The sequence below is a fragment of the Mobula birostris genome, chromosome 5 (assembly GCF_030028105.1).
Source record: "Mobula birostris isolate sMobBir1 chromosome 5, sMobBir1.hap1, whole genome shotgun sequence".
Classification (NCBI taxonomy): Eukaryota; Metazoa; Chordata; class Chondrichthyes; order Myliobatiformes; family Myliobatidae; genus Mobula; species Mobula birostris.
In genome coordinates this window covers 198,764,348-198,874,617 of record NC_092374.1, presented here as the reverse complement: position 1 = coordinate 198,874,617, position 110,270 = coordinate 198,764,348, and the positions used below count along the sequence as shown (strand labels likewise).

General features: G+C 45.7%; 1 protein-coding gene across 1 annotated transcript; it reads left to right on the top strand.

Annotated features, from left to right (window-relative positions):
* Positions 1-20,560: 20,560 nt before the first annotated feature.
* LOC140198257 (butyrophilin subfamily 1 member A1-like) lies at positions 20,561-67,105 on the top strand. The gene is made up of 7 exons (XM_072259316.1): positions 20,561-20,626; positions 24,607-24,710; positions 32,430-32,777; positions 37,913-38,032; positions 45,726-45,758; positions 58,680-58,706; positions 66,519-67,105. Exons 2-7 carry the CDS (start codon positions 24,653-24,655, stop codon positions 67,070-67,072), a joined length of 1,140 nt encoding a protein of 379 aa, XP_072115417.1. The 5' UTR covers positions 20,561-20,626; positions 24,607-24,652; the 3' UTR covers positions 67,073-67,105.
* Positions 67,106-110,270: the final 43,165 nt, after the last annotated feature.

Here is a 110,270-nt window from a genome sequence, read left to right as displayed (position 1 = left end):
GGGTTCAACTGCAGGTGAGGTCGAGGTGGTTTTCACAGGGGAATGGGCCGACTGTAGGCAGGTGGCGTGACAAAACGGACTCCAGCTGGCTATCCTCCCGGCGGACCAATCAATGCAAGGGTTGTGGCGGCTCAACCATGGGTACCCAAGAACTATTGGGGCTTGAGGGGAGGAGATCAAGTTAAATTGTACCTGTTCCCGATGGTTCCCCGAGAGAATCAAAGACAGTGGTGGGGTACAGTGAGTGATTCGGGCCAGAAGTCTTCCGTCCAGTGCCCGGGCTTCCAGAGGGGTAGTCAACGGCTCTCGAGGAATTCCGGCCTGGGTTGCTATATCTTCATCCAACAGATTCCCCTCAGCACCGGAGTCTATCAAGGCAGACAAGGACAGGGACTGTTGGTTGTAGCTTACAGTAGCTTGGACTTGCATCCGGGATTGGGCGACAGAAGGGAATGTGGTCTGACTCACCAGGGTCTCCCTTTCTACTGGTGAGCCCTCCCCTTTTGACCGAAGGGAACAGGGGTCACGAAAATGGCTAGACTGACTGTAATAGAAACAATCCCCGGCTCTTAATCTCCGGAGCCGCTGGCATGGAGAAGGACGACTCCGTCCCAGCTGCATTGGTTCCTCTCCCGGGTTGGTGGAAACGGCCGGGCCGGATGTTATTCTACGAGTGGGAGGAGGAGAGAGGTTAGGGCTAGGAGTAGATGGTAAAGAATGCCGTGGGGTGGCCAAAGGACGACCGGTTCTCGCCCTCCGTCGTTCTCGGAGTTGGTTATCCAGCCTGGTGCCTAGAGAGATCAATGAATCCAGGCTGTTAGTGTTATCCCTAGCCTCCAGCTCGTCCTTTACCTTGTCACAGAGGACTTGCCGGAAAACCTCCTGGAGTGTCTCATCATTCCAGCCCGAGTCGGCCAGTAGTGTCCGGAACTCCACGGAGTATTCTGCAACACTACGTAAGCCCTGATGGAGGGTGAGCAGCCGCTTAGCGGCATCTTTACCGCGGACGGGATGGTCAAAAATCTTCCTTATTTCTGAGATAAAGGTGGGGAAGGAAGAGCAGGTCTCTGGCTGATTATCCCAATTCGCGGTGGCCCATGCTAAGGCATTTCCTCGTAACAACCCCATAATGTAAGCTGTTTTAGATCTGTCCGTGGCATACGTGGATGGCTGCTGCTCGAACACCAGGGAGCATTGTAGCAGAAAAGCCCGGCACTTCCCCAGATCTCCGGCGTAGGGTTCTGGTTCGGGGACGCGCGGCTCCCTTAGTGGACGTGTTGACGCCTCGGGCGTCGCCACCACAGACTGTCTGGGCCAGTCAGACGCAGTTGCCGGAGTCGACGGGGTAAGATGGGTGGATACTCGGTCGACCTGTTCACTGACCTTTCTTACGTCTACTGACAGGCAGCGGAGGTTGTCCATGACTTCCCGGAGCAGCTGATCGTGCAAGCCCAATAGGGAGCCCTGGCTGGCGAGGGCTTGTTGCAGAGGATTCGTGTCCGCTGGGTTCATGTTGGCTAGTTCGTTCTGTTGCAAGGACGTGGCTGGGGACGAACCCAAGTGCAGGACGCAGATGCTGAGGCACAGTCGTTAGGCGTAGCACCACCGCGAACTGGGAGCCGATATCCAGGAGACGATGCGAAGCTTAGAACTAACAGTTCTCAGGAATAGGAGACAAGCTTTACTCTCAGAAGGGTCGACCAACGAACTGGCGGCTTCTTGCTGTGGTCACAGGGTTCTTATCCTGCCGTTTGATGGGAAGCAGGTGCGTATAGCAACCTCGAATTACCAACAGCAGTCCCTGTCCCTATCCGCTTTGGTGGATTCCGGTGCTGAGGGCAATCTGCTGGACGAAAAGATAGCCACCCAGGTCGGGATACCTCGCGAGCCGCTAACCACCCACCCTGGAGGCCCGGGCCCTGGTCGGAAATCTGCTGGCTCGGGTGACCCACTGTACGCCGCTCCTGACCTGGATCCTATCCGGCAACCATCGGGAGGAGGTACGATTCAGTCCCATTCATTCTCCTCAAGCCCCGGTAGATCTAGGGTATCCATGGCTGACCCAACACAATCCCCATATAGACTGGTCTACCGGGGGATAGCCGAATGGAGCCCGTCCTGCCATGCCAACTGTCTGCGGTCACTCCCATCTCCCAGAGAAGCTATCGCGACCCTGCCTGTTTTGGAACCACTCGACTTGTCCTGCGTCGCCACAGAGTACCATGACTTGGAACAGGTGTTCAGTAAACAACAGGCCCTTTCCCTGCCTCCGGACCCCCCATATGACTGTGCCATCGACCTTCTCCCCGGGGCCCCGCGACCTAGCTGTCACCTTATTAACCTATCCCGACCGGAGGGAGAGGCAATGGAGAAATACATTAGCGAGTCGCTCGCGGCGGGTATTATCAGGCCTCCATCCTCCCCGGTAGGCGCCGGTTTCTTTTTTTGTAGAAAAGAAGGTCCGGACGCTTCGCTTCGACTACCGAGGCCTAAATAATATAACAGTTAAGAACAATTACTCTCTACCCCTCATTACCCCACCATCTTCTCAAAGCTGGACCTTCGCAACGCCTACCGTTTAGTCAGGATGAGGGAGGAGGACGAATGGAAGACGGCCTTCAATACACCTCTGGGCCACTTTGAATATTTGATCATGCCGTTTGGCCTCACCAATGCTCTCGCCGTTTTCCAAACCCTGATCAATGACGTACTGAGAGACTTTATCAATCGTTTCGTATTTGTTTACCTTGACGATATCCTGATATTTACTAGCAGCCCCCAAGAACACGTACACCATGTCCGTCAAGTCCTCCAGCGACTATGGGAAAACCAGTTATTTGCAAAGGCGGAGAAATGCGAGTTCACGTTCCTTCGGTCAGCTTCCTATTGAAAACGGGCAGATAAAAGCAGACCCCGAGAAGATCCGGGCAGTGGAGGAATGGCCTGGACCCACGACACGCAAGCAACTTCAACGATTCCCGGGGTTTGCAAACTTCTACCGCAGATTCATCAGAGACTACATTGGAGTGGCGGCCCCCCTTACCCGGCTTATCTCGCCTGCCACACCGTTTTGCTGGGATTCCGAAGCGGACTCAGCATTCACCGACCCGAAGAGGCGTTTCACTACTGCTCCCATCCTGGTCCATCCGGACCCATCAGGTCAATTAATCTTTGAGGTGGTCGCCTCTGACTCCGGGGTAGGAGCGGTCCTATCCCAAAGGTCAAGTTCGGACGAAAAGATTCACCCCTGCGCCTTCGACTCCCGCCGACTGTCCCCCGCCGTGCGGAATTACGACGTGGGGAATCGGGAACTGCTGGCGGTCAAACGAGCACTGGAAGAATGGAGGCACTGGTTGGAGGGGGCAGAACACCCGTTTGTGGTGTGGACTGATCATAAGAACCTGGGGTATATTCAGACCGCCAAACGATTGAACTCCTGCCTGGACTGTTGGGCGTTGTTTTTTGGCCGGTTCAGGTTTACCCTTACGTACCATCCAGGATCCAAGAACGGGACGCCGGACGCGCTGTCCCGCCAGCATGACTCCAGGGATGACACCTCCAGTCCCGAGACTAACCTGACACCTTCCTGCGTAGTTGCCACCCTCACTTAGGAGATCGAGTCTAAAGTAAAGGAGGCCCAGCGGGACGACCCCGGCCCTGGCAATGGGTCCGGCGATCACGTGTACGTGTGCATCTCCGTCAGGTCTCAGGTTTTCCAATGGGGGAACACATCCCGATTCGCCTGCCACCCCGGGAGTGATCGGACCCTGGCTTTCCTGAGGAAGCACTTTTGGTGGCCGTCCATGGAGGAGGACACCCGTTCTTATGTCTCGGCTTGTTCTATCTGTGCCCGGGGAAAGGTTTTTCATCGACCTCCTGCGGGTCTACTTCGTCCTCTACCTGTCGCTGGTCGTCCCTGGTCACACATCGCCCTAGACTTCGTTACCGGTCTACCCCCTTTCCGCGGAAACATCACTGTCCTCGCCGTGGTAGACCGATTCTCCAAGGCGGTGCATTTTGTGGCCCTCCCTAAACTCCTTTCCTCTCAAGGAACTACAGATATTCTCGTCCGCCACGTCTTCCGCCTCCACGGATCCTCGCGGACATCGTCTCCGATCGAGGTCCCCAGTTCGTCTAATAGGTATGGAAGGCCTTCTGCCAAGCCTTAGGTGCATCGGTCAGCCTGTCATCTGGCTTCCACCCCCAGACGAACGGGCAGACGGAACGGGTCAACCAAGACCTGGAGGCGACGCTGCGTTGTGTAACGGCAAACAACCCATCGATCTGGAGCGACCACCTCCCGTGGGTTCAGTACGCCCACATTTCTGTGGTGAGCTCAACCATTGGAATGTCTCCATTCGAGTGCTCCCTTAGGTACCAACCGTCGCTGTTCCCCGCGCAAGTGGAGGAGGTTGCGGTACCGTCGGTTCAGGACCATATTGATCGGTGCCTTAAGATTTGGGAGAAAACACGCACGGCCCTACTCAGATCAACAGATCGAAATAAGAAGACAGCCGACCGACACCGGACTCCGGCGCCGGAGTACCAACCTGGGCAGATGGTGTGGTTTTTCTCCAAGGACATCCCGCTCAAAAATGAGCATAGCAAACTCGCTCCTCGCTTCCTGGGACCATTCAAGGTTGAAAGGGTAATCAATCCCACAGCCGTCCGCCTAAAGCTGCCAAGATCCATGCGCATCCACCCAACTTTTCATGTGTCTCAGTTAAAGCCCGTTTCCGTCAGCCCCTTGTGTGCCCCAGATGAGACTTCCCCCACCTGCCGGTATCATCAACAACCATCCGTCATACACCGGCCGACGACTACTAGATGTGCGCCGTCGGGGCAGGGGTTTCCAATACCTGGTGGACTGGGAAGGGTACGGTACAGAAGAGCATTCCTGGGTTCCCCAATCCTTCATCCTAGACCCTTCGCTCATCCTGCACTTTAATTGGGACCATCCAGACAGGCCTGGAGGCTCCCGTTGATGGGGGGCGGGGGGGGGGGGGTCTGTACTGTCATGGTCCGTTCTGGCAATCCCTCACCTTGTCATTTATCTCAGCAAATGGGCCTCAATCACCTCATTTAATTTACAATCATACCCAGGTTCCACTAACTACACACACCTGCTTCCCATCAAGAACTGCAGGATAAAGATCCTGTGATCACAAGGAGCTACTATTTCCTTGGTCGATTCGTGTATGAGTAACCTCGTTCCATGGTTCTTAGGACTATCAGTTCTAAGTCTAGCATCGTTCCTGAATTCTCTACTAAATCCAAAACTCAGGTTAAAGACTCTCTTGGACACCCATTCCACGCTCTCTATGACCGTAACGCCTCCTGACAAGGCCTCCGTGCCCGTGTTCAGCACTTGGGTTCGTTCCATGGCCACGTCCTTGCGACATACCAGTGCATTGCCTTGAGAGCAGAAAATGGTGAAAAACACATTTGTCTGGGAAAGCACGAGGGAAAATGTTGTGATAGATTTTTGAAGGGATCTGAAAGGGTACAAAAAGTAACAATTGGGAATTTTCTCTCAGCTGGGCCATGACTAGCACTAACAGTTGGGGATAGAGACAAGAACAGAGATAGAGAGAAAGAAAGAGAGGCGGTGGTTGAGGGAAAGCAGTAGAGTATTTTGGTTCCCTCTGACAGTGTGTTGTTTAGCATGGTTTAGTGATGGTTGGTAAGTATTACTTTGTCCCTTGTACTGCTTTATTAACCATTATTCCTCCTTTATGTATTTTCTTAATATAACTCAAAAAAGTAATTTTCTCTCACCTTTAACATGTGTACAGTGCGTCCTCTGTTTGTGGATACCTCTCGCTGCTGAATCAGAAAAGACCAACAAACAATATTAAAATATTTTCATTGCACATCATCAGCAGGAGTCATCATAATGGAGTCTGATTCACAAACCACAGGACGAGGCACAGGTGGGGTGAAGGCTGGGGTACCGGATGTATGGACAACTTCCATGGTTTTGGAGCAGTGGCCAAAATATTGTTCATGTGTTGCCCTCCACGTGCCAGAGAATCAAGATGGAAAGCAAGAGTAGTTACGTCCAGGCTATGGAGACACTCTGTTAAATAACTTGGAGCTTCCCAATCCAGAGGAGAGTAAGGGCACGACCTTAAAGGCCATGCTATGGGAAAAGATGTATGACGTGTTGGGGAGCACATCAAGTTCAGGCAGCACACCCTGGTACACTCACCTCAATTATAAGCAAATGCTTTGAGAGGCTGGTTAAAGACTACATCTGCAGCCTGCTACCACCCACACTGGACCCTCTACAATTCGCCTACCGACAGAACCAGTCTCCTGATAATGCAATAACAACAGCACTATGCACCATCTTCACTCATCTGGGGAAGAGGGATGCATATGTTATAATGCTGTTCCTGGACTACAGTTCAGTATTTAACACCATAATACCCTCCAGACTTGACAGGAAGCTCAGAGACCTCAGCCTGCAGCTGGATCCTAGACTTCCTACTGAATTGCCAACAGGTGGTAAGGATTGGCTTCCTCACCTCTGTCTCCCTGAACCTCGACACAGGTGTCCCCCAGGATTGTGTCCTGAGACCCTCCTCTACTCCCTTTACACCCACGACTGTACTGCCACACACAACTCCAATCTGCTGATTAAATTCACAGGTGACATAACTTTGATCAGCCTTATTTCGAGCAGTGATGAGACAGCCTACAGAGGAAAGGTTGACATCCCGACACAGTGGTGCCAGGATAACAATCTTTCCCTTAATTTCTGAAAAACAAAAGAGCTGAATGGAGACAAGCTCAGCCTGATCAACATCAATGGACCTGCAGATGAGAGGGTGAGTAGTTTCAACTTCCTTGGGATGCACACCACCAATGATCTCACCTGGAATATACACACCGGTTTTGTGGCAAAAAAAAAACACAACAGTGTCTCTTCCACCTGAGGCAACTGAAAAAGTTTGGCATGGGTCCCCTGTTTCATTCTGTGGAGAGTTGCACAGAGCATCAGGTACCCTATCCCAGTCCCTCCCTCTCCTCTTACATAGAAGAGCAGACAAACACTACACCTGGTTTGCAGGCAGCTTCAGACACTGGAAAGCCAGTGTACAGGGGTGGAAACCTGTTGCATTTAGCTCAGTCACAAATAAATTTGCAGCAACAGGTCAAGAGAAGAGCTTCCTCGAGAAACCAACTGCCTACATTAAATCGGGCCTCATTCTGATTTGGAAATATAACAGATCGACTCCTGCCAGAACAGCAACAATTTAACTATAGTTGAGCATAATTCATGTCCTTCAATGGCAATTCTTTGCACGAGTGCAGATCAAGTCCATACCCTGAAGGGATTACAGAAATAATTAGTTGTTGTGGGAACCCCCAAGTAATACAACTGGATAACGGGTCTCATTTCTCAAGTCATACAACAAACAACTGGCTGCAAGCAAAGGCAAGTATTGTCAAGGTAAATTTTATTATTAAAATACATATGTCATCATATACTGTACAATAGATGACCCCAACAGACTCAATAGTGAAGTGTTGCCTCACCTGGAAGGACTGTTTGGGGCCCTGAATGTTAGTGAGGGAGGAGGTGTAGGGGCAGGTGTAGCACTTGTTCCACTTGCAAGGATAAGTCCCAGGTGGGAGGTCAGTGCGGAGGGACAAAAGGACATGGGAGGCACATGGGGTGCAATCCCTGTGGAAAGCAGCAAGTGGAGGGAGGGAAAGATGAGCTTGGTGGTGGGATCCCACTGGAGATGTCAGAAATTTCAGAGAAATTGGGTGGGGTGGGGGGTATTATCAGAAGTTTGAGAAATCAATGTTCATGCCATCAGGTTGGAGGCTACCCAAACCAGAATATAAGGTGCTGTTCCTCTAACCTAAGTGTGACCTCATCATGACAGTGGAGGAGGCCATGGATAGACATAGCGGAATGGGAATGGGAGGTCAAATTAGAATAGGTGGCTACTGAGAGATCCTTCTTTTTCTGACTGAGGGAGCATAGGTGCTCGGTGAAGCAGTCTCCCAATCTACGGTCTCACAGAGGGTCACACTGGGAGCACCGGACACAGTATATGACCCCAGCAGATTCACAAGTGAAATGTTGCCTGGAAGGACTATTTGGGGCCCTGAATGTTAGCGAGGGAGGTGGTGTAGGGGCAGGTGTAGCACTTGTTTTGCTTGCAAGGATAAGTCCCAGGCGGGAGGTCAGTGCGGAGGGACAAATGGACAAGGGAGGCACATGGGGTGCAATCCCTGGGGACAGCGGAAAGTAAGGGGAAGGGAAAGATGACCTTGGTGGTGGGATCCCCCTGGAGATGTCAGAAGTTTCAGAGAATTATGTGCTCAACACAAACGCTGATGGAATGGTAGGTGAGGACAAAGGAATCCTATCCCTGGTGGGTTGGTGCTCACAAGTATTTATAGGGTCTTCAATTAGACCCTTCAAATATTTGTAGGGTCTTTAATTAGATGAAGCAAGAGGTTTTTGAGTTGCTGAATCATTCTGCCTGCAATCTGCAAAATGCAGCTTCGCATAAGGAAAGCAGAAAGTGGCTTAAAATCTTCTTTCAATTAGTCCTGACGAAAGGTCTCGGCCCAAAACGTCGACCTTACCTCTTCTATTAGATGCTGCCAGGCCTGCTGTGTTCACCAGCATTTTTTGTGAAGTGCCTTAAAAGTTGGGGGAGGGGAGAAACACAAGGTGAAAATTGAAACCGGGATGGGGAGGGGTGAAGTAAGGAGTTGGGAAGTTGGTTGGTGAAAGAAATACAGAGCAAGATAAAGCGGAATCCAATGTAGAGTGCAGAAGGCTATGGAAGAAAGAAAAGGGGGAGGAGCACGACAGGGAGGTGTTGGGCAGGTATTGTCCTCTCCAATTCCCTACACAGTTTTACTCTTTTCGTCCCGCCCATTTAACAGCATCCATTTTTGCGGAAAAGTACAATTAGTTTTACTTTTTCCTCTGGCAGCTGCCGTGACGCCGATTTTGTGGTGCTCCTCACCAAGAAAGTTCTGCTCTGAGGTCGTTTACTCCACGTTACTGCTGAGCGCTCGTTACAAACTTCCCCACAAGGAGTAGGGAGGGAGCTCTGCGTGAAGAACCTCTCGGTTGCTGATCGGGTGAGTGGGGCTCAGGAACTTGTCACCGCACGGGAGCCACCTGGACAAAATGGGTCCCTTTCCGATATCCTAGCGGAGTCAGTGAGAGGGAGACCCGCTGCTACAGGCCGGCCAGCGACGCCGAGATTGGCTCCGCCTTGTTCCCGAAGCCAGAACGGCGAACCTGTCTGCTCAGCAGAATGGGGAGACCGAGAGCTAGGCAGGTCAGGGAGGGGGAAGCCCTTAAGATCCTCAGACAAAGGAGTAGAATCTGTTCTGCTCGGCCATTCCATCATGTGTGATCCCGGATCCCACTCAACCCATACACCTGCCTTCTCGCCGAACCCTTTGATGCCCTGACTGATCAGGAAACGATCAACTTCCGCCTTTAATATACCTGCGGACTTTGCCTCCACGGCAGTCTGTGGCGGAGCATTCGACAGATTCACCACTCTCTGGCTTAAAAAAATCCTACCTACCTCCGTTCTGAAAGCTGGACCCTCAATTTTGAGGCTGTGTTCTCTCGTTCTGGACACGCCCATCACAGGGAACATCCTCTCCGCATCACCTTATCTAGTCATTTCCACATTCGGTAGGTTTCAATGGGACCCCGCCCCACCCCGTATTCTTCTAAATTCCAGTGAGTACAGTCTTAGGAATCATCCTAGTGAACAAAGAAACAGAAAACCTACAGCACAAAACAGGCCCTTCAGCCCACAAAACTGTTGAATATGTCCTTACCTTAGAAATTACCCATAGCCCTCTATTTTTCTAAACACCATGTACCTATCCAGGGGTCTCTTAAAACCAAATCGTTTCTGCCGCTGTCACCGGCAGCCCATTCCATGCTCTCACTATTCTCTGCATATAAAAAAAATACCCCGACATCTCTGTACCCACTTCCAAGCACGTTAAAACTATGCCCTCTCCTGCTAGCCATTTCAGCCCTGGGAAAAAGCCTCTGACTATTCACACGATCAATGCCTCTCATCATCTTGTACACCTCCATCAGGTCACCTATCATCCTCTCGTTTCAAGGAGAAAAAGTTGAGTTCACTCAACCTATTCTGATAAGGCATGCTCCCCAATCCAGGCAACATCCTTTTAAATCTTCTCTGCACCCTTTCTAAGGTTTCCACGCCCTTCCTGTAGTGAGGCGACCAGAATTGAGCACAGTACTCCAAGTGGGGTCTGACCAAGGTCCAATATAGCTGCAACATTACCTCTCAGCTCTTAAACACAATCCCATAATTAATAAAGGCCAATGTACCGTATGCCTTCTTAACACAGAGTCAACCTGCACAGCAGCTTTGAGCGTCCTATGGACTTGGACCCCAAGATCCCTCTGATCCTCCACACTGCCAAGAGTCTGACGTTAATGCTGTATTCTGCCATCATATATACCTCCTCTCGACTCTCCAATGACAACCCATTATTTTCGGAATATGGGGACCAAAACTTTTGACAATACTCCAAGTGTAGCCTGACTATTGTCTTACAAAGCTTCAGCATTATCTCTTTGTTTTTATATTGTATTCCCCTGAAATGAATAACAACATTGAATTTGCATTTTTTACCACAGACTCAACCTATAAATTACACTTTGAGAGTCTTGTACAAGGACTCCTAAGTCCCTTTGCACCTCTGATGTTTGAATTTTCTCCCCATTTAGATAATAGTCTGTACTTTTGTTCCTTTTATCAATATGCATTATCATAGATCTCCCAACACTGTATTCCATCTGCCACTTTTTCCCCATTCTTCCAATTTGTCAAAGTCCTTCTGCAATCACATTCCTTCCCCAGCACAACCAACCCCTCCACCTATCATCTCCAAGCCACCAATTCCATTATCTAAATCACTGACAATGTGAAAAGTAGTGGTCCCAATACTGACCCCTGAGGAATACCACTAGTCATTGGCAGCAGACCAGAAAGGGTCCCCTTTGTTCACATTCCTTTATCTATGTCAGTATCTTTCCTGCAATGCCATGGGATTTTATTTTCTTAAACAGCCTCATATGTGGCACTTTATCAAATGTTTTCTGAAAATTCCAGAAAGTAACTCTTCTTTGTCTACCGTGCTTGTTCCTTCCTTGAAGACCTCTAACAGATTTGTCAGCAAAGATTTCCTTTTACAGAAACCATGCTGACTTCATTTTATCATTAGTTTCCAAGTACCCTGAAACCTCATTCTGAATAATAAACTCAAATACTTAGCAACTGAGGTTAATCTAACTGGCCTTTTCTTTTGCCTTCCTCCCTTCTGAAAGAGTGGAGTGACATTTGCAATTTTTTGTTCCTCTGCAACCATGCCAGTATAAAGTGATTCTTGAAAGATTGTATCTGCTTTCTCTTCAGCAACCTCTCTCAGCACTCTGGAAGTAGTCCATCTGGTCCAGGTGACTTATCCACATTAAGATCTTTGAGTTTGCTGAGGATTTTTTCCTGTGTAATAGCAATGGCACTCACTCCTGCTCCATGACACTTGTGGACCTCTGGCACACTGTTAGAGCCTTGCACAGTGAAGATTGATGCAAAGAACTCATTAAGTTCATTCACCATTTCTTTATTGCTCATTACTACCTCATCAACATCATTTCCCAGTGGTCCAATAGCAACTCTCACCTTCCTTCACCTCTTTATGTAACTGAAAGAAACTTCTAGTATCCTGCTTTATGTTATTGGTTAATTTGCCCTCATACTTCATCTTTCATCCGGCTTTTTTAGTTGCCTTTTGTTGGATTGTTTAAAAACTTCCAATCACCCAACTTCCCACTCACTTTTGCCCTTTCCTTAGCTTTTATGCAGTCCTTAGCTTCCCTTGTCAGCCACGGTTGATTACTTCTGCCATTTCAGAGCTACTTCTTCTGTGGACATATCTATCCTGTGCCTTGTGAACTACTCCCGGAAACATCAGCCACCTCTGCTGTGCTGTCATCCATGCCAGTATCCCCCTCCAATCCACCTGAGCAAGCTCCCCTCTCATGCTTCTGTAATTCCCTTTATTCCATTGCAATACTGACACATCTGACTCGTGCTTCTCCTTCTCAAGTTGCAGCGGGAATTCAATCGTATTATGATCTCTGCCTCCGAAGGATAACTTTACCTTAAGCTCCATAATAAAATCTGGATTATTACATAACACCCAATATAAGAGCCTTTCCCCTTGTAGACTCAAGCACAAACTGCTCTAAAAAGTCATCTCATAGCCATTCAACAAATTCCCTCTCTTGCAAGCCGTCACCAACCTGATTTTCCCAATCCCCTTGCGTATTGAAGTTCACTATTACAATTGTGACTTTACCCTTATTATATGTCCTTTCCAACTCCCTTTGCAATCTCTCTTTGAAGACTGGATGGATCCTGGGGTTTGTTTACTTACAGCAGTAGCTTTCAAAATTTAAAGTAAATTTATCATCAAAGAGCATGTTTCACCAGATACAACACTGAGATTCATTTTCCAGTGTCCATATTCAATAAAACCATAGAATAATAATCATAACTGGTTGAACACACTGATTGGGCATTGAACCAGTGTGCAAAATGCAAAGAACTGTGTAAATATAAAAAGAAAGAAAGGATGTTTGATGGCTCTTGGTCTGTACTTGCAGGAATTAAGAAGGATGAGGGGGGATTTCATTGAAACATTTTGAATGTTGAAAGTCCAAGACAGAGTGGATGTGGAAAGGATGTTTCCCATGGTGGGGGAGTCAAGGACAAGGGGGTTCAGCCTCAGGATAGAGGAGTGCCCATTTAAGTCGTCAAGTTTATTTATATAGCACATTTAAAAACAACCCACGTTGACCAAAGTGCTGTACAGATCAGAGCAAGTAGCTGAAATCACAAATACAAGAAACACAGGCATATCCAACAAGGCAAACAGCTTATTGGCACAAAAGAAACAACACAAGGGCCTAGGCACAAGCTGAAAATCAGCCACAGCAGAAGGATTCAAACGCTAGTGAATAAAAGTAAGTTTTGAGCCTGGACTTAAAAGAGTTGATGGAGGGGGCAGATCTGATAGGGAGGGGAGTTCAGTTCCACAGTCTAGGGGCTGCAATAGCAAAGGTGCAGTCACCCCTGAGCTTAAGTTTCAATTGCGGGACAGCCAAGAGCCCCAAGTCAGCCGACCTGAGGGACCTGGAGGTAGAATAAGGGGTTAGAAGGTCTGCGATATAAAGAGGGCCAGCCCATTTAGGGCTTTATAAACAAACAGGAGAACCTTAAAAACAGGGATGTGGAGAAATTTCTTTAGCCAGAGGGTGATGCATTTGTGGAATTTGTTACAAAATACAGCTGTGGAGGCCAGGTCGTTGGGTGTATTTAAGGCAAAGATTGACAAGTTCTTGATTGGCCACAGGATCAAGGTTACAGGGAGAAGGCCAAGGAATGGGGTTGAGGAAGGGAAAAAAGTATCGGCAGTGATTGAATAGTGGAGTAGACTCAATGGGCCAAATGGCCTTATTCTGCTCCTATATAAGACCATAAGACAAAGGAGCAGAAGTTGGCCATTCAGCCCATCGAGTCTGCACCATTTTATCATGAGCTGATCCATTCTCCCATTTAGTCCCACTGCCCCGCCTTCTCACCATAACCATTGATGCCCTGGTTACGCAGCTACCTATCAATCTCTGCCTTAAATAGACCCAATGACTTGGCCTCCACTGCTGCCAGTGGCAACAAATTCCATAGATTCACCACCCTCTGACTAAAAAAATTTCTTTGCATTTCTGCTCTGAATGGGCGCCCTTCAATCCTTAAGTCATGCCCTCTCGTACTAGACTCCCCCATTATGGGAAACAACTTTGCCACATCCACACTGCCCATGCCTGTCAACATTCAAAATGTTTCTATGAGGTCTCCTCTCATTCTTCTAAACTCCAAAGAATACAGTCCAAGAGCGGACAAACGTTCCTCATATGTTAACCCTTTCATTCCTAGAATCATTCTAGTGAATCTTCTCTGTACCCTCTCCAACGTCAGCACATCCTTTCTTAAATAAGGAGACCAAAACTTCCCACTGTACTCCAAGTGAGGTCTCACCAGCACCTTATAGAGCCTCAACATCACATCCCTGCTCCTATACTCTATTCCTCTAGAAATGAATGCCAACATTCTTCACCACCGACTCAACCTGGCGGTTAACCTTAAGGGTATCCTGCACAAGGACTCCCAAGTCCCGTTGCATCTCAGAACTTTGAATTCTTTCTCCATTTATATAATAGTCTGCCCGTTTATTTCTTCTGCCAAAGTGCATAACCATACACTTACCAACATTGTATTTCATTTGCCACTTCTTTGCCCATTCTTCCAATCTATCCAAGTCTCTCTGCAGACTCTCTGTTTCTTCAGCACTACTGGCCCCTCCACCTATCTTCATATCGTCAGCAAACTTAGCCACAAAGCCATCCATTCCATAAACCAAATCATTGATGTACAATGTAAAAAGAAGCAGCCCCAACATGGAACCGAGTCAGCATGGATTACCTAGGGGAAATTGTGCTTGACTAATCTTCTGAAATTTTTTGAGGATGTAACTATGAAAATGGACAAGAGAGAGCCAGTGGATGTAGTGTACCTGGACTTTCAGAAAGCCTTTGATAAAGTCCCACATAGGAGATTAGTGGGCAAAATTAGGGCACATGGTATTGGGGGCAGAGTACTGACATGGATTGAAAATTGGCTGGCTGACAGAAAACAAAGAGTAGCGATTAACGGATCCCTTTTGGAATGGCAGGCGGTGACCAGTGGGGTACCGCAGGGTTCAGTGCTGGGACCGCAGCTGTTTACAATATATACTAATGATTTAGATGAGGGAATTAAAAGTAACATTAGCAAATTTGCCGATGACACAAAGGTGGGTGGCAGTGTGAAATGTGAGGAGGATGTAATGAGAATGCAGGATGACTTGGACAGGTTGGGTGAGTGGGCAGATGCATGGCAGATGCAGTTTAATGTGGATAACTGTGAAGTTATCCACTTTGGTGGCAAGAACAGGAAGGCAAATTATTATCTAAATGGAGTCAAGTTAGGAAAAGGGAAAGCACAACGAGATCTAGGTGTTCTTGTACGTCAGTCACTGAAAGCAAGCATGCAAGTACAGCAGGCAGTGAAGAAAGCTAATGGCATACTGGCCTTCATAACAAGGAGAATGGATATAAGAGCAAAGAGGTCCTTCTGCAGCTGCACAGGGCCCTGGTGAGACCACACCTGGAGTACTGTGTGCAGTTTTGGTCTCCAAATTTAGGAAGGACATTCTTGCTATTGAGGGAGTGCAGCGTAGGTTCACAAGGTTAATTCCTGGGATGGCGGGACTGTCATATGTTGAAAGATTGGAGCGACTGGGCTTGTATACTCTGGAATTTAGAAGGCTGAGAGGGGATCTTATTGAAACATATAAGATTATTCAGGGATTGGACATGCTGGAGGCAGGAAGCATGTTCTCGCTGATGGGTGAGTCCAGAACCAGAGACCACAGTTTAAGAATTAGGGGTAGGCCATTTAGAACCGAGTTGAGGAAAAACTTTTTCACCCAGAGAGTGGAAGATATATGGAATGCTCTTCCCGAGAAGGCTGTGGAGGCCAAGTCTCTGGATGCTTTCAAGAAAGAGATGGATAGAGCTCTTAAAGATAGCAGAATCAAAGGTTGTGGGGAGAAAGCAGGAACTGGATACTGATTGTGGATGATCAGCCATGATCACAGTGAATGGCGGTGCTGGCTCAAAGGGCCGAATAGCCTACTCCTGCACCTAATGTCTATTGTCTATTGTCGCTTGACCCCTGTGGAACACCACTGGTAACCGGCAGCCAACCAGAATAGGATCCCTTTATTCCCACTCTCTGTTTCCTACCAATCAGCCAATGCTCTATCCAAGTATGTAACTTTCCTGTAATTCCATGGGCTCTTTTCTTGTTAAGTGGCCTCGTGTGGCACCTTGTCAAAAGCCTTGTGAAAATCCAAATATACATTTGTACAACATCCACTGCATCTCCCTTGTCTAGCCTACTTGTAATTTCCTCAAAAAATTGTAATAAGTTTGTCAGTCAGGATTTTCCTTTAAGGACACCATGCTGAGTTCTGCCTATCTTGTCGTGTGGCCCCAGGTACTCTGTAACCTCATCCTTGACAATCGATTCCAACAACTTCCCAACCACTGATGTCAAGCTAACAGGTCTATAATTTCCTTTTTGCTTCCTTGCCCCCTTCTTAAATAGCGGAGTGACATTTGCAATCTTCCTGTCCTCTGGAACCATGCCAGAATCTATCAACTTCTGAAAGATCATCACTAATGCCTCCACAATCTCCACAGCTACTTCCTTCAGAACATGAGGGTGCATTCCATCTGGTCCAGGAGATTTATCTACCTTTGGACTATTCAGCTTCCTGAGTACTTTCTCTGTCGTAATTGTGACTGCGCACATTTCTCTTCCCTGCCACCCTTGAGTGTCCGGTATACTGCTGATGTCTTCCTCAGTGAAGACTGATGCAAAATACTCATTCAGTTCCTCCGCCATCTCCTTATCTCCCATTACAATTTCTCCAGCATCATTTTCAATCATTCTTATAGCTACTCTCATCTGTCTTTTACTCTTTATATACTTGAAAAAGCTTTTAGTATCCCCTTTGATATTATTTGCTAGCTTCCTTTCACAGTTAATCTTTTCCCTCTTAATGACCTTCTTAGTTTCCTTTTGTAAGCTTTTAAAAACTTCCCAATCCTCTGTCTTCCCACTAATTTTTGCTTCCTTGTGTGCCCTCTCCTTTGCTTTAACTTTAGCCAGCTCCTCTCATAGTCATGGTCATAGTCATAATTTATTGATCCCGGGGGAGGTTGGTTTTCGTTACAGTTGCACCATAAATAATAAATAGTAGTAGAACCATAAATAGTTAAATAGTAATACGTAAATTATGCCAGTAAATTATGAAATAAGTCCAGGACCAGCCTATTGGCTCAGGGTGTCTGACCCTCCAAGGGAGGAGTTGTGAAGTTTGATGGCCACAGGCAGGAATGACTTCCTATGATGCTCTGAGCTGCATCTTGGTGGAATGAGTCTCCGGCTGAATGTACTCCTGTGCCCACCCAGTACATTATGTAGTGGATGGGAGACATTGACCAAGATGGCATGCAACTTAGACAGCATCCTCTTTTCAGACACCACCGTGAGAGAGTCCAGTTCCATCCCCACAACATCACTGGCCTTATAAATGAGCTTGTTGATTCTGTTGGTGTCTGCTCTCTCATGCCACTGTAATTTCCTTTACTCCACTGAAATACCGACACATCAGATTTCGGCTTCTCTTTTTCAAATGTCACAGTGAACTCAATCATGTTACGATCACTGTCTCCTCAGGGTTCCTTCACCTCAATCTCTCTAATCACCTCCAGTTCACGACACAAAACCCAATCCAGTACAGCCGATCCCCTAGTGGGCTCAACAACAAGCTGTTCTAAAAACCCATCTCGCAGACATTCTACAAATTCTCTCTCTTGAGATCCAGTGCCGACCTGAATTTCCCAATCCACTCGCATGTTAAAATCTCCCACAATTATCATAACACTGCCCTTCTGACAAGCCGTTTCTATTTCCTGTTGTAATTTGTAGTCTTATGGTCTTATAATAAATAAGCAATAAATATCAAGAGCATGAGTTATCTGAGCGATTTTGTGAGGACACAGCTGTTTTTTTTTATATAAACTCCATGACAACCTTGGTATCTTCATTCATATCCACAAATGAGTGCTTGAACAGGGCCCAGTCTGCTGAATCGAAGCAATCCTGTAGTCACTCCTCTGTCTCCAGCGACCACCTCTTTGTGGTCCTAATTTCTAAAGCCTTACTCTTCCGCCTCTTCTGTGACCTATCTTTCAGACTGTGATGGGCACTAATTGTCTGGAAGAAGGGAGGAGGGAAACTTTCTGTGCCCCGCACTGAAACTCATTGGCAGGTCTGTGGGGGCTTCCTGGGTCTGGGTGTTGGGGCAAACTACACAGTTCATTGGAGAGATCCCACTCCTCCCTCCGCTTTCACTCTTGTTATTTGTGTTTCCCGGGCCTGTCTTGTTGCACATTTCATATTTCCATCGCTTATTGATTCAGTCGGTGGTTAGGAGAGGGGTCTTGTTGGAAGTTTTTAAAATCTCATACAGGAGATTGATGGTTAGAGATGAGCTGGATATTGTGCACTGAGAAGAGGAGGATGGCATGGAGCATAGACACCGACAGACTATTCGGGATGATTGTCTGAATGTCCTGTTTTCTGACGAAAGTGTGATTTGAATTTTCTGAACCTCATATTTCACTTGTTATGGGAGGAGGCCATTTGGCCCAGGAAGTCAGTGTGGAATCCAACAGCAGTGACTTTTGTTCCATTTTCCTGTTATTTTCCCAGGAAACTTATTATTCTTGAGTGCCAATTGAAGTAGGGGAATTTACAGCAGCTGATTAGCCTATCAACCAACCCATCTTTGGGATGTGGGAGGACACTGGAGCTCTCAGGGGAAACCCATCAGTCTCAGACTGTGCAATTCCCAACAGACAGTCCCAGACTGAGGTCAGGATGGAACCAGTGTCACTGATTGAAGTGAAGAAGCAGCACCATTACTCTTTATAATCTAAAAGCTGCAAACAATTGTCTCCTAGGACTCTCACTCTTGTTAGTCACAGTCACTCTGTGGGAAGCATTTCCAGACATTTTGAGTGGACACAAATTGCGACCAGCAGACGTTGTTTGTCCGCAGGCAGTTCCACACATGGAGTGGCTTTGGAGAGGGGATTTTCAGCAGCTTGACAAAACACTGACTCTCAAATTCTCCGTCTTCATCTCGTCATGGTCAAGAGCTGGTCTGAAATAGTCAGGTGATACTCAGTAATTGTTTCCTCAACCTCGGAGAGTCCAAATGGAAAACCCCATTGGATACAGTCATGATCTGTAAATTGCTGATCCTTCTTATCAAAAAGTCATAGCTCAGAATATCGGGCTTCCCTATTGAGTTTAAATCTAAGCTTTTTGAAAGGATATGATTCCATCATGCTTCTGAGGGAAATTTGTTTGTTGATTCCCTAAGCAACACATCTCTGAACTGTCGTGTGTCAGTCACCTGTAAAACTTAGTGCTTTTCTGCAATGCAGGGGACCAATTCTCCCTGACCTCTGGTCACATTGACTCCTGAAGTGGTTGCATGAAGGTTGACATCTAATAATCAACAAACTCAAGACTGACCTGAGTTCGGCTGTATCAGCTGAAGGTGGTACTTTGATATTTGCATCAACTTTGCCCTGAGGCCTTGAACTTGAGCACCAGTTTGATAGGCAATGTAATGCTTTATTATCTGTGGAAATTGGCATTTTGCATGCTGACACCGATTCCATTAAGACTACAGTCTGACCACCACTACTCCTGGTAGCTCCATACTGAAACCAGGATTTCACAGTGAAGAAAAGAGCATAATTGAGCTGATCCAAGATCTCATCTGCGGTACCGTGCATAAACCCTGGTGCTGTTTAACCTCCACGCGCCCTGTTTGTGTGTTAATTGTGAGACATGCCAGTCACTGGATTCTGGCCCATCTGCTGTTTAGTGATGGATAAATTAATCTTACTGAATCCATTTGCCTGTCAAGGTTGCATTAAAATTGAGTTCTGTGTATTGTATGAACTTTCATGTAGCAATTTAGTCCCACAGCATCACTGTTTCACCCTGTTTTTGAATGACTTCAAACAGGAGCGGCCCAATCACAGCTCAAATGGGACAGAATACCATGTCTCTTCAGACAGCCCTGTTCATGCACAACTGCTTCTTTTGAGATCTGGAGAAGAGTTTGGGTCTTGTGGAAGGTGTGAGTAGCTTGTACTTCCACATGGATCTTCACATTGAAATCCTTTAAAATTGTATTTGTGTGTTTGTGTGTGTGTGTGTGTGTGTGTGTGTGTGGTGGGTGTTCTGAGCAAACACCTTCCTTCCTTTCTAAACTGAATCTCTTTTCTGAGTTTAATGTGAACTTGTTAACCCAATTTTGCCCTGTGATTCAAGTCTGCCCCTTAACTCCCACCAGGCAGTACATCCCTTTACTGTCTCTGCACTTCAGTTCACAGGATATGAAACTCCTCCACAACAGGAAATCTGGCTCCATAAGTGACAAGTAGTGAATGCATGTTAGCTGCAAGAGACAAGAGGTCAGCCTCTCCTTGTATATGTGCAGACATCCCACTTCTCCTGAAAGATCTGGGAGTCTCCCGGATATCGATAGTGGCTCCCTGACGCCCAGAAGTTATATATAATATCCCGGAAATAGATTTCTTTGAGAGGGAGAGCGGGCATCCAGATTGGTCTCTCTTCGTGCTAAGATTGGTCCCCAACCACAAGGAAACGATATGATTTGGCGATATGAGTCATCCGCACCTTTCCTCATTCCCTGTCACGCACTGTTGAGCTTGAACGCACCCGCAAGCTCATTACCCGCGAGTCATCCATGTCAGCGCGGGAAGATCAACTCCTCAAGCTTGCAAATGACAGCGAGCTGAAAGGTATGTTTGACATAACATCTCTGCCGGCATTCTGGATCAAAGTCAAGGCTGAATATCCTGAGATAGCCGCGAAAGCACTGAAAACGCTGCTTCCATTTCCAACATCATATCGCTGCGAAGCGGAGTTTTCTGCAATGACTGCAACGAAAACTAAATTGCGGAATAGACTGGACATAAGGAACCCCCTTCGAGTATCGCTGTCTCCCATCACCCCTCGATGGGACCGTCTTGTTGCAGGAAAACAAGCCCAGGGCTCCCACTGATTCAGCGATATTGGTGTGATGCAATGATTTTATATGTTCATACGGGAAAAATATGCGCTGTGTGTTTAATATCCAAACGATACTTAAAAGGTTATGATGCTATTGACTTATCACCTATATTCCGGTCTTGACTAACACAGCCAGCCACCCCCCCCCCCACCCCCGCGGTCGGCCGGTGCGCAAGAATATTGTCAATATTAAACCGGTCTGCGGTGCAAAAAATGTTGGGGCCCCCTTCTAAGTAGACCTATCAGTTTTCTCTGTGGGTGGGCTTTACAGTCGACCTCAAAAATAATGACAGTGTTGCTCACTGCACTGTTTGCAACAGTGACTTTTCTATTGCCCATGGTGGGTTAAAATGTAAAAGACATGTTGAGGTGAGTTTAACAGGTGTCATTTGTTCATTAACATAGCTAACGTTATTTAAACTAGCTGGCTAGCTGCTAAGGAGCAACGTTATTGATGTCCTACGTGATGAGGCCACACTCCCTGTAGACTTACTTAAAGTTGTAATAGAATAAACATGATAATATAATATAAGTACATATTTTAATGTCACATATGCTGCATATACCCAACTTGGTTTACAGATTAGACAAAATCATTAAACAAAGTATTACATACACCCTTGGAGGTCGACGGGGTGGGGGATATGGGGTTGCGGGGGGGTGGGGGTGCTACCTCCCTGAAATGGTGGTGATACCTCCCTGGAATGAGTTTTTGCAGGGTGGGATGTCTGTATGTGCTCTGGCCCGACTGACATAGATGGCCCAGTGTTCAGCATCATATTAACTTCCATGCCAGGTCTATTTGGAAGTAAGTTCCGGCACTGTTGTTTATCCACAATCCCATTGCCTTTACTGATGAAACCTACAGACTTTTGCTGGTGGTTTCCAGCACAGCATGAATATGCTCGTGTCACATGGCCTTCATTTTCATTTCATGTTTCTGAGAACCCGGAGTTGCTGGTAAAGTGCAGGAGGTCCGTTTCAATGTTCAGCACACGTTGCATCATGGTGCTGTGTGGACTTTTTGAACAGCACCTCCTGGTTTAGACTGAGTGGTATACTATCTCCTTCGTACCCTTGTAGGCAAGTTTCAAACCCAGACACATGCTGACTCAAAAATGAAATCCTCTTCTTACAAGCTTCAGCTATTTGTGCGAGGCTTTGGCCACCAGAGGAGACCTGTATTGTGTTCAGTGTTCACAGTGTGGTGCTTTCTACTCTGTGAAAACCAAAGTCTATTGCACCCTCTGCAGAATTGCAACAAACCTCCATTTATCCTGTGAGTGTAAGCCTGGAGTTTCAATCTCCTGTCAGTTTAATACCCTGACCCAGTGTCTTCTGTGTTTTCAGTCTCCTATATTACCTCAGTGATGCCGCTCTGTGAATCCAGGCACAGACCCTCATCATTATCATACAGATACTCCTCATTTGTATCAGCCGTTGGGAATTTAACACTGGTGTTTCTCTCCCTTTTGACAGATTGAACTAGTTTTTTTTAGCAATAGCTCTGATAACAACCTTGATCTGCACCCCATTGCAATCATTATACATTCTGTCCACTGTACAGGACTTGCCAACATTTAGTAAACTTGTCTTCTTATATTTCCCATTCTGATGAAAGATCCTTGGCCTAAGATATTGACTCAATTTCTTTGCAAATATTGCCTTTCCTGCTGATTTCTTCAGAAGTTTGGTACACACTACAATATATTTTACTAAAATATAATTTTCCATTTCAGAACAAATGAGTTGTTCAACTGGACAATTTTGTCAAAATTGTGTTTTGTTTCCATAATATTTCCCTTTATTCTTTGCCATGTATTAAAAGCCTAGTGTGCACTTAACTCTTCTGAAGTTAATCAATACTTGGTCATTTGTTTAAACTTTGGGAGAATTTCCCCTTTTGTGTATTTTATGGAAAGCAAGAAATAACACAAAATGCACTGTGTAATTTTCTGACAGTGAAAATCTTGGTTGTACTCTGCCACAGTTTGCAGTCAGGTCTCTCAGTGCCTGAAATTGCTCGATCACTTGCTGGACCTTTGAGAGAAATCTTGCTGTCCTATGTTGGCCACTCCACTCTTTGCAATTTTTTGCTCATTTCTTTCTCAAATCCTGCTAAAACGCTGTTTACATTGTTTGCATTTAGATTTACATTTACATCATTTATTATTATTTTGTAATTTGTCCTTTACTGTGCCTATTGTCATGTTTATTAATTATTGTACTGTCTTGCACTGTTTTGTGCACTTTATGTAGTCCTGTGTAGGCCTGAAGTGTAATGTAGTTTTGTATTGTTTCACGTAGTCTAGTGTAGTTTTGTGTTGTTTCATGCAGCACCATGGTCCTGGAGGATCGTTGTTTCAAATTTGCTGTGTACTGTACCAGCAGTTATGGTTGAAATGACAATAAAAGTGACTAGACTTGACTTGGCAAACTTTGTGTCACAGGAAGTACAGCGTTAACATTAGAAGGATTGTGAGGGAAGCCGTGGTCTGATGAAGAAACACAGATGCTAACAGCAGAAGTGCTTTCATAGGAACTGTCAGGTGATCAAAGGAAATCCAGGAGTTTAATTAGTTACTACTGGGGAAATTACTCATGTACCTAAACCAAAAGCAACACAGTGGCTCATATAGTATTATTGGTTCACAGCTTAAATGACCAAGTTTTAATCCTGACCTCAGGTCTTGTTTGTGGATGTTACACATTTTCTCTGTGGCTGTGCAGGATCGTCCTGCATGCTTAGTTTCCTCACGGATCACATCAACTCTCAGATTGGTACATTGCTGTAAATGCTGTAATGACTGGAGGAACATTTGGGGAGTTGATGTGAATGTGAGGAGAATAAAATGAATTAGGATAGGATTAGTGTCGGTGGGTGTTCGGTGTTAACACAAATTTTGTGACCAACTGGCCTGTTTCCATCCTGTTCCATGTTGTTATTCTATCAAAGTAAATAAAATGTACTGGTTATAAATGGATCTTGAGCTCTTGCATCACATATGATGAATAAACTCTCTATACATGAGGAAACAGAAAACCCAAACTTCCTGACAGCATCTCACCAACATGTCCCAGCTACAATTCCTATTGGATTGTCCAGCGATGGTCAGTGTTGTTGAAGTTTCTCAGCAGTTTCACTGGGAAACCTTCGGGAACAACTGGGTTAAACTCATACAGGAAAAATATTTTTACTAATATGATACTTTGATGATTGTATCTTTATATCACTGAACATTATACTGTTCTGGAGTATATAAGTACATTTTATGGATCTAATTATTAAAATCTTCACAATAATTTCACTATTTTAATACAAGTTTGTTGGTTAGAAATGTTCCCTATATTTCCAAAGTGAGTTGGGGGCTCAGTGCTGAACCTGGTTCTCCTTTGTCCAGTCACGAGGAATTCTGCAGATGCTGGAAATTCAAGCAACACACATCAAAGTTGATGCTGCCTGGCCTGCTGCATTCACCAGCAACTTTGATGTTTGTTGCTCCTTTGCCCAGTAACTTGTTCCCACCTTGTGTGGAGAGGCCAAGGACATTTTTTCTCAGGTTATTGGGAGTGGGGTTGGTGAACATTGGTGCTGAGGACAGTGGGGGAGGGGATGCTCACAGCTTCCCACAAATGATAGGACTAACATCTCTCTCTCTCTCTCTCCCTCCCTCACTCCACCCACTACCCCTCTCCGTCTTCCCACAAGCCCTCCGCCTCCCCCAGTTCCTCAGCTTCTCGACTCTTCCGCTGAGATGAGAGTGATTTCCTGCACCCTGCTGTTACTGAATGAGATTCTCATCTCACTCCAAGGTAATTGTCACAAAATCTTGTTTGATTATGTTTCTTTACCTCACAGAGTACACACATGGAATCAGAAGATAAAGTATTTTTAATTTAGTAACTGATAAAATTGTCCACACTACTTAATTGCAATGAATGAATGTCCCATGGCAATACTTGAAAGTGAGATTATAGATGTCTGTAATTACAAAAAAGCTATCCAGTGCCTCTTGCTTGGTTAAAAACTATAAACTGCTGACTTTTATATGTATTAATTTGTGAGATAGATGAAATTATTGAGAACATTGAGTTTAGCTTTTGGTGTGTATCTAATCAAACTCCCACAATCATTTCTGCTACAACTCCTATGTAACACATGGGAAAACCAGCGAAAACCTGGACATAGAGAAACACATATACACAATTCTGTGGATGTTGGAAATCCAGAGTGACATAGAAAATGCTGGAGGAATTCTGACAGCATCTATGGAGAGGAATAAGAAGTCACTGTTTCGGGCTGAGACCATTCATCAGGACTCCAGTGGTCCTAGATTCTTATGATCCCTTGCTGGGCCTTTCCCTTTTTACCAGCATTGTATTTGATGGATCAGACACACCCTGTATAGGAATTCCCTCCCCAGCAGTGTCTGAATGGCGGAACACCCTGCCAGCAACACTGGGAGGCATTCACCAGAAATGACGGGGCAGTTCAAGAAGCAAAGCATCACCACATCCTCAAGAATAATTGATGCTTTAAGATTTGACAAACCCTTATACACGCTTGAAATGATTCTTCTACCATTGTCTGAATTATATGCTTTTCTAAATAGCTCTATCAGACATGTACTTGCCTTGGTTACATTTTTAACCATCCTACTAACATCCTGTCGCATCTGTAAATACCGATAAAAGTCTTGTTTTTCGAATAAGTGTTTCTCTTTGAGCATTTCAAAACTGAACAGTATTCCTTCTTTCATTATATTGCAAATAGCTGTTATTCCTTATCTTATCAAATCTTAAAACACATTCGACTTCATACATTAAAAAAAAATGGGAGAAGGAAGGAGGGATAATAATATCTGAGGAAGAATGGACAATAATATGGAGGTATCAATGGAAGTGTACCAGTTCACAGAAATGGAGGGAGTTTGGGTGGAAAAACTTGATAAGATATTTTATTACACCCTCTCAGAAATCACATTATGATAGCAACCTCCCTGTTTGCTGGAGAAATTGTGTAAATCAAAATGCAAACCATTATTATATTTTCTGGGAATGCCCTGTTATCAAAGACTATTGGAGTGGGATACATAATACACTACAAGACATCTTTAAATGTGAAATACCCTTAGAGAGTAAGACCATGTATTTTGGTTATATACCTCAAGAATGGTTGAAAAGAGATAAATATTTAATGAATATACTGCTGGGGGCTGGTAAAAAAACCTTAACCAGGAAATGGATATCACAGGAGAGCCCAACTTTAAATGTATGGATGGAAATTACAATGGACATTTACAAAATGGAGAAGATAACAGCATCTGTTAATCATAAGTTGGACCAATTTGATTCATAATGCAAAAAATGGTTTAACTACATAACACCTCATAAGCCTGATTTTATTCTCACAAGTCAATGAATGTGTTGTTTAAAAAAAAGATTACTCCCTACTTTGTACATAGTTTTCTTCTTTTGATTGTTCTTTCTTTCCTCTCCTTTCTGTAAGTGTATACCTCAGATAAATATTATGTGGAGATTTGTGAAAAATATGATTACATGTTAAATATGTACAGTATCTGAAATATATCTTATGGAAATGTTTGTTTGATGATGAACTTCAATTAAAAAAATACAAAAAAAAAGAATAATTGATGTACCAATCTTGTAAATTGAGAAAACAAAATCTGGTTTGCATCCAGCTACTTTCATGAGGGCGGGTCATCATCCATGCCAAATTCATGGTGTATAAATGATATGATATCTGTAAAGGAATGGCAAACAGGCAGTGAACAGCAAGTCAGGAATATCTTGTTCAAACACCCTTCACTGTAAAATCTGCGCATTTTGGGTTCTGTGCACCCAAAAATCAACCTCCCATCCAAAAGCTTTTCCTCAGTGCGCTGTGCCTTTAGAGAACACTAAGTTTTTGCAAATAAAAATGGTGAAGGCATTTTATGTTTAAGAAAATCCATAACAACTCCTTTATTGTACTTCAAACACTGAACACAAAGCATAGTTAAGAAACTTAATGTAATTAAGTCAGACCCGCCTTTTAAAGTGAAGCTCCAACTCAATGTCAGTGGTTATGAATTATGTATATTTCCACTAATTACGTTATCATACAGCCCCTCCATAATTCACCAAAACCAGCATTGTGAACCTTTTTGGAGTTTGGACAAGACACAAGCTCAAGTTCCATGGGAGGAGGAACAGCAGGTTCCTCGGCTCCTCCAGAGGAGTGTTGACACACTCATGGTCATGTTGTGACACCAGGTGCATGGTAGTGGAATCCTCCAAATCCTGGTGGGTCGGCTTAAGGTGATCTACCAAAATATGTTCAGGCTTACCCCTCTTATCTGTGATAGAAGTCTTTTCTCCCCATTCCAAAATGTGGAATGGGTCATCATTAGGGGGCCTTAGGGGATGTTGGTGTGTCTCATGGTGGACAAACACAAATGAAGCGGAATGTAGGTTAACAGGAATCCAAGAGTGCAATTCACCGTGATGGGAGGTAGGAATAGGTGGAAAGGAATTGAATTTACTGAGGAGGTGGAATTGAATGGTCGACAAGGCAGTCATGGTGTCAGGAATGAAATTACCTGGCACTCATAACAGATGCCCTTATACCAACAGCCATGGATGACTACCCATCCTCTTGTAGCTGTTCTGAGCCTCAGGAGGACCCATGGGAGATGATCATGCCAACACCCATAGGTCAGGAAACCCTCAGAGCAGCCTTTCAGGAGCAGTGAAACCACTCACATAGGCCGGGATGAACTGTTGAAATAATTTTTAGGTCTCAGCGAACCTCTGCGTAAATATTATATCTACAGCTCACAGTATGTTAGTGTTATCAGTAAGTTGTAGATATAATAATCCAAGAATAATTGTCAATGCTCTTTTGCGTAGTGAATAAATGTTTGGCTGAGGTTTCTTGATAAGAAACAGATAGTTAAGCTTAGCTTACCTTTCTTGAAATTAATCTCTTTCTTTCCCTTCCATAATTTAAAAAAAACTCATAAGGCAAACAAAATATATTTCTCAATTCTGGGTCGAACTTGAGATAAGCACACAAGGATTTCACCTTCAACTGAAATGATGCTGTTTCTATTAGTCCGTGAGCCAGTAGGGTCGGTCGGTACCATCTGAGGGGAATAATGCTCACAGTGATTTTTGGCAAGGTATACATCTCTAGAGTTAGAAAGTATGTGACAGCTTTGCACCAGTGGTAGCTTTATGTGTGCTATCATGCATTTTTTAACACTACCCTAAAATAAGCATTTCTGAAAAGTGGCCAATATAAAGTACAACATATATGTTCAACCTAGTGGTATTTTGTCATTAGTGATCCCCCAACGTTGAAATTTCTCACAATGATAGCTGAGTTCAAGCACTTTTCAGCAAATGTTATAAAATTCTACATGGAAAACTATATCATTGGTGGCACTCGCAGTACAGTGCCCAACATCAGTTGAGTGAATCATTTCATTTTTAGAAAAAATATTTGTTTGTTGTTTATTTTGGAAAAGTCAATAAAAAAAGTACCCTAGGACACATATAATCACATGGATTTGTGGAGAATTTATTCAGGAATTCGAATAAGTAATCACTTTTCGTATATATTCCATATTAACATCAGTACAGCAGAAAAGGTTACCCCACCCCTCAAAAGGTAAAAAAAAAACTCATTTGGAGAGATTTCTGGAGTTTTATCAATATCATGATATTTTCAATATTGTTTTATCAAATCAAAACAATCTTAAGCTTTTGTCATAGCATATAGAATTACAGTACAATAATTCAAATGTGGGGTTCCACATGGCCATAACCTAGGCCCCATTTGGTTGTAAGATGAATATATTTAATCAAGGACTGCTTTCCATACATTGTTCTCCATACTTTCATAACCTATTAATAATTATAATCATTTTCTAAGTCTTCTGCATCTTCCACATCTTCATCTGAACTTTCCACACTCTCTGAGGTGGATGCCTGGTTCTCACAGTCTGCCAGTCTATACATGTCAGTACACCTGAGGCCATTTGCAACACACATACATCTTGGGAGTGAACATTTTTTTGGACAGTTACAGGCCAGTAGATCCAGGATGGCATCGGGTGCTGGCTGGCCTTCCATCCAGTGCACCACCAACTGTTCAGCTTCCTCTTCTCTCCATCTTCCATCCTCTGCCAATAGGGCTTGGCACTTGTGGGTCTTTCTCCAAACATCTTCTCCATATACCAGCCTGGTAATGGCTCACTGTGTATGTTTTGTTAAGCAGTCCTTGCATGGTGGGAGTTGATGACTTTCAATTTCACCTTTTTTAGGACAGAGAAGGTGATACCTGAGCTCATTGATCTTGATGGTTGATGCTTTTGGGGCATACAGGAGACATGTAAATGTCTCCAGTTTGTCCATTAGTTCTGGGGAGAGGTGCCATTCCTGACCCAACTTGAAGAATGTGTCCTGAGTTTCCCTGTTGCTGGTCAGAAGTTTTAGGGCACTTATCTTCCTTTGCCTGCAAAAGCACTTACAGTGTCACATCCTGTGTATGTATGCAACCCGATGAGAGCCCTACAAACCTCTATGCCAACAGTGGCAGCAACCTTCCTGATGTCTACAAGCCTTGTTCGGGTTCTAGTGCCACACTTCTGAAACAATGGGGCCTCAATCTTGTCACAAAATGCTAAAGACATGATAAAGACATCTGTGATTTCTGAGCAGATCACTACAGATTGGTATCCCTCTCTTGTGGCATGGGCAGCATGGAGAAGTAGGCGGCCATCTGCTTCTTCTTGTTGACACTGAAGAACTGATACCTCCTCACCATCTTGAGATGTGATTCTGTAACATTTGTCATTCACAGTTGCATACAGAATCTTCTCCTGTAGCTTTGCTCTGTACTCTGCCGTCCTCCATTCATGGACTATGAAGCTAATGAGACTATTTTTGTTCCTGACTTTGTTCAGGAAGCTCCTCCACTGCCTCACCATCTGTGTGCCTGTGATACCTCGCAACTCATGACCAGTCTCTTCACCCTGTAGAGATCTTTCACTATTCTTGATAGAGTTTTCCTTGTATGTATCGAAAACAACATCTATTCTGCTACTCTGACTGCCTTCCTCAGAGCCACACCCAGAATTGTTGTGGCAACATCTCTGAAAGTAACTTGATCACCTTTCACTCTTTGGACCAAGTTCATTCCATCAACTACTGTAGCAGAGTTTCCTGGGAGTTGCTCTTCTACTGCTACATTTTTCTGCAAGGTTGTGGCTAAGGTAGCTTTATTTGTCTTCTCAGCGATCCTTCTGGTGTGGACAGGACCCAGGGCAATGTTCCAAGGGGATAAGAAAGGATATCCTCCATACGTAGACTGTGCACTTGTGCCATCACTATGATGAGTCCAGACAAAGACCTGGCTGCTTTCAAGATGATCGCCCTCCCATTTGATTTCACTCCTCTCTTCTTACACATATCACTGAATGTTTTCAGCATGTTGGTTTTCATTGGGTCATGGAATTTCTTTGCTGGTGGGTCTTCCTCTAGTCTCTCATCCTTGCAGGTTGCATAGCATTGCTCACCAATCTCATATGCCTTCATCAGGTTGGAGGCAATGACCTTGGGGGCTGCCTTTGCCATAGAGATGCTAATGAGGTCTCGCTTCTCTGTAAATGGGTTGACCCATTCCTGTATGAGGCTAACCACTGCTGAAACTGCTTCCTCATCTTTCTGGATTCTTGGCCACTGTAGCTCCACATGAAAAAGCTCTGATTTGTTGCCTTGCACCATCTCCCTTAACTGTCCCAGGAATGCACTGCAGTGCTCAGCTGTTATGTAGTAATGCTTGATAGCTCCAGCATTCGGGCTGAACCATGATGTGCCTCCAGGAGTCTGTGTGTCTTTGTTCACTGTGGCTTCAATAGCCTGGTTCACAGGGATCTGCCCAAAGGGGTTGTTACTTGACAGCTGCACTGAGAATTGGCCTGTCTTGAAGGCCTCACACACAGAAGGATTCTTCTCTGGGAGGTTCACCATCTGAGCAAAGTAAGGGGACGGGTACCTGGCATAATTCATCTTATCATCGGCAAAGCACCATGGGAGCATGGTTCTTATAGCATGGAGGTGCAAATCCCAGTCCCCCCATGAGAGGCACGCAGAAGCCCAAGTACTACTCACAACACGCTGGAGGAACTCAGCAGGACCCTTCATGAAGGGTTCCGGCCCGAAACGTTGACTGATCATTTCCACGGATGCTGCCCGACCTGCTGAGTTCCTCCAGTGTGTCGTGAGTGTTGTTTTGACCCCAGCATCTGCAGAATATTTTGTGTTTATGAGCCCAAGTACTATGTTCTCTACCGTGTCAATGTTTGATATCCAGAATGTGGATAGCTCTCCATTGTGACACACAGAAAGCTACCACCGCTGCAATGCTATCACATATTTTCTAGCACTAGATTTTTAGATAGATAGACAGATATACTTTATTGATCCCGAGGGAAATTGGGTTTCGTTACAGCCGCACCAACCAAGAATAGAGCATAAATATAGCAATACAAAAACCACAAACAATCAAACAACAAAATGCAAACTATGCCAGATGGAAATAAGTCCAGGACCAGTCTATTGGCTCAGGGTGTCTGACTCTCCACGGGAGGAGCTGCAAAGTTTGATGGCCACAGGCAGGAACAACCTCCGGTGACGCCCAGTGTTGTATCTTGGTGGAATATGGCCAGAGTCCAACAGCAAAAAGTTCAATATTCGGTCTACAAACACGTTCTTCGATTGTAATATGACCCGGGTTGCACCATCCATTGTTAACCAGAACAGTAAGCACTGAACTCCTTTACGCTTACCGCTCTCAGTGCACTTCCGGTCAGCCCAAACAGTCTGGAAGCCGTCCATGGAAAAGTTTTGATCGAGTATGTCCTCGTGCAGCCCCGTTCCAGTGAAACACATCACACTGCACTCCTGAAATGTTCTCTGACGCCTGGCTAGCGCCGTGAAGTCGTCCATTTTATTACCCACCGAACTCCTCTTCTCCATAAGTCTCTGTTGTCTCGACCCGGTCCTCTTCCCTCACCTTTGTGATCCCCCTCTGAATCTTCTGTGTGTTTTCCTCCAGATGTCAGCCGGGGTGTCTGCCGTTCTGCTTGCTAAACTTACACACAGATTTCAGTGCTGAGTGCCACCCACACAGTTATCCTCCCTCAGATCTGAATCACCCGTTTCTTCATGCTTATTGGGTGGGTTGTGGTGGACTAGTTGCGGGAAGTTACTTTCCACGCCTGTGCTCTGTTAGATGCCCAAACTAATCCATACTAAATTTATATACAAACTTGTCTTAAAACCGGCTACCAGTTTACCCATTTCAGTTTGATGGCATGTGATCAAAATCGTAATACTTGTTGAGATTATTTTCTTTTGAGTTCACAGTCCTGGTTGTGTTGTAGTTTGAACTGTATATTGGGTAACAAGTTCCTCATCAATATTCCTTATAGGTTCCTTGTCTTATCAATTATTTCTCTCCAGGTGATTTTATCCTACTTGTACCCGATGAGCCTCTTGTAGCAATTGCAGGTGAAGATGTTGTACTGGATTGTGAGCTGCTCCCACCAACCTCTGCCAGCAACATGGCAGTGCAGTGGCTGAAATCAGGTCTCAGCTCACCCATCCAAGTGTACAGACATGGACAAGATGATCCCCTCGCTCAACACCAGGATTACAGAGGAAGGACAGAACTGTTTAAAGATGAAATTGCCAAAGGAAATATTTCCCTCAGAATAAAGAACGTAAGGCCAGATGATGAAGGGCGATATACATGTTCAGTTGAAGACAGAACTGGCTTCAAACAATCTGCGGTGGAACTGCGTGTTCTCAGTGAGTATTATTGACATTTGTACCAAGGTATAGTGGGAAGCTTTTGTTTTGCATGCCAACCATAGACCATCTCATACAAAAGTATATTGAGGCAGTAAAAAGAAAACAATGTGGAATATCGTGCTGTTGTTGCAGAGAAATTACAGTGCAAGTAATTACACAATTACACATTAAGGTGTAAGGGCTACTTTGAGTTAGACCGGGTAGTCTGAAGTTGTTGGAATCAATTGTTAGGGATGAGATTTCAGAATACCTGGAGGCACATGACAAGATAGGCCAAAGCCAGCATGGTTTCCTGAAAGGAAAATCTTGCCTGACTAACCCACTGCAATTTTTTGAAGAAATTACAAGCAGAGTAGATAAAGGACATGCAGTTGATGTGGTGTACTTGGATTTTCAGAAGGCCTTTAACAAGGTGCCGCACATGAGGCTGCTTAGCAAGATAAAAGCCCATGGAATTACAGGGGAGTTACTAACGTGAGTGGAGCATTGGCTGATCAGCAGAAAACGGATAGCGGAAATAAAGGGATCCTATTCTGGCTGGCTGCCGAAAACCGGTGGAGTTCCACAGGGGTTAGGGTTTTGGACCGCTGCTTTTTTCGATATATGTCAATGATTTGGACTATGGGATTAATGGATTTGTGGCTAAATTTTCCAATGATACAAAGATAGGTGGAGGAGCGGGTAGTCTTGAGGAAACAGATAGCCTGCAGAGAGACTTAGATTGTTTAGGGGAATGGGCAAAGAAGTGGCAAATTAAATACAATATTGGAAAGTGTATGGTCATGCACATTGGTGGAAGAAATAAACGGGTGGACTATTATTCAGATGGGGAGAGAATTCAAAATACAGAGATGCAAAGGGACTTGGGAGTCCTTGTGCAGGATACCCTAAAGGTTAACCTCCATGTTAAGACGGTGGTGAAGAAGGCAAATATAATGTTGGCATTCATTTCCAGAGGTATATAAGAGCAGGGTTGTGATGTTGAGGCTCTATAAGGCAGTTGTGAGACCACACTTGGAATATTGTGTGCCGTTTTGAGCTCCTTATTTCAGAAAGGATATACTGATATTGGAGAGGGTTCAGAAAAGATTCATGAGAATGTTTCCAGGAATGTAAGGTTTACCGTATGAGGAACATCTGGCAGTACTTGGGCTGTTTTCCCTGGAGTTCTGGAGTATGTGGGTGGATCTCATAGAAACATTCCGAATATTAAAAGGCCTGAACAGATTAGATATGGCAAAGCTATTTCCCATGGTAGGGGAGTCTAGGACAAGAGGGCATGACTTCAGGATTGAAGTATATCCATTTAGAACAGATGCGGAGAAATTACTTTAGTCAGAGGGTGGTAATTCTGTGGAATTTGTTGCCATGAGCAGCTGTGGAGGCCAAGTCATTGGGTGTATTTAAGGCAGAGATAGATAGGTTCTTGATTAGCCAGGGCATCAAAGGGTATAGGGAGAAGACAGCAGAGTGAGGATGACTGGATCAGCCATGATTGAATGGTGGAGCAGACTCGATGGGCTGAATAGCCCACCTCTGCCCCTATATCTTATGGTCTTATGCTGGTACAAGCATTCATATCTTGGAGCGTGAGAGGTCTATTCAAGAGTTTGATAACCATGGCATAGAAACTATCCTCGAATCTGGTGTTCTGTGCTCTAGGGGCTTTGTATCTTCACTCAGTGGGAGAGGGGAAAAGAGAGAATGACCAGGGGGTGGGGTATGTGATTATATCAGCCACTTTCCCAACCCAGTGGGAAGTGTAGACAGAATCAATGAAGAGAGTCTGCTTTGCATTAAGGACCAGGCTTTGTTCACAACTCCTCAGTTTCCTCTCAAACCTTAGTCACAGAGTCATAGAAAAGTACATATTTGTATAGAAAAGTATATTTGTAGTAAACAGATCATTTAGTAGAGATCTGTTTTCACTTTGACACGAATAAGTCTTTTTCTGTTAATCAGTGTCAAAAAATGTCGAATCAGGTCACCTGTGATTCGATGCTGTAAGAGAGTAAAATATGAAAGCTTCTAAGGGGGGGGTGAATACTTTTTATAGGCACTGTACTTATATAGCTGATTCTTGTCAATCCTTTCAATAACTTTCCCACAACTATTGTCAGACTTGCAGGCCTATAATTTCCTAATTTATGTTGAGAGCGTGTTTTAAACAACGGAACAACATTGTCTCTTCTCCAATCCTTTGGTACCTGGCCTGTTGCGAAGGATGTTTTAAATATCTCTGCTGGGGTCCCAGCAATTCCTGCATGCCTCCTGTAGCGTCTGAGAGAACACTTTGTCAGGCCCTGGGGATTTAACCACCCTGATTTGCGTCAGGGCAGCAAACACCTCCTCCTGCTTAATCTATACAGGAACCATGAAGTTGAAGCTGCTTTGCCTCGTTGATATAGGCTCTGCATCTGTGTCCTGCGTAAATACAGATACAAAGAATTTAAGATCTCTCCCATCCGTTTTGACTCCACACATGGTTACCCACCATTCTGATTTCCAGAGGACTAATTTTGTCCCTAGCAGTCTTTTTGCACTTAACATATTCTACTTCACCTTGTCTACTAAAACAACTTCATGCCTTCTTTTAGACTTCCTGATTTCTTTCTGAAGTGTCTCTTGCATTTCGTGTTCTCCAAGAGCATCTCATTTATTGCTACCTGCCTATACCTGCTATGCATCTCCTTTATCTTTCTTAACCAGGGCGTCAGTATGTTTTGAAATCTAAGGTTCCTGACACCTGTTATCTTTACCTTTTATTCTGACAGACAAGTGCACCCTTTGCACTGTCAAACTTTGGTTTTGAAAGCCTCCACTTACAAAGTACACCTTTGCCAGAAAACAGCCAATCCCAATCCACACTTGCCAGATCATTTCTGCTGGCATGAAAATTGGCCTTTCTCCAATCTAGAATCTCAGCCTGAGGATGAGACCTATAATTTTACATATTTACTTTGAAAATCCAAGTACACAGCATTAATGGATTCTACTTTATCTATCCTCCTTGATATTTCTTGAAAGAATTCCAACAGATTTGTCAGGCAAGATTTTCCCTTGAGAAAACCATGCTGACTATGGCCTATTTTATCATGTGCCTCCAAGAACCCTAAGACCTCATCCTTAAAAATCAACTCAAACATCTTCCCAACCACTGAGGTCAGACGAACTGGCCTACAGTTTTCTTTCTTCAGCCTCTCTCCCTTCTTGAAATTAGTTGAGTAACATTTGCAATTTTCCAGTCTTCTGGACCTATTGCAGAACCTAGTGATTATTAATGCCTCCATGATCGAGAATGTTTTGCATTCTAGAAACTCCCCCTGTAGGAATCCTGCACCAGGCTGATTTTCCCAATCTACCTGCATATTGAAATCCCCCATGACTATTGTAATATTGCCCTTTTGGCATGCGTTTTCTATCTCCCATTATAATTTGTATGTCACATTCTTACAACAGGTTGGGTTCTGTATACAACTCCCGTCAGAGTCTTTTTACCCTTGCAGATCCTTAGCTCTATTCACAATGAGTCAAAACTAACTGACCCTATGTGACCACTTTCGAATGACTTGATATCATTTTTTTACCAACAGAGCAATGCTGCTCCCTCTGCTTTCCTGCCTGTCCTTTCGATTCAATGTGTATCCTCGGACATTATGATCCCAATTATAATCTTCTTTCAACCATGATTCAAAGATGCCTACAATATCATACCTGCCTATCTGTAACTGTGCTACAATTTCATCTACCTTATTCTGTATACTGCACGCATTCAAATACAACATCTTCAGTCCTGTGTTCACCCTTTTTGATTTTGCCCACCGGTTACATTGCAACTCCCTTGTTGACTGCAATTTTGCCCTATCAACAGCCTCTCCTCACTGCACATTGCCTCTGTTTGTAAACCAGCCACCTCATCTTCAGTACTATTATCCGCCTTTCCTACGATACTTCTGGCATTGAAATATATACACCAGTCGCACCATGCTCAGCCTTTAGATTCCGAACTTTGCCTGAGGTCTCACCAACATATGCCTCCACAAGCTCTCCACTAACTGTGCTGTTGTAGCGGGCATAGTTTTATGGTGAGGGTGAAAAGATTTAACGGGAAAATGAGCAGCAACTTCTTTTCAACTAAAGTTGGTATGTGGAATGAGCTGCCAGAAGAGGAGGTTGAGGCAAGCACAATAATAACAATTATAACAATAATCAGTATCCTGGCTGGTTGTATCATGATCTGGTCTGGCAATCCGAATGCCCGGGAATGTAAGAAGCTGCAGGGAAAAGTGGACTCTGCCCAATACATCAGGGGCAAATCCCTCCCCACCATTGGTCGTATCTACAGGAGGTGCTGCCTCAAGAAGGCAACATCCATCATCAAAGATTTTCACCATTCAGCCATGCCCTCACCTTGCAGTGACCATTAGGCAGAAGCTACAGAAGTGTGAAGTTCCCACACAACCAGGTTCAGGAATAGCTACTTTCCTTCAACTGTTCAGTTCATGAACTAACTCACAAAACTCTAATCACTGCGTCAGTACAACAACACGATGACAACCTTGATCACTCTGCACTACAACAGAGATTGTTTCTTTTTCAATCTGATTGTGTTCTTTCTTGTAAAAATTATGGATAATTTCTGTTTTCCTTGTGAATGCTACCTCTGTGACACTGTATAGCCTGTGATGGTGCTCCAAGTATGTTTCTCTTCTGGCCTGTTGCTTTCATGGACTTGTGCATATGACAATAAACAACATTGAAACTTTGAAGAGAGAACTTGTCAGGCACACGGACAAGGAAGGTTGAGAAGGATCTGGGCTAAGCACTGGCAAATGGGACTAGTTTGGATGGGGCATGTTGGTCATTATGGACCAGTTGGCCTGATGGACCTGTTTCTGTGCTGTATATCTCTACAATTAAACATCAGTGACAGTGATGAAGTCTCAGAGCCTCCATTATAACGGTCCATTGCAGCCATTTCTGGTTCTTCCAGTAAACACCTATTGGCGTTACAGGAGGAGGCTGCTTGGGCAGTTGTGGACTTTCCACCACATGGAATTTTACTGAACTAATTCCGCTGGGGTGCATTGCAGATTTTTTCATTGTCTCATTCACTAATCTTTATTCTACAGATGATCTCTTCCCTGCTGTTCCTGAATGGGTCCTGCCACTGGTCGTCACCATTTGTGTTGTAATTGCTGCTAACTTCACCCTGATTTATTGGAATGTGAAACAAAACAGACGCATAAAAGGTACGTTTCTGCAGTGTGAAGTATTCGCCTGGAAATCCAGTGGAAAATATCCCAGTTTCCCTCAGCAATTTCTGTGGAAAGCCAGAGCATTTTCTGGAGAGATTTTGTAAAATCCACATTCCCAGCAGGCTCTGACATTCCAGCAGTGAACGTTGTCTCTGGTAAGAATATTTATAGCCATAGAGTTGGGAAGTAAGGATGGAAACTGCCCGATGTTCAATCTCCTGTGTCTGTCTGAAGTGCCAGGAGATTCATGTACTTCCTGTAACTTGGTTCCCAATATTTAGGCTGCTCTACAGTGGTGAGACTGGGCACAATTTGTATGATAACTTTGTTCAATAGCTCAAACCAAATTTTAAAACTCTGCATTTTTAATGTGTAATCTATCCCACTGTAAGCTCTGCACTTTTGGAGTCCTAAAATGTTCTAAGGAGGCTTTCCAGAGGACAGAGAACAGAACTTCATCTTTTAAGCAGTAAAGCACAAAAAATGCTGGAAGAGCTCAGCATCTGTGGAAAGAAATAAACAGTCAATGTCTCAGACCAAGACCATTGACTGACAAGGAATTGTACTGACTTCATTACTTACATCCTTCATATACATGAGGAGTAAAAATCTTTATGTTACGTCTCCATCTAAATGTGCAATGTGCAATTATAGTAATTTAGAATAAATATTATGTACAACAGAATAGTCAATATAACACAGACATACAGTTGTGTCAGCATGACTTAAGCAGGCTGATGGCCTGGTGGAAGAAGCTGTCCCGGAGCCTGTTGTTCCTGGCTATTATGCTATGGTATCTTTTCCCAGATGGTAGCAGCTGGAACAATTTGTGGCTGGGGTGACTCGGGTCTCCAATAATCCTTCGGACCCTTTTTACACACCTTTCTTTGTAAATGTCGACGATCCCCTTTGTAAATATCCTGAATGTTGGGAACTTCACATCTACAGATGCGCTGGGCTGTCTGCACCACTCTGCAGGGACCTGTGATTGAGGAAAGTACAGTTCACATACCAGGTAGTGATGCAGCCAGTCAGGATGCTCTCAATCATGCCCCTATTGAAAGTTCTTAGAATTTGTGGAGCCATTCCAATCTTCTTCAACTGTCTGAGGTGAAAGAGGTGCTGTTGTGCCTTTTTCACCACACAGTCGGTATGTACAGACCACGTGAGATCCTCCGTGATGTTTATGCTGAGGATCTTAAAGCTGTTCACCCTCTCAAGCCGAGATCCATTGATGTCTAAATGGGTTAGCCTGTCTCCATTCCTCCTGTAGTCCACAACCAGGTCCTCTGTTTTTGCGACATTGAGGGAGAGGCTGTTTTCTTGGCACCAGTATATCAGGGTGATAACTTCCTCTCTGTCAGCTGCATCATTATTATTTGAGATTAGGCTAATCTGTCGTCAGCAAATTTAATCAGCAGATTGAAGCTGTAGGTAGCTACACAGTCATGGGTACACAGAGAGTAAAGGAGGGGGCTTAGTACACAGCCCTGAGGGGCACCTGTGTTGAGGGTCAGAGGAGCAGAGGTGAGGGAGCCCACCCTTACCACCTGCCAGCGATCTGACAGGAAGTCCAGGATCCAGCTACACAAGGCAGGGTGAAGGCCGAGGTCTCTGAGCTTCTTTTTGAACCTGGAGGGAACTATGGTGTTGAATCCAAGAACAGCATTCTCACATAAGGAAGCAGGAAGAAGCCAGCAAGAAGATGGGTGGTGGATAAGGCGTACAATTTAGAGGCTGGTAGGTGAAGGCAGGTGAGAGAAAAGACTGATGGATGAGGGAGGGAACTGAAGTGTGAAGGTGGGATGTGATTAGATGGTAAAGGGCTGAAGCAGAAGGAATCTTGTAGGGGAGGAGAGTGGACCATAGGAGATCAGGAAGGTAGTGAGCTGATAAGCAGGGTAGGAGAAGCAGAATGGGGTATGGAAATGGAAGAGGGAGGGCATCATGGAGCTGAAAGGCAGGTTAGAAGAGAAGGAGTAAAAGGGGAGTCAGAATGGGGAATGGAAAAAGCGAGGGGGAGGGAGGAGAAATTGATATTCATGCCATCAGGTAGGAAGATACCTAGACGGAATATCAGATATTGTTCCTCCAACATGAGAGTGGCCTCATTGTGCCAAGAGAGGAGGCTCAATATGTCGGAATAAGAATGGGGATTGGCATTAAAAGACTTGGCCACTGGGAAATGCAGGAGGGGTGTGATTGGCAACTAAATATTCCAGGATTTCGTTGCTTTAGGTGTGATAGAATAGGAGGGGCAAGAGGGGGAGGTGTTGCATTGCTTGTCAGAGAAAATATAACAGCGGTGCTCTGGCAGGATAGATTAGTGGACTCGTCCAGGTAGGCTATTTGGGTGGAATTGAGGATTGGTAAAGGTGTAGTGATGCTTATAGGGGTGTATTATAGACCACCTAATGGGGAACGAGAACTGGAGGAGCAAACTTGTAAGGAGATAGCAGATATTTGTAGTAAGCACAAGGTTGTGATTGTGGGAGATTTTAATTTTCCACACATAGACTGGGAAGCCCATTCTGTAAAAGGGCTGGATGGTTTGGAGTTTGTCAAATGTGTGCATGATAGTTTTTTGCAGCAATACATAGAGGTACCAACTAGAGAAGGGGCAGTGTTGGATCTCCTGTTAGGGAATGAGATAGGGCAGGTGACGGAAGTGTGTTGGGGAGCACTTCGGGTCCAGTGATCACAATACCATTAGTTTCAATATAATTATGGAGAAGGATTGGACTGGACCCAGTTTGAGATTTATGATTGGAGAAAGGCTAACTTTGAGGAGATGCGAAAGGATTTAGAAGGTGTGGATTGGGACAATTTGTTTTATGGGAAGGATGTAATAGAGAAATGGAGGTCATTTAAAGGTGAAATTTTGAGGGTACAGGATCTTTATGTTCCTGTTAGGTTGAAAGGAAAGGTTAAAAGTTTGAGAGAGCCATGGTTTTCAAGGGATATAGGAAACTTGGTTCAGAAAAAGAGAGGGATCTACAATAAATATAGGCAGCTTGGAGTTAATGAGGTGCTCGAGGAATATAAAGAATGTAAAAAGAATCTTAAGAAAGAAATTAGAAAAGCTAAAAGAAGATACGAGGCTGCTTTATCAAGTAAGGTGAAAATAAATCCAAAGGGTTTCTACAGTGATATTAATAGCAAAAGGATAGTGAGGGATAAAATTGGTCCCTTAGAGAATCTGAGTGGATGGCTACGTGCGGAGCCAAAAGAAATGGGGGAGAATTTGAACAATTTCTTTTCTTCAGTATTCACTAAGGAGAAGGATATCAAATTGTGTAAGGTAAAGGAAACAACAAGGGTAGTTATGGAAAGTATGACGATTAAAGAAGGGGAAGTACTGGCACTTTTAAGGAATATAAAAGTGGATAAGTCTCCGGGTCCTGACAGGATATTCCCTAGGACCTTGAGGGAAGTTAGTGTGGAAATAGCAGGGGCTCTGACAGAAATATTTCAAATGTCATTAGAAACGGGGATGGTGCCAGAAGAATGGTGTATTGCTCATGTGGTTCCATTGTTTAAAAAGGGTTCTAAGAGTAAACCTAGCAATTACCGGCCTGTGAGTTTGACATTAGTGGTGAGTAAATTGATGGAAGGTATTCTTAGAGATGCTATATATAATTATCTGTATAGACAGGGTCTGATTAGGAACAGTCAACATGGATTTGTGCATGGAAGGTCATGTTTGACAAATCTCATTGAATTTTTTGATGAGGTTACTAGGAAAGTTGACGAGGGTAAAGTAGTGGGTGTTGTCTATATGGACTTCAGTAAGGAGGTGAACCGGAGGTGATTAGAGAGATTGAGGTGAAGGAACCCTTAGGAGGCAGTGATCATAACATGATTGAGTTCACTGTGAAATTGGAAAAAGAGAAGCCAAAATCTGATGTGTCGGTATTTCAGTGGAGTAAAGGAAATTACAGTGGCATAAGAGGAACTGGCCAAAGTTGACTGGAAAGGAACACTGCCGGGAAAGACAGCAGAGCAGCAGTGGCTGGAGTTTATGCGAGAAATGAGGAAGGTGCAAGACAGGTATATTCCAAAACAGAAGAAATTTTCGAGTGGAAAAAGGATGCAACCGTGGTTGACAAGAGAAGTCAAAGCCAAAGTTAAAGCAAAAGAGAGGGCATACAAGGAAGCAAAAATTAGTGGGAAGACAGAGGATTGGGAAGTTTTTAAAACCTTACAAAAGGAAACCAAGAAGGTCATTAAGAGAGAAAAGATTAACTATGAAAGGAAGCTAGCAAATAATATCAAAGAGGATACTAAAAGCTTTTTCAAGTATATAAAGAGTAAAAGACGGGTGAGAGTAGACATAGGACTGACAGAAAATGATGCTGAAGAAATTGTGATGGGAGATAAGGAGATAGCAAAGGAACTGAACGAGTATTTTGCATCAGTCTTCACTGAGGAAGACATCAGCAGTATACCGGACACACAAGGGTGACAGGGAAGAGAAGTGTGCTCAGGAAGCTGAATAGTCTAAAGGTAGATAAATCTCCTGGACCAGATGGAATACACCCTCGTGTTCTGAAGGAAGTAGCTGTGGAGATTGCGGAGGCATTAGCGATGATCTTTCAAAAGTCGATAGATTCTGGCATGGTTCCGGAAGACTCTAAGATTACAAATGTCACTCCGCTATTTAAGAAGGGGGCAAGGAAGCAAAAAGGAAATTATAGACCTGTTAGCTTAACATCGGTGGTTGGGAAGTTGTTGGAGTCGATTGTCAAGGATGAGGTTACAGAGTACCTGGAGGCATATGACAAGATAGGCAGCATGGATTCCTTAAAGGAAAATCCTACCTGACAAACCTGTTACAATTTTTTGAGGAAATTACCAGTAGGCTAGACAAGGGAGATGCAATGGATGTTTTATATTTGGATTTTCAGAAGGCCTTTGACAAGGTGCCACACATGAGGCTACTTAACAAGATAAGAGCCCATGGAATTACAGGAAAGTTACATACATGGATAGAGCATTGGCTGATTGGCAGGAAACAGAGAGTGGGAATAAAGAGATCCTATTCTGGTTGGTTGCCGGTTACCAGTGGTGTTCTGCAGGGATCAGTGTTGAGGCCGCTTCTTTTTACATCGTACATCAATGATTTGGAGTATGGAATAGATGGCTTTGTGGGTAAGTTTACTGATGATACGAAGATAGGTGGAGGGGCCAGTAGTGCTGAGGAAACGGAAAGTCTGCAGAGAGACTTGGATAGATTGGAAGAATGGGCAGAGAAGTGGCAAATGAAATACAATGTTGGAAAGTGTATGGTTATGCACTTTGGCAGAAAAAATAAATGGGCAGACTATTATTGAAATGGGGAAAGAATTCAAAGTTCCGAGATGCAACGGGACTTGGGAGTCCTCGTACAGGATACCCTTTAAGTTAACCTCCAGGTTGAGTCAGTAGTGAAGAAGGCGAATGCAATGTTGGCATTCATTTCTAGAGGAATAGAGTATAGGAGCAGGGATGTGATGTTGAAGCTCTGTAAGGCACTGGTGAGACCTCACTTGGAGCACTGTGGGCAGTTTTGGTCTCCTTATTTAAGAAAGGATGTGCTGACGTTGGAGAGGGTACAGAGAAGATTCACTAGAATGATTCTGGGAATGAGAGGGTTAACATATGAGGAACGTTTGTCCGCTCTTGGACTGTATTCCTTGGAGTTTAGAAGAATGAGGGGAGACCTCATAGAAACATTTTGAATGTTGAAAGGCATGGACAGAGTGGATGTGGCAAAGTTGTTTCCCAAGATGGGGGAGTCTAGTACGAGAAGGCATGACTTAAGGATTGAAGGGCGCCCATTCAGAACAGAAATGCAAAGAAATTTTTTTAGTCAGAGGGTGGTGAATCTATGGAATTTGTTCCCACGAGCAGCAGTGGAGGCCAAGTTATTGGGTGTATTTAAGGCAGAGATTGATCGGTATCTGAGTAGCCAGGGCATCAAAGGTTATGGTGAGAAGGCGGGAGAGTGGGACTAAATAGGAGAATGGATCAGCTCATGATAAAATGGCAGAGCAGACTCGATGGGCCGAATGGCCTACTTCTGCCCTTTTGTCTTATGGTCTTTGACAAGGTTCCACACAGAAGGTTAGTTAGGAAGGTTCAATCGTTCGGCATTAATATTGAAGTAGTAAAATGGATTCAGCAATGGCTGGATGGGAGATGCCAGAGAGTAGTGATGGACAACTTTGTGTCAGATTGGAGGAAGGTGTGTAGCGGTGTGCCTCAGGGATCTGTACTGGGTCCAATGTTGTTTGTCATATATATTAATGATCTGGATGATGGGGTGGTAAATTGGATTAGTAAGTATGCAGATGATACTAAGATAGGTGGCGTTGTGGATAATGAAGGAGGTTTTCAAAGCTTGCAGAGAGATTTAGTCCAGTTAGAAGAGTGGGCTGAAAGATGGCAGATGGAGCTTAATGCTGAGAGATGTGAGGTGCTACATTTTGGTAGGACTAATCAAAATAGGACATACATAGTAAATGGTAGGGCATTGAAGAATGCTGTAGAACAGAGGGATCTAGGAATAATGGTGTATAGTTCCCTGAAGGTGTAATCCCATGTAGATAGGGTGGTGAAGAAAGTTTTTGTTATGCTGGCCTTTATTAATCAGAGCATTGAGTATAGGAGTTGGGATGTAATGTTGAAATTGTATAAGGCATTGGTAAGGCCAAATTTGGAGTATTGTGTACAGTTCTGGTCACCAAATTATCAGAAAGATGTCAATAAAATTGAGAGAGTACAGAGGAGATTTACTAAAATGCTGCCTGGGTTTCATCTCCTAAGTTACGGAGTAAGGTTGACAAGTTAGGTCTTTATTTTTTGGAGCGTAGAACGTTGAGGGGGGACTTGACAGAAGTGTTTAAAATTATGAGAGGGATTGACAGAGTTGACGTGAATAGGCTTTTTCCATTGAGAATGGGGAGATTCAAACAAGAGGACATTAGTTGAGAGTTAAAGGGCAAAAGTTTAGGGGTAACATGAGGGGGAACTTCTTTACTCAGAGAGTGGTAGCTGTGCAGAACGAGCTTCCAGCAGAAGTGGTTGAGGCAGGTTCGATGTTGTTATTTAAAGTTAAATTGGATAGATATATGGACAGGAAAGGAATGAAGGGTTATGGGCTGAGTGCAGGTCGGTGGGACTAGGTGAGAGTAAAAGTTCAGCATGGACTAGAAGGGCTGAGATGGCCTGTTTCCGTGCTGTAATTGTTATGTGGTTATATAGAAATCCTGCTTGATGTGGATGGAGCAATGGTGCTCTACAAGACAGTGCCCCAATCTACATCAGTTGTCACAAATGTAGAAGTGGTCACACTGTGTGCACCATATACAGCTAATAGTTCACAGCATTTCAAATTCAGCACTGAGTTTAATCACTTCTAACCATGATCGCTGTGTTCATGATTTTTCTGTTGTCATTTAAACCTTGACCCTAACATGGACCCACGGTGTATTTCCTCACTTGGCTCTTCTGTCTGACATCTGTCACCACTTCAACAGTTTTTTGACTCTGATGGGAGACCATCAACCATGAGTTTGATGATCCTCTCTGCAGCTGCCTGACCTTCTGAGTCTTCCCCGTTCTTTCAGGTCTCCAGCACCTGAAGCCAAATCATTGTCCTGAAAACGTGTTGTTGTTCTGATATATCGCTGGTCTGTCTTTTCAGAGTTGGAACTCCAGAAGTCCGTCATAGAATCTGGTAAGATTTCAACAGTGAAATATTCAGAAACTATAAAAAATAGCCATTTTGTTTAATAAAATCAACCTTTCTATCTGTTAAGATTAATTATTTAAATCCTTCATGACATACTGTTGAAGTCAGTTTACATATACCTTAACCAAATACATCTAAACTCGGTTTTTCACAATTCCTGACATTTATCCTGGAAAACATTCCCTGTCTTTTGTCATTTAGGATCACTACTTTATAATGTGAAATGTCAGAATAATAGTGGAGAGAATGATTTATTTCAGCTTTTATTTCTTTCATCACATTCCCAGTGGGTTAGAAGTTTACATACACTTTGTCAGTATTTGGTAGCATTGCCCTTAAATTGTTTAACTTGGGTCAAACGTTTTGGGTAGACTTCCACAAGCTTCTCACAATAAGTTGCTGGAATTATGTTCCATTCCTCCAGACAAACTGGTGTGACTGAGTCAGGTTTGTTGGCCTCCTTGCTCACACACATATTTTCAGTTCTGCCCACAAATCTTCTATTGAATTGAGGTTAAGGCTTTGTGATGGCCACTCAAATACCTTGATTTTGTTGTCCTTCAGCAATTTTGCCACAACTTTGGAGGTATGCCTGGGGTCATTGTCAATTTGGAAGGCCCATTTGCAACTGAGCTTTAACTTCCTGACTGATGTCTTGAGATGTTGCTTCAATATATCCACATAATTTTCCTTCCTCATGATGCAATCTATTTTCTGAAGTGCACCAGTTCGTCCTGCAGCAAAGCACTCCCACAACATGATGCTGCCACCCCCATGCTTCACGGTTGGGATGGTGTTCTTCCGCTTGCAAGCCTCACCCTTTTTCCTCTGAACATAACGATGGTCATTATGGCCAAACAGTTCAATTTTTGTTTCATCAGACCAGAGGACATTTCGCCAAAAAGTAAGATCCCACCGGTGATAGCACAGGACAGTTAACATCTTAGTCCATGTGTATTCTGTAACTCTGTTCCCATGTGCACTTGTAAACTGTAGTTTGGTTTTTTATGGCAGTTTTAGAGAAGTGGCTTCTTTCTTGCTGAGCAGCCTCTCAGGTTATGTCGATATAGGACTCGTTTTACTGTGGATATAGATACTTGTCTACCTGTTTCCTCCAGCATCTTGACAAGGTCCTTTGCTGTTGTTCTGGGATTGATTTGCACTTCTGGTGCCAAAGTACGGTCATCTCTAGGAGACAGAATGCGTCTCCTTCCTGAGCGGAATGATGGCTGCGTGGTCCCATGGTGTTTATACTTGCATACTATTGTTTGTACAGATGAATGTGGTACCTTCAGGCATTTGGAAATTGCTCCCAAGGATGAACCAGACTTGTGGAGGTCCACAATTTTTTTCTGAGGTCTTGGCTGATTTCTTTTGACTTTGTTTATAAACTTCTGACCCCCTGGCATTGTGATATAGTCAATTAAAAGTGAAATAATCTGTCTGTAAACAATTGCTGGAAAAATTACTCATGTTATGCACAAAGTAGATGTCCTCAACATCTCGCCAAAACTATAGTTTGCTAATTTGAAACCTGTGGAGTGGTTAAACAATGAGTTTTAATGACTTCAACTTGAGCGTATGTAAACTTCTGACTTCAACTGTAGCTCTGTTTAGAGAGTCATAAATTAAGAATAATAAACTAATTCCCTGTACTTTACAACCAAGGATCCTTGAAATAATCTTGATGAAATACAACAGACTTTGGAATAGCAGCAATCAAACTTCTCTGGGAACTGTGGGTTAAACACAATCTGTCAGGGGAGGGATGATTTGTGAGGGAAGGTATTTTTGACATTTTGGGCAAAAACAGCATTGAGACTGGATGTTTTGGGTTGAAAAACTGCAGAAAGACTGATGCAGGATTTTGACCAAAAATGTCAAAATTTCACTTCACTCCCCCAACATTCCAATACTCCCACCCCCGAGATGCTGATTTCCTCCCCCTTTCTTTGTTGTGTTAACTAATCCTTGTCATGTGAATGAAATGCTCTCGGTGGAATTTTCCAAGCCCTTGTGCTTTGGGTGCTTCACCCCAACCTCAAGAACATGGTGGTAGCTTCCTAGAATTGGGTTTGTATTTCTGCACTGAACATCAATCACCACCCTGACACAGGCTGGAATATTACAGGGTCAGATGTTGCTGATCTCAGCCCACACTCACCCTGTGTCTGCACCTGTGTTCAGCAGCTCGACAGTCCCTGAAGGTCCGATCGATACCTCTCAGTGACCCTCACCACCCCAACTCCCCCTCACCTCCCCAATGCCCCCTCACCTCCCCAATGCCCGCTCACATCCCCAACTCTCCCTCAACACCGCCTCCCCCTCATTACCCCCACATCCCGCACTCACCCCCACCTCCCCCTCATCACCCCCACTCCCCCTCACCACCACCTCCCCAACTCACCCCCACCTCCCCAACACCCCCACCCTATATCCTTTATCCCACTGCACTGCACTCTCCCCGTCACCCCCTTGCCCCCATCACCCCCTTGCCCTGGTCACCCCCTTCCTCTCATCAGCCCCTCACCCCCTCACCCCCTTCCTCCCATTGCTTCCACTTCTGCCCCTCACCTCTCTTCTGCATCTCACCCCGTTGCCTCCCATCACCCCCTTCTGCCCCTCAGCTTCTCTTCTCCCTGTCACCTCCCTCTCTCAGACTCCACTCTCACACCCCTCTCTCATTCCCTTTCTTTCCCCGAGTCTTCACAGTGGGGGACACTTGCAGTATATTCAAGAGTGTCAGGGAAGTGAAGTTTGTGCAGTGAAAATTTCGACTGAGAATGTGTTCAGGAAGCTTAATGGTCTGAGGGTGGATAAATCTCCTGGACCTGATGGAATGCACCCTCAGGTTCTGAAGGAAGCAGCTGGAGAGATTGCAGAGACATTAATAATGATCTTTCAAGAATCGATAGTTTTTGGCATTGTACCGGATGACTAGAAAATTGCAAATGTTACTCCACTATTTAAGAAGGGTGGGAGGCAGCAGAAAGGAAACTATAGACCTGTTAGCCTGACATCAGTGGTTGGGAAGTTGGTGGAATCGATTGTTAGGGATGAGATTACGGAGTGCCTGGAGGCACATGACAAGATAGACCAAAAGCAGCATAGTTTCCTGAAAGGAAAGTCCTGACTGACAAACCTACTGCAATTTTTTGAGGAAATTACAAGCAGGGTAGACAAAGGAGATGCAGCAGATGTGGTGTAGTTGGATTTTCAGAAGGCCTTTGACAAGGTGCCGCAGATGAGGCTGCTTAGGAATATAATAAGGCATGGAATTACAGGGAAGGTACTAGCATGGGTGGAGCAATAGCTGATCAGCAGAAAACAGAGAGTGGGAATAAATGCTTCCCACCCTCTTGCTCTCTCCATCGCCGACTCACCCTCTTCCTCCCCTTCCACTCTCTCTCTCTCCCTACTCCTGTGCCCTCCCCCCTCCTCCCTCACCCGCACCTCCCTTTCTCAGGACCCTTCCCCTCCCGCACTGCCCCTTCTCACTTCCCCTTCTCACTTCCCCCTTTCGCTCCCCCACACTTTTCCCCACCCTCTCCCCTCCGTCTCCCAGCCCCACTTCCCGACCCCTCTTCCCAACACCTCCCCCATCTGCCCACTTCCCACACCCTCCCCTACCCCTCCCCATCTGCCCTCTTCCTGCACTCCCCCACCCCCTCCATCCCTCCATTTGCTCCCTTCCCCTTGCGCTCCCTCCACCCTTCTACCCACCTCTATCCACGCCTCTTTCTCTACTTCCCTTCTCTGTAACTCCTCTCCCTAATCCATAACTCTAACCTCCTTTCAACCCCCTCTCCCTATCCCCACCCCACTCAACCCACTCCTTCTCTACCTGCCTAACTACCCCCATCTACTGTCTACCCCCTCGATCTACACCCCTTCTACCTCCCACTCTCTCTACCTCCCCCCAACTCTACCCCTCTCTAACCTCCCCCTCTAACCCCCATCTCTATATCATCCCCCTCTAACTGTCCCACTCTGCATCTCCCATCTCGCTAGCTCCCCCCCGAGCAGCACCCCGTCTTTTGAGCAGACCCCCCCCAGAGCAGCCCCCTGAGCAGCACCACCCAAGATCCCTCTCCCCAAAATCCCCCTCTCAAAATCCCCCTCTCTCTAACTGCCCCTCTAACTCCCCCCTTCCAACCCCCTTGCCAACTCCCCCACTCAGTAACTCCCCCCTCCTGAGCAGCACCCCTCCCATGCAGCCTCCCATGTGCAGGACCCCCCAAGGTCCCTCTCCCCGAAATCCCCCTCATGTAATCCCCTTCCCTCTAGCACCCTTCTCACGAACACAACCTCTCTAACTGCCCCTCTCTCTAACTCACCCTGTCTCACCCACCCCCACATGTCTACACCACTACCTTCCTCTCTACAACCCCCTCTAGAGCCCACCCTCTATACCTCCCTCTAAACATGTACTCTGGACCCCACTCTCTAACTCCTCTAACTCCCTCTACTCCCCACCCGTTCTAACCTCCTGTAACCTGTCTATCCCCCTCTACCACCATCCCCTCTCCCTCACCCCACACACATGCCTCTCTATCACCCTACTCTCTCACCCTCCTCTCTCCCCCCTCTCTCAGCCCCATCTCTCACCCCAGACACACCCCTCCCCATCCACTCTCACTCACCACTCCCCCTCACCCCCCCCACCTACCCCCTCAGACCATCCTCCCAAGCCCACCCCTCTCCCCAAGCCTGCCCCCTCTCTCCAAGCAACACCTCTCTCGAAGCCCCTTCTCTCTCTCTGCCACCCTCTCCCTCTCTCTCTGTCTGTCATCCTCTCTCTCTGCCAACTGCACCCCTCTCTCTCTCTGTGCCACCCTCTCTCTCTCTCTGTGGCCCTGTCTCTCTCTCTCTCTGCCACACTCCCTCTCTGCCCCACGTGCTCTCTCTACACTCCTCTCTCTCTACACCCCCATCTCTCTAACTCCGTTCTCTCTAACCCCCTCTTTCTCTAACCCCCCTCTCACTTTACACACCCTCTGTCTCTATCCCCCTCTCTCTACCCACCCTGAAACCTACATTCTCTTTACTCCCATCTACACCCTACTCTTTCTAACACCCTCATTGTTAATCCCCTCTCTCATACCCCCCCCACTACCCTTCCCCGCTCTCTAAATCACCAATCTCTCTGCCCACTCTCTTCCCCAATCTCTCTCTCCCATTCGTTCTACCCCTTCTCTCAGTACCCACTCTCTCTGCACCTCTCCAACCACCACCCACTAACCCACTTTCTCTAAACCCTCTCACTATCCCCCTTTCTCTTTACACTCCCTCTACCCCATTATCTGTGTCACCCTCTCTCTCTCTGTCACTCCTCTCTCTGTGTCCCCACTCTCTGTGCCGCTCTCTGTGTGCCCCCTCTGTGTGTTCCCCACTCTGTTCACCCCTCTTCACCCCCTTGTCCCCCTCTCTGCCCCCCTCTGTCCCTCTCTCTCCCCCCTCCCCTCTCTCTTCCCCCTCTCCCCCCACTCTCAAGACCCCTCTCCCATCCTCTCTCCCCACTTTCCTCCAACACTCTCACCCTCTCTCTCCCCACTTTCTCACCTCTCTCTCTCTACCCCCTCCCCCTGCCCCATCCCCCTCTCTCTGCCCCTTCACCGTTTCTCTGTCCCCTTCCTCCCTGGAGGAACAATGATGTTGAATGCTGAACTGCAGTCCAAGAACAGCATTCTCACATAAGGAAGGGTGAAGAAGCCAGCAAGAAGATGGGTGGTGGGTAAGGAGTACAATTTAGAGGCTGGTAGGTGAAGGCAGGTGAAGGAAGAGATTGATGGATGAGGGAGGGAATTGAAGTGTGAAGGGGGGAGGTGATAGATGGTAAAAGGCTGAAGCAGAAGAAATCATGTAGGAGAGGAGAGTGGACCATGGGAGATCGGGAAGGTAGTGAGCTGATAAGCAGGGTAGGAGAAGCCGAATGGGGTATGGAAATAGAGAGAAGAGGGAGGGCATCAGGGAGGTGAAAGGCAGGTTAGAAGAGAAGGGGTGAAAGGGGAGTCAGAATGGGGAATGGAAAAAGAGAGGGGGAGGGAGGAGAAATTGATATTCATGCCATCAGGTAGGAAGCTACCCAGATGGAATATCAGGTATTGTTGCTCCAACATGAGAGGGTCTCATTGTGCCAGGAGAGGAGGCTCAATATGGTGGAATGGGAATGGGAACAGTGTTCATGTTCTCCAACAGCAACTGTTGGTAATGGTTAATGTGTTGTCATTTAATCCTTGACCCTAACATAGACCCACAATGTATTTCCTCACTTGGCTCTTCTCTCTGACACCTGTCAGCACTTCCGCATCTTTTTGTCTCTGATGGGAGACAGTCAACCATGAGTTTGATTATACTCTCCGCAGCTTCCTGACCCTCTGAGTGTTCCCCGTTCTTTCAGATCTCCAGCATCTGAAGCGAAATCATTGTCCTGAAAACCTGTTGTTGTTCTGATATACCACTGGTCTGTCTTTTCAGAGCTGGAACTTCAAAAATCCATCATAGAGTCTAGTAAGATTTCAACACTGAAATATTCAGTAACTACAAGAAATAGCCATTTTATTTAATAAAATCAACCTTTCTATCTGTTAGGATGAATTATTTAAATCCTTCATGACATAGCTCTATTTAGAGATTCATAAGTTAAGAATAATAAACTAATTCCCTGTATTTTACAACTGTAACGCTCAGGGCTATCGGTTCGTGTTTGTCTAGGGGAAACCCCATCCGTCTGCCAAACCGTGTCTGACGTTTGCGTAGTTGCTGTGTAATGCACGCTGGTACAAACTGACACATCAAATATCAGACAGCACACAGTTTACAGATTACAGATTACACTTTATAAATCTTACTGGAACAATGTAATTAATAGAGATACAATATAAAAAGGAAAGTAAAAGGCGCCAAACTTATTAACGGGGTCTTCATTCCACCATTCAATCTCCTCCGACCTCCTCGACCCGCCAGCTGGAACCAACCACGGTGGTACGAGAGCACGTCCAGCACGTCCTTCCTCTTTGGTTCTCCTCCCGAAAAGCCCGCGCACTGACCCAGGTTCCCACACATACATAGAACAGGAATTCTGCAGATGCTGGAAATTCAAGCAACACACCTCCTGTCTTCTCCTATCATTTCGGATCTCCCCATCCCCCTCCCAGTTTCAAATCTCTTACTAAATCTTCCTTCAGTTAGTCCTGACGAAGGCTCCCGGCCTGAAACATCGACTGTACCTCTTCCTAGAGATGCTGCCTGGCCTGCTGCGTTCACCAGCAACTTTGATGTGTGTTCCCACACATACAGATAGAATAACATAGCTTCCATTGGTTAGTTCCTCCATTATCTATAACTACAACACAAACATTTCAACTACAGAGAACATTACCTTATAGTTAACATTACCAAGAAGCCATTTCATTATTACACTTCAGAGAAGCCATTTTATAATTAGCAGTTAACAGTTAACATTACAGTTAATATTACTCAGAACCCTACATTCTCCCCCCACCGAATTAGGTCATGCCCTCATGACATTCAGATAATTCTCCAACCCTTCCTGCAGAGCACAGAGCCCAATCCAAGTGCAGAAAGCAGTGACATAACCCCCCAAAACAGCAGAGATCACACCCGGCTCCCCAGGCGCTACACAGGCCAACCTCTCCGGGGGGTGGGTGCTCCTTGGTACATCGCTGGGAACATGTTCCCCAAGAGACACCAGGCCGTTCCCTCACTGGGTCTCCTCTAAATTTCCCGACACCTCTCCCTGCTCAGATGCCCGAGGACTCCCCCTCTGAGGGGCTTTCTGCTGCTCACATTCCTGCCGGAAGTGTCCCTCTTCCCCACAGTTATAGTACACCCCTGCCACTCACATTCTCTCCAAAAATGTCCCTCTTTTCCACAGTTATATCACACGCTACCGGCCACCCCTCTTCTCGTGGACCCCCCACCACTCGCAGCCCTCTGCGCTGTCCGTCCGCTGGGGTGGGCCCTGCCTACCGACCCCTCAGTCCTGAGCTTGGCCACCACCTCCTTTATCAATTTCCGGGCGGAGCCAGCTCCGCTTACTTCACCACCAGCGGCGACACGTGAGGATTTCACCCCACTGACAGGGTCCTGCAGCCTCAACACGTTTTCATACCCCCTCACATCTCTGATCAGCTGAATGAACGACAGAGGAGGGTGCCTTCCCCTCTCACACCTCCCCCTCTTACACCTCCCCCTCTCTACCTCCCCCTCTCTCTATATCATCCCCTCTCTGATTGCCCCACTCTTCAACTCCAACTCCCCCCCCGAGCAGCCCACCCCAAGCAGTCCCACCCTAGATCCCGAAATCCCCGTCTCTAACTCCCCCCTCTCCAAACCCGCTTGCTAACTCCCCCCTCCCGAACAGCACACCTCCCATGCAGCCTCCCCCTAGCAGACCCCCCTCGAGCAGCCCCCCCAAGATCTCCCTCCCCGAATCCTCCTCTCGAAATCCCCTTCCCTCTAGCACCCCCTCACGAACACAACCTTTCTCTAAATGCCCCTCTCTCTCACTGCTGCTCCGTCTCACTGGCCCCTCCCCTAACTGACCCCTCCTTAAGTCCCCCTCCCTAACTCCCCCTCCCTAACGCCCCCTCCCCTAACTCCACCCCTCCTAACTCCACTCCTCCCTAACTCCAACCATCCCTAACTCACCCCCTTCTTAACTCACCCATCCCTAAATCACCCCCTAACAGCCCTCTTTAACACCATTCTCTAAATCACTCTTTCTCCGACTACCCTCTCTCCCACTACTCCCTCTCCAAATCCCCCCTTCCAAATCACCCCTCTCCAATTCCCCCTCCCAAGCAGCACCCTTCCCGTGCAGCCTCGCCCCAAGCACACCCCGCTGAACAGCCCCCCCAACAGCCCCCTCCATGATCCCCCTCTCTCTCTGCCCCCCTCTCTCTCTCTGCCGCCCTCTCTTTCTCTCTGCCCCTCTCTCTCTCTCTGCCACCCCCTCTCTCTCTGCCCCTCTCTCTCTCTGCCACCCTCTCTCTTTCTCTCTCTGCCCCTCTCTCTCTCTGCCGCCCTCTCTCTCTCTGCCACCCTCTCTCTTTCTCTCTCTGCCCCTCTCTCTGCCACCCCCCCTCTCTCTGCCACCCTCTCTCTCTCTCTCTCTGCCCTCTCTCTCTCTGCCGCCCTCTCTGCCCCACGCCCTTTCTCACTCTGCCCCCTCTCTCTACCCCCCACTCTAACCACCCCATTCTGACCACCCCACTGTAACCCCCCCACCCTACACACCATGATTTTAAATAGCTCTCTCATACCCCCCGCACTGCCTTGTCCCCGCTCTCTAAATCTTCACCAATCTCTCCGCCCACTCTCTTCCCCAATCGTTATCCCCCCACTCATTCTACCCCTTCTCCCAGTGCCCACTCTGTCTACCCCTCTCCAACCACCACCAACTACCCCCACTTTCTCTAAACCCACTCACTATCCCCCTTCTCTTTACACTCCCTCTACCCCACTATCTGTCTCCCTTCTCTGTCCTGCCACTCTCTTCCCCACCCTCTGCCCCCCTCTGTCCCCCTTCTCTCTGCCGCCCCTCTCTCTGTCCGCCCTCTCACTCTGTCCCTCCTCTCTCTCTCTGTCCCCCTTTCTCTCTCCCTCTTTGTCCCCATCTCTTTCTCTCTCTGGCCCCCACCACTCTCTCCGTCCCTCACTCTCTCTTTCTCTGTGTCCTCCCCCCTCTCTCTGTCCCCCCATCTCTCTCTCGGTCCCCCATCTCTCTATGTACCCCCTTCTCTCTGTCCACCCTTTCTCTCTCTTTCTCTCTCTGACCCCCCTCTCTCTTTGTCCCCCATCTCTCTCTCTTTGGCCCCCCTGTCTCTCTCTGCCCCCCACTCTCTCTCTTCCCCCTCTCTCTCTGTACCACCTCTCTCTCCGTCCCCCATCTCTCCCACTCTGTCCCTTCTCTCTCACTGTCCCTGTCACTCTGGCCCCCCTGCTCCCCCTCCCCTTATACCTGGCCAACCACCCTCTCCACTCCACCCCTCTCTCTGACTACCTTCTCTCCACTCCCCATCTCTGCAATCTCCCATCTGCCCCCTCTCAGCAACCCTATCTCCCACACACTCTTTCTGTCTCCCCCCTCACTCCCTCTCTCCCCCTCTCTCTCCTCCCTTTCTCTCCCCCACTCCCCCTCCCTTTCTCTCCCCTCTCCCCTCACCCCCACTCTCTTCAACCCCTCTCTCTTCACCCCTCTTCACCCCCTCTCTTTCCCCTCTCTCCCCCTCTCTCCCCCTCCATCTCTACCTCCCTCTCTAGACCCTCTCCCCCTCGAACCCTTGCTCTCTATACCCCATCTCTCTAACTATCCTCTCTCTATCTAACCCCCTTCTCTCTAACACCCCTCTCTCTAATCCCTGTACTCCAACTTCTCTCTCTAAACCTTTCTCTGACCTCTCTATCATTAACTCTCTCTCACTAACCCCCTCTAACCTCCGCTCTCTAAACCCCCTCACACCTCCTCTGCTGCCCTCTCTCTCTGTACTCAGCTCAGTGAACCCCTCTCCCTGTGTACCCTTCTCTCTCTACACTCTCTCTACCCCCTACCCCCTACCCCCACCTCTACCCCCCATCCTCTACATCCCCACTCACCCTCTCACACCGGCTCTCACCCCCACCCTCCCTTCCCTCTCCACCCCCTCTCTCCAACTCTCCCTACCCCCTCTCCACCCCTTACCCCTCTCTACCCCTACCCACCTCTACTCCCCACCCCCTATACCCACCTTTCTACCCCTCTCTGCCCTCCTTCTCTACCCCCCTCTACACCCCATCTACACTCTCGACCAACTCCCTCTCTACCACTCAACTCTACACCCCTCCCTCTCTAATTCCCCCTCTCTAAAAACCGCTCCCTCTCTCCAATAACCTCTCCCTCTCTCTAATAATCCGTCCCTTTCTCTAAAAACCCCTCAGTCTCTCCAAACCCCCACTCTCCATCGCCCTCTCTGAACTCCCGTTTCTGCATCCTCCTCTCTCCAACCCCATATCATACCCTCTCTAGACCCCCGACTCTCTCAACACTCTCTCTCCAACACCCTCTCTCCAACCCACAGTTTACCCCCTTCTACCCGCTCCCCTACAGCCCCCTCTACACCCCACCCTCTACAGCCCCTTTCTACACCCCACTTCTAAACCCACTCTAAACCTCTTCCCCCTCTCTGCAACCCCCTCTCTCTACCCCCAATCTCTGCATCCACTCTCTCATCACCCACTCCCTGCCTCCCTCTCCAGCCCTCTGACTCCCTCTCTCTCCCTCCATCTCTCTTCCCCTCTCTCTTCCTCACTCTCTCTTCCTCCCACTCTCTCTCTCTCCCTCACTCCCTATCTCCCTCCCACTCTCTCCTTCACCCAGGCCTTCTCTCTCCCTCCATCTCTCCGCTTTCCCTACCCTCCCTCTCTCTTCCCAGCTCTCCAGTGCTCTCTCCCTCCCTCCCCCTACCTCGCCTCTCTCCCTCGCCTCTCTCCCCTTCACCGCCCCTTCCCCCTCTTCCCCCACATGTTCAACCCCTCTTCCCCTTCCCACCTCTTCCCACCCCCCTGCCCCACCTCTCTCTTCCGCCTCTCCTCCCCTTGTCCTCTCACTCCCTCCCCTCCCACTCTCTCTTGTTCCCCCTCTTCCGTCCCCCTCTTCCACCTCCCCTTCTCTTCCGCCTCCCCTTCCCTTCCACCTCCCCTTCTCTTCTCATCTCCCTCTCACTCCCTCCTCTCTCCCTTCTCTCCCCCCCTCTCTCCAGCCCTCTCTCACCCCTCTCAGACATGAGTCATTTCCTGATGAAGAAAGCGAGGGATAGGAGTTAGTTCAGGAGTTCGATGTACTCTTCTCATTGCACCCTCCACCAACATTGTGGATACACACGCCATGTGGCAGTAATAGCTCGATCCAATTCTACAGCTCATTCGCTTTGAGAATTTCTCCCATTGATGGTGGGATTGGTAAACATTCCCTGCACTGGGAGGGAATTACTGCATCACCCGTCCACTCCCAGACAAGATGATATTGGACTTGGTTAAGCGCAGGGGTCCTGGCTCATCAGACAGCAAAGCCTCCTTTGCCAGTGATCTACAGCAGGATCTCCAACCTTCACCATCCATATTTTCAGGTAGTTGTATAAATAAATGAGTGACTGTTTCCTCCCAAATCCTGTCAGCAAGTTTCCATCAGCAGGTCCAAACTTTAACGGGGATGTGGCTGAATTCTGCAGTGACAATCATTTACCATCAGTGGATCTCAGGGCTGAATTCTTTTTATGATCCACATTCTCAGCTTCAGCCGTCCGGCAGATGAGCTTTACCTGTGAGATGGACTGACGTGTAAATTTGGTCAGGATTTTCTGTTCAACTGCGTGGATGGAAATTGAATTGAATTGGAATTGGTTTATTACTGTAACAAGCACCAGAAATTTGTCTTGCATGTTGTTCATACAGATTAATTAATGACACAGTGAATTGATAGAACAAGGTAAAACAATAACATGCAGAGAAAAGTGTAACAGCTCCAGAGCAAATTCAGTGTAGGTAAACGATAAGGAGCAAAACAATATTGAGGTAGATTGTGAGATCAAGAGTGCATCTTATTGTACTAGGAAATCATTCAATGGTCTTATAAGAGCAGGGTAGAAGCTGTCCTTTAGACTGCTTTCAGGCTTTTGTATCTTCCACCCCATGGGAAATGGTGATGGTGGAGACTGAGACGCTAGGATCTCCGTTTGGGAAAGTTACTGACATGGTCCTTGATGATAAACATTTACCTTCTGACCTACAAGTGGTGATACAGAATTAGGAGCTCCTATTATGTATCTAAAGCTGTTTCATGTGAAATTAATGGCACACTAAATCCACAAGAGATTTCTTCAGTCGTGTCTGTTTTTCTGTCTTCAGAGTGGAAGAGGATATGTGGCCATGAAGGTAAGATCTTGTGTTACTAGACTGAGAGGTTTAGTATAAACAGCTTTTTGAAAATGAATCGGTCCCGATGTAATGGGAGGTATTCAGGAGGTTGATGGAGTTCAGGGTGATGTGTTCTCACAAAGGTGGAAAAAGTCATGTGGCATGATTGCATTCATGGGTCGCAGCATAGAATGTAACAGTCCGTATGTTTTGTTTGCAAGTGGGAAGATTTGCTGGTATGCTCTGGGTTGGTCGGGGTGGGGTGGAGAGGTGTAAATTAGTCTTGCAGGGGAATGGGAACCAAAGTGCCAGAGCAGATATGGAGTGGTTTGGGTATTTGATCCTCCAGAATATTCCACATGGGAATTTAAACTTGTGGGAAAAGATGCTGTTAACACTACATACAAAGACAGCAATTGGAAGGTTGAGTATGGTGGGAAGAATGTTCTGAGTTGCATCCATTTCAATGGAAGAAGTATTGTACGTAAGGCGGGTGAGCTTAAAGTGTGAATCAGCACGTGGACTTATGACATTGTAGCCATTGGTTGGAGGAGGGGCAGGACCAGCAGCTCAGTGTTCCAGGGTTCCATTGTTTTTGACATAGGAACATAGGAAAAATTGCCAAATATGACAGAGCACAAGGGGAAAAACTGGTATTACTAGCCAGGGAACAATGTTACTGCAGTTCTCAGGCAGGACAGACTGGAGAGCTCGTCTACGAAGGCTATATGGGTGGAACTGAGGAATCAGAAATTTATGACCATGTTGATGGGACTATATTGTAGACCACCCTAAAGTGTGCAGGATTTACAGGAGCAAATTCATAGAGAGATCGCAGACAGTTGGGTGGGATAGAGATCATTAAATGTGTCAGGATGTTTTCCTTAACAGGTAGATGTCCAAGTAGAGAGAATGCAATACAGTACTGGATCTCCTATCAGGTAATTAGGTGACAAGAGTGTGTGACGGGATTTGGATCCACTGATCATAATCCCATTAGTTTCAAGGTAATAATGGAGAAGGATAAATCTAATCCTCAAACTGAGATTCTATTTTAGTAAAAGGCCAACTGGTTAATATCAGAAAGAATCTGGCAAGTGTGGATTGGGACAGGTTGTTTTCTGTCAAAGCTGTATTTGGTAAGTGGGAGACCTCCAAAATTTTGAGAGTACAGAATTTGTATGTTCCTATGTGAATAAAAGGCAAAGCTAAAAGGTTCAGGAAATTTTGTTTTTATGGGAAATAAGGCTCTGGTTAAGAAGGAGGAGGTGAATCGCAGGTTCAGGCAGCAAGGAACAAATCAGGTACTTGAGTCTAAGAAATGCAAGCAAGCACTTGAGAGGAAATCAGGAGGCTAAAATAAGCCGTGACGTTGCTCCAGCAGACAAGGTGAAAAAGAATCCCAAAGACTTCTACAGATATGTGAAGAACAAAAGAATAGCACGAGACAAAACTGACCCACTTGAAGATCAGTGTGGCATCCGTGCATGGAGCCTAAAGAGATGGAGGGAAATCTTAAATGGATTTTTTACATCTTTATTTATTCAGGAGATGGACAAAGTCTCTGGAAGTGAGGCAAAACAGCAGGGAGATCATGGACCGTATGGAGCTGACAGAGGAGGATGTGTTGCTGAACTGAGGCAAATTAGGGTCAATAAAGACCCAGGTCTTGACAAAGTCCCCCTTCAGACCATGTGGGATGTGAGTGCAGAAATTGCAGAGGTTCTAACAGAGGTATTTAAAGCATCCTTAGCAACAAGGGAGCTGTCAGAGGATTGAAGGAGAGTTAATGTTCCGTTATTTAAAACAGGCGCTAAGAATAGGCCAGGAAATTACAGGCAGCTGAGTCAGCCCTCAATAGTGGGTAAGTTATTCTAAGGGAAAGGACATTGCAGTGTTTGGAGATGGACTGATTAGGGATATTCAACTTTGTGTGTAGTAGCACATCTTGGGAGTTCATTCAAGAGGGTTCAGCCACCTGCCATTCAGGATGAGGTAGCAAATTGGATTTGACATTTGCCTCATGGGAGAAGCCAGTGATGTTCCACATGTAGTAAGTGATTGCCTGTCTGACTGGAGGCCTGTGACTAGTGGAGTGCTGCCGGGATCGGTGAAAGGTACATTATTGTTTGTCTTCTGTATCACCGATCCGGATGATAATATGATAAACTGCAACAGCAAATTTTCAGATGACACCAAGATTGTGGGTCTGATGGACAGGGAGGAAGGCTATCAAAGCTTACAGCAGGATGGACCAACTGGGAAAATGGGCTGAAAAATGACAGATGAAATTTCATGCAGACAAGTGTTAGGTGTTGTACTTTGGAAGGACTAACCAGGGTGGGACTTGCAGGGTCAGGGTAGGACACTGAGGAACAGAGGGATCTAGGAATACAGATGTTTATTTGCATGAAAGTAGTGCCACAGGTTGTAAAGAGTTTCTGATATATTGGCCTTCATGAATCATAAATTGAGTGCAGGAGCTGCAACCCTAATGTGTGCAATGTGAGGCCAGGTCTGGAGTATTATCCGAAGTTCTGGCCACCCACCTACAGGAAAACAGGTACAGAGAAAACTTGCATGGCTCTTAACAGGGCTTGAGGACCAACCTGAGTTATCAGGCAGAGTTAAATAGATTAGGACTTTATTCCACTGAGTGTAGGAGAATGAGGGGCAATTTGACAGGTGTACACAATTATGAGTGGTATAGATAGGGTAAATGCACGCAGACATTTTCACTGAGGTTGAGTGAGACTAGAACTAGAGAGCACAGGACAAGAACCATCCTCCACAATTATCTTGAAACTAATGGAATTATGATCATTTGATCAAAAGTGTTCCCCTCCACACACTTGTATCGCCTGCCTTGTTTCTTTCCCTATCACACATTCTTTAGTTGCAACCTCTATATATTGATTAAGGAACGTTTCCTGAACACAGTTGACAAACTCAGTCACATCCAGCCCTTTCACAGATGGGAAATCCCAGACAATATAAGGAAATATAAAATCACTCACAATCAATTGTACTGGGCAATGAACAAAGACAGGTGACAGATCACTCAGTGGGTGGGCTTTTTGGAGACGGTGACCACAACTCCCTCACTTTTCCCATAGCCTTGGACAGGGATTTGAGCAGCCAATGTAACTGGAGGATGGTGAGTTATGATGCTATTAGATGGGAACTTGGGATTGTCAACTGGGAATGGTGGTACAACGGGAAATGCACAATGTAGATATGGTGTTTGTTTAGGGAGAACTTGGATGGGTTCATGGACAGGTTTGTCCCATGGAGACAGTGAAATGGTGGGAGGGTGAAGAAACCATGGTTGACAAGACATGTAGAACAACAGGTTAAGAGGAAGCAGGAAGTTTATTTCCAGTTTTGGGAAGCAAAGATCAGGCGGGGCTCTAGAGAGTTACAAGATAGCCAGGAAGGAGCTGAAAACTGGACTGAAGAGAGTTAGAAGACACGAGAAGGCCTTGATGAGTAGGATTAAGGAAAACTCCAAGGCATTGTACACATACGTGAAGAACAGGAGGATAACTAGAGTGAAGGGAGGACCAAAGATAGAAGTGAAAACATGCCTGGAGTCAGAGGAGGTTGGAAAGATCTTTAATGAAGACTTTGCTTTAGTATTAACTACTGAGACAGAGACAAAAATTTTTCTGAGAACAGCACAAAACAGGCTGATGTGCTAGAACATCGACATTCAGAAAGAGGATGTGCTGGTTGTTTAGTAAAGCATTAGGATGGATAAGACCACAGTCTATACCACAGGTTACTATGGGAAGTGAGGGAAGAGATTTCTGTGCCATTGGCAGTCATCTTTGTCTCCTCATTTGTCACAGTAGTAGTGCCATATGCCTGGAGGGTGGCATATTAAACTAATTTGACAGGGGAATGGGAACTGGAGAGATCGTGCTGAGGATGAGGGAGTTGGTTTACAAACAGAGGCAGTGTGCAATGAGACTCCTGGCAAGGAGAGGCTGATGATAGGGGAAAATTGCAGTCAATAGGGTGAGTTGTGATGTAAAAAGTGGGCACAATCAAACAGACTGAATACAGGACTGAAGGTGTTATATTTGAATGTGTGCAGTATACGGAATAAGGTAACACAGTTACCGATTGACAAGAATCATGATGTAGGCATCACTGATCGTGGCTGAAAGAAGGTCATAGCTGTGACCTTAATGTCCAAGGAAGCACTTTGTATCGAAAGGACAGGCAGGAAGGCAGAGGGGGCTGCATGGCTCTGTTGGTAAAAAAAAAATGAAATCAAACCATTAGTAAGAGGGGATATCAGATTGGAAGCTGTTGAATAATTGTAGACAGAGCTTTGGAATGGCAAGGGTAAAAGATCCTGATGGGAGTTGTATACAAACCCTCAATCAGTAGTAAGTGGTCTGCAAGCTACAGCAGGAGATAGAAGGAGCATGCCAAAAGGGTAATATTACAAGCAGGGGTGGGTTTCAATATGCAGGTCGATTGGGAAAACCAGGTTGGTGCGGGATTTCTCATAATCTTATATATTTCTGTCAGATCACCCTTCAGCCCATTTACTAGCATTTGGCCCATATCCTTCAAAACCTTCTCTGTCATCATTTCACTGTCCCAGGCCTCAGCTCCTCTTCTGTGCCAGTTCCACAGGGCCCTCAATTCCCCCGTGTTACAGAAGATAATTGACCTCACCCCCTTCTCCCCCTTGCCCCCTCTCTCCCCCCTCTCTCCCCCCTCTACCCCTCTCTACCCCCTTCTACCCCTCCATCCCCTCTCTACCCCTCCATCACTCTCTATCACTCTCCATCCTCTCACCCCAATCACCGTCCCCCATCTCCTCCCCTCTCTCCCCCACCCTCTCTCCCACTACCCCCTCTCCCCCTCTCCAACCCCTCTCACCCTTTCCCTCTCACTCTCTCCCCCTCACTCTCTCCCCCCTCACCTCCCCCTCACTCCTCCCCCTCTCTGCCCTCCTCTCTTCCCCATCTCTCTTCTGCCCCTTCACCCTCTTTCACTCTACCCCCTCTCTCTCCCACTTGTCCCAGGATGAGGTAGCAAATTGGATTTGATATTTGCTTCATGGGAGAAGCCAGTGAGAGGTAGTAAATGATTGCCTCTCTGACTGCTGCCCTGTGACTAGTGGAGTGCTGCTGGGATCAGTGGAAGGTCCATTATTGTTTGTCTTCTGTATCACCGATCTGGATGATAATGTGATAAATTGCAACAGCAAATTTTCAGATGACACCACGTTTGTGGGTCTGATGGACAGGAAGGAAGGCTATCAAAGCTTACAGCAGGATGGACCAATTGGAGAAATAAGCTGAAAATAGACAAATGAACTTTCATGCAGACAAGTGTCAGCTGTGGAACTTTGGAAGGACAAACCAGGGTGGACTTGTATGGTGAGCGCTAGCGCACGAGGAACAGAAAGATTGAGGAGTACAGATCTTTAATTCCTTAAGTTGTGTCACAGGTTGTAAGCATAGTTTTTGGCACATTGGCCTTCATAAATCATAAATTGAGTACAGGAGTTGCAATGTTGTGTTGTAAACATTGCTGAGGCCAAATCTGGGTGAAGAGCCCATGGTTGACAAGACATGTGGAACATCAGGTCAAGAGGAAGCAGGAAGTTTACTTTCAGTTTTGGGAAGCAAAGATCAGACGGCACTCTAGAGAGTTACAAGGTAGCCAGGAAGGAGCTGAAAACTGGACTGGGCAGAGTCAGAAGACATGAGAGGGCCTTGGTGAATAGGATTAAGGAAAACCCCAAGGCATAGTATGCATACGTGATGAACAGGAGGATGGCTAGCGTGAGGGTAGGATCGATCAGGGATAAAAGTGAAAACATGCCCGGAGACAGTGGAGGCTGGAAAGGTCTTTAATGAAGACTTTGCTTCAGTATTAATTACTGAGAGAGAGACAATTATTTTACTGAGAACAACTATTTTACTGAAGATCTCAGGATCTACTCCATCAACTTGCCAAACCACTGAAGTAAGACTCACTGGTCCATAATTTCCTGGGCTATCTCTACTCCCTTTCTGGAATAAGAGAACAACATCCGCAATCCTCCAATCCCCCGGAACCTCTCCCGTCCTCATTGAAGATGCAAAGACATTGCCAGAGGTCCGCAATCTCCTCCCTCACTTCCCAAAGTAGCCTGGGGTACATCCCGTCCCGGTGACTTGTCCAACTTGACGCTTTCCAAAAGCTCCAGCACATCCTCTACCTTAATATCTACATACTCAAGCTTTTCAGTCTGCTGTAAGTCATCACTACAATCACCAAGATCCTTTTCCATAGTGAATACTGAAGCAAAGTATTCATTAAGTACCTCTGCTATCTCTTCCGGTTCCATACACGCTTTTCCACTGTCACATTTGATTGGTCCTATTCTCTCACGTTTTATCCTCTTGCTCTATACATACTTGTCAAATGCCTTGGGGTTTTCCTTAATCCAGTCCAACAAGGCCCTCTCATGGACCCTTCTGGCTCTCCTAATTTCATTCCTAAGCTCCTTCCTGCTAGCCTTATAATCTTTTAGATCTCTATCATTACCTAGTTTTTCGAACATTTCGTAAGCTCTTCTTTTCTTCCTGACTAGATTTACAACAGCCTTTGTACACCACGGTTCCTGTACCCTACCATCCTTTCCCTGTCTCATTGGAACGTACCTATGCAGAGCTCCATGCAAATATCCCCTGAACATCTGCCACATTTCTTCTGTACCTTTCCCTGAGAACGTCTGTTTCCAATTTATGCTTCCAAGTTCCTGCCTGATAGCCTCATGTTTCCCTTTACTCCAACTAAATGTTTCCTTAACTTGTCTGTTCCTATCCCTCTCCAATACTATGGTAAAGGAGATAGAATTGTGATCAGTATCTCCAAAATGCTCTCCCACTGACAGACCAGGCATCTCACCAGGTTGACTTCCCAATACCAGATCAAGTACAGCCTCTCCTCTTGTAGGAATCTTCATCAACTGGATCAGTGGGCCACTGAATGGCAGATGAATTTTATTTCAGAGCCATGTGGGTTTTGGAAAGGCAAACCAAGACAGAATTTACAGAGGAATCAGTGGGTCCCTGGAGAGTGTTGTGGAACAGGAGACCAGGAGGTGATTGCCTTCATCCATCAGAATACTGAGTGCTGGAGCTGGGACATCACGCTACGTGTGTACAAGACATTGGGAAGGCCACATTTGGAGCAATGTGTACAGTTCTGGTTACCTTCCAAAAACAGATTTCCGAGGACTGGAGGGCTTGGTTTACAAGGAGAAGCTGAGACTTTCCCTGGAGCTTTAGAGGCTGCCAGAGGAAGTTTAAAGGAACAAATGGGTACACAGGCAAGAGGGAATAGCTCATTGAAGCAAGTTGGTCAGGGTGAATGAATTTCGGCTGAACAGCCTCCCAAACCTCCTCTATAAATGCCTCCAGTTTTTACTCACACAGCCCTCATCTGGATCCAGTTGTAGCTCCACTCCCTCCTCACACCCATTTCCACTGGCTATTCCCTCCTTCTTTCCATTCTTGATGCTGGTTTTCGGCCTCAGACGTCAACTGTCTATCTCCCTCCACAGATGCTTCTTGACCTGGTGAGTTCCTCCAGAATTTTGTGATCTGGAAAACTCCGCTCACCATCCTACTGGAAAATCTTCGGAAAGATGCTCTTTGCCTGTCCGTTATGGTTGGGTTAAACCCCGGGAAAGGTTTCCGTCAGCCACCCGAATGTGCCTGAGGCCTAGCGGCCTCTCCACAGGTCCCAGGACCGCGCTGCCCGAGTCTCCCCTCGAATCCCGGGGACTCTCTAATTCTCTGCTTCTCCCCCCAGTCTCTGTCACCCTGGATGTGGAAACAGCCAGTCCGTCTCTCAAGGTGTCTGGGGATCGGAAGAGTGTGAGATGGGCCGGGACCTGGAGGGATCTCCCTGACACCGGGAAGAGGTTCACAAACTGGGAATGTGTGCTGGGATCAGAGGGATTCACATCGGGGAGACATTACTGGGAGGTGGAGGTGACGGGGAATCGGCACTGGAGTCTGGGAGTCGCCGCAGAATCTGTGGAGAGGAAGAGATCGATCGGAACTACTCCTGAGTGTGGATTCTGGATCATCAGGCGGCGTGATGATGTGATGAAGGTTTACACCTCCCCTGAATCCCCTCTCCTTGCCGGTCCCATCCCCGGGAGGGTGGGAGTTTATCTCAGTTACGAGTCCGGGACAGTTTCATTTTACAACGCGGAGGCCAAGTCCCATCTCCACACCTTCACTGGGAATAAGTTCACGGAGAAACTGCATCCTTTCTTGGAGACTTGGGATAAAAACCAGTGGCTGAGAATCTGCTCCGGGACTGTAAACGGGACTGACGTCAGGAGTAAGTCAATGTAAATATAAATGTGCGGAGAGTGAAATAAACACGATGTGAGAATTATCGATCCATTAATTTTAACTCGTTCACCGCATCCGTCAACGGAACAGAAACACTGCGGATTCAGCAGCAGCCGCGGGCGGCGGGTCCTGAGCTCCCCGGCTCCCCCGGGTGCTAAAGTCCACCGGGACTGACCGGGTAACTGGGACAAGTGGTGGTGGTGCTGACTGGGAGAGGGAGGTCAGGGTGAATCTTAGGGGACGGGACAGGCGCCGGTGGTAACACACAAAGTGCCAAAGAATCGGTACAGAAAGGTGGAAGGAAGGGGGAGTAAAAGCTGACAGCTGATCCGGATGAGGGAGGAGTGGAGTGTGGAAATGTGTCAGAAGCTGGGAGGTGAGAGGTGGTGGAGACAAAGATGATGGAATCTGGTCGGAGAGGAAAGTGGAGACTGGAATAAAGGAAGGGAGCTGGGGAGGAGTGTGTGGGGGACGGGAAGATGGAGAGGGTGGGAAAGAAAATGGCCACAAGCTTCCTGTGCGATTATCATTGTGGAATTGGGTTACTATTCCCTTAATCTTTCTGGTGGCCTCTAGGATGTGATCTGTGAAGTGAGTTCTGTTGTCCTGATTCATCTCATATGTAAGTGCAACATTCTTGTCCAATCTGGGCACACATGGTTCCTTTCTCGGATAAAACAAAGTCCAAAGCTGTTTGGATTTGCAATGCCACTGTATGGACCGGCACCAATTCTGCAGACAATTAGATATTGCTTATTGGCTTGGATCAAGAGCATATGCAGTTTAATTTGCTAACTTTTCCAGTGCTGATGTCATGTTAATCAGTTCCTGTGCTGCTTTACCGGCTCCTGAGGCAAGTGTTACATTCCCCAGGGACAACACCAAGTCCTTTTTACCCTGGGGTTATTGTCTTACAGAGGTATACACCATCCTCTGAAACACTGCTTCCAAATTTACATCCCCATCCCCAGTGACATTCTGGCCATCCGATAAGGGGATGAAAGGTCTATGTTTCTCAGTCCCATCATCATTGTACCAGAAATACCCTGGGCTGAGGGCTTGGACCAATTAAAGTCACAGTTCATCTCTGTTTCAGTGAAGGACACATCCATTTCTACATGTGCCGGGACAGCCGTACACACCCAGCAGCTTGAGTGTTCGTGGCAGGGAAAGGACATGATCTAATCCAACTGCCATGGGTAGGCACCATCTTACAGTGAGAGGTGTGAATCCATGACGGTTTGTCTCTTACCTTGATGGCTGTGTTAGTGACCAGCAAAACCTGAAATGATCCTTCAAATCGAGGTTCCAAACAGTTCTTTCTTTTAAAAGTCCACACCAACACGTAGTCTGCAGGTTCAATGTCGTGGCATTTAGGGCCCACGACTGGTTTCTGGGTTTCTTTTAGCTGTTGATGATATTTAGTGATGCTTTTTGTCAAGGCAATGCAATGATTCAACATGCTCTCATCCAGGTCGTGTACCTGCATTTGTTTAATTCCTGATGGTGCATCGGATGGCAGGCACAGGGGCTGTCCCGTTGTGATTTCATGTGGAGACAGCCCAGTGGTTCTCGAATAGTTATCAGAACCAAAGGCAATAGCTGATTCCACTTCAGTCCAATTTCCTCACACATTTCGTTAAGTTTATTCTAATTGTTTCGTTCATCCTTTCCACTCGGCCCGTTGACTGAGGATGGTAGTTACATTGGAAATGTTGATCCCCCTGTAAACTAAATTAAAGGCATCCGTTAGTCTTGCGAGACCATGGATCTGCGCCTGGAAAGTCTTCACTCTCCAGGGCGCAGGCTTGAGCAAGGTTGTATGGAAGGCCAGCAGTTGCCCATGCTGCAAGTCTCCCCTCTCCACGACACCGATGTTGTCCAAGGGAAGCCATTAGGACCCATACAGCTTGGCACCAGTGTCACCGCAGAGCACTGTGTGGTTAAGTGCCTTGCTCAAGGACACAACATGTTGCCTTGGCTGGGGCTCGAACTCACGACCTTCAGGTTGCTAGTCGAATGCCTTAACCACTTGGCCACGTGCCCACAAATCCTCCTGCAAGGCTTGCGTGTTTCTTTAATTCCGTTACCAGTGAAATGGGTACCGTTGTCGCTGCAGAGTTTCCAAAAGACCCCAAATTGTGGGATTATCTCTTTTAACAAACATCTTGCTACATTTTGAAACTCCTCCATTCACCCTCCACTCATCCTTTCTAGCACACTTCCTTCACTGCCTTGTATAATTGACGTAGAATGTAAGTTTTCTGCTGTTGTCTGTGCCTGTGATGCTGTTGCAAGCAAGTTTTTCATTGTAACACATGAGCCATTGGGCAGTGGTGGGGGGGGGATGTCTGGGTTCTTACCTGGTGTGGTGGGGAGCGCTCAGGCATCATCTATGGAGGGTGATGGACAATCGACATTTCCCCCTCGAAACTCTTACTCCGTACAGTCTGTTTCCCTCCACAGATGCTGCCTGGCCTGCTGAATTTCCTCAAGCATTTTGTGTGCATTGGTCAAGATCTTTCATGACTCACTTGATTCTGAGCGAGGATGGCAAAATAAATGAAATTATAGGCTGGTTAACCTAACCTCAGTGGTTGGGAAAGTGTTGGAGTCTATTATTAAGGAGAAGGTTTTCGGGTACTTGGAGACTAATGATAAAAATAAGTCAGGGTGCGCTTGGAGTATTATCAACGGTTTTTGGTCACATATCTCAGAACAGATGTGTTGTGATTAGAGAGAGTCCAGAGGAGGTTCAAAAGCATGATTCCTGTAATGAAGGGGTTAACATATGAGGAGCTTTTGGCAGCTTTGAACCTGTACTCACTGAAATTTAGAAGAGTGCGTGGGGATCTCATTGAAATCTACTGAATGCTGATAGGACTACAAAAGGTGGATATGGGTGGATGTTTGCAGAACCAGTGGGCGCAGCTGAACAATTGAGGGGCAACCTTTTCGAACAGAGGTAAGGAGGATTTTTTTAGCCAGAAGGTAGAGAACATTCTGCACAGACTGCGAAGGAGGCCAAGGTTGTGGGTATATTCAGAGCAGAAGTTCATTGTTTCCTGATTGATCAGGGCATCAAAGGATATGGTGAGAAGGCAGGTGTATGTGGTTGAGTTGGATCTGGGATCAGCCATGATGGAGCAGGGTTGATGGGCTGAATGGCCGAGCTCAGCTCCCATCTCTAATGGTCTAGGTGTGTTGCTCTGGATTCCAGCATCTGCAGCCTCTCGTGTCTGCAGACTGTAACGGTGTCCTGTACACATGAGGATAAGTTCGACACAACTTGACTTGAACATTTCTTCAATTACATGACACCTGTCTCTCCTACCCCCACGTCTCTCAATGAAATCAAAATCCCTCACTCCTGCAAGCTTCTACAGATGTCCCGTGGAGAGCATTCACACTGGCTACATAACTGGTGTGGCGGTGCTGATGCCCAGGATCGGAAATCATTACAGAGGGTTGGAAACTCAGCTCCATTATGGGCACCAGCCTCCCCACCATCGAGGTCATCTTCTAAAGAGAATTCCTCGAAAATGTGGAGACCATCATTAAAATCCTCGCCATGCAGGACTACCTTCTTCTCTCTGAAACCATCAGGGAGGGGTACAGGATCCTGAACCCACACACTCAAGGTTTTAGGAACACCTTGCTTTTTTCTGCCATCAGATTTCTGAATGGACCATCAACAGTACCACACTAATTTGCACCATGTAACTTGTAGTAAAATTATTTATTGCACTGTCTTGCTGCCGCAAAACAATAAGTTTCACAACATATGTCAGTGATAATAAACCTGATTCCAATTCCAATTCTTGACCAACACTGGGAAATCCTGTCTTCTTAAAGTGCAGTGCCCAGAATGGGAGCCAAGCCTCTATCGCTCAGCTGTGGAGATGTTCCTGTAGTTTGTAATTTCCCCTCTAGGGGGCGACCTGTCATAGTTTCTGTTTCTAGCTTTTGCTCTCAGCTGCGTTTCCTTCCTCTTTCAGAAGCGATATCACTCTTGTCTTCCCCACCTCCACCTCACGCACAGTACTAATCTATTTTTCTCTTGTCTTCTGTCTCACCCAATAACTTGGCATTCTAGTTGTTAATCATTACTATTCCTTGTGTGGATCTAATCACACACTACTGTAATTCTATCCCATAGAACCATAGAACATTACAGCACAGAAACAGGCCTTTTGGCACTTCTTGGCTGTGCCAAACCATTTTTCTGCCTAGTCCCATTGACCTGCACCTGGATGATATCCCACAATACACCTCTCATCCATGTACCTGTCCAAGTTTTTCTTAAATATTAAAAGTGAGCCTGCATTTACCACTTCATCTGGCAGCTCATTCTACACTCCCACCACTCTCTGTGTGAAGAAGCCCCTCTAATGTTCCCTTTAAACTTTACCTCCTTCACCCTTAACCCATGTCCTCTGGTTTTTCTTCCCTAGCGTCAGTGGGAAAGGCCTGCTTGCATTCACACTATCTATACCCATCACAATTTTATATACCTTTATCAAATCTCCCATCATTCTTCTACACTCCAGGGAATAAAGTCCTAAACTATTCAACCTTTCTCTGTAACTCAGTCCCTCAAGTCCCGGCAACATCATTGTAAACCTTCTCTGCACTCTTTCAACCTTATTAGTATCCTTCCTGTAATTTGGTGACCAAAACTGAACACAGTACTCCAGATTTGGCCTCACCAATGCCTTATACAACCTCATCATAACATTCCAGCTCTTATACTCAATACTTTGATTTATAAAGGCCAATATACCAAAAGCTCTCTTTACGACCTTTCCTACTTGTGACGCCACTTTTAGGGAATTTTGTATCTGTATTCCCAGATCCCTCTGTTCTACTGCACTCCTCAGTGCCTTACCATTAACCCTGTATGTTCTACCTTGGTCTGTCCTTCCAAATACCTCACACTTGTCTGTATTAAACTCCATCTGCCGTTTCTCAGCCCATTTTTCCAGCTGTCCAAATCCCTCTGCAAGCTTTGAAAACCTTCCTCACTGTCTACTACACCTCCAATCTTTGTATCATCAGCAAATCTGCTGACCCAATTTACCACATTATCATCCAGATCATTGATATAGAAGACAAAGAACAATGGACCCAGCACTGATTCCTGTGGCACACCACTAGTCACAGGCCTCCATTCAGAGAAGCAATCCTCCACTACCACTCTCTGGCTTCTTCCATTGAGCCAAAGTCTAATCCAACTTACTACCTCTCCATGTATACCTAGCGACTGAATCTTCCTAACTAACCTCCCATGCGGGACCTTGTCAAAGGCCTTACTAAAGTCCATATAGACAACATCCACTGCCTTCCCTTCATCCACTTTCCTGGTAACCTCCTCGAAAAACCCTAATAGATTTGTTAAACATGACCTACCACGCACAAAACCATGTTGACTCTCCCTAATAAGTCCCTGACTATCCAAATACTTGTAGATCCAATCTCTCAGTACTCCTTCCAATAATTTATCTACTACCGACGTCAAATTTACCGGCCTATAATTTCCCATATTACTTTTAGGGTCTTTTTTATACAACGGAACAGCATGAGCTCCAATCCTCCGGCACCTCACCCGTAGATACCGACATTTTAAATATAGCTGCCAGGGCCCCTGGAATTTCAACACTCGTCTCCTTCAAGGTCTGAGGGAATACCCTGTCAGGTCCTGGGGATTTATCTGCTGTGATTTGCCTCAAGATAGCAAGCACCTCCTCCTCCTCAATCTGTATAGGTTCCATGACCTCACTACTTGTTTGCCTTCTTTCCATTGACTCCGTGCCAGTTTCCTTAGTAAATACAGACGCAAAACAAACATTTAAGATCTCCCCCATTTCTTTTAGTTCCATACATGGCCGACCACTCTGATCTTCAAGAGGACCAATGTTATCCCATACTATTCCTTTTGCTCTTAATATACCTGTTGAAGCTCTTTGGATTATCCTTCACCTTGACTGCCAAAGCAACCTCATGTCTTCTATTAGCCGTCTTCTATTAGCCCTCCTTATTTCTTTCTTAAGTATTTTTTGCACTTTTTATACTCCTCAAGCAACTTATTTGCTCCCTGTTGCCTATACATGTCATACATCTCTCTCTACTTCTTTATCAGTGTTCCAATATTCCTTGAGAACCAAGGTTCCTTATTCTTATTCACTTTGCCTTTAATCCTGACAGGAACATACAAATTCTGCACTGTCCAAATTTCTCCTTTGAAGGCTTCCCACTTACCAATCACATCCTTGCCAAAGAACAACCTGTCCCAATCCACATTTTTTCGATCCTTTCTCATTTCTTCAAATTTGGCCTTCTTCCAGTTTAGAAACTCAACCCGAGGACCAGATCTATCTTTATCCATGATCAAGTTGAAACTAATGGTGTTATGATCACTGGAACCAAAGTGTTCCCCTACACACACTTCCGTCACCTGTCCTAACTCGTTTCCTAATAGGAGATCTAACATTGCCTCCTCTCTAGTTGGTAACTCTATCCATTGATATAGAAAACTTTCCTGAACACATTTTACAAACTCTAACCCGTCTAGACCTTTAACAGTATGGGTGTCCCAATTAATATAAGGAAAATTAAAATCCCCTCCTAGCACAAGTTTATTTTTCCTGCAGTTGTCTGCTACCTCTCTGCAGATTTGCTCCTCCAATTCTCGCTGACTATTGGGTGATCTATAATATAACCCCATTAATGTGGTCATACCTTTCCTGTTTCTCAGCTCCACCCATATGGCCTCGGTAGACAAGCCCTCTGATCTGTCCTGCCTGAGCACTGCTGTAACATTTTCCCTGACTAGCAATGCCAACACCCCACCCCCGTGCCCACCACCCTTCATTCCTCTGCCTCTGTCACGCCTAAAACATCGGAACACTGCAACATTAAGCTGCCAGTCCTGCCCCTCCTGTAGCCATGTTTCACTAATGGCTATAATGTCGTAATTCCATGTGTCAATCCATGTGCTCAGCTCATCAGCCTTCCCCACAATACTCCTTGCATTGAATAGACACACCGCAGATTATTACCACCACACACAACCCTTCTGTTTGTGACTTTGCATGAACTTTTAACAGCATTTATTTTCACCCCCGCTCCATCATCTGCTCTGGCACTCTGGTTCCCATCCCCCTGAAAATCTAGTTTAAACCCTCCCCAATAGAACTAACAAACCTCCCTGCAAGGATATTGGTCCCCTTGTAGTATAGGTGTAACCCATCTCTCTTTTACAGGTCCCACCTGCCCCAGAAGAGGTCCCAATGATCCTGAAATTTGAAACCCTGCCCCCTACACCAGTTTCTGAGCCATGTGTTCATCAGCCAGAGCATCCTATTCTTACCCTCACTGGCATGTGGCACTGGTAGCAATCCACCCTCGAAGTCCTGCTTTTCAACTTCCTACCAAGCTCTCTATACTCACTCTTCAGGACCTCCTCATTCTTTCTTCCTAGGTCATTGGTACCGATGTGTACATCGAAACATACAGTGAAATGGGTCGCTGTGCGTCAATCACCTACACAGTCTGAGGATTGTGCCGGGGGCAGCCCGCAAATGTCGACGCACTTCTGGCGCCAACATAGCATGCCCGAAACTTACTAACCCTAACCTATACATCTTTGGAATTTCAGAGGAAACCGGAGCATCCGGAGGAAACCCACGCAGCCAAGGGAAGAATATGCAAAATTAAAGACAGCAGCGGGAACTGAGACCGAGTCACTGGCGCTGTAATAGCGTTACGCTAACTGTTGGGCTACCATGCCACCCAAATTGGATGGGTTTTTAACAACAATCCTGTAAAAATGAAATCGCCACCGTCACTGACGCTGGTGTTTACTTTAAGGTTAGACTTACTTGATATTTCAAGTTACATCCTGAATCGTTGGTGATAAGGTTTGAACTCTTGTGACAGTTTTAATTAACCGGAACTTTTTCTTCCCGCAAAATGGGGAATCAAGAACTAATCGGTATAAATTGAGAAGGAAAAGACTTAACAGGAATTTTCTCACAGAGGGTGGTTAGCCATAGGATGTATTTCCCGGGGCAGCAAAAACTAATACGAAGGAGCATAATTGTAAGGAGATGAGGGGAATGTCAGAGGTAGATTTTTACACAGAGATTGGTGTGGGCGGTGGTAAGGCATAAACATAATGTTGTAAGCTGAAGTCGCACGTTTCGACCTTCTCAAGGGCAGTCAATGGGCAGTAAACGTTGTTCCTGCTGCCGACGCCCACATTTCGGACACAAATTCTATTACCGGTTCCCAGCAATTATGATCTGTTTCTGCTTTTCCTGCAGTACCTGTTTTCAGCAGCAGGCGGCGATGCTGCACCGTGAAACTGACCATTGGGCCGCTCGCCATCCCCACCCTCTAGTTGAAAGCGGTACTGCAATACACTGAATTTCATAATCTGCATCAGCTAGCCATTAAAAAAGAGGATGTGCTGGAGCTTTTGAAAAGCATTGAGTTAGGTAAGTCAAACACGAGAACACCTGCAGATGCTGGAAATTCAAGCAACACACACTAAGTGCTGGTGGAACGCAGCAGGCGTTAGGTAAGTCACCGGGACCAGATGAGATATACCCCAGGCTACTGTTGGAAGTGACGGAGGAGATTGCTGAGCCTCTTGCGATGATCTTTGCGTCAGCAATAGGGATGGAAGAAGTACTGGAGGATTGGAGGGTTGCAAATATTGTTCCCTTGTTCAAGAAAGGGAGTAGCGATAACCCAGGTGATTATAGACCAGTGAGCCTGACTTCAATGATGGCGAAGATCCTGAGAGGCAGGATTTATGAGCATTTGGAGAGACATAATTTGATTAGGGATCAGCATGGCTTTTTCAAGGGCAGATATCGTGCCTTATGAGCCTGATTAAATTATTTGAGGATGTAACAAAACACACTGATGAAAGTAGAGCAGTGGATGTAGTGTATATGGATTTCAGTAAGGTACTTGATAAGGTTCCCCCGACAAAACTCCTTCAGAAAGTAAGGAAGCATAGGATCCAAGGGGACCTTGCTTTATGGATCCAGAAATGGCTTGCCCACAGAAGGCAAAAGGTGGTTGTAGATGGTGCATATTCTGCACGGAGGTCGGTAACCAATGGTGTTCCACAGAGATCTGATTGAAGACCCCTCCTCTTTGTGATTTTTGTAAATAACCTGGATGAAGAAGTAGAAGGGTGGGTTAGTAAGATGACACAAAGGTTTGGGGTGTTGTGGATATTCTACAGTGTTGTCAGTGGTTACAGTGGGACCACAGTGCCAAACTAAGATGTCCCATTTACCTGTATATGACCCATATCCATGTCCATATCTAAATATCTTTTAAGTAGACACACAACAAAGAACATAATCAGTACAGGCCCTTCAGCCAATGATGTTGCGTAGACGTTTTAACCTGCTCTATGATAAATCTAAGCTTTCCCTCCCACATAGTTCTCCTTTTTCACTCATTCACCTGCCTGAGTCTCTTATATGCCCCTAATGTATCTACCTCTATCAGTACCCTTTCAGAGCATTCCACGCACCCACCACTCTGTGTAATAATCTACCTGTAACAACAACCCCAACCCCCGATACTTTTCTCTAGGCTTCTTAAAGTTATGCCCCTTGTATTAGCCATGCCGCCCAGGGAAATGCTTCCTATGACAGTTGTGACCATCGTCTGTGTGAAAAAGCTGTCTGGCTAATTTAACCAGACGTAATAGATCAAACCTTATCACTACCGACTCAGGATATAACTTCAAATACCAAGTAAATTTAGCCTTAAGGTAAATACCGGCATCAGTGTTGGTGGCCATTTCATTTTTACAGAATTGTTGTAAAAACCCATCGGATTCGGGTGGCACGGTAGCCCAGCAGTTAGTGTAACGATGTTACAATGCTGGTCAATTCCCGCTGCTGTCTGTGAGCAGTTTGCATATTCTTCCTGTGCCTGTGTGGGTTTCCTCCTCACTTTCCAAAGGTGTATGGATTAGGGTTAGTAAATGACGGGCAAGGGATGATGGCGACACTTGCGGGTGGCCCCCAGCATATCTCAGACAGTGTTGGTCTGAAACGACCCACTTCACTGTATGTTTCGATGTACATGTGACAAGCAAAGTTAATCATCATGATTAAATACACAATTAGTGTTCAGGGGAGGACATCAGCCTTCCTTACACAAACATTGACTTGTCATCCCGCTGTTATTGCACTGAGTGTACGCACTTCAGTGTCACCCCAGTATATTCTCATAATAGGTCCTAAACTGAGCTGATGTGCCCGGGTCGGATCGATGGTGCCTTTCCCACCGTACACGATGCAATATTCTATTTCTTTACTACCAGGGATGTGTATATGTTGTTCGCTTACTCTAAATAGGATAGGTAAATCTCCTTACTTTGTAATGTGAGGGGAACCCAAATTATCCCCATGAAGAGAGAGAGAGAGAGACACAGAGACAGAGAGATAGATAGAGATATGGATGGAGATGTCCAACACCGACATCTTGTTATTAAGAGAGAGAGACGAAGACTGCTTGGAGATGGTATGATGGTTCCCCTGTAGCATGTTTACACTTATGCAAGGATACTTCCAGCTTCTGAGTTCCTACAGAGAGAGAAGGGAGGAGCTACTTGATGGACAGCTGGTGTTCAGAGCAACAGTATTTAAACCAGTGTAATTGCTTGTTTCACAGCACACGCAGATGCACAAGGCTGTGGTGAAGTTACCACTATCCTGTCCAGGTGCCCACGAGTGTGGGACTGAGGATCGATCTGTGATTATTAGTGCATGAAAGAGCGACCTTGTGGAGTCTACCAGTGTGTCTGACCCTTGCCTGGGTTGGTAGACTATCACTCGAAGATGGTGCTCTTACGTTGGTCAAGTTTGGCTAACTTGGAAGTTTCGGAGGACAACGGGAAGATTGACAGCATCGGCTCGCCTGAAGAACTAAACACCTCTCTCTCTCCATCACTACTCAACTCAATACCACGAATTGAACTGAACTTTACTCATCATCGTGAGACTGTATCCATTTACCCCTAGGCTTGAAGATGCTTGGTTTCTGTATTTACACACACACACATTTGTTTGATGTATCTGATTTTATATTACTGTATTGCGTAGTTACTAATAAAAGAGTATCACTTAATAGCAATACCAGACTCCAAAGTGTATTCCAAATCTGCTGGTTCTTTAACCCGTCACGGGGTATGTGACAGTAATATGATTGTAACTACATTGTAGGGTGCGTCCTACTCTAATCCAGATTTACTCTTTAGTCATCTTTGTGGGTAATTAACGATGTCATGTCCTGGTGCCTAATAAAGAGGGCTCATCGCTCCCTGTCGAAGAGAAAGAGCGAGGCTGCGAGGAGTTCACACTTGACAACATACGGAGCTATTATCCTGTTTTCTGGTGGATATATGTTCTCTATTTTATCGAATGCTTGTCAGTTTGATTTTTGTCGCACATAATAAACACACTTGCCCTAAAGTGCGAAGCGAATTCAGCCACATTTCCTCTGGGCAAACCCACGTATCTAACAGCTGTACTTTGAGAGCACTTTCGTGACTTTCCCAGTTTGCTGCAGAATCTACAAGAGAAATGAAGGCAGAGTCGGTGACTGCCGGGATCAGCGGGGTCCAGAGACAGCAAGAGTCCAGGGGCCTAAGCTGGAGCTCGGATTCCAGGGATTGGCAAGCTTGGAAATCGAGGCCCGAAGATCGAAGACCGAAGCGGGTGAGTCTGAAGATCAAAGCTCAATGTTCGCGATTCTATGCGGCCGGGGTCAAGGCCTCGAGTCGGAGGCTTGGAGGCGCCCTGTCCTAGGTTTGAGGGTCACTCTGTGTGTGCGTAGGGGGTAGTACCTCATTTACACCATAAGACCAAAAGAGACAGGAGCAGAATTAGGCTATCGAATCTGCTCCGCCATTCCATCGCGCCTGATCCCGGATGCCACTCAATCCCATACAGCTGCCTTCTCGCCATATACTTTGGTGCCTTGACCGATCAGGAAATGATCAACTCCCGCCTTAAAGATACCAATAGACTTGGCCACCACCGCAGACTGTGGCGAGCATTCTATGGATTCACTGCTCTCTGGAGAAGAAAGCATCCTTACCTCTGTTCCAAAAGGTTCTCCCTCAATTTTGAGTCTGTGTCCTCTAGTTCTGGATACTCCCACCATTACAAACATCCTCTCCACATCCACCTTATCTAGTCCTTTCAACATTCGGTAGGTATCAATGAGATTCCTCCTTCCCCCACATTCTTCTAAATTCCAGTGAGGACAAGCCCACAGCGGCCAAACGCTCCTCATATGTTAACCCCTTCATTCCCGGAATCATCCTCGTGAATCTCCTCTGGAGTCTCTCAAATGCTAACACATTCCTTCTGAGATATAGGGCCCAAAACTGTTGACAATACTCCAAGTGCGGCCTGACTAGTGTCTTATAAATGCTCAGCATTATCTCCTTGCTTTTATATTCTACTTGAAATAAATGCCAACATTGCATTTGCCTTCTTTACCACAGACTGAACCAGTAAACAAACCTTCTGGGAGTCTTACATGAAGACTCCTAAGTCCCTCTGCACCTCTGATGTATGACCCTTCACCCATTTAGATAATAGTCCATATGATTGTTCCTTTTACCAAAATACATTATAGTGCATTTTTCCCAACACTGTATTCCATCTGCCACATTTTTGCCCATTCTTCCAATCTGTCTATGTTCTGCTGCACCACCTACCACTCCATCTACCTTCGTATCATCTGCAAACTTTGCCACAAAGCCATCAATTCCATTATCCAAATCATTCACAAACAACGTGAGAAGTAGCGGTCCCAATACTGACCCCTGAGGAACACCAATAGTCACTGGCAGTCAACCAGAATAGCCCTCTTTATTCCCACTCACTGCCTCCTGCCGGCCTGTCAGCCAATCCTCTACCCATGCTAGTATCTTTCCTGTAACACCATAGTGTTCTATCTTGTTAAGCAGCCTCATGTGAGGCACCTTGTCAAATGCCTTCTGAAAATGCAAGTAAGTAACATCCTTGGCCTTTCCTTTGTCCATCCTGCTTGTTACTTTCTTGAAGAATTCTAACACATTTGCCAGGCAAGATTTCCCTTCACAGAAACCGTCCTGACTTTGACTTACTTCATGCATCTTTAGTCTGCAAGTACCCGAACCCTCATTTTTAATAAACTCCAACACTTTCCCAACTACCGAGGTTAGACTACCTGGCCTATAATTTCCTTTCTTTTGCCTTCCTCCCTTCTTAAAGAGTGGAGTGAAATTTGGAATTTTCCAGTCCTCTGAAACATTGCCAGAATCAAGTGATTCTGGAAAGATCATGACCAATGCATCCGTTGTCTCTTCAGCAACCTCTCATGACTCTGGGATGTAGTCCATCTGCTCCAGGTGTCTCATCCACCTTAAGACCTTTGGGTTTGCCTCGCACTTTTTCCTTTATAATAGCAATGGTACTCATTCCTGCTCCCTGACACACACGAACCTCTGCCACACTGCTAGCGTCTTCCAGAGTGAAAATTGATGTAAAGTACCCATGAAGTTGATCTATTTCTTTTTCCCCCATTACTACCTCAACAGCTACATTTTTCATAGAACCATAGAAACCATAGAAACTACAGCACAGAAACAGGCCCTTTGGCCCTTCTTGGCTGTGCCGAACCATTTTCTGCCCAGTCCCACTGACCTGCACACAGACCATATCCCTCCATACACCTCCCATCCATGTATCTGTCCAATTTATTCTTAAATGTTAAAAAAGAACCCGCATTTATCACCTCATCTGGCAGCTCATTCCATACTCCCACCACTCTCTGTGTGAAGAAGCCTCCCCCTAATGTTCCCTTTAAACTTCCCCCCCCCCTCACCCTTAACAAATGTCCTCTGTTTTTTTTCCTCCCCTTGCCTCAGTGGAAAAGGCCTGCTTGCATTCACTCTATCTATACCCATCATAATTTTATATACCTCTGTCAAATCTCCCCTCATTCTTCTACGCTCCAGGGAATAAAGTCCTAACCTATTCAACCTTTCTCTGTAACTGAGTTTCTCAAGTCCCAGTAACATCCTTGTAAACCTTCTCTGCACTCTTTCAACCTTATTTATATCCTTCCTGTAATTTGGTGACCAAAACTGAACACAATACTCCAGATTCGGCCTCACCAATGCCTTATACAACCTCATCATAACATTCCAGCTCTTATACTCAATACTTCGATTAATAAAAGCCAATGTACCAAAAGCTCTCTTTACGACCCTATCTACCTGTGACGACACTTTTAGGGAATTTTGTATCTGTATTCCCAGATCCCTCTGTTCAACTGCACTCCTCAGTGCCTTACCATTAACCCTGTATGTTCTACGTCGGTTTGTCCTTCCAACGTGCAATACCTCACACTTGTCAGTATTAAACTCCATCTGCCATTTTTCAGCCCATTTTTCCAGCTGGTCCAAGTCCCTCTGCAGGCTCTGAAAACCTTCCTCACTGTCTACTACACCTCCAATCTTTGTATCATCAGCAAACTTGCTGATCCAATTTACCACATTATCATCCAGATCATTGATATAGATGACAAATAACAATGGACCCAGCACTGATCCCTGTGGCACACCACTAGTCACAGGCCTCCACTCAGAGAAGCAATTCTCTACCACCACTCTCTGGCTTCTTCCATCGAGCCAATGTCTAATCCAATTTACCACCCCTCCATGTATACCTAGCGACTGAATTTTCCTAACTAACCTCCCATGCGGGACCAAGTCCATTTTCAGTTGTCTAATATCACCTCTCACTTCCCTTTTACTCTTTATATAACTGAAAAAAATATAATTGGCTAGTTTGCCCTTATATTTCATCTTTTCCCTTCTTATAGTTTTTTGTCGCCTTTTGTTGGATTTTGAAATCTTCCTAATCAGCCTTTTGAGACCTTGTATGCCCTTTCCTTGGCTATTATGCAGTACTTGACCTCCCTTATCAGCCACGGTTGCCTACCCCTGCCATCTGAGAACAACTTCTTCTGTGAGACATAGCTATCCCACGCTCTGTGAACTATTCACTGAAAATTCAGCCACCTCTGCTCTGCCGTCATCCGACCGATACCCTCCTCCAATCCAACTGGGCAGGCTCCTCTTTCATGCCTCTATAATTCTCTTTATTCCATCGCGATACTGATAAATGTGACTTATGCTTCTACCTCTCAAACTGCAGTATGAATTCACTTTATTTTGGACAGTTGGTGGGCAGTAAATGGTAATTCTTGTCCCTGTTCCAGTCGAGTTTCAGCATTTTTTTCTGCTCTTCCTGCAGTACCGGTTTCCAGCAGCAGGTGGGGATCCTGCACCGTCAAACTGCACAGACCTTTGTGCCACTTGCAATCCTCATCGTCTGGTTGAATCGTCACTACGATGAACTGAACTTCCTCAAATTAAATTTCTGCGAGACTCAGTCGATCAAGCAATATCAGTGGAGACAAAGAGATGACCGAGATCATGATTCCGGAGGAAATTAGGCTGCACTGCCGGAGTCCAGCATCTGCAAAGATTCAAAGTACTTTTATCATCTGAGTATGTTGCAGTATACGATCCTGGGGTTCGTCGTTCCGCAGGCAGCCGCAAAACCAAGAAACACTTCAAGTTCCGTCTCTGCGTAGCCTCCAACCTGACGGCATGAACTTCGATTTCTCTAAAGGTCCACTCTCCTCTCCTATCAGATGTGTTTATCTTCAGCCCCTTCAGAAGGAAATTAGGCTGCACTCCTATCTTTGTCTCGAATCAGAAGCTTGAAGAACCAAAACAAAACAGAAAATACTTGAAACCAGCAGCAGGACAGGCAGCTTTGGAACCAATTCCGGGAAAAGTCATCGATATGGAACGCAAGCTCCGTTCCTCTCTCCAGGATCCTGACTGACCTGCTGTGTTTTTCCTTCACTTCCTATGTATAAAATGAGTCCCAAATCGAATATTTTATTCAATGCAGAGATCCCGGCTCTATAATTCTCGTAAATTAGAGGAACGGCCCCTCATTCTCCGTCTGGGCAGCCTGCAACTTGGCGTAGTGAACATCGAATTCTCAAACTCCCGGTTGTCATTCTCCCAACCCCCCACCAACTCCCAAAATCACTTTTCCTATTTAATCTTCTCTCCTCCTGATCCGTCAGCCCCCTGACCCTATCTCTTTCCCCTCCTCGCCCACTCTTTCCATCTGTCCATCACCCACACATCCCTCCCCACCTCTCTCCCTTTATTCCAGGCTCCACTTCCCTCTCCTGTCAGATTCGAAAATCTTCCGTCCTTTGTCACTGACATCCCTCAGCTCCCAGTTCCTGACACATTTCCATACTCCAACCCTTCCCCATCTATCTCGCACCCCTTCACCTGTATCCACCCATCACCTGCCAGCTCAGTCTTCATCCTTGTCGCCACCGTTCTGCACCGGTCATCTGCTCTCCGATTTCACTTCGCATGAAAGGACTTGAGCCGAAACGTCAACTGTCCATTTCCCTCCTGACACGCTGGGAATCCCCAGTGCTTCCAGTGTTACCATCACTACATATTCCATTTTCATTTCATTTTTAAATCTTTTCATTAATTATTACTGAAAATCAACAACAAAGAAAAATACATCAAAATAATCAAGACAACATATCCACATGTAGAATAAGAGTTAAACTATCAACCAAACTGAACAGTATATCAATAATAATAATAATAAAAAACAAAATGTTAAAGCTTTTTTTTGGAAAAAAGAAAGAAAGAAAAAAGAACCCCTACGAACTAAAACAAAAAAAAACCCTAATTACAAAAAAAATGGGGAAAACCCCATTTGGAGCACACACCTGGAGCTATACACCATATAAGCTTCCATAAAAATAGACATCAATCCGCCAACCAAATCCATTTACCCAAGCATCAGAAAAGGACCATCTTTATTAACTCAAGTCAAATGATAATAACGGCAAAATAACCCCACCTTTTCTGGAAGTCAAATCTAAGATCAAAAGTTCAACTTCTAATTTTTTCCAAACTAAGACATAACATCACCTGAGAGAACCATTGTATCAAAGTGGGAGCAGAGGCATCTTTCCATTTTAATAAAATAGCCCTTCTGGCCAATAATGTGACAAATGCAATCACGTGTTGGTCTGATATAGAAATACTGTGAATATATTGAGGAATTATACCAAACAAAACTGTCAACTTATTAGGTTGTAAATTGATTTTTAAAGCTTTAGAAATTATAGAAAAAATAGATTTCCAAAACTGTTTCAATACAGAACATGACCAAAACATATGTGTCAATGTAGCTATCTCAGTTTTACAGCTATCACACTGACTATTTACATTAGAAAATATTTTAGAGACAATCTCTCCTTTGTCAAATAATAACGATGTACAATTTTAAATTGAATTAGAGAATGACTGGCACAAATCGAAGAAGAGTTAACCAACTTCAAAATTAGCAACCAATTCTCTGTTATCAAGGTCATCTTAAGCTCTCTTTCCCAATCTTGTTTAATCTTAAGTAAAGGATAGTTATCCTGTTGTAATAGTAAATTATAAATTTTCCCTATAAAACCTTTCACTAAAGAGTTCATTTTTAAAATAATGTCTAACAGGTCAGAGTCTTGTATACATTGAAAATTACTTAAATATTTCTGTAAGAAATGTCTGACCTGAAGAGATTGCAAAAAATGTGAATATGAGAGAGAACATTTAGTTACTAATTTCTCAAAGGACATCAATTGGCCTTCTTGAAGCAAATCCTTAAAGGAAAAAGTTCCTTTATTCCTCCAAAGAGGAAAGGTAGGATCACTAAGTGAAGGTTTAATTAGATAGTTTCGATAAATTAAACTAAGAAGGTTAATTTTTTTAAGATTAAAAAACTTACGAAACTGGTACCAGATTCGTAATGACTGTTTAATCGTAAGATTTATATGTAGAATAGAAATTTTGGATAATTGTACAGGTAAAGGGGCTCCTAATAATGAAGTTAAATGAAATTGTTCCACAATTTTCAATTCCAGATCAACCCATGGTGGTCATTCATTTTTATCGGTCCAATATAACCAAGAACATGTAGAGCATATATTAACCGCCCAATAATAAATTAGGCAAAGTAAGACCTCCATCCTTTTTTAATTTTTGTAAACGACATTTTCCAATTCTTGGTCTTTTATTATTCCAAACAAAAGATGAAATAATAGAGTCAACCTGATCAAAAAACTTCTTAGTTAGAAAAATAGGAATATTTCGAAATACATATAAAATTTTTTGGTAAGATCATCATTTTAACTGCATGATTTCAACCGGCTAATGACAGTGTAAGTGGATTCCATCTAGAAAAAAATTGCTTCATAAAATCCACTAAGGGAACTAAATTAGCTCTATAAAGGTCTCCATAATTTTTAGTGATAATACCTAAATATTTAAAAGAATCCGTAACTTTTAAAGGAATGTCATCCTATATAGAAGCAGAATCATTTAAAGGAAGTAATTCACTTTTATGCAGGTTTAATTTATATCCTGAAAACAATCCAAATTCATTTAATAATTTCAAAAAACTAGGAATAGATTCTTCGGGATTCAAAACATAAACCAAAAGATCATCCGCATGAAGAGAAATCTTATGAATAGTCCCATTTATAGAAATTCCTTGAATATCTTTAGCTTAACAAAGTGCAATAGCCAAAGGTTCCAACACCAAATTAAATAACAAAGGGCTTATTAAATAACAAAGGGCTTGTCTCGTACCCCGCGAAAGTTGGAAAAAGGGGGATCTACAGTTGTTAGTAATAGCAGTGTAGGGCTTCTATATATCAATCTAATCCATTTATTAAAATTAGTACCAAAGCTAAATTTCTCTAAAACTTTAAATAGATATTTCCATTCAACTCTATCAAATGCCTTTTCAGCATCTAGAGAAACAACACATTGGGGAGTTTTAGAGAGGGATGAGTATATAACATTTGACAGTCTCCGAGTGTTAGAAAAAATAATAACAACCTTTTATAAAACCTGTTTGATCCTGAGAAATAATTTTAGCTAGCATATTATCCATCCGATTAGCCATTATTCTAGAAAGAATTTTAGCATCTACATTTAATAATGAAGTAGGTCTATATGAAGCACAATCAGTAGGGTCTTTATCTTTCTTATAACTTAAAGAAATAGAAGCTTCATAAAATGCGGAATGTAACTCTCCTAGCAGAAAAGAATCTTTAAGAATTTCCAACATATAAGGAGTAAGAAAATCTTCAATTTTTTTATAAAATCCTACAAAAAAAAATCCAATCCAGGAGCTTTACCATTTTGCATTGAAAGAATAGCTTTCTGAATTTCTCTTTCAGTAAAACGAGCACCAAGAATTTGCTGATCTTCAACAGATAGAATAGTACAGCACAGTACAGGCCCTTCAGCCCACAATGTTGTGCCGACCCTCAATCCCCGCATCCCAGATAAGCCCCTAACTTAAATTCCCCCATACACCTGTCTAGTAGTCTCTTAAACTTAACTAGTGTATCTGCCTGCAACACTGACTCAGGCAGTGCATTCCACGCACCAACCACTCTCTGAGTAAAAAAACCTTCCTCTGATATCCCCCTTGAACTTCCCACCCCTTACCTTAAAGCCATGTCCTCTTGTATTGAGCAGTGGTGCCCTGGGGAAGAGGCGCTGGCTATCCACTCTCTCTATTCCTCTCATTATCTTGTATACCTCTATCACGTCTCCTCTCATCCTCCTTCTCTCCAAAAAGTAAAGCCCTAGCTCCATTAATCTCTGATCATAATCCAACTCTCTAAACCAGGCAGCATCCTGATAAATCTCCTCTGTACCCTTTCCAATGCTTCCACATCCCTCCTATAGTGAGGCGACCAGAACTGGACACATACTCCAAGTGTGGCCTAACCAGACTTTTATAGACCTGCATCATTACATCGTGACTCTTAAACTCTATCCCTCGACTTATGAAAGCAAACACCCCATAAGCTTTCTTAACTACCCTATCCACCTGTGAGGCAACTTTCAGGGATCTGTGGACATGTACTTCCAGATCCCTCTGCTCCTCCACACTACCAAGTATCCTGCCATTTACTTTGTACTCTGCCTTGGAGTTTGTCCTTCCAAAGTGTACCACCTCACACTTCTCCGGGTTGAACTCCATCTGCCACTTCTCAGCCCACTTCTGCATCCTATCAATGTCTCTCTGCAATCTTTGACAATCCTCTACACTATCTACAACACCACCAACCTTTGTGTCGTCTGCAAACTTACCAACCCATCCTTCTACCCCCACATCCAGGTCATTAATAGAAATCATGAAAAGTAGAGGCCCCAGAACAGGTCCTTGTGGGACACCAATAGTCACAATCCTCCAATCTGAATGTACTCCCTCCACCATGACCCTCTGCCTTCTGCAGGCAAGCCAATTCTGAATCCACCTGGCCAAACCTCCCTGGATCCCATGCCTTCTGACTTTCTGAATAAGCCTACCATGTGGAACCTTGTCAAATGCCTTACTAAAATCCATATAGATCATATGAACTGCACTACCCTCATCTACATGCCTGGTCACCTCCTCAAAGAACTCTATTCGGCTTGTTAGTCACGATCTGCCCTTCACAAAGCCATGCTGACTGTCCCTGATCAGACCATGATTCTCTAAATGCCCAGAGATCCTATCTCTAAGAATCTTTTCCAACAGGTTCCCACCACAGATGTAAGGCTCACTGGTCTATAATTACCCAGACTATCCCTACTGCCTTTTTTGAACAAGGGGACAACATTCGCCTCCCTCCAATCCTCCGGTACCATTCCCATGGACAACGAGGACATAAAGATCCTAGTCAGAGGCTCAACAATTTCTTCCTTCGCCTCGTGGAGCAGCCTGGGGAATATTCCGTCAGGCCCCGGGGACTTATCCGTCCTAATGTATTTTAACAACTCCAACACCTCCTCTCCCTTAATATCAACATGCTCCAGAACATCAACCTCACTCATATTGTCCTCACCATCATCAAGTTCCCTCTCATTGGTGAATACCAAAGAGAAGTATTCATTGAGGACCTCACTCACTTCCACAGCCTCCAGGCACATCTTCCCACCTTTATCTCTAATCGGTCCTACCTTCACTCCTGTCATCCTTTTTTTCTTCACATAATTGAAGGATGCCTTGGGGTTTTCCTTTACCCTACTCGCCAAAGCCCTCTCATGCCCCCTTCTTGCTCTTCTCAGCCCCTTCTTAAGCTTCTTTTTTGCTTCCATATAGTCTTCAATAGACCCATCTGATCCTTGCTTCCTAAACCTCATGTATGCTGCCTTCTTCCACCTGACTAGATTTTCCACCTCACTTGTCACCCATGGTTCCTTCACCCTGCCATTCTTTATCTTCCTCGCCGGGACAAATTTATCTCTAACATCCTGCAAGAGATCTCTAAACATCGACCACATGTCCATAGTACATTTCCCTGCAAAAATATCATCCCAATTCACACCCGCAAGTTCTAGCCTTATAGCCTCATAATTTGCCCTTCCCCAATTAAAAATTTTCCTGTCCTCTCTGATTCTATCCTTTTCCATGATAATGCTAAAGTCTAGGGAGCGGTGGTCACTGTTCCCCAGATGCTCACCCACTGAGAGATCTGTGACCCGACCCCATCCGATTCATTACCTAGTACTAGATCTAGTATGGCATTCCCCGTAGTCGGCTTGTCCACATACTGTGACAGGAATCCATCCTGGACACACTTAAACTCTGCCCCATCTAAACCCTTGGGACTAATCAGGTGCCAATTAATATTAGAGAAGTTAAAGTCACCCATGATAACAACCCTGTTATTTTTGCACCTTTCCAAAATCTGCCTCCCAATCTGCTCCTCTGTATCTCTGCTGCTACCAAGGGGCCTATAGAGTACCCCCAATAGAGTAACTGCTCCCTTCCTGCTCCTGACTTCCACCCATATTGACTCAAAAGAGGATCCTGCTACATTACCCAACCTTTCTGTAGCTGTAATAGTATCCCTGACCAGTAATACCAGCCCTCCTCCCCTTTATCCACCCTCTCTATCCCTTTTAAAGCACTGAAATCCAGGAATATTGAGAATCCATTCCTGCCCTGGTGCCATCTAAGTCTCTGTAATGGCCACTACATCATAATTCCATGTATGTATCCAAGCTCTCAGTTCATCACCTTTGTTCCTGATGTTTCTTGCATTGAAGTACACACATTTCAGCCCATCTACCTTACAGTCTTCACACCGTTTATTCTGCTTCTCTTTCCTCAAAGCCTCTCTGTATGTTGGATCTGGCTTTACTCCATGCACTTCTTTCACTGCTCTATCGCTCCGGGTCCAATCCCCCTTGCAAATTCGTTTAAACCCTCCCGAACCATGCTAGCAAACCTACCTGCAAGGATATTGCTCCCCCTCGAGTTCAGGTGCAACCCATCCAATCTGTACAGGTCCCACATTCCCCAGAAGAGACCCCAGTGATCCAAAAATCTAAAACCCTGCTCCCTGCACCAACTCCTCAGCCACGCATTCAACTGCCATCTCCTCCAATTCTTACCATCACTGTCACGTAGCACTGGCAGCAATCCTGAGAACGTCACCCTTGAGATCCTGTTCTTCAGCCTTCTGCCTAGTTCCCGAAACTCACACATCAGGACCTCATCCCTCTTCCTACCTATGTCGTTGGTCCCAACATGTATCACGACTTCTGGTTGCTTTCCCTCTCGTACCAGGATGTTGTGCACCCGGTCAGAGACATCCCGGACCCTGGTACCCAAGAGGCAACAAACCATGCGGGTGTCCTTCTCACGTCCACAAAATCTACTGTCTGCTCCCCTGACTATAGAGTCTCCAATGACGACAGCTCTCCTCTTCTCCATCCCACCCTTCTGCACCACTGGGTCAGACTCAGTGCCAGAGGCCCTGCCACCATGGTTCACACCTGGTCGGTCGTACCCGCCAACAGTATCCAGGATGGTAAATTCCTAGATATTCTAGGAAAATCAATCTTTTGTATACATATTAGAAGGGTCAGCTGGAAACTAAGATTTATAGAGTTCACTGTAATAGTCTTGAAAAATTTTATTAATATCATCATAGTTACAAGCTAAACTACCATCTCCCTTACGAATTTTCAAAATTTGTGTTTTACCTCTAACTGCTTTAAGCTGAGATGCTAATAGCTTGTTACTTTTATCTCCAAACACATAAAATTGACTTTTTAATTTAAGCAAATTTCTTCCAATAGGAGAAGTTAATAGTAAATTATATTCTGATTGAAGTTCAACCCTTTGTTTAAATAAATCAACATTAGGAGAAAATGCATAAGTGTTATCCAGGTCTTTAATTTGTTTTGAAATTCTATCTAATTCTATTTTTGCCTGTTTCTTGAGCTTAGCCAAATAGGATATTATCTGACCTCGCAAATATGCTTTAAGTGTATCCCATATAATCAATTTTGAGACATCTCCCGTATTATTAAGAAGAAAGAAATCTTTTATCTGAATCTCTATAAATTTGACAAAGTCCGAACTTTGTAATAAGTTTTCTGGAAAGCGCCAAGGCAAGTTTACATTACTAACATCATTTAACTCAAAAGTTAAGCTTAAGGGTGCATGATCCAAGACAGCAATAGCATAATATTCACATTTCTGGACTTTCGACAAAAATCAGAAATCAGCTATAAAATAATCAATTCGCGAATATTTATTATGAACATGTGAATAAAAAGAATAATCTCTATCATTAGGATGTAAATTTAAATTTAACGGGATGTAAATCCCATTGAAGATGGTGCCGGTAACTGGCGACGCTGCGCGGGCTCTCCCGAGCAAACTGCCCTCTCCACTATCCTCCACCCGAGAAACGCTCCTAAACCTCCAATCCAGATCAACAACCCCCTGGCGAAGCTACTGACCCACCGCGCCACAACTGCTTCCTAAACTCCGGACCCAACCAGCGAGGCGCACCACGTTCCCGGAGACCCGCGGTCTGCGACCGAGCCGGAGCGCTTGGAGACACGGCCCATTCCGACCAGCTCCTCTCCGGAGCAGACGACCACACAGCAGTGACGGCGGAGACCTCAAGGGGCCCCAGACGCTTCCCCGGAGCGACCACCGTAAAGCCCCGTTGGTGGCCATCCACAGCCGCCAGAAGTGAGGCCTCCGGAGCCGACCTCGGAAATCGAGCCCGAGGCTCGGCTGGAGCGGAGGCCTCCGCCACCGTGACTCGGCTTACGGACTTGTTTCAACAAGGAGCCCGGCCATCCGGGATTAAGTGTCGGCTTCGGGGCCCGACCGAATCGACAGCCCGGGCCCCCGGCAGCTGGAAGTGACAGCGGAGCCTCCCCCGTTACTCGGCCCGACCGGAGCGCACGACGACGCGACCCGCCGATCGATTCCCGCGGGACGCGTCCACCAACATCAAAGAGCTGACAACAACACGCCGCATCGATGGAGACCTGGAAAGATGCACTACTTACCGAGCTGGGCTGCTGGTCAGATTGAAGCTGAGGGGCTTCAGGGTCCCTGTGCCCACCAGCATATTGGCTAATGTGCAAGCCATAGAGAACAAGGTGGATGATCTTAAAGGGAGACTCACCTACTGCAGGGAGATGCAGAACTGCTGTGTATTCTGTTTCACCGAGACCTGGCTCTCCCCTGCCACCCCCAACTGTGCCATCCGACCGGAGGGATTTTCGATCCATCGGATGGACCGCACGGCGTCTTCGGGCAAGACGAGCAGTGGTAGTGTCTGCCTACTGGTCAACACTGGGTGGTGCTCGGACACAGTGGAACTGAGAAACTCCTGCAGCCCAGACCTGGAACATCTGTCGGTGAAGTGTCGTCCCTTCTATCTGCCACGGGAATTCACCTCGATCATACTGACAGCGGTCTACATTCTCCCCCAGGCGGACGTGGAGTGTGCTCTGAACATACTGTATGCCAACATCAGTGAATTTGAGACCAGGTATCCGGGGGCTTTGTTCATTACAGCCGGGGACTTTAACCAGGCCAACCTCAGAAAGGTGCTGCCAAGGTTATCCCAACATGTCTCCTGCCCCACTAGAGGCCTGAATATACTTGACCACTGCTACACAGCAGTCAAGCGTGCCTACCGTTCTGTCCCACGAGCTCACTTCGGAAAAATCGGACCATCAGGCCATACTCCTGCTCCCAGTTTACAAGCAAAACTGAAGCGGGAGGTCACGGTGTCAAAAGTAGTGTCGCATTGGACGGAGGAAACGGATGAGGTCCTCCGTGACTGCTTTGAATTGGTGGACTGGTTAGTATTCAAGTACTTGGACCTCTTGCGGCTTTCTTGGACACCAGACTTGAATGCCTCTGATCCAGTCCTTAGCAGATTGTGGATCTTATGTTTCATCCACGGCTTCTGATTGGGGAAGACTTGAATGATTTTGTGGGGAGACACTCGTGTACAACAGTTTTAAAGTCCATGACAACCATAGTGTATTCATTCGGATCCATAGATGTGTCCTTAAACACTGCCCAGTCCACCAATTCGAAGCAATCATATATCTGCTCCTGTACGTCCAATGACCATCTCTTGCTTGTCCCAATCTCTGGAGTTTTGCTCTTTACTCTCTCCCTGTATGTAGCTAGGAGAAGGACATCCAAGTGATCAGAGTTACCAAAATTTGGTCTGGGCATGGAGTGGCTGGCAGTCCTCATCTTAGTATAGCTGTGGTCTAGTCTGTTGGGGCCTCTGGTGCTACAGGTTATATGCTGATGATAATCAGGCAGGGTTTTCTTCAAACAAGCCTGGATGAAGTCCCTGACTATGATTTGAAATGCATCAGGATAGACTGTTTCTTGTTTGGAGACGGCATCATGCATTATCTCAAGTGATCACAGGATCACAGCGGGGGAGCAGTGCGAGAGAGTTTCACTGAACTCCTGTCGAAGGGAAGATTTAAACATCTCCAGGATAGGCATCCCTGGAAGAGACTTCACAGAGTAGTAATCAAATCACAAACAAGAGAAAATCTGGAGTTGCTGGAACAATGAGAACCACATACAAAATGCTGGAGGAACTCAGCAGGCCAGTCGGCATCTACGGAAAAGAGTACAGTCAACGTTTCGGGCCAAAACCCTTCGGCAGGACTTGGTGCATTTTTTTTAGCCACACAGATGGTATGTACAGTCCAGGTGAGATCTTCAGTGATGTGTATACTGAGGAACTTGAAACCACTCACCCTCTCAACTGCAGTCCCATTGATGTTGATCGGGGCGAGCCTGTCTCTGTTCCTCCTGTAATCCACAATCAGATCTTTTGTTTCTTTGGACATTGAGGGAGAGTGTTTCTCTTCAGAATCAGTTTTATTATCACTATCTTATATGGTAGGAAATTTGTTGATTTGCAGTACAGTGCAAAGACATAAAACTCCACGTAATATACAAAATGTGTAAAGAAAAGGAATAACTAGGCAGTGGTCATGGACCGTTCAGAGATCTGATGATGGGATGGGGGAGTGGAGTGTTGGTCATGACTGGGATGAAACTGTTCCTGAATCCAATTGGGGTTGATTTATTCATAGCCACAGCTACCAGCCTGTCATGGCTGCAGGGCTGAGGGTTAGAAGGAGATGACACACGGTGGCACTGAACTTTGGGATAAAATTTATTGGAGAAATTTCATTGCGCCTCCTGCTTCTGCACTCGTTATTTGTTTGTTTGACAGAATCATGTGTTGTTGCACAGTTCCTGTTTCAGTCGCTTGTTGAGTCGCAGCTCTGATATTAACAGAGAAGATGTTGATGGGTCTTTGTAGAAGCTTTAAAATTAGACAGGGGATTGTTTGTTAGAGATGAGCAGGATAATGTGGGAATTCCAAAATTAAAACTGTGGGTGGAGAAGATCCATAAAAACAAACCCAGGTGCAGAGTATCATGGAGTATGCCTGCTTATCATGGATGAATGCCTCACAGAGTGTCCCCAGCCAGCTTGATTCCATTCAAAGACAGGCTCTCAGGATCATAGGTGTAGATGAAGCCACAGCTCAAGAGAAGCTAGCCATCAGTAGCTTATACCACAGACGACAGGTTGCTGCACCTACTGTGCTATACAAAATGCACACCAGCCACAGCCCTGCAGACCTTCGCACCATGCTGCCTTCATCCTATGAAAGACGGCGCACCACACGATCAAGTTTATCTGTGCCTGCTCATGCTGTTTCTATGCCTGATGTGAGAACCTACACACTGGAGAGAAGCTTCCTTCACTGTGCTGTCAGAATTTGGAACAGCCATCCAGATGCTCTGGTTGGAAACATCTGCGACGATGGGATCCAAGCCTTCAAGAGTCGAGTGCACAAACACCTATCATCTCTGGGGGGGAGGGCAGGGGAGTGCTTCTTCATAAGCTATCATGAAGGGGACCAGGATGGAAATGCTTGGTTGTTGGTAGGTAGGGTTAATACCTGACTTTCAAGAGCACTCGTGAGTTATGTTCCGGCTGGACTTAGTCCTTAAACTGCTGGAGAACAGTGCGGAAAGAACAGGTGCTGTTTTCTCCCGGTAGGGATTAGTTTTTAGCTCCAAGTGCCCCCGCCAAGTTCTGTCACCCTGCAACCTTATCCTTCAATCTCTTTGAATTATGGAGGACAGCATGTGTATAAATGTCTCCCTCCAGCAGACTTCATCATGATCATCATGACTCCAGTACTTCTACTATTCTTTAATGTTTTTAATTGTACACATTTCGGATCTGGCTATTGTTCACGATTGCACTTAATAAAAAAAAACTGTTTGTGAAAATCTTTTTGAATTTTCCGAACTTCATTTTTCCGTATGACATGGTGGAGGTAATCTGGCCCATGGAGTCTGCGTGGGACCCACATCAAAGACGTTGGATCAATATCCTTGATTATTTTCACTGGAAACTGTGACCAGGGGAAACCCATCAGACTGAGACTGTGCAATTCCCAACAGCCCCAGACTGAGGTCAGGATGGAACCAGCATCATTGATTGAAGTTGAGAAGCAGCACCATCACTCTTGATAATCAAGAAGTTGCAAACAGTTGTCTCCCAGGACTCACCATCCTGTTAGTCACACTCACTTGGTGGGAAGCTTTTCCAGACATTTTGAGTGGACACAGTTGTGACCAGCACACGTTTGTTCCACTTCAACAGAGTCCACAGGCAGTTCCACACATGGAGTGGCTTTGGAGAGGGGATTTTCAGCAACTTGACTAAACACTGACTCTCAGATACTTTGCTTGATCTAGTCACAGCCAAGAGACATAGCTCTGGGACAAGGCCCTTGAATCAGCAACACTGGGGTGATACTCAGTAACAGTATGGTCAACCTTCGAACCCCACTGAATGCAGTCATGATCTGCACATTGCTGATCCTTCTTCTCAAAAAGTTACACCCCCTCAGAACATCGGGCTTCCCTGTTGCGGTTAAATCTGAGCCTTTTGAAAGGACATGATTCCATGTTGTTTCTTTTTTTTTCTTTTACTTTTTTCATTTTTAATCTTTTTATTAATTATTACTGAAAATCAACAAAGAAAATTAAGGTAATCAAATCAACATATCAAAATGTACAATAAGAATTAAATTATCAAATAACTGATTAACAAAGTTAAACAATATATCAATAATTATAAGAAAAAACAAAATATTAAAACTACATTTTTTTGGAAAAAAATGAGGGAAAAAAGAACCCCTACAAACTAAAACAAAAAAAACCCTAAAAACCCCTACTAACAAAAAACTGAAAAAAAACCATTGGGAGTACAACCCTGGGGCTACACCAGACAAGCTTCCATAAAGGAAAAACATCAATCTGCCAGCTGAATCCATTTACACAAGAATCAGAAGGGGACCACCTTAATTAACTGAAATCAAATGACAATAGTGGGCAAAAGAACCCCACCTTTTCTCAAAGTCAAATCGAGGATCAAAAGTTGGACTTCTGATTTTCTCCAAACTAACACATAACATCACCAGAGAGAACCATTGTATCAAAGTGGGAGCAGAAGCATCTTTCCATTTCAATAAAATAGCCCTTCTGGCCAATAGTGTAACAAATGCAATTACATGTTGGTCTGATATAGAAATACCGTGAATATATTGAGGGATTATATCAAAAAAACTGTCAATTTATTAGGTTTTAATTTAATTTTCAAAGCTTTAGAAATTGTAGAGGAAATAGATTTCCAAAACTGTTTCAACACTGAACACGACCAAAACAGTATTGGGGGTATGTTATTAATGTGGATAGAGAATTGACTGGCAGACAGGAAGCAAGGAGTGGGAATAAACGGGACCTTTTCAGAATGGCAGGCAGTGACTAGTGGGGTACCGCAAGGCTCAGTGCTGGGACCCCAGTTGTTTATAATATATATATTAATGACTTAGACAAGGGAATTAAATGCAGCATCTCCAAGTTTGCGGATGACATGAAGCTGGGCGGCTGTGTTAGCTGTGAGGAGGATGCTAAGAGGATGCAGGGTGACTTGGATAGGTTGGGTGAGTGGGCAAATTCATGGCAGATGCAATTTAATATGGATAAATGTGAGGTTATCCACATTGGTGGCAAGAACAGGAAAACAGATTATTATCTGAATGGTGGCTGATTAGGAAAAGGGGAGGTGCAACGAGACCTGGCTGTCATTATACACCAGTCATTGAAAGTGGGCATGCAGGTACAGCAGGCGGTGAAAAAAGTGAATGGTATGCTGGCATTCATAGCAAGAGGATTCAAGTACAGGAGCGGGGAGGTACTACTGGAGTTGAGCAAGGCCTTGGTGACAGCACACCTGGACTATTGTGTGCAGTTTTGGTCCCCTAATCTGCGGAAAGACATTCTTGCCATAGAAGGAGTACAAAGAAAGTTCACCAGATTGATTCCTGGGATGGCAGGACTTTCATACGATGAAAGACTGGATCAACTAGGCTTATACTCTCTAGAATTTAGAAGATTGAGGGGGGATCTGATTTGAAACGTATAAAATTGTACAGGCCAGATGCAGGAAAATTGTTCCCGATGATGGGGAAGCCCAGAACGAGGGATCACAGTTTGAGGATAAAGGGGAAGCCTTTTAGGGCTGAGATGAGGAAAAACTTCTTCACACAGAGAGTGATGAATCTGTTCAATTCTCTGCCACAGGAAACAGTTGAGGCCAGTTCATTAGCTATATTTAAGAGGGAGTTAGATATAGCCCTTGTGGCCAAAAGGATCAGGGGGTATGGAGAGAAGGTAGGTACAGGGTTCTGAGTTGGATGATCAGCCATGATCGTACTGAATTGCGGTGCAGGCTCGGAGGGCCGAATAGCCTACTCCTGAACCTATTTTCTATGTTTCTATGTTTCTAAAACATATGTGTTAATGTAGCTGTCTCACTTTTACATCTATCACACTGACTATCAACAGATGGAAATACTTTAGACAGTCTCTCCTTTGTCAAATAGTAACGATGTACAATTTTAAATTGAATTAGAGAATGACTGGCACAAGTCGAAAAAGAGTTAAGCAACTTCAAAATTCGCAACCAATCCTCTGTTATCAAAGTCATGTTAAGCTCTCTTTCCCAACCTTGCTTAATCTTAAGGAAAGGTTAATTGTACTGTTGTAATAGTAAATTATAAATTTTCCCAATAAAACCTTTCATTAAAGGATTCATTTTTAAAATAATGTCCAACACGTCAGAATCTTGTATATATGGAAAATTACTTAAATATTCTTGTAAGAAATGTCTGACCTGAAGATACTGAAAAATGTGATTACGAGAGAGAATATTTTGTTCCTAATTTCTCAAAAGACATCAATCGGCCATCTTGAAACAGATCCATGAAGGAATAAATTCCTTTATTCCTCCAAAGAAAAAAGGTAGGATCACTATGTGAAGGTTGAAATAAATAGTTTCGATAAATTAAACTAAGAAGGTGTGGCGACCCATTTTCTAGCACCCACGCCCGGCTCACGAAACAGCTCTCGCAGGCAGAGGGCCAGCCCCAAAAAGGGAGCCAGGCCATCTTCACCAGCAGGGGGAAAATCCCACGCGTGGGAAGGGACTGGGAATATGCATTCCCCACAGCAGTCCTGCCCCAGGGAGGGCGGGAACGGGAAGGCTTTAAAGCAGGCCGCGAAGTTTGAATAAATCGCTTTATCGCAACTCCAACTCACCGACTCCGTGTGGTTTTTCTAGCGCTGTGTGTAGCACCGCTACATTTGGTGACCTCGATGGCCCAAACGATATTTGGACCAGAGATGACCGACGCCGCATCTGTTCACGCAGTTTCGTTACAACTGCCAAGCTTTTGGCCGCTGAGACCCCGTCTGTGGTTGGAACAGGCAGAAGCACAATTCCACATTCGGCAGATAACCTCGGAGTCCACTCGTTACTACTACGTGCTGAGCTCCCTCGACCAGGAGACAGTTGCACAAGTTGAGGAGTTTATACAATCGCCCCGGAGAACGGCAAATACACAGCATTCAAAGCCCTGCTCATAAGGACTTTTGGACTCTCACGGCGTGAAGGAGCACGCCGCTTAATGCACCTGGATGGTTTGGGAGACAGGCCGCCATCGGCATTAACGAACGAAATGCTGGCCCTGGCTGAAGGACACAAACCCTGCCTCATGTTTGAGCAGGCGTTCCTAGAGCAGCTACCCGAGGACATATGCCTGCTGCTGTCCGACACAGGTTTCAGCGACCCCCGGGAGGTGGCGGCCCGAGCAGAGGTGCTGTGGAATGCCAAGAGAGAGTAGGCGTCCGTCGCACAGATCACCAAGCCGCGTACCCAACGACAGACCAGACCAGGCCCGGCAGCAGAGCCCAACGAACAATGGTGCTTCTACCACCAGCGGTGGGGCACAGAGGCCCGCCGCTGTAGACCACCCTGCAAATTCCCGGGAAACACCAAGGCCCAGCCGCCGCCGATCGCTACGGCGGCTGGCCATCAGGACAGCCTCCTGTGCGTCTGGGACAAGCAGTCGGGACGCCGCTTTTTGGTCGACACCGGAGCGGAAATCAGTGTTTTACCTCCAACGAGTTAGGACACCCGCAACAGAGAATCAGGACCCACCCTGAGGGCCGCAAATGACAGCACAATACGAACCTACGATGCGGCTGCAGTTCAGCTCCAGTTGGTTCACGTGGGACTTCACACTGGCCGCCGTCGCCCAACCACTCCTGGGGGTGGATTTTCTGCGAGCGCACAGCCTGCTGGTCGACCTGCAAGGGAAGCGATTAGTCCACGCCAAGACTTTTCAAACGTTCTCCCTGGGTGAAGCACAGTTGCCAGACCCACACCTGGACTCCATCACGCTGTCCGACGATGAATTCACCAGGGTCCTGGCGGATTTCCCATCAGTACTGACACCGCAGTTCATGGCAGCCATGCCCAGACACGGAGTACAGCACGACATCCCAACCCACGGACCACCCCTCCACGCCCATGCTCGAAGGCTTCCCCCGGACAAGCTCCGACTGGCGAAGGAAGAGTTCAAGAAGATGGAGGAACTGGGGATCATACGACGGTCTGACAGCCCACGGGCCTCCCCCCTGCACATGGTGCCCAAGGCAATGGGGGGGCTGGAGACCATGCGGTGACTACCGCAGAATGAACGAGGCTACAACGCCAGACCGCTACCCTGTGCGGCACATTCAAGACTTTGCAGCAAACCTACACAGAGCAAGGATCTTTTCCAAGGGAGACCACGTCCGGGGATACCATCAAATCCCGGTACATCCGGACGACATCCCCAAAACAGCACTCATCACCCCGTTCGGACTTTTCGAATTCCTCCGAATGCCGTTTGGTCTAAAGAATGCCGCACAGACGTTCCAGCGGCTAATGAACGTGGTGGGACACGACCTGGACTTTGCATTCATCTATTTGGACGACATCCCCATAGCCAGCAGTAGTTGTCAGGAGAATCTGTTCCACCTCCGCCAGCTCTATTCCCGCCTGAGTGAATTCGGCCTTACAATCAAAACCCAGCCAAATGCCAGTCTGGACTCGACACCATTGACTTCCTGGGCCACAGGATTACTAAAGACGGGGCAACCCCGCTGCCCGCCAAGGTAGACGCGGTCCGCCACTTCCCCCGACCCAACACAATCAAAGGCCTGCAGGAATTCGTGGGTATGGTGAATTTCTACCACCGTTTCCTCCCCTCAGCAGCCCGAACCATGCGCCCCCTGTTCACTCTGATGTCGGGTAAGGGCAAGGACATTACCTGGGACGAAGAGGCCGCAGCCGCTTTCGTTAAAACCAAAGAAGCCTTGGCAAACGCCGCAATGCTAGTGCACCCCAGAATGGATGTTCCTACTGCCGTCATGGTGGACGCATCCAACACAGCAGTCAGCGGAGTGCTGGAACAACTCATTGAGGGTCGCTGGCAACCCCTGGCATTCTTCAGCAAACACCTACGACCACCCGAACTCAAATACAGTGCTTTCGACCGGGAGCTATTGGCACTATACCTGGCAATCCGACATTTCAGGTGCTTCTTAGAAGGTAGACCCTTCACCGTGTTCACAGACCACAAACCGCTTACCTTTGCATTCATGAAGGTGCCCGACCCCTGGTCGTTCCCCCAGCAGCGACATCTGTCCTACATCTCCGAGTACACGACGGACATCCGGCATGTCTCGGGAAAGGACAATGTCGTGGCGGACGCACTATCCCGACCGACAATACAAGCCCTGTCCCAGGGGGTGGACTATGCAGCGCAGGTGAAGGCACAGCAGGCAGACGCTGAGATCCCCAGTTACAGGACTGCAGTCTCCGGTTTGCAGCTCCAAGACCTCCCCGTAGGCCCAGGTGAGAGGACCCTACTCTGTGACGTAGCTACCGGCCAACCCCGCCCCGTCGTCCCAGCAGTCTGGCGCCGGCGGGTTTTCGAATCCATTCACAACTTAGCGCACCCCTCCATCAGGACCACCGTAAGGCTGGTCTCCAACAGGTTCGTGTGACATGGGCTTCGTAAACAGATCAGTGAATGGGCCAAAACGTGCATGCAGTGCCAAACGGCCAAGGTGCAGCGGCACACCAAGGCTCCGCCGCAGCGGTTCGAACCCACCCGCCGGAGGTTCGACCACATTCATGTGGATATCGTGGGGCCCCTGCCAGTGTCACGAGGAGCGCGGTACCTCCTAACTATGATAGACCGGTTCACCAGATGGCCAGAGGCAGTCCCGCTCACCGACACCACCTCCGAATCCTGCGCCCGAGCACTGATCGCAACCTGGGTAGCCTGCTTCGGGGTACCAGCCCACATTACCTTCGACAGGGGCGCCCAATTCTCCTCCAGCCTGTGGTCAGCCATGGCCAGCCTTTTAGGATCGCAGCTACACCACACAACTGCCTACCACCCACAGTCGAACGGACGAGTGCAGCGTTTCCACCGTCACCTGAAATCGGCTCTCATGGCCCGCCTGGAGGGGCCTAACTGGGTGGACGAGCTTCCCTGGGTCCTGCTCGGAATCCGCACGGCGTCCAAGGAAGATCTGCACACCTCGTCGGCCGAGTTGGTGTACGGCACACCCTTGGTAGTCCCAGGAGAGTTCATACCAGCCCCAAGGGAGCAAGAGGAAGAACCCACAGCAGTCCTGGACAGACTATGGAAGAGGCTCGGTAACCTGGCCCCCATCCCCACTTCACAGCACGGACAGAGCCCGACCTACGTACCCAAAGACCTGCAGAACTGTAAGTTTCTTTTTGTATGATGGGGCGGACACCGGACACCGCTACAGCGGCCCTACGAGGGGCCGTTTAAGGTGATCAGGAACAATGGGTCCACGTTCGTGCTGGACATTGGGGGGAGAGAGGAGGTTTTCACGGTGGACCGACTCAAACCGGCCCATGAGGACTTGGCGCAGCCGATCCGGCCTCAGGCACCGCGGCGCAGGGGCAGACCTCCCAAACAGAGGCCGATCCAGACTGTGGACATTGGGGGAGGTACCGCCGGTTCTGGGGGGGGGGGGGTATGTGGCGACCCATTTTCTAGCACCCACGAACCGGCTCACGAAACAGCGCACACAGGCAGAGGGCCGGCCCCGAAAAGGGCGCCAGGCCATCTTCACCAGCAGGGGGAAAATCCCGCGCGCGGAAAGGGTCTGGGAATATGCATTCCCCACAGCAATCCCGCCCCAAGGAGGGCGGGAACGGGAGTGCTTTAAAGCAGGCTGCGAAGTTTGAATAAATCTCTTTATCGCATCTCCAACTCACCGACTCCGTGTGCTTATTCCAGTGCTGTGTGTAGCACACCGCTACAAAGGTTAACTTTTTTAAGATTAAAAAAATTACGAAACTGATACCAAATTCGTAATGACTGGTGAATCATAGGATATAAATTTAGATTAGAAATTTTGGCTAGTTGTACAGGCAAAGAGACTGCTAATAGCAAAGTTAGGTAAAATTCTTCCACAGCTTTCAATTCCAAATCAACCCAAGGTGGTCGTTCATTTTTATCGGTCCAGTATAACCAAGAACACACATAACGTATATTAACAGCCCAATATTACGTTCTTAAATTAGGCAAAGCAAGACCTCCATCCTTTTTTAATTTTTGGAAATGATATTTTCCAATTCTTGATCTCTTATTATTCCAAACAAAAGATGAAATAATAGAATCAACCTGATCAAAAAACTTAATTAAAAGAAAGGAATATTTATATAAGAATTTTGGTAAAATCATCATTTAAACTGCATGAATTTGGCCAGCTAACAAAAGTGTAAGTGGATTCCATCCAGAATATAGAATATAGAATAGTACAGCACATTACAGGCCCTTCGGCCCACAATGTTGTGCTGACCCTCAAACCCTGCCTCCCATATACCCCCCCCCTTAAATTCCTCCATATACCTGTCTACTAGTCTCTTAAACTTCACGAGTGTATCTGCCTCCACCACTGACTCAGGCAGTGCATTCCACGCACCAACCACTCTCTGAGTAAAAAACCTTCCTCTAATATCGCCCTTGAACTTCCCACCCCTTACTTTAAAGCCATGTCCTCTTGTATTGAGCAGTGGTGCCCTGGGGAAGATCCTCCTTCTCCCCAGAGAGTAAAGCCCTAGCTCCCTTAATCTCTGATCATAATCCATACTCTCTAAACCAGGCAGCATCCTGGTAAATCTCCTCTGTACCCTTTCCAATGCTTCCACATCCTTCCTATAGTGAGGCGACCAGAACTGGACACAATACTCCAAGTGTGGCCTAACCAGAGTTTTATAGAGCTGCATCATTATTCTGCGACTCTTAAACTCTGTCCCTCGACTTATGAAAGCTAACACTCCATAAGCTTTCTTAACTACCCCTGAAGTTGTGAGGCAACTTTCAGTGATCTGTGGACATGTACCCTAGATCCCTCTGCTCCTCCATACTTTCAAGTATCCTGCCATTTACTTTGTACTCTGCCTTGGAGTTTGTCCTTCCAAAGTGTACCACCTCACACTTCTCTGGGTTGAACTTCGTCTGCCACTTCTCAGCCCACTTCTGCATCCTATCAATGTCTCTCTTCTCTGCAATCTTTGACAATCCTCTACACTGTCCACAACACCACCAAACTTTGTGTCGTCTGCAAACTTGCCAACCCACCCTTCTACCCCCACATCCAGGTCGTTAATAAAAGTCACGAAAAGTAGAGGTCCCAGAACAGATCCTTGTGGGACACCACTAGTCACAATCCTCCAATCTGAATGTACTCCCTCCACCACCACCCTCTGCCTTCTGCAGGCAAGCCAATTCTGAATCCACCTGGTCAAACTTCCCTGGATCCCATGCCTTCCGACTTTCTGAATAAGCCTACCATGTGGAACCTTGTCAAATGCCTTACTAAAATCCATGTAGCTCATATCCACTGCACAACCCTCATCTATATGCCTGGTCGTCTCCTCAAAGAACTCTATCAGGCATGTTAAACATGATCTGCCCTTCACAAAGCCATGCTGACTGTCCCTGATCAGACCATGATTCTCTAAATGTCCATAGATCCTTTCTCTAAGAATCTTTTCCAACAGCTTTCCCACCACAGATGTAAGGCTCACTGGTCTATAATTATCCGGGCTATCCCTACTACCTTTCTTGAACAAGGGGACAATATTCGTCTCCCTCCAATCCTCCGGTACCATTCCTGTGGACAACGAGGACATAAAGATCCTAGACAGAGGTTCAGCAATCTCTTCCCTTGCCTCATGGAGCAGCCTGGGGAATATTCCGTCAGGCTCCGGGGACTTATCCATCCCAATGTATTTTAACAACTCCCATGATATCAACATACTCCAGAACATCAACCTCACTCATGCTATCCTCACCGTCATCAAGTTCCCTCTCATTGGTGAATACCGAAGAGAAGTATTCATTGAGGACCTCGCTCACTTCCACAGCTTCCAGGCACATCTTCCCACCTTTATCTCTAATTGGTCCTATCTTCACTCCTGTCATCCTTTTGTTCTTCACATAATTGAAGAATGCCTTGGGGTTTTCCTTTACTCTACCTGCCAAGGCCTTCTCATTCCCCCTTCTTGCTTTCCTGAGCCCCTTCTTAAGCTCCATTCTTGGTACCCTATATTCCTCAATAGACCCGTCTGATCCTTGCTTCCTAAACCTCATGTATGCTGCCTTCTTCCACCTGACTAGATTCTCTACCTCACTTGTCATCTATGCTTCCTTTACCCTACCATTCTTTATCTTCCTCACCAGGGCAAATTTATCTCTAACATCCTGCAAGAGATCCCTAAACATCGACCACATGTCCATAGTACATTTCCCTGAAAAAACATCATCCCAATTCACACCCACAAGTTCTAGCCTTATAGCCTCATAATTTGCCCTTCCTCAATTAAAAATTTTCCTGTCCTCTCTGATTCTATCCTTTTCCATGATAATGCTAAAGGCCAGGGAGCGGTGGTCACTGTCTCCCAGATGCTCACCCACTGAAAGATCTGTGACCTGACCTGGTTCTTTACCTAGTACTAGATTTAGTATGGCATTCCCCTTAGTCGGCCTGTCCACATACTGTGACAGGAGGCCACCCTGGACACACTTACCAAACTGTGCCCCGTCTAAACCATTGGAGCTAATCAGGTGCCAATCAATATTAGAGAAGTTAAAGTTACCCATGATACCAACCCTGTTATTTTTGCACCTTTCCAAAATCTGCCTCCCAATCTACTCCTTGGTATTTCTGCTGTTAGCAGGTGGCCTATAGAATACTCCCAATAAAGTAATTGTTCCCTTCCTGTTCCTGTCTTCCACCCATACTGACTCAAAAGAGGATCCTGCTACATTACCCACGCTTTCTGTAGCTGTAATGGTATCCCTGACCAGTCATGCCAACCCCCCTCCCCTTTTTCCACCCTCTCTATCCCTTTTAAAGCACTGAAATCCAGGGATATTGAGAATCCATTCCTACCCTGGTGCCAGCCAAGTCTCTGTAATGGCCACTACATCATAATTCCATGTATGTATCCAAGCTCTCAGTTCATCACCTTTGTTCCTGATGCTTCTTGCATTGAGGTACACACACTTCAGCCCTTCTACCTTACTACCCTTTATTCTGTTTCTCTTTCCTCAAAGTCTCTTTGTATGTTAGATCTGGCTTTACTCCATGCACTATACCTGCACTTCTCGCATGACCTTTATCCTCCTCCACCTCACTATCTGCTCTAACACTCTGGTTCCCTCGTACTTTCCCAGGCAAATGTGTTTTTCACCATTTTCTGCTCTCAAGGCAATGCACTGGTGCTCACATGGAGTCCTTGGAACATAGCTGTGAACTGGTTTCCCGACACATTCTCATATCCCAGGCTAACTCCATTTTGTCTTATTTGTGATACACATATTAACATATACTCAAGGAAGGAATCACATTTAAATCTTTCATTACAGATGTATAGGTGATAAATAGGTGAATCTGAATCCGATTCTTCCTGACTGATTTTGCACAGTGGTTGAGCAATCTGCATTTATATGGCCTTAACAACACGTATATTGGACTTTGGAGTCAGAGAACAACGTAGTCAAGGCCGAGGGCTGTGTTCTCACTGCTGCGGGGTTGGTGCTGCTAAACTTGTGCTAAATACATTGTGAGATGTGTGACCTATTACAAGTAACCGTGATATTTCTTGACCCTAATGAATGCTCCATTTTATTTCAGTGTAAGCAGGGCTCCGGAAACAAATGCAGTTGGGTATCCTGCACCTGTGTGTAACACAGTATATGTTAGACAAGCAAATCTTGGGCATTTCTCTGAATTGTAGCATCCCAGTCACCTGCAAAAATTAATGCCTTTTTGCAATGCAGGAGATAAATTCTATCTGGCCTCTGGTCATGTTGACCCCTGAAATGGTTGCATGAAGGTTGATACATTGTGGTCAACCATGTATATATGTAGTAACTGGGTTAACTGTCTGGACACGCCCCTCTGCTAACTGCCCCTGTGGCTCCTCCCACAGATTCCTGTATAAAGGGTTTCACCTTGCCCCTCCCCGTCAGTCCGGGGCAGACACTCACCATAGAGGTCGTATTGTACAGCTAATAATAGCCTTTTGGTACTTCACATAACCTCAGTCTTTTGCAGTTATTGAAGGTGCTTCACACATTGATGAGGAAACATCTAATAATTCAACAAACTCAACAATGACCTGAGTTCGGCTGCATCAGCTGAAGGTGGTACTTTGATAATTGCATCGACTTTGCTCTGAGGCCTTGAACTCCAGCATCAGTTTGACAGGCCATGTAATGCTTTAATATTTGTGGAAAGTGGCATTTTGCATGCTGACGCTGATTCCAGTAAGACTACAGTCAGACCATCACTACCCCTGGCTGCTCCATACTGAAACCAGGATTTCACAAATGAAGCAAAGAGCATAATTGAGCTGATCCAAAATCTCATCTGCAGTACAGTACATAACTTCTGGTGCTGATTAACCTCCACAAAAGCTGTGTTAATTGTGAGACATGTCAGTCACTGGATTCAGGCCCATCTGCTATTTAGTCAGGATAAATTCATCTTTTTGAATCCAATTGCCTGTCAAGATTGCAAAAAAAATTGAGATATGTGTATGAACTTCCAGGTAGCAATTTTGTCCCAGCATCACTGTTTCCCCCCGGTTTGGAATGACTGCAAATAGGAGCGGCCCAATCACAGCTTAACTTGATACAGAATACCATGTCTCTTCAGACAGCCCGGCTCATGTACGACTGCTTCCTTTGAGATCTGGAGAACAGTTTGGAAAGTGTGGATGGTGTGAGAGGCTTGTACTTCCACATGGATCTTCATGTGAAAACCTTTCAATTCCCATAGACCTGCTTAAGGTCGGAAGCTTATCAAGCCAGTGATCACTGGTGTGTGTGTGTGTGTGTGTGTGTGTGTGTGTGTGTGTGTGTGGTCAAAGACCTTCCTTCCTTTCTGAGTTTAATTTGAAATTTTGAAGCCAGTTTTGCCCTGTGATACAATTCTGCCCCTTAAATACAACCAGGAGTAGCATCCATTTACTACCATAGAACCATAGGACACTACAGCACAGAAAGAAGGCCATTCAGCCCTTCTAGTCTGTGCCAAAACATTATTCCACTAGTCCCATTGACCTGTATCCAGTCAATAGCCCTCCAGATCTCTCACATCCATGTACCTATCGAATTTGTTCTTAAAACTTAAGAGCGAGCCTGCATTTACCACGTCAGATGGCAGCTTGTTCCACACTCCCACAACTCTCTGAGTGAAGAAGTTCCCCCTAATGTCCCCCCTAAACCTTTCCCCTTTCACCCTAAAGCCATGTCCTTCATATTTATCTCTCCTAATCTAAGTGGAAAGAGCCTATTCACATTTTCTTTGTCTATACCCCTCATAATTTTGCAAACCTCTATGAAATCTCCCCTCATTCTACTACGCTCCAAGGAATAAAGTCCTAACCTGTTCAATCCTTCCCGTAACTCAACTCAACAGGTGACAAGCAGTGAATGTATGTTGGCTACAAGAGACAAGTGGTCACCCTCTCCTTGTATATGCGCTCTGGCCCAAATGACACAGATGGCCCAGTATTCAGCGTCGTACTAACTTTCATGCCAGATCAATGCAGAATTACGTTTTGTCACTGTTGTGTAGATAGTTAATGGTTAAAAGTTCATTGTTGGGTTTAATGTCGAACACATAGTTTGCAGAAGCACATCCTTGTGCACTTTTACACACTTTGTGCGGACATTTATCCACAACCCTATCGCCTTTACTGGTGAAACCTACAGAACATTTGCTGGTGGTTTCCAGCGCAGCATGAATATGCTTGTGTCACATGGCCTTCATTTGCATTTCATGTTTCTGAGAACCTGGAGTTGCTGGTAAAGTGCAGGAGGTCCGTTTCGATGTTTAACACATGTTGTATCATGGTGCTGTGTGGACTTTTTGAACAGCACCTCCCTGGTTTAGAGTAGCATACTAGCTCCTTGGTACCCTTGTAGGCAAACTTCAAGGCTGACTTAAAAGTCAAATCCTTTTGTGACAAGTTTCAGCTATTTGTGCTAAGCTCTGGCCCCCAGAGGACACATGTATTGTGTTCAGTGCTTACAGTGTGGGGCTCTCTTCGCTGGAAAAAAAAACAAAATCTGTTGCATCCTCTGCAAGATTGCAATAGGATAAGAAGATGCTGAATCCCTGTGGGTTGAGTTAAGAAACTGCAAGGGTAAAAGGACCCCGATGGCAGTGATATACAGGCCTCCAACTGTGGCTGGGAGGTGGTCCACAGATGACAACAGGAAATAGAAAAGGCATGTCAAAAAGGCAGTGTTATGATAGTCATGGGAGATTTTAACATACAGGTCAATTGGGAAAATAAGGTTGGTGATGGATCTCAAGAAAGTGACTTTCTTGGTCGCCTAAGAGATGGCTTTTTAGAGCAGTTTGTTGTTGAGCGTGCTGGGGGATCAGTTAGGAAAAAGATTACAGAAGAAATCATGGTTAGAAGTAATGCATGCAAAATGCTGGAGGAGCTCAGCAGGTCAGGCGGTCTTTACAGAGGGGAGTTAAGAGAATGTAACTTTCCTATCAAGTTACAGGAAAGTTGCTAACATGGTTAGACCATTGGCTGATTGGAAGAAGGCAGCGAGTGGGAATAAAAGGATCCTTGTCTGGTTGGCTGCCAGTAACTGGTGGTGTTCTGCATGGGTCAGTGTTGGGACCACACTTTATTTTATGCTGTATATAAATGATTTAGATGATAAAATAGATGGCTTTGTTGTCAAGTTTGCAGATGTTACAAAGATTGGTGGAGGGGCAGGTAGTATTGAGGAAACAGGTAGGATGCAGAAGGACTTAGACAGATTAGGAGAATGGGCGAGAAAGTGGCAAATGGATTATAATGTTGGAAAATGCATGGTTACGAACTTTGGTAGTAGAAGTAAATGTGTGGACCATTTTCTAAGCGGGGAGAAAATTGAAAAGCCTGAGATGCAAAAGGACTTGGGAGTCCTTGTGTGGAACACCAGAAAGGTTAACTTGCAGGTTAAGTCAGTGGTGAGGAAGACAAATGCAATGTTAGCATTCATTTCAAGAGATCCAAATACAAACGCAGGAATGTGATGTGGAGGCTTTATAAGGCACCGGCGATGCCTCACCTTGAGTATTGTGAACAGTTTTGCGCTCCTCATCTGAGATGAGATGTACTGGCATTGGAGAGGATCCAGAGGATGTTCGCAAGGGTGATTCCAGGAATGAAAGGGTTATCATATGAGACACGTTTGATGACTCTGGGTGTACTCACTGGAATTTAGAAGGATGAGGGGGGATCTCATTGAAACCTTTCGAATGTTAAAGGCCCAGACAGAGTAGATGTGGAAAGGATGTTTCCCATGGTGGGAGAGTCTAGGACAAGAGGGTACAGCCTCAAGATTGAGGGGCATCCATTCAAAACAGAGATGTGGAGACATTTCTTTAGCCAAAGGAGTGGTGAAATTGTGGAATTTGTTGCCATGTGCCCCCGTGGAGGCCAGGTCACTGGGTGTATTTAAGGAAGAGATTGATATGTTCTTGATTGGACATGGCATTTAGTGTTACAGGGAGAAGGCCAGGAAATGGAGTTGAGGAGGAGGATAAAAAGGATCAGCCATGATTCAATGGCGGAGCAGAGTCGATGAGCCAAATGGCCTAATTCTATGTCTTCTGGTCTTATTGTTCCTTTTA

Coding starts and splice junctions, on each gene's coding strand:
- LOC140198257 (XM_072259316.1), top strand. CDS start 24,653: ATGAGAGTGATTTCCTGCACCCTGCTGTTACTGAATGAGATTCTCATC. Junction 38,033..45,725: donor ACAAAACAGACGCATAAAAG/GTACGTTTCTGC, acceptor CTGTCTTTTCAG/AGTTGGAACTCCAGAAGTCC. Junction 45,759..58,679: donor GAAGTCCGTCATAGAATCTG/GTAAGATTTCAA, acceptor TTCTGTCTTCAG/AGTGGAAGAGGATATGTGGC.